Raw genomic sequence first — 106,032 nt, forward strand, 5'->3', positions numbered from 1 at the left:
GGAGGGTGTCCCTGCCCATGGCAGGGGGTTGGAACTAGATGGTCTTTGAGGTCCCTTCCAACCCAAACCACTGTATGATTCTTTTCGTTCAGGTGTTCTGAGGAGAACAAGCTCTGAAATGAACATGTGGGCACATACCCATTGTGTGTGGGTATAACTAAGTAGCTTACTCATAGCTCCTCAGGAAGAGACTTAAATAAAAAATAACAACAAATTATCCCCTTTCCTGAAATACTTAAGTCTATTGTACAGGTACCGATAGAAAATTGGAATATCTTAACAGTTTTTTTTAACTGAGAAGTTTTAAAAAATCAAGTTATTTAAAATAATAGAAATTTGTTCTGGAAAGTTGTCCTTTAAAACCGATGAGGAAAATTTCTCATGATTCTTCAAGAAATTATTCATTAAAAACTCCAAAAGTCATGGCAGCTTTACTGTCACACTATATGTGAACACTTGTGTTATCCCATACAACAACACCTTTTGAAAATAAACCAAATAATGTAATGGCTTAAAATGTAAATTTGAAAACAGGCATGCATGGGTCCATATCCAAAAGTTGGACCAGTAATTATTATGGTTACATGAAACAACACTAAATAACACCACAATATACTAAATAACATTACAGAAATTTTAAGATGGATGTAGTGTATTTTCTAGCATCTATTATAATTCTGGAGTGATACCAGAGTGCAGTTCTAGATTCAATTTAATCTCTCTCCATGCGGAAGTGGCTGTGACTGAAAGAAGAACTCCTAGTTCTTCAGCAAAATACTGTAACATGCTTGTATAATGCCTGAATCAGGTGCAAAAGGGAACAGTTATATTTGTTGACCTAGAAACATCTCCACATGGTCTCATTAACCATTTCCCCATTTTGTTTCAGGCTTTGAAGAAGGTTTGAGGGGATAGGTATCATGCTATTACTGAATACTCATGAAATATTCTTGTATTAGTCTTTAGAAAAACCTAAGCCTTTGCTTTCATCATCAGGAAGCACAAAAGCTCCTGTTATCCATTATAAAAATCCTATAGCTTTCTATCTGTAGATAGTGTCTATTCATTATAGGAAAAAATGAGCAAATGAATTATACAGTGTAAAGACATCTTATTTTTGTTAATGAGCAACAGTGTTTTAAATGGTTCATTTTTATCACTGATTTTAATTATCTTAGAAGAAAATCCTCACATACACCATTAGCATGGTAAATAAATTATGGCATTATGCAATAAAAATGACAAAAAGTACAGTACATATTATTCAGGCTGCAAGCTTCATTTCTGGTTTCAAATATCTCAGTTTCAAACTTCTGTACTTTCAAATTAGCAAAAGGTCATCATGCATTCCCACTGTTATCAACGGGAGCCTTACTATTTATATTTCAAAAGAAATAGAGTAGGTTTTCAATACTGTGTTTTGTCTAGGGACTATCTTGAAAGTTTCTTTAGAAATGTTGGTTTGAGTCACAGAACTGTCAAAATGTCATGCTCCAACACCCGCTAGCACAGTCATTTTGTGATTATACTTATTTTTTAAGAGCTGGGTAATTTTGAGAAAAAATGCATTTCCAAAAGTGGTCATTAAAAATTTCAGTAGGCATTTCCATTTTCTTTCTTCCTGATTTTCATGCTGGCCATGTAAGAGAATCCAGGTAATTCAAAAAGTCTGTATCAGGTTTGAAATGGGGGCCCCTTTTATCAGGTATTGTATTTTCAACTCTGATCTCTAGTTCAGGAGCAACTCATAGATTTCTAGTCTTGAAAATACATGTGCTGACTTCAGGTCTTTGAAAGCTCCCAAATAGTTTTCAATAATCTATTTATAGTATTGCTTCTAATATTTTATTCTGCTTTTTTTACATCAAATTTCACTAATCATTTCCCAAAACTTAACATACACACAAAAAATATTCTGTAGTTCTCTGCCCAAGTTTCTCAGTTTTTCTGGCATATGTCATTTGTGCTGCAAGGAGTACCTTTTCCCTTATTCCAGGGCCTAGTTTTCTGACAAAATACTAAATGCTGAAGATAAATAATATGGTAGGTAATTTGATATTTCTCTTCGATATTTTTTTTGCGGCTGCAAATAAGTAAAAATAAATGGCTAACACTTTGCTGTGGGAGTTTGACCCAGTATAATTATACAGATTAATAGCAAAAAAGTGTTCTAAAGTACTGTAGCAAATTAAATTATGTTTCTGACAACTTTTTTTGTTAGCCAATCAGAGAAAATTGCATGGAAGTACAGGTTCAGAAACAGAAAAGAAGCTCAATAGGAAAAGTACTGAAAATAAACACAGAAAGAGGATGAATAATGAAAAATAAATGCACTTTTATATAAATAATTAGAAAAATATCTGAGAAAAACTTTGTCTTTTCTCTTCAAAGAGGTGAAAGACATGTAAAATCATATTCCAGGATCTCAGAAATATGCCAAAGTCTTCCAGCAAAAAAGGAGGAATTGAGTATCTAATGTTAGCAAGGTAAGAAATCTTAAGAATGCTTTTAAATGACAACAAGAGGGATTATAAGTATTGGGAGTGACTGAGACAAGTGTTTTATTTTAGTTCATTTTCACCACATAAGTAGTTTGGGTTTTTAATATTCAGTTGCATTTGTCCTTTCATGTCTTTATGCACAATGTTTTGGGGTTTTTTCCTCACTTTCTCTTATTTGATCCATGCACAGAAATTTTATGTTTACCTAGAATTATTGTACACAGATGACACCATTTTTTTCTAATTTTCTAGTTGGTGACTTTAATGTCAAAATTCATATCTAGGATTAACAAAAATATATAAAAAGCTGGGATATTAGACAGAAGCACTGTCTAAAAAGTACCAGAGGGTAAAATTTCCTAGTATTTTTCCTCTACTGGTTTGGGAGGGAAACAAAAAACATGTTCATTGAAGAAATTCTGCACAACACAGCTGTGGACAGTACAGCAAAGGAGCAAAATTTAGAAGCATTAATTACAGTGCTTAAGACCATGCTACTTTTTGTAATGTTAGGATTCAAAGCCAAGTTAGACTCCAAAAACAATGTGTGCAGCAAGCAAGCTTCAATAGGGGAGTTTGTTGCAGCAACCGTACCTTTATGTTTTTGCATTACAAGCCATTAAAATGAGGAAAGCATAAACCCACATGAAATAAATTCAGCAGCAGGTTAAGTTTTTACGTGAAGCACTGAAAAAAACCCAAAAAGCTAACAGCATGGGAATTAATGAGGAGGAGACTGAGGAGAGTAGAAAAGACACATTTTTGCATTCAGAGAGGGGAGTATATGAATTCTACTAACTGAAGATTTGCTTTATCCATTCTTTATATTCTGTAAAGGAATATTTGAATACAATAAATGGCTGGACATTTTGCAAGTATATAATTACTTAGCTCTGTTTCTTGAAATGAAACTAACAGCCCTATTATATACGTCTTCACATATATGCTAATTTTCAAAACATTCATTTACCTTAAGAACAGAAAGCGCTTGAATTGATCTTTAAGACCACTATTTAAACTGATTAAGAGACTGATTTTTTTTTTGAGTTGCATAGAACTTCAAATTGAAAATTCTGAGTAACCTTAAATCCTAAATTCATCAAAATCTGAAGAAGCTCTAAGCAAGAACTGTAGTATGACAAGCTGTGATTTCTGTTCTGGGCTCGCTTAGTAACTCATTCCTAGAAAAGTAGACAAGTTTAGGATCTATGTCTCAATTTCTCCACTTTTGAAAGGGATGTAGTATACTTACCCTCCAGATTAAAATTTATGGGTAGTGCCTCTCAAAATATTTGACAAAAAATGCTTTAAGTGATACAATAAGTAAATATTTTGCTGACTTGAGCTGCCTAATTTTTTAAAAAGTAACAATTTTAAGATTCCTCATTGTAGAACAGTCTCAAATATTTTCCCGTGAATTTATTTGTACTTACAATCCCTTCAGATATATTGGGAGAAATGTTTTCAAGTACAGCCATCACCAGATCTACATGCACCATTATTGACACAGATATTTTCATTACCAGGTCAGTCATCATTTTTCTAAACCCCCATGTCTATAGACCCATGCTATCCATAAGAGTAATGGATTGTCCTCTGCCTTGTTTCTCCAGTAGGAGAAAAATGCACAGTAATCACATTGAACATTGAAGTGGTATCACTAATAGTGATTGCAAAATTTCTCCCACGTTCTCTCCCAGGTTATTGCACCTGCAAAATGTCACGCAGTTCAGGCTGACTCTGAACCCAGTACCTTTCTGTACACTCACAAGGTAGTAAGGCAGTAAGATAGCATCCAGTTGCTGCCAAATATCTCCTGCCTTACAAGCCACCATACCTGGAAAGACAGGCAGGAGAGCCTTCAAATGGAAGGCTTCAATAACTTCAGGGCACTCATTAATGACACAACAGCTTCTGCAAAGTCTTGATAAATCAGCTTTTAAGCTTGGAGGACAGCCAAGCCCTCTCCAGCTTCATTCACACCACACTTCCTTTGGCTGAAGCATCCACTCACTGACCAAATTTTTAAACCTCACTGCCAGCAGAGACACAGTGCCACTCCTATTCATATTCTGTTTAGACAAAGGCAGACTTTAGTCCTCATCAGTCCTACATTTTGCTTATTCAGTACCCAATGGAGAAGAGAAAACTTTAGTTATCTATTCCAATTAGAATACCTGCTTCAGCTATTTTTTTGGTAGCAGATACCGAAGGAATCAGTTTGCATACCGTACTGATCTCAAGTTACAATGCCTAGTCTTATTTGGGCACTGCCCATAAGACACAGTCAGATTTTGTAATGTTAAAGGTTACAAGTGCATTAGATAGATGGGTTAGAGACAGTATTTTCCATGAAGCAAGATCCCTAAACAGTTGTAGCAGTGTTTTAACAGGTGGCACCTGTCACTGTTGGGAATCTTGACAGTGCAAGTACATGTCATACTGTAGTCCCCTGTAGAAACACGTGGAAACCTCAGAACAATCCTTTGCTTTGAGGAGATGATAAATTCCTGTGCCAAGAATATCAGTTATATCTGATGTAATTGACTGTTAAGGAAAAAAGGCCATGTGGTTGGAGCAGAGGATGGGGAGACAGAAATTTTTGGCAGAAGACAAATATTCTGTTAACATATGGTACAGAACTCCCTGGTGTCCCTAAGATCAAATTACAAGAAACCGGCTGCTTGATTTTCAACAGGAAAGATTTGGATTTTGGAGCTGCTGTACAATTGTAACACCCATTGCCTTTGTGGGGATCCTGGTATGTGGGTTTCCCAATGACGATAACAAAAAAAGATTTTGAAAACAAGACTGTCCAAATGCAACCATCTGCAGTGGCATTTTCCACTGCAAAGGTTTAAAAAACAGCATTTACTTTGCATAGAACTGATTTTTTGTCAGGTTCCCTATGGAAATGGAACACAACCGATCGTATCACCTACGTATTTCTATCAGTCTCTATATTATCTCTATATCCCTTCCCTTCCTATGAGTTCCAAGAAAATAACTCAGCAGAGAGGGAAGAAACATCCTAAAGTGTTCAACTTTCAACTATATTATTAGACCAGAGAATCCACATGGATGATGATGATGATGATGATGAATGGGTTCACTGCTGGGAAAACCTTTGACTAATGTGTGTTCTTGAGACACCAGAGAAGAGCTTAGAGGCTCTTTAGACTAATGGAGAAAGGCATAACATGAACTGATTTGGAGAAGATGAAGTCAGACCAATTAGAAGAAAAGGCACTGAGTTTTTTTCTGAGAGAGCAAGGAACCTTAGGAGTAGGCAACTAAGGTGAGTGGAGATTCTCTTGATTTTTTATGTTTACAAATCAGGACAGTGTTTCTTTTTGAAAGATAAACCTTAAGCCTATGCAGATTATTAAGTTCTATCCGTAATAGCAGGGTGAAATCTTCTAGTCAGGAAGTTAGACCAGATGAGAGCATGTTTCTTTCTGGCTTAAACTTTATGAGCAAGCAAGAGGTGGGCAGTGAGGCTTGCAGAGGAGGCCCACTGTCATCAGAGTAAATAACAGAAGGGAAATAACATGTCTGTATATAGCTCTCTAAAGAACGCACTGCCTCAGCATTTCCTTTGGGTAAGGCAGGGCCCATCTATTTTAGATGCCTGTAGAACATTTGGTACCTGACAGATACAGTTTAACAAATTTTGCTTTCATGCTCAAATATGTTTAAATATTTTCAGCTGTCCTCATTTGAAACGATCAACAAATATAGTGGTTAGACATACATCTTTAAAGAGCAAGGGGGCCACATTACTTTTTTTCCTCACAATTTTTAAGCCTTATTACTGTAGGAGGCTTCCAGGAAGAGACTTAATGACATTAATTTGACCTCTTGCCTAGGGAGCACCAAGTTCTGAGTGGAACTCATTTTGGAAAAGACAGACATAATACATTCAGGTTAATTAGAGAAAACAGGAAGCCAACTATTGCAGGAATGGTACAGCCAATATGGTTATGAAATCTTGTCCTATTCTTCGGATTTTGATCTGAAGATATAGAAGATATATCTTGAGAAGGAGCACTTCAAAACAAAAGTATATATATTCCTTGTGCAACCAAAAATTTGATTGCCTTCAGTGGGAGTCAGTCGAGCTGTTTCTTAAAACCAGCACAGCCCTTTAATGTAGGATTCTCCAATACTCACAGTGTAGTTGACTTTTCTGTACTTCACCCATGATCCTGAATGCCATCCTGTAGCAACAGCCTGATTTATCCTCTCACAGCTCACACTGATGTGTTGCCTAGACATGCATTAAGCTCACTGCAGAGAAGAGGTGTGAGGCTAGGACTGGGAAATCAGGCTCAGAATGCCGTCATTCTTCAGTGAGCGAGCTAAGGACACCTATGATCATAGATGGGAGAACTTTTGCAGTTTCTATATAGCCGTAGGCATCAAGCAGCACTAAGGTCATAGCACTGTGCCTCACACTACTCACCACAACTTGCAAACAGTGAGACTTACTGCTGGTGGCAGGCATCAGAAGTTCAAGGTTAATCTTCCAAGTGGAAGAGAAGAAACAGGTCATCATTTTCCAGGTCAATGAAGCTGTTCCTCAGCTCCCCTCAGAGGGAAGTTATCTTGGCACTCAGCAAATCCAACAATAGAAAATATCAAAAGCCACCTGGAAATATCTGGGACCAGAGGGAGAACCTGCTGCATGAAAGATCTCTACTCAGGGCTGATATCACTTTCCAGGGCATTATTTGTTCTGTAGGATTATTTGCTTTCAGCTCTGTGACAGACCACAGGGGAATAAAAAGGTCACTGCAGCATAGGGTAGTTTAATAGCCAAATAAAAATATCTATTGTCAGGCTTTCCTGGAAAGGCTGGACTACACCATCAGAAATTAGAGGCTGCTCAGAGTGCTTAAGTAAAACAGCTAATAGGGACATATTCAACACAGCTGGCAGGTGGCTATGCTTCAATTGTCTGTGTATGGAGTGGGTCCTCAAACAGAGCAAGGGAACTGTCTAAAGAGGCTACATGCATCAGGAATGACTCTGTGAAGTTTGGAGCTAGGACCAGCTCCTGTGCGGCATCCTAACACAACTTCAGTCCTTGTTATTCATTGTTTAATGTTTGAAAGCCTTATCTCAGAATCTGGTTGCCATATCCCACTGCTAAGGATGACCGGGAAACATGAGAAGTGGCTTGCTAGTGCTCCACTCTTACTCCCGAGCCCGTCACTCGGTAAAGGCCTTAAGGTTGTCTTGGAGTTCAGAGATTATTTCTGGGGAGGAACTCCTCCATCTCCTCCCAAGACAGATCAAAGTTGATGAAATGACTTGCCTACCTGAAAGACACCAAAGCCCATGATGAAAACCTCCAAGCTGGTGAAACATCTTCTGTGTAAAAGATACTGGCTGCCTAGATATCTTCCGGTGGGTGGCACCGACACTCCCCCCCTCCAGGCTGCTGAAAGGCCCAGTTGCCTTAAAAACCTCTGCTGGTAGAGAAACAGTACCTCTTCCATTCTTTAAGGAAGAATTTGTGTTCAGAAACCTCTTGTCCTTCAAACCTCACAGTCACCTTGTCAGCCCGGGGATACGGGGAAGGCCATAGTCTTGGATGTGTCAAGGTCCAAGGGAATGACTCCCCGACTGCTGCTGATCTGGTCGTGGGTTCTCATGTTGAAGTTTTACAAACTTCATTTTTTTCACACACATATAAGACTGAAACCATGCTCGTCTTTCATGACAACTGTCTAATCATACGTGCAATAATTTGGGATAGTCTGGCTGGTTAGCACATCCAGGTGGTACATAGCCCACCTCCTCCTGCTGTCAACATGCATCGCAGCAGTAAATGGGGGGGGTTGTGTGGCTGAGCTTTTATATGTGGCAGCATAGCAAAGAGGTGCAATCTGCAGGTGCAGATCATGGTTGTGTAACGCTCTTCCCAGAGCACTCTGGGTAGCCACAGGCTCCTGGGTGAGCCTCTGCCACGCATGTCACGATGCCTTGGGCACTGTTCTCAGCTGCCAGGCACGCTCAGGTCTTGCAGTCCCAGCCTGACTGGACCTGGACCCAGGAGCACTCCTGGGTATGAACAGTCACTAGCTGATGGATTTGGTCTCATGAGCCTATCAAGGCTTTTCTTAAAGGACCCTGAAGATCTACCTGCTGTGTCAAACAGCCTCCATGGTAAGCCTCTTCTGCACTTTGCAGCGATATATGACTGGTACTCTGTCAAAAGTCAACTTGATAGGAACTGTGGTTATTACTTATTACAACCCGAGCTCTTTCCTACAAGAGACTGCACGTACTACGTTACAACAGAAGGTAATTCTGTAATTGTTCACAGCAGCACACAGCAAATAGCTTAAGAGAGTTCTATTTCTAGGGTCCCATTTTCTGAAACCTACTGCACAGTACAGTTTTAAATTGTCTTAAAAAAAGTGAGAGAGAGATGTCCCTGTCTTTTGGGGAATTTATTCCCATTTAAAAAATCTCAATGCTGGAAACATTTCTGAAGCCATTTCTTCATCACGATTATTTTGTGGCCTGGCAGAGTCCCTTGAGATGCTGGCAGTAATTCTTCTTTGCTCTTGCTGTCTGTCACCTCCAAAATACTCATCAACAACTGCAGCTACCTATCAGCTGTTACAGAACCATCTTCAGAGCCTTTGATCATGTTTTTTTCTTCCAGATTGCTATCATCCTTCTGGAAACTGAGACTGGGACAAAATGTTGCAGCGATATTACACAGCAGGGCAATATATTGTTAGTGGCTACAGTATAAAAGAAAAGTTTAGAGTAGTGGCTGCTCAGGCAGTCCACAGTCCCCAAGTCTGCAAAATTAAGATGATAATTATTGTGGTATGCAACAAACAAATACTTAAGGCCAAAGGCCACTGAGACTCTCTCTGAATGTGAAATCTGATTTCTATGATACCTCACTCAGTTTTCGAGGGGCTGAAGCTCAGAATCAGACTATTTTATTTGTTTCAATTTTGGTGATTTCAGTGTCATCTCAAGCTTAGCCTGAAGCCTGGAAATCTGTAATAAAAATCCAAATTGGAATGTAATTCTGTGTATCACATTGATCTGTAATTGCCCTCTCTTTTTCTTCTTGAAAACAGAAAGAGAACTTTACTTGTACCTGTATTGTTGATTCCAACTTGTTTCAAAGAACGTGATTATTTCTATCTATTAGAAGCTTATCTCATTATTAAAAAGGATGAAGAGACATAACAGGCTCTGAGGATCAAAATTCACGCATAGCCACAGAGGTCACTGATGATTTAAATCAGAAAAATAGGGGAATTTTGTAGAAAATAGATGCAGAGTTTCAGTGAGGAAAAAAAAGCAACCCTGATGTAGGTTTGCAATGTTAGCTAAAAATAACACAACATTTTTGTGGTCAAATGCATATTTAGTTAATTAGATCATTTGATTCACAGAATATTAGTTTGAATAAATACAGGGCTCCGGAGCGCTCCAGAGCTCATTCCCTTCTTGTCATCAGGGAAGTAAGTACCCACATGGTGTAATCCCAGAGAAGACAGCAGCTTTGTCTGTGCCCCTGGGGCACGGAGCTCATCCCTTACCACACACGAGTACATGAAGTCCCCTACTGGCTGCCACCCTGAGACTCTGCTAATTCAATTTCTCAGCATCTTCCAACTTGTTCTCTCTGATCTTTTAAGTCTGGAGAGTTCAGGCAGTTAATGTGTTCTCTGCTAGAGGTGATTATTATATTAATTGGTCATGCTCCAAAGCTTTATATGGAATGGACTGAAGCATTTAACAGCCAAAATTTACAATGCCAGCTCTAGAATTATGTGAAAGTGACCCCACAAATAAAATCTTCACCAGAGTTGCACACCACAGAAAAAGTGATTCTGCCTCTGGCCACAGGGAGCCACACAGTCACCATTATGAGCCCACGGAAGAAAGCAAGGGAGAGGGCAAAATCCAGAGTCTCTAAACTCCCTGCCAGGGATTGCTCTATCCTTGAGGTGACCGTACTGGTTGCACCTGGGCTCCCATTAGCTGTTTTCTCACCAACTCCTGCTGAGAATCTTGCATTGTTTTTAGCCAGGCGTATAGAATGCATATGTAGCAAACTACTTGTACCTACTTGCACTCAAATGGACTAATTAGTGCAGACTGTCATCATAATTTCTAAGTTCCTTTTTGACTGCAATTTTAAGGTCACTTTGCAAGATGGAGGACAACCATTAATCTGCAAAACCTTAACCAAAAATAGCAGTGCCTTGACCCCAGAGAATAATCCAGGTTTTGTGTAATCACCTGAAGTATATGACTCCTAAACATTTCATTCTCTCAGCGCAGTACACCAGTAGCAATGTAGACCAGGAGGCCTAATCATTATCTCACATTCCATACATCTGAGGTAGTTCTGGTATTAATGTATAGGTCTGGTAGCACTCAGCTGCATAATGCTTTCTAGACGAGACCATCACATTAAACTCATTCAGCACCATCAGCTTCTCTCTCAAGATTTCTAACTGGCTCTTAGAGACAGAACTTGCACTGCACTTTCTTGTTTTCTCCTTCAATATGTTTCCACCAAATTTCAATTTGGTAAGCTGAAAGATCCAAGAAGAGCTCATGTAAATCTTCAGATGAGGGAAGAAAACACCTAAATGAACCAGCAACTTGACAGAGGCATCCAGGGAAAAACTGATTAAGGTCCACAGAGGGATCAGTTTCCCTTGTTTTCTCTTCAGCATATGATCATATGATCATCTTTCCCTTTCTCTGGACATAATATGTACACTCCAAAGGTAGAAACAAACCTGTTTGGGGATTTAATTCTAGCTAGGCATCTAAGTAGATAGTCTTCATTTATTGAGATACTTAACACTCATTGTCATGCAATCTCATTTTTCAGAGTGCCTAAACACATGCCTAGATTTTGTCTAAAGTTTAAATATTGAGATAGTTTGGACTAGAAGGTCTGCTGCACCGATTCTTACTGTGCTGAATTAGAGGAGGAGTGGTGATAGCGCCATGGACTTGCCTGGTGTCACATGGCAAGTTAATTGTTGATCCAGAAATCGAGCTGCTAATGCTGAATTTCAGTCTCTTGTCCCATCTACTGCTCATTCCTGCTCTCAAATTGATGTATAGCTGCTTGAAGGTGCAGATTTGGTCTGTAAAACTTATGTCTCCATCCAAATGTAGCTTCAACTCCAAATGTTCCCAACTTTGTCTGAAAGCTGATACTTCCTTAAAAAACAAACAAACAAACAAACCCCAAAACCCTCTGTTTCTCTGTTCTATGTATGTAGTGGAGATAAAGTGTATAGAGCAAGGACTGCTCCTGAGAGGACTGTAACAACACACTGTGACCAAATGATATTTGACATTTCCTTTGCCACTCTGCAAGGCTCCTCAGAGGGCTGAACTACTCTCATTTCTGCCATGGAAGCAAAGCCACCATTTCACTTCCCTCAAGCTAAACAGTGTATGATGGGCAACAATTCAGAATTAATTTGACAGTAATGGAGATGACAACTATTACTGTGAGGTATTTCTGCTATGAACAGTGTCATCCTGACCTCACTTCACCCCCCACCCACAAGTTTTGATATTACAAGAAATCTCTGAACAGCAGACAACCCTATATACAATGCATACGTGTACACGTTGCTGTCTAGGCAGAGGAGCAACTCTGGACTTGACAGCCTCTGTGGGTACAAGAGCCCTGAAGTCCCACAAAACTGCAGCTTTAGCTTGGAGATAGAAAACAGTCCACATGGGGCTACAAAGTGCATAACACACACAGGTCCATGGGAAGTGGCAACTCCTTCTAAACAGGAGACAGGCATAGAATCATAGACTAATTTTGGATGGAAGGGATTTTTGGAGATCATGTGGTCAAACACCTTGCTCAAATTATCATCTAAGGCTGTTTCCATCAGGAAACAGGAAAACTTTTCATTTTCTTTCTGGCTCTTTTTCCACTAACAATGCCCAAAACAAACTGGCAGTGAAAGGATGCATTCTGTGTACATAGCTAGGAAAAACAGTACAGGTTAAATTTAAAATATGCACAATTCCTTTCTTTCTAACACTGGTATCAATGCAGAATGAATAGCATTGAGGCCAATACAATCACCAAAACAGACACTACTGCCTACAATCCCTACACAGTATCAGAGTGGATCCTGTCCCTTTCTACAATGACAGTAACATAGATCTTGCAACCCTGAGAATGAGGGCCAAGTCCTGAAATAATGAATGGCCTAGAGTGAAGAAAGCCGATCTGCAGTCTCCTTATACCCCACTCAAAACAGTCTCGCTTCCCTTTGACTTCTCTTCCCCTTTCTAAAAAGAAATGCGATTTACTCTTACCTTGTGTGAGCTTGGCTCCTGCCATGCCAGATACCCCTGTCCAGAAGAGAGACCTATTCCACCCACTCTTCTACACCCATAGAAAGCATAGCACAGAGCTGCTCTGGGCTCCCTGCCAGTTTCTCAGACATGGCCTCTTCTTGATCCCTACAGGCTGACACATAATGACTTTGTGACCTTCCTGTGGAGAGCCAAGCTAAAGACTGATGCTGGAGCTGGCCACTGAAGAAAGCCAAACATGGCAAAAATGCCAAGATGCGTGAGGACAGGCATTACAAGCAAGGGAGAGGCAGGTAAGAGGGTTGGGGTGAATAGGGCTCAGCCTGATCTGCTCCTAGCTCTGATAGCCTCCTGTTAGCTCAGAAAACATTGTAGGGCTATTAGTATTTTTACAAACAACATAGACAGGTTCCTATCCAGCTGATCAAAGAAATTTCCTTAACTTTTAATATCTTAACAGCTGAATTTGTAAAATCAGAACTTACTGCTGTACTAAGGTATTAACACAAAGTCTCAGCTCTATTCAAGTCAATAGGTGCCTCATCTCTGACCTCACTCTGAATAGCTAATGTAGGCTTATTTTAGTAACTAGCCCTGCATCACAGTGACTATAATAAAAAGACATCATCTACAAAAACCAGTTTAAATATGATACTTGAAAAGCTTCAGGAAACAAGATGATTTCAGAGGGCTTCTGTAAAAGTAACTTCTACTGGAATAGCAGAATTGCCTACTTGATCTAACAAGAAACTTCCAGATAGCAGTTACTTCAGTAGACTACAACCATAATACAGACATCTAGCTCTGCTTTTAAGTCCTTCCTTCACTTTAAACAAGGACAACAGGAACATCAGTTATCCACATGCTGCTGTTAAAAATGGTGAGGATTGTTTTTACTGAAAACCTCCCTGTTGGATTTCCTGTGTGGCCATGGTCAAGTTAGACACAGCAGCTGTGTGTCACTTCTGTTTCTCTGGAATGAAATGAGCTCTGCTACCAACTCCACAAGAGACAGGTAGTGATCAAGATTTTGATCTTTTGATGGGTTGCAGCATAGAAGAGCAAGATGCTTTTGTTATTAATATTCTCATACATTTATTCTGTAGTAATTTATTGCACAAGCCAAGAATTATTCCTCAAAGAAATGTAGAAGATAAATCCTCCCAAGCTGTTCTATGAGCAGCAGACCCAACGAATGCTGGATTCCTACAGATTTGAGTTCTTTGTCTCCTAAGCTCTGCTGTGCACCCCGTAATAGTGGCTGTGCTGCATGTTCCCCTGAAATGCCCGCTGGGCATAGACAGCACACGCTGCAGTTACTGTGCAGCCACCCACAGACTGGCCAGCTGACCAGGTTATATAAAATGCCTACCTTTTTTTTTTTTTCCCCATGGGAGTCATTAAGCTGGGGAGTCTGCCCTCCACGCAGCTATCAGTTTTTTTGAGACTTCTACCTGATTTAAATGCAGTTGAATATGGTCAATAGGCCTGAAAGCTATGGGGCAGGGTAACAACAGATGGATCAACTCCAAAAATCATCTCACCTTAGGAAACTGGGGATGTTTCTCCAATCCCTAATGTGTGGGATGGAAATGCAACATGAACACTCCCAGACAACCTTCTATTTTATGGCAATAAGATGTAATACAATACTCTAAAGGCATTTTCATCTTTTAGTTTCCCTATGTTATCATGACAGGGCTGAATCCTTTTTCATGTCCTAAATAAGCATTTAATAATCTCATATCTTAATATAATCATTCTAGATTTTAAAACCATTTGGTTTTGGGGTAATCCAACGCTCCTATAGCATATTTTATTGCAAATTGCTAGTATGGTGGAATGGATGGAGAACGTAATTTCGTCTATAAATTTCATAATGAAAAATGTCATACATGGATAAAGTACACTTCTAATGCCTTGAAAATATAAAGAATTGAGCCTAATTTTAGAGCTATCCTTTGTTACAATCGCATCTAACTTTTTTGGACTTAAGATCAGTTTTCCATTAAGCCACAGGCTGACAAAAAAGCGTAGGTAAAAGTACTAGAAGTTGTTTGTTCTTTGGCCTGGCTAACTGCAGAAAGTCCAAATAGTTATTTTAATAGTGTAGTGTGTTTGTGCTTACAATGTTAGTATTGACAGGAAGGTCATAGGCAAGTTCATTTTTTGTGTGAGAATGCTTTTACCTAAGCTAATGGGGAGACCCAGAAAGGCCGACAGCTACAATACGTAGACTGAAAGGGAAAGTGCCATAGCAGTAAAGATGTGAGATATCTCAATTAATGTCAGTCCACGTACAAATGCTGTTTACGGAGGTTAAGTGATTGATTAGTGTGTCCAGGTGGATGTGACCAATGACTCACCTCAGAAGCACAGGAACAAGGGTATGATTTAAAATAGGTGTTTTTTGTCATGAACTTTTGGGGGTACAAACCACTATAATTTCTGATTTCTCTTGTATTAATATGTCTACTAGAAATAGCCTTTCAGTCATTTCCTTATGTGTTCAACTTAGACATACCCTGCAGCACACTTCTGGAAGCTTCATGCTTGCTTCGCTGCTATATATTGTGTCAAAGAATCTAAAAATAGACTCTTAATTTTCTGTAGATCATTGCAACTACACGGATATGACTCAAGCAAGATTGTAGGAAGAGACAGTATCTTTTATTATTCAGTTTGGTAAAATAAATTTCTTTTCCAAGTAGGCCTTTCCTAATGTCTTTAATGGAAAAACATACCATATAGTTACTATGTGACTCCTAATTAATGAGAATTGGCTCTGAATACTTCTGCTTAAGATGTGCTGGCCTGCACTGCACTAAACCAACAGCTTTCATTCAGTAACTTCAGTAACAGCATGACCATTTGCTCTGCACTTCTCAGTGGTACAGTTCACTGAATTCTGCACAGTCCCTGTGAAATCAATCAATCCTGTCGCCTGTTGGCTCACGCAGACAGCTTAGTCAGCTCCATGAAAGGTTTCATTTTTTAAATGAAAAATTCAGGTGAGGATTGCTGCTTTAGCTGTCTGGGATTCAACTACTTGTAAAAAATAGCAATGTCCTCTAATATTCATTGATTGAATAGTACTGGTGTACTGAAGTGATAATCAAGTAAGATAACTTGTACTTTTGAGTCAAAATAAGGTATCAGCGTCCAGAAGATCTGAGGTTTGTGGTTGCATGGGACATGCCACAAGGAAAGAAGAAGCTTAGAAGACATACCACAAGGCGCAAGGACCCCAGTTTAAACCTCACTTGAAATGGAGCTGTTAGTCCTGTGTTTCTGAGGTGAAAGTCATATTGGTCACATCCAAGGGGAAACCCTGACCTGTTCCCTAGCCTCTGTAGTTTCATTTTAGACAGAATCACAGAATCTGGTGTTTGTCTGATCCCTCCACAAGCTAATTCAGTACATTGTGCTGGCAGAAAATAGCTAGTTTGGTTTGGGTGGGCATAAGGGTTTTGCCAGTGTTACTCAGTGCAGAACACAAGAGCACAGGGAGGCAAAGTGACTTGGTAGGCCAGCGGGGCATGGCTTCCAAGTCTCTTCCAATGCCACACCAGTGGACTGACCACAAGGCTTTGTGTGTCGTTTAAGATATCGAAATGGCCTCCAACCTTCCAGCGTCAAAATCAATACTATTATGATGAATCGGGCCCTTCATTTTCTTCTCTCTCTCCCCTTCCACATTATTAATCTCTTTCTCTCTGTTGGTATACTAAATATGTTTTGAGGTTTCAGACAAATTTGGAACGTTTTCATTTTTATTTTTAATTAGTAGACGTCAGAGGACCTGACCCCTTTTATAATAACCAGAAGGGTTGAATAATTGAGGTCTGAGTAGTCAAGGTCAAAATATGTCGCTTAATGTACATCTTACAATTCTCTAATACTGACTTTATAACACCACAGATGTTAAACTACAAAATCTTCAGAACCCAAAGATCTGTTTTTTCTCTATGAGCAAATTAAACAATACATGTTTTTTAAATTGAAAATTATTAATGGCATAGTGGCATAACATTGCATGTAGCAGCAGTGCATCTGTTCATGTTTAGGTCTGTTCACATTAGCAATAATACTTAGGATAAAGCTGCTTCTGTCTTTAATACAGGATCTGTTATGTCATGGGAGGGTCAACGTCTGCAACACAAGCACAATTACATAACAATGCTTCACCCACAGTATCTATTAGTGTGCATTAGTCAACAAGGATGAGAGGCAGATGCTTACAGGGATCAATGTTCCTGTTAACACACGGCATCAGAGATACAAACAGACACCTCCATGAAAACGGGTCCAAGGAACAGGTGACCTGGTTTTCTTAAGACATTGTTCTCATGCTCACTAAAAGTAAGAACAAGATCATCTCTGGTTATGCTAATCTGTTTCCAAAGCTTGATACAATTTGCCAGAGCAGGTGATTTTACCATTATGACTCTTACCTTGGGGTGTTACTTGTGCAGTAATAGATGTAGGAGAGAAAAGGGAGAAATTGCTCTACATGCAGAGCTGCACAGCAGCACCAGTTCAAGGTCCTGCTTACAACAATACCACTAGTGCATTTGGAGACTTACGAGGAACAGTGGAAGCTATGTCTGTGAGCAAAGTAAGTGTGCTTGCACATGCTTGAGCCAGTTTAACTAAACCACTGTAAGTTTGTACATAATCATTTCTACAAAGCTGCTTCGTCTCTCTTACATTCAAATTAACTGCTTCAGTCAAGTAATTATTTTTCTTCAGATTTTTGGAAAGAACAAGATAGAAGTAGCTGAAGGATTTACTTTGAAATTCATTCCCTCCCTGATACATCTTCTGTTAAGAAAACGCCATTACACAATATAAACCAGGATTTAAACCTCAACACATTTGCTAGCCCTAACATTTACTCTATACATAACTAATGCTAGTTCTAGATTCCTACTGGCTTAAAATAAAAACATAAAAAATAATGTTTTATAAAGCTGGAAGAGAAGAATTTCCAGTACAGTGCAAAAATATAATGCATCCCTCACATCATGTTTACTCATCACTTTCAACTAAGCAGCTGTAAATGCCACTCTTCTTTTTACTTTTGCCACACATGTACTTACTGCCTTTTCTTTCCGCTTTTATGCAAATGTTAAAGCAAATTGAACTCTCTAAATATCCTTCTAAGTCTTTCTTGTCGGTATGTGACATGACTGAATAGAAGCACCTTCCCACCTCTTTACGTCCTGTGTTACATGGTGCAGGCCTGAGATAAGTAAGTGAGCTTTCTCCTCATGCAGTACTTAAGCCATTACTTAGCTAAAAATCCAGAGAACACCATCAGCAGAGTTCTTCCCCAGCTCTGGGACAGCACATGGGCAGGGAGAAAGTGAGGCTAGTAAAAGAGCAGCTTCTCCTTGGCTATTTAGCTGAAACATTTATTGTAAAATCTCTCAGTCATTGCTTAAGCACAAGCTCAAGATCCCACAGCTAGTGGTTTGAAAAACTCCTCTTTGGGCTATCACACTGAGCAATACAGATGTTAAGCCAGTGCCACAGAAGCACGGAAGTCTTTGAAGTAAATCCAGTTGATAGCCAGTTTAGCAAAAACCTGGTATCTACCACAGATCATGTGAATGTAACATAATTAGTAACCTGCTACATCACCAGAGAAAACTAATAACATCAAACAGCTTGAAAGATCTTTCAAAATAACAAAAATGTCCAGTTCAAAAATCTCAGCACAGTTGTAATAATCCTCTTATTTATACATCTGCTTTTGGAGGGGGTGAAGGACTCCAATAGTTCAGTACTGGAAACTTCCACTGATGATGCAAGTTGGAAAAAAGATACTTGGTGTCCTGAAGATTTGAGTTAGCAGAGCCTCTGCCGAACCACAGCAGGTGAGGTAATGCTGTCATTCTGCACTACTCAGATAATAAGGTACTGAGCAATCCAGGTGCAGCTGGTGGCTACATGCTGTTCTTTTAGAGATGTTCCCCAACCTTCAAATGATAATTACATAGGAATAGCAGGTTTCTTTCAAGAAGTGGCAGCTACTTTCTGGAAGGATTTCACATTTGGGAAGTGTTTAGCAGAGACAGTTATCATCTTAAAGGAACAGCTTTGCCAGAAGTCAAGACTCTCCCACAGGCTGGCCTGTGCAATTATGCTTGTGGCAACTCTTTGGAGTACAAAGAGCAAAGCATAGCCAGGAAGCAGCCCACAGCCTTGTGCACAGCTGAAACCATCATTTTATCCTTCATGCTAAATTTTAGTTTCCCCATGTGCTCTCAAGCTTCTTGTTTTCAACCTAACACAGGATTCTGGGCATGAAATAGCAATCCAAATGTTCAGTCATCCAGTTTTTAGTACCGTGGGGATTTGCTTGACTGAGGAAAGAACAGCACAATTCAAATCAGACCCAGTTTAACTTTTGCTGACATTAATGTCACATTCTGATACAGGAAAAATCCTGGTCTGTCTCTTATCTGAAAAGGTAATATCTAAAAAAGACTAAATTATCAACTGCTATTATAATCCCTATAGGATATTGGGATTCACCCTACTTTTCCAAGTGAGATTAATCACCAAAAAATATTTTGCCCACACCAATGCTTGTACTGCAAATGATTCAACCAGCTCATGTAGCATAGTGGGGGTGCACTTCATTATCTTTTCAACCCCCTGGAAAAATGTACTGGAATACAGGGACCTACCAGAGTGCTCCAGGTTTAGAATCACATATCCAAGGAGATGGTGCCCTCATGAGATCCAGTCATCCTATTCCTATCCCCATCCTTTTCTGAATGAGATTTAACAAACCTTTAAAAGCTACAAGTCCCCTTTCCCAGCTCTCAAGATGTAGAAAGTTGTTTTGACTTTCCCACTGATTGAATTTTGTCTCCCTCCAGCTTTTCAGAAATGCAAATGTCTTCCTGGCAAAAAGGAGATACCATCTTCGATGTTTGATTTAATTACTAGCAGTCAGCGCACAAGGCAGGAAAGAGAGTAAGCAAATCCCAGAGTGGAGCCTTTCCATACATAGAACATATATTTTGCATAAACATGTAAGTCACCTCCTGCTCCTTACGGAAACACATACCCAAGACTCCTGCATGCACCTTATTGCTTGCTCATTAATTTAGTCTCAAGTAACAGTTATTATCACAGTAACAAGTCTGGAGTAACTGACACCCAGCTTCGTCTTCAAGGCATATATGGACAGCAGTGATCTAAGAACACAGGCTCCCATTTCAAAGAGACAAAGAAATGTGGGGTGGGTTTTGGGGTTTTTTTTTCTTCCTTTTTTAAATTGAAATACCACAGTCTTTCTAGGAAGGTCTATGTACTATTTTGCATCCTGATTTTGGAAGATGTGGATGTTAAATAAAACATTTTGGAGTAACAACATTTAGTCCCTTCACAAAAGCATGCTTTAAAATTATTTAATAATTAATTTTTAATTATTTTTGTAAGAATCGTAATTAAAAACCAGTGCAACTTCAAGGATGATAGAACATATTACGAAGAGCCAGAAATGGATTCTCAGTTGTAACACGACCTATTCAGTTGTCAGGTTTAGGCAGAGGAGCCTTGTTGTTTGAGTTTGTTCTGGTTCACTGTCAGCCTGTAGCCCATGAAAATGCTACGTGGCGCTGCCTTGGGGCATTCTCTAACCCCGTGCCACATACAGTAATGACAACGTAACTGAGCAGCTTACAGACTGGGCATCTCTTATGCCTTGCAACCATCACCTGTCTTTAAAGAATCCCTGATGAAGTTAAAACATTAAGTCAGACTATTATTACTCTGACATTGAGGAAGACTGAGCAGTTGAAAAGCTGCAGTTTTCTACAGCTTCTTTTTTGTTGTTGCTTTTTTTTTTTTTTAACAGTTTTAGCCTCCTTAACATTCAATAACAGATAATGCAGCAATTAGAAAAAATAAGTATAATTAACTGTTAGCAAAATGTATTTTCTTTCCCTCCTGACTTGCAAACACTGAAGTATTAATGAAATAATAAAAATCTTGTCATACTAAGTTTCCTAGGTGGGTGCCACACCTGCACATTCCCTTGTCATTGTAACATACTTTTGATCCCAAGAGAGGGTTATTGCCATAACCTGGAGACTTCCATGCAGTGCTGTGAAGCAAGGAACTTTTTGTTCCTGCAGTTTTGTTCCTTTAGCTACAGCTCTGGCCTATCTTACTACACAGCTTATTCCTGACTCATCTTCTGAGCTTACAAAATAGAGATAAAAATAGATTATTGTTCTATCTAAATTCCCATAATCCTTGCGCTCATTAAAAATAAAGTCATGTAACTGTTCTTAGTCAGGATTGCACTAATTAATACAATTGGCACTTCTGACCTTGTGATATCTACCCTTAATATGCTCAGGTTGGCTGTGCTGCCTGCATTACCATACACAGCACATATAATATGTCCTTACACAACCAAGTGCTGGAGAGAGACGTGCAAACCAGAAAATAAAGGCCAGGAGATTTTTGCATAGGGATATGTAGTTTTTCCACATCCTCACCCTTTGTCTTAACTGAATATTTTGGATTTTTTTTTTTTTTTGCATACAATAAATTAAAAGGCCACAAATAAAAATCAGAGGCCATGTTTTCATAGATACTTGAGGGAGAGAGCAGTTCCCCAGAGAGCTCTCAAGCAGTTCAGGGTAGCAGCATGTTGGTTTCCATAAACACCTGCTTGTGTCTCAAAGATTTCAGGGAGACACTGGCAATTGGGTTTTGTTTTTTTAAAAACAGACAGACTACGATGAAGGAAGTAAATTCCCTGTTTGCTCACTTGACCTAATGGAACAGCTTTATTTTAGTCATCTTCACTATGCAATGAAATTAAATGTGTGTATTTTTGTGCAGGAAATTAAAAACTATTGGCAGTAGATTTTTTTTTTGCTGTAGCTGCCAACATATTTACTGTTTGACTTATATATGTGTCACTGGAGTCAGGAAATCACTAATGGAAAATCCATTAATAAATCTAATCCTCTCACCATCAAGCTGTATTTAAATAAGTATTTAAATAAATTATACTGATAGGACAATCAATTCTCTGAATGTTATAATAAAAAGCAGAAGGCACTTAACTATGCAGGTGATGGATCTATCAGACTGAGAACAGAAATGTAAATAGTTCGGAGAAACCCTCAGTCATAGCAGACAGACAGAGGTATATAAAACCAGGAAAGATAAAGAAAAAAAAAAGCTACAACAGGGATTTCTGTGTTTAAACCTCTCATAACACAAAAGGGAAGGAACAGCAAACGCAAGGACACATTTATAACAAGTGAAGCTTTTCCTGAAACAAACCGGCCTTTTGAAAGAGCTTGTAAGTGGCCTGCAGGACTCATTAACCTCCCCAAGCTCAACAATCACAGACTCATAGGATGGTTTGGGTTGGAAGGGTACTCCTCAGGGATGCTCCCAACCCATTCTCCACCCAGCCTGTAGCTGTGCTCGGGATTGCCCCGACCCAGGCGCAGGACCCTTGTATCAAGTACCAGGACAGCAAAACAAAACCGACAGCGAGGAGGCAAACTAAAAGGAAAACAAAATAGGGATATACATTTCAGTGGGCTAGGACATAAGCCAGGTCCTAATGGAAGGCTTAGGAAGAAAATTCCTATATATAGTAAGGTTATTAGATGCCTGTCCACTCTAGGGATCCTTACAATTTTCCCTGAGGCACTTGTCCTGGCTATTCTGGGTGTGAGGATAATGGCTCAGACATATCCGGGGCCTGATTCTCTGTGCAGCTCCTATCATCTGTGTTTACATAATAAAGGTAGGCATTTTAAGAGTTACTCCAAATAGAAAAATTATTGAGTAGTCAGAAAAATCAGTGCTGTATTTGTTGCTGTTTCTTGCAGAATCAGGGTCTTCGTAAGCCTGGAGCAGAAAACAGAAACATTGCATTAAGAAGTTAAAAGCCTAAAAAAAGAATTGGCTGTCTAGCTACTAATAAAATGATAAATTTCATAGACTTTCGGGCCAAGAACCATCCTGACAATTATCTATTCTAGTTACCTGCATAATGTAGGTCACAACCTCCCACTGTAATTAGGCTAAATAGCACCTTCTTCTATTTCAGCTCTGTAATAAAACATTTAAGACAACAGTTTTGATTTCAAGACCTGAGGGATGGAGACTCAAACACATACCCAAGTTGGGGCTTTCCGTCCCCATTCTGAACTCACCTATATTCTGCACTGAACTGCTGCATCTTAAATCTTTTCTTCCAGGCTGGAATCCATGACTGAGAGCCCCTGCCGAGTACTTGTACATACTAGAATTGGTTTTTACTTTCCCTTGGATAAACTAAGCAGACACTAGACTTTATTCTTCCACTAAAATAAGTTTTTCCAGATTACCTTTGTAGCTTTAATTGGCTCTGTCTGGAGTCTTTTAGGGGTTGGGTTGGTATAATTTTATTTTGTGTGTGTGTGTGTGTATGGCGGGTTTATTCAATGACTAATGCTAAAAATCGATCTTGATCTAGATCCTCCTGTCAGCACAATGGAGACTTGTGTAAGGGGCACACGGCAGCAGGTGTTACAGGCAACCTTTGGAGACTGTCCTCCCATACACATTCTACCTGCTTAGCAAATATTTCATTGTCTGCAAAACATACTACTGCTAGGTAACAGCTACAGCGTAAACATAAACCACACACCACACCTTATTAGTATTACCACAGGGCAATGGCTAGAGTGACAAAACTCATCAGCTACAACTTTAAGTGACAATGGAATCAATACTCAATATTGGAATAAACAGAAGTGGGAGAAAATTTATTTACCAGAAATTAATCCAGCACTGGTTAATCGACATTGTTTCGGCAAAGATGACTGCAGTCTTGTGGGCAATTAACAGAGCTTAGTTTTAAAACTCTACTGGTCTATGAAAACAGTATTTATACTTATTTTTGTCGTCAGTTTTGCCTAAGAAACTTCCTGGAAAAACCACCCCACCCTACTTACAGCACATGAGGTTCAGCTCTGACGGCTCTTAAAATCGTGCTTGTCAAGCGTAGGCCCGTAAGTCATTGGCTGTGGTGCAACGGAGCAGAGTGCTGCACATAAAATGTTCCACTACTTTTACCAGCCGCAGGGAAGTATTTAGTCAAAGCAGTGGCAAAAAAACCCCAAAAAACCAAAACCAAGCCATCAATTCTGTTCTACAGATTTTAAGTTTGCCATTTTCATTGCAGGAAAATTACTGCCTCATCCAGTGCAGGAGTTTCCTTTCTGTTTCAAAAGGACGCGTAACAATCTCACGTACTTCAAGATACAGGTACAGAGGGACAGCTCCTATCTACTAGGTCTGAGTTTCTCCTCTGCAAACACTTGCTGATGAGGAAGACCCAGTGTGTCAGGCTAAGAGAACCACAGAGATGGGGGAACAACAACAACAGCAACAACAACAAAAGCACCTTCAGTGTTTTCAAAAGGGGAGGGAGAAGAAAACCCAGCAGATTCACCTTGGAGGAAAGCTCTGGCAGGCTGGGTTTCACAGCGCTGCTGTACCCATCACCTCCTCCTCAGGGAAGGAGGGGTGTGCAAGAGAAAGGGAGCAGGCTTGCTGACTGGACTTCTGGAGGGAGGTGAGGGTGTGACAGAAGTTAACCAGCAGCGGTGTTTAACGTCATTGCATCTGCATCTGAAGTTTCAGCTTCTAACCTCTGGTGTGATAAGAGTCAGCTGCTTCGGAAGGGAAAGCTAGCGGATGAAGTGCAATGATTCTTCCCTAAAAAACCAAGATTGTGGGGCATGGAAAAAAAAGGTTCGGGGTGTAACAAGCAGATGAGTTAGAGAGCCACAACTGAGAGGTGGGAGTGTGCAGTCTCACCAAAGACAAGAGAGCTGGGAGGAGCAGTGAGCAGCCAGCCACCCCGCAGAGGTGAAGAAAACCTTACTAAGGGACTGGGCAGCATTTATTTCCCCTCAAAGTCAGCCAGCCAGCCATGCCTAGCCCAGAAACAAGCACACCGTGAGGAGGGAAAGACGGGTTAAGAACATCTTTTTCTTCCATCTTGCTTAGCCATTTTGAGTCAATGCAGTCTCACTAAAGCTGCAGACAGAAATCCCACTGCCCGTTGCTCCTACTTGGCATGTCTGCTCAAAGGGTCAAATCTGCCCTTTGTTTATCCATATGTATTTTACAGTGGAAACTCACATGCAGCCATCAGTTGTGCCAGTCTCTCGATTCTTTTCACCATCACTGTCTTCTGGGACAACTTTTCTTCCTGATAGACTCTTCATCTAATCCTTGCAGCTAGGTGACCTGCCTTTTGCCTCTGTTATGATGCTTACTGTCAAACACTCCTTACCAAGCGATTTGGACTACTCAGTGACTTGTCCTCATAACTAACATTGTTACAATAAAAAAAAGTATTTCATATGATTTATGAAAATATTGTGTATTGTTGAACAGATCTGCAGAGAATTATACTAGTTAACTGCAAATGGAAAATTTTCTGTTCAAAAGCAATTTAATATAAATTGCCCTTTTATAGTTTTTCTCCTTCCGATTCTCAAGTTAGACTACAAAGCCTCAACAACATTCTGTCGCACAATAATCAGCCACATCCGCCATCTCATCAAGTTTGGTATTGCGTTTCTGTTCAGCAAAGCCATTGCTGCTTTTTCCCAAAGCCACGCCAACTGGCCCTACCAAGGTGAGCTTGTTATTTACCCATTGGATGGACCTGGAGTTTGATCTCATTTGTCACTGTCACAACACCCACTTTCCCAATTTTCAAAAAAAATGTGTACATCACAATCCAGTGAGCTCCTTGCCATCTTTAATATGCACAGCTCAACCTATCCATTTTTTTCAGCCTTTAGTACTTGTGCAACAACATTTACAAGAAATTCTACATTTTTTTGGTTTTTTAAGTAAAAATATAAGCCCCTTTATTCAGCTGCGCTAGATGCTAGCACCAGCTGCTCTGAAGTTCCTGGTGTATTGCTTCTCCAACCTCACAGAGAAGCCTTAATCAAACCAACTGGCTAACTCGGTACAAAACCAGACTGATACTAGAAAGGAAAACCAACCAGAGACACCAGACCTCTTCCTTATTCCACAGAGAACCTAAGGGCATATCGGAAATTTAAGTCCTAACGGATTCTATCTATATAGAGATACCAACAAGAAAGACTTTTTTGCAGGAGGAGATCCTGTGATCGCTAAAGTAAGAGTACCTACAGCACATAACACCTCTGACCATTGCAGATGCCTGGTTTTGCCCACATTTCAGACTCCTGGTCCATTGCGAGCCCCATTCTTACAGCTCTGCCCATTACTCTGAAACTTCTAAAAGAAGCCGCCCATTTACCATTAGCCAGAAAGTTCTGTACCCTCTCTGTGTGCCCTGTGGGCTGAGCACGCCATTTCACGGTGTATTTGAAGCTCAGAGCAGCTCCCGGAGGCAGGGGGACACCTGGAGCTGGAACTGAAGCGCAGCAATTCCCTTGTGCTCTGAGCTAACCTGCAGCCGGCCCTTCAGTACATTTCACAGGGTCCTTTTTTTTTGTTTTTTTTACATCAACAAGAGAAGTTTGTTAACTGGAGCGCGCACACATGATGTTCACATACCTTTTTTTATTTGTTGCCTCAGCTGAAATTAGTGATATTGAAAAATGCGGAGCATCCCTTCAGAAAACCTGTGACAGCTCCCAGAAGAGTAAAAATACAAGAGAAGAGTCCTGAGAGATAAAAATTTATTTAGATCTGATCAGCATGTCATGATATGGTCACAAGTCATACAGCTGACACTCTCATAGCCAAAAGGGATTTTTTTTTTTCTTTTTAAAAATACATTTTTCTTTCCAGCAGGAAGGATTTTTTTTAAAACAAACATTTCACACTAGGCAGGAATTAAAACAATGGCTTTTTCAACATGACAACACGGCTGGTAAGCACTGGATCCCCCACCAGTGTCTTGTATTCAGATTTCAGGTTTTCCCTCCCACCTTCTCCCCCCTCCCCACTTCACCCCACCCCTCACAGAAGAACACCACACAGAAAAACAAGACAAAACCCAGAAGGGAAACAAAGAGGTAGACATAACTACAACCATGGCACAGTTTTGGAAATTGTGCAAGGTGTCTTACTGTGCTCCAAGGAGTTTCTTTTCCCTTTGCTCTACGTTGCAGTATCACGCACCAGCGGTTAACACAGAAGGTGACACGGAGCTAAGAGAGATGCCAGGGCCACAGAACCAACGGCATTGTTCCACTCGATATTGCTTTGCCTAGCTGAAGTTGTTTAAAAACAGAGCGCTCTGTTAAAAAATGGACATATCTACAGAAGGAAAGGTTGGATTCACACCTTTCCGGGATGGTGGCAATCCAGGGTCAATGGGGGCCCAGGTTCTGCTCATGGTGTGCCCTCAACTCTCAGAAACTTCAAGGGGAATCATTGCTACGCAGTGACCCGCGGGGAAACTCTGCAGCCTGAGCGCCAGCAAAGTTTCCAGCAAGTGCCAGAGTGAGCAGGGGCTGCAGGAGCTGCTTCCCCCTCCCTCCCTACTGCTCCACTCCTCCCCTTACCACTTCTGGCATCGAAACATTTGTCTCTCCGTCCTTCCTGATGAGAGCTCTAATAAGCAAAGTTGTCTGTCACACTGCAGCTGTATAGTGAGCCAAAGTGTTTATTTGGCTATTTGTTGTGTTTACAGTAAACACAACAGGAATTGTGTCTCTACTGGATATAAGACAATAAATACAACCAAAGAAAATAATCTATTAAGGATTGAAGCACATGAAATAATCTTGAAAAAAAATGAACTTTATTTTTGCCACACAAAAAAAATAATGGGAAAAGACACCTAATAATCTCTGTAGAGAAATGCTGCTTCTGGTATCTGCCTACGTTTCTGAAAGACATCTTGGCTGCTGGAAAGATCTGATAAAAAAAATCCAATGAAATAAATTCAGTAAAATAATTCCAAACACGATCAGCCCTTTGCAAAATCACTGAGTCGCTATACAGGCTTCTGCATCCATTTTATCTCACACAACAAAAATGCAGGTAACACTGGAGGGAAGGAGAAAATTGGAGGTGAAAATAACTGGCAACAAGAAAACTAATTGTTATCATACAAAATGAACACCATTCTAGAATAATTTTAAGGAACTAACTCACTTTAATAGGACAGTTGTTCGGTGTATAATTAGTTCATTATCCAATGATAAAATAAAAGGTTTAACTTTAAAATGCATAGAATCTTTTTAAAGATTTCTTTTATATCACAGCCAGGTAGTCTACAGTTTTTACAGGAAAAATAAAGCTGCTGAGAAGTGTTCATAATGTATGCAGACATTTTAAACCAGAGTATTGTTTCAATTTCGCTCTTCCAATTGTTTTTTAAAAAAAGTGTAAAAACTATCAAATATGCAATTTTGCAAAATAACCCTTTTATTCCATATGGCTCCATTATTTCCAACAATACAGTACCCCAGATGTAGAATTATTTTGTGTGATTTTATCAGATCACCACAAAATCTCCAGCTGACTATCAAGAGAATGCACCCAACCCCAGACTCATGATTTGGAAATCCCAGTTTTAAAGTACCTTTGGTCCCAAAAATTTTACGTCAAGGCAAAGCGGAGCAGTTGAATCTTGTCACACACAGTGATCGGTATCTGTATTGTCTTGTACAAACAGGTGACAAAAGCTAACAGCACTTCATGGAAGTGTCAGACAAAAAAAAGTGACATCGTTTGCAAAACAAGTGAATAATGAACAGTACCACAGTGATCATTGTATTTTTACCGCAGTAAGATGCATCTTATTTTTGATGCTGGGGTTGGAGGAGGGAGAAGGAAGCTTTTAATTTTCCAGTGAGCACGGTAAATTGAAATCTCGCTTTTCAAAAATCTGATGAGAGCAACTGAAAAAAAAATTAAAATCCCTCCCGCAAGAGACATCTCTGTTGAAAAGCCTGACAGACTGTACATAAAGTACAAGAGAACCTGTAAGGAAAGCGCGCTCACCAAAGGGCACTGAAGAAAACCCTGCGCGTTGTGAACAGGCAGGTAGTCTTCACGTAATGGGATTCGAGGAGCAGCAACGCTAAACCATTCCATCATTTCAATTGTAACAACTTGTTTATGAACAATTAAACATGGAAACATACAGATGTTTTGTGTGCAGCCCTGGCAGAGAACCGTCTTTATTTGCAACACACTTCAATTGCTATGTTCTCACTTCTGTGCGCGACAGCTTTCCTTTTGCGTTTTTTTCTGTGAATTTTTCCTTCTTTATCACTTTATACATTCCTCCATTATATTCCCCCTAATTCAAAGTTACAGTCATTAACCATTTTGTGATCAACTGCATGGCTCTTTAACATCATTTTCTATCAAGTGCATTTTGAACTCTTCAGACGAGGAAGCCTGTGGATGGCGCAGCAAAATGCCCGCTACATCTGTACCGCTGGCCAACTGCCAGACGGTAGAACTGCACTGCAACCGACAGGAATTTACGTTTTACAAGCTAGCCTGCTAAGCTCCAACAGTCTTGACCAGCACGGTATTTTTAGCACAGAATTTCCTATACATTGTATACCTTTTATGTTTTTCCCTTAGTAGAAAAACTTTTTATCCAATTTCTTCTCTCTCATGAGGCAGCATCCAGGTTCATGCTGGGAGAGTACTTCAGAGTTTCTTACCAACGGTTTCATTCCACTGTCGTCTGCAGCAACTCAGCCGTAAGGAGACACGACGTCAGGCTCTCTTCACATTTTCCAGTGCAGGCAGGAAAGAAGCCCAAGACCTAATACTATTTACTCACCCTACCAAAACAACAATCAGTGCTTGAAAACAAATGTCTCACAAAAGTAAGAACTACAGAGGAACAAACTGAAAATGAGCAGGACCAGATAAATCAAATTATTATCTGAAACGTTATTGCGCATTACTAATTTCTTTAGGCAGCGTGTGAACACTATTGACTGCAATCCTCCAGAAAAAAAAAATTATATACTGCATTTGAAAAAACAGTATGCTCTGACATGGAGTTCACAAGGTCTATAAAGAACAACCTCCTGATGGGAGTTACTGCTGTGCAATCTGATTATAGAAACGTCCCTTTTTATATCACTCCAGTCTGCCCTAGCTCAAAATAAAACCAGCTGCACTATGGGCATCTCTGTGGTTCTGATCAACCCACCTGGTGGAAGACAGAAACAAGTAGCTTCTCATCTGCATTTTGCAGTTTTCAGAGTCTGTATACACCCACGTGCTGCAGACCTAACCGCTTACAAGGTAACGGCGCTGGGCTGCCCCAACACCCTCCTGCAAAATGGCAGATTAAATACATTCATTCCATCAGCTGTACTTTAGCAAGAGCAACAGGAAAAAAAAAAAATTACTGCCAAGACTGCCTCCCTTTCAGGGCATACCTCTTTTTAAGTGGATTTTATATTACACCAGAATTCAGGTGTGTGACCGGGTGTAAGGAGTTGGATTTAGAAATAGTATCTTACTTAAACCATGAAGCAACCACCGTGCTTCGCCTCCCAGCTGCAGTGGTTCTTTGAAGTCAATGAGGGGACTCATAGGTCAGGGGAACTTACTACGGCGTAGCATTTTGCAACCATCCCACTGAGTCGCCTTAGGATAGAACTACTGCTTTGGGGGGGGATAGGGGTGGCATATTTGACTGGGTATTTTTCCATTAAGTCAGGGAAATTGGCATTGCCTTGTGTTTTGCTACGCTCTTAGCTCCCCCTGCAAAGGAAACGCTGGCTAGGTTTTGTATTCTGCACACCACCCACTGTGATTCAGGTAGCAGGAGAGGGAGGGGGAACGGGGATCAATATTGCTAACTCAAAGCCAAAACTACTGAGGGCTTACTTTGTTCTCAGTAAAATTACTCTGTAAAAGGCAGTATGCCAACATCTGAAGTTCTGGCTATCCCGCTTGTATTTAGAGAGATTAGTTTTATTTTAGGAACAGCTCTCTCCAATCTGTGTATAATCACATAAACACGATGCCAACTAGACCTGCCAGAAGTAAGGCCGTGCATCATCAACAGCCTTTCAAAAGTATCCTATACTACACAGCTGAAAGTGTCATCTGTTCCAGTTTGCCTTTAAATTCAACTCATCCTTCTTCTAGTAAGATGTTAGCACAGTGGTAAACTAATACTGCCCTCCATGTAGTTATTCCGAGTATTTACCATACTCTTTTTTTTTTTTTTGCAGTAGTATCTTCCTATAGATTTACGATAGCAATTATACATATTTTTTTTCTTTTTAAGAAACTAGTTTTTTCTTCTATTACTCCTTAGCAAAACATTAAGATGGTTGGCATTGAATTATTTAAACTCTCCCACAAGTATATTTAGCGCTGTTGCAACTATCAGGGAGAAAAAGGCCTCTATAAACCACTCAAAGGTCACCTTGGTTGGACTGCAGTATACAAAATACAAAGGTGGCTAAAAATCACCAGCAGCACCAGCAGACGTTCAGAAACAGCTAGAATGGCTCTGGCTTCCGACGTGCGACAAAAAGTTTTCCTCTACTCCCTCAGCTTTCTGTCTTTCCTTCACTGTATTTTCACCTTTAAAAGTGCATTTTGACAACTGATAACGACCGTTGAGATGCATTCTGAACAAAAAGGGAAAATAAACCAAGTGACTTTATATTTTCCAAGTTTCCTCACAATAGGAGATACAGGTAGCACACGGAATTCGGAGAGCTGATGGTAAGACCACAGCAGGGATGGGCTGATCAAACGTGGACAGCTTTTAATCACGCTATGATGCCGCAATGCTTTTTTTTTTTTTTTTTTGAGGACTGGTTCCTCACAAAACACACCTGATGCTGCATCTTATTTGGGTCTTGGTTTTAGATCAATGTGTCTAATACAACAACTGCTGACTGCGTAGCTGCAAAGATACCGCCACCAGCTCCACCCCAGTATCTTTGACTCCAGCACAATGAGTTGCAATAAAGTACAAGTTTGTGCAAATGAGGAATCTCTACCACACCGATGCTGTACAGACTACTGAAGAGACAAGTTGCTGAATTTTCTGAGCTCTAACTACAATGCCAAGAAATACTTGCGGTGACAGAGCTTTCTTGTCACAGACATTCTTCTACGGTGGTTGTACGATTGCACCTTTTGTCCAAATGCTGAATTTGCTTAAGTGTGGGTGAGAGTATACATTTTTAAAAATACAGACAATTCTTAAAATAATACATCATCAGGTCACTATGTTACTGATCTTCATTTTTAGTGGAGTTTAAAATTTCCCCAAAGAGAGGTAAGAGTCCGTCCAGTATTTTCCTTTACTCTTGAATATTCACATTTGCACATACGACATGATACTCATTTGCAAGAGCCTGGATTCCCATTGTGTTCTCAGGTCCCATTCCACTTTTAAAATAGGCAATGATAAAAATACTGAAAGATGCAGTACCACATACCGCCTGACAAAAACGCAAGTGATTGTATGCCGACTAGCCACAGGTTACTGAGGGTCATCTCCCGAGAAATAGCTTTTGTCTGACCCTGCAACGGAGGAAAAGCTCCTAAAAGAGAAAAGAAAACACGTTTAATGCTTCCGCAGCAGGAATGACAGCCTCAGCGCACGATTCTTTACCATCACTATCTGTCCCAGCAGCCGCGCCCACAAACAATGAGTAGGTTACTTCTGTATCATGCTGTTAAACTTTCAAAAGCTTCTCCAGCATTATCAGTTAGCTTCAAGAAAATAAGAAAACTTAACTCTTTTCTTTATTATTAAGAACAACTTTCATTTCATTTGGATATAAACTTAAACTTTAAGCATCAACTTCAAAGCATTCCTTAAAAGCAGCCATCCTCAACCTTTGCAGGGAGATCCGACTGTCAACTAAGTTTTCTGTGTTATTTTTGAAGTTACATTAATGTCCATACGACCACATGGAACGGACTCCATAGTAAACTTTACAGCTGTTTGGTAATGATCTTGTACACTGCGAAGAAGCAGTACACATACACTCTCAACGCTCTTCTTGAATATAAAAAGTGCGTGTGTACATGTAAACAATAGTTTCCATATGTTGTTTGAACATTCCTTGGCCAGTCAGTCATATAGCCTAAGGAAGCACTGTAATCAGTTTTCCAGAAAGACTTTTTTGAAATGTCTGTTTACACGAGAAAGACTGGCAGGAGATACAGCTGACACGATTAAAAACATTCATTTCTTCCCTATTTTGACCTTTTCTGACTTACAACACTAAACTACATGTGTCTGAATACATCAGAGCTTTATGAAAGCAAATTGTTGGCATATATTTACATCAGCATATTAAATAATTTGCATTACATTTTACTGAGAGGCACAAACCCTACGTGATATAAACCACTTTGTTGTTGTTAATCCTTAACAGTGGATATAAAAAACTCTAAATATACCAGGGAAGATGATGTACTTGCTGCAGCACTCTGGAGTCACAACCACTCACAGAAGAACAAGAGACAAATGATTCAGAGAGTAAAGATATAGCAGTGTCAATTGCAATCTTAGAAACCACACAATTTGGGCAATTAGATACCATCAGCAACTCATCTTTATGCTTCACGTTTGCAATCACGGGAGGAATTGCAATCAAGCGTTTAAGACAAAGCTTTTCTTCCTTTATGAACAGTCTTAAATTAAAAAAAACCAAACAACCCAAACCCAAAAAACCCCAGCTTGATGCGTCGCACCCTTCTCTCACTGATAGGTATTTTCACACATAGGCAGATTTGCCACACCATTTATTCCTCAGGAATTCTCACCGCTAAGCTTCTATTTGTCCACTCTACGCTACATTTGTTCTTCCACAGCCCATTTGTTTCCCTGTACCAACACTGACCTTTGGTTTAAATAACCTTCCTTTTCCCTCAGTACTGTTAGCAACTGCCTCTTCCCCCTCTCCCAAGCCAACTCGTATCTTACAGAGAGAACGATCCTTCACGTTCATAGGCGAGACAAGCCAAGCACTTTTAATCGTCCTTCACAGAAATGACTCCTCTTTCCCCTTAATCGTCTTAGCACCTATTGCCTGTCCCTCTTCCCGGTTCAGTTCCTGTTTCTTGAAGCGGGATGATGGACCTGTGCGCAGTTTCCAGATGAGGTTTCAGATGTGGTACAATGAAAACCCTCTCCTGTTGCCTGTAGGATGACATTGCTTACTTTTTCAGTTACATCACATCAGTTGGCTTATGATCAGAGTGAATGAGGAGCGTGATGACTTCGGTGTACAATTACTCATTTCCAACTGATAAGCTCCTAGTTTATAGGTTCTTTTTAATTAGTCTCCAAGTTCTTTTGTCCTGCTAAATGTAATCTCATTTGTGTTACTGCAGTGTTGAAGGTTATCCTGCTGAAGACTTCAGAGAAATCAAGAACTTGCCAATACAAGCTTTCCACTAGCTGCTAAAATAGGAGTCGTCGTGTTGCTTATACCTTCAGATATTAACTGTAAATGGTTTTAATTTTATAAATGAAATGTGGAAAATGCACCTGTAAGAAAGGATGGTACAGTTTCATACTCAAATTTTAGGCTGATACTTTTTTTTTGGTCTAATTTTAAGAGGTCTAATATTACAGGTTTTCCCCGGCTCCATTAAAGTTCTTAACACTTAGGAAAACAGCAAAAAGGAAAAAGGTGGTTTAAGCTTTGCTTCTTCCTCTTCCCCAATAAAAATATGCCAAAAGAATGTATTCCTACCAATGAGATTGTCAATGCAAACTTTTAAAGTTTCATGGAGGATTAAATGTTACTCCAGTTTTATGAAGTAAGGTTAATGAACTGAGACAAGTTCCTAAGCAGTGTGTATTAAAAAAAAAAAAAAAATCAAATCAAACTGCTGAAACAGCCCTAAGTCTTAAAACTGCACCAACTTGAGACAACAGAACACGTCCATACAAAGGTAGCTCTTGAGCAACTGCAGGGACTCCCCTCACATTAGGCCTCAGGGAGCTTCCAAAAACTGTAACAGCACTTTTGCAGTAAGCCACCAAAAGCAAGTTCTCAACTGGCATAAATGGTGGTAACTTTAAATTATGCTAATTTATGCCAAATAAGCTCCTATGTCATAGCATTTAAATTTAAAATATGTCTTATTAATTCATACTGATTACATTGGCAAATTATAACCAATTATCCTATTTTGGAAGCACATTTCAATAAATAAATCTGATTATATTCATTATACTGTCTGAAATTCTGGTCTACTGAGATATTTGACTTACTTTAATGGTATTTGTGAAATAATCATAGAATCATAGAATGGTCTGGGTTGGAAGGGACCTCAAAGACCATCTAGTTCCAACCCCCCTGCCATGGGCAGGGACACCCTCCACTAGACCACGTTGCCCAAAGCCCCATCCAACCTGGTCTTAAACACTTCCAGGGAGGGGGCATCCACAGCCTCTCTGGGCAACCTGTGCCAGTGCCTCACCACTCTAACAGTAAAGAATTTCTTTCTAACATCTAACCTAAATCGACCCTCCTTCAGCTTAAACCCATTACCCCTTGTCCTGTCACTACACTCCCTGATAAACAGTCCCTCTCCAGCTTTCCTGTAGGCCCCTTCAGGTACTGGTAAGCCGCAATTAGATCTCCCCGGAGCCTTCTCTTCTCCAGGCTGAACAATCCCAACTCTCTCAGCCTGTCCTCATAGGAGAGGTGCTCCAATATGTCTCAATAACAAGAATTCCTTACCTCCTATTTGCTACACTTGTAGTTTTAAATAGATTCACAAACTTATTTGTCTAATAAAGTCCAATATAGGCATTTGGATGGCATTTATATAGCAGGGCCTGACTTTTACCATCAGTGATGGATGAGTGACAGCAGTATTTCATAAAGCAAAATCCAACTCTGGGTTGTTAAAGAATTCTATTAATCTTTTTAAGCACTACCATTGATAAATTAAGCACTCAAATCCAAAATAAAGCTGTCTTTGCAATAGATCATCCAATAGAAGTAAAGTCTTTGTTTAACATAGTCACTCTGGAATACTAAACTCAAGTTGATTCAAGACACCGAGTATTTTTCTCCCCCTCAACAACTGTGCTACTTGCTAATGAAGAGATTCTTCAGAGACAAGCTGCATTACTTCATACAGAGTCTTCCTACTCAGTCCATGTTTGATAAACTTCCTTTCCGGTATGTCTAAATAAACCACTAGTTCTTCCTCTCTGGATTTTCTTTTTTTTTAATTTTGATGAATTCCTCTGTTTTGTATTCTGAACACAGACACACGCACACGCCTGCTGGAGGGCAGATGACACACTTCTGTACCACCAACTGGATGGAAAAAAAAGAGCCTTGAGGAATCACCTCTCCAGCTATAGTTACCTGATATTTTAAATTATGTGTTTGCCAGTATCCCTTCAGTAACGTTATTAATGCCCTAAATTTATTTAGATTCCTCTGATCGATTAACACTGAAATTATGTTATGGTGGAAGGGATCCTCAGTACCTCGCAGTAAGGAGGCCAGTTCTGACAGCTCAGAGCTGCAGATCAGGACTCCAGGGACTTTATGCTCTGTAATTCTTACAGATCCTCCCTATCATAGCATCTTTCTGGTTAGCTTAAGAGGAACAGAAGAGGACTATGGGTTTGGATTAGACCTGCAGACTCCTTAGATTGGTTTTCTCTAGCAGTACAAGCACCACAGGAACATGCTAAATAGCCGCAATAAGCAGATAAAATGATCTGCCTCACGTAAGAGTGTTATTTAATCCCTCTTAGTCATGAAGTTGTTCATTTTAAATCCTGAATGCTTTATATCCCCCCTCCAAACTGAACATGAGCTCTGAATACTTTTACTATTCATGTAAATGTTCACTACCTCTCTGAATCTTGCTAAATTATTCCAGTCAATGAAATCCCATGGCAGCAGGTTTCACCACTGAACTATATCTTATTGCAGAAAAAAGAGGATTTCCTTAGATCCGTTTTGAATGTGCCAGCTTCCAAACACTACCCCTATTCTAATGTTACCCAGGTAATTTACCTTTCCTAGATCATTTTTTATCATACTTTTTTGCCAAATAAAAAGTATTGATAATTATATCTACGGTATTCATGTGAGGAATGTATACGTGTTCTTAAACCATTTTGAGATCCTGGTAGACAAAGACATTAACAAAGCACAGCTCTCTTTGCTAGATATCATCCTACCTGTTTCGTAGAAATGTGTCAAGAGATCCTCCTTTTCAATGAATCGTTGATATAGCCAGTGTGCAAGAGCTTCGGGCTCTGCAGGTACATCTTTAACGGGAAAAATCCTACAAAAGAAACAAACAGAAATTAAACCCAGGAAAGGCATTCTCTAGGCGAAGAACAAAACTTTTCCCTTCTGCCCCTGCCCACCCCAAAACATCAAGAACCAGAGTTTGGTATCAATCTAACTGCAGGGTTCATTCTCTCTCTGATTCACAGATCACATAAGTATTAAGGATACAAACTGGAATATTCCAGGTTATCAGCCATACGCACACACAAGACATAGGCATTGCTAGCTTCTAGCGAATGCTGTACTACAGCATTTCATAAAAGTTATTGAGTTGCTAAGTTTGGTTTTTTTAAATAGAATACCACCACGCTATATTACTATCCTTAAAAAAATACAAACCAAGAAGCAATGATGTTTATGCATTGAAACAGAAAGAAATAAAAGACTGAGAAGGTTCATCCACCATTTCAAAGAAACAGTTCTTCAACAGGCAGAAGCTACATAACAACATCACTAAGTACCAAAAGCTCTTCCTTCCGTATCCCAGAAAACACGTCCTGAAATTTCTAAAGGTAGGTTTTACACTGAAAACTGACCATGTAAGTAAGTGTACCCAGATGTTGCTACTCTGTTTTAAAAACTCCAATGGCAGAATCACCAATGTTTCGGTACTTCGACGCAGAACTCTAGGTCTACTTAGAAAATCAGATATCCAGGGCAGAACTCACTGATACACGTACATACCAAAACCCTCAAATAACCCACCATACTCACTAGATTTTTTTCAAAATAGAATTTCACGTCTTACAGTAATTGTGAAATCTCCTCAGCAGACCCTAAGTGCCTTCTGATATATACAAGAACTTATATATCCACTGTGTTTCACTGGGAGGCCAAGGCAGAAGAGATTTGTGTATCAGGCTAGCCTAAAAAATTCATACTCTGAAATGTAAGACCTCTACTGTAGGTTTCTCTTTTCAGGTGAGCTCTCGATTTACCGTCATCTATGTCATGCTTCTATTTTCATTAGTGGATTTTTCATTTCTTTTTGAACATGGTCTCGATTGATTATACTGAAAAGAATTCAAAGTAACACCATAGTCACATGGGAAGTGTCTGAAGAGATATGGGAATGTCAGACTACAGAAATAAGACACTTCTGAAGAATGCTTTTGTTGCTCTGTTTTCAACATTTTTGCTTGCTTTGTTGCCAAGTCATTTGTATCTTTTCCTTTCAGTTTGATGCATGGAAAAATAAGCTGTAAGTGGACGAGAAAAGCAGCAAAGCATTGCTCTAATGAGTGAATTAAAAATAATGGTGCTTTGGTATACAGAGATAACTTCAATATAAGATGACGAACAATTTTATTTTCCAACTATGGCATCAACTCAGATATTTCTGGAGCCTTTTTACCAATTCTACCTATGTCTTTCTCACACTGTGGAGTCCTCTCTGCTCTAGTCTCAGTAACCAGAAATTAGCAACTGTTATCTCAGGTAAAATACAGTTTGAAGAGAAGTCTTTGGCCAAAGACAAATATCACAAACTAGGCGGTGGTCCAGTAAAGAGCTCAAGTCCTCAGCGTGCATATTAAGAGCAATGGCAAAGACAGGTAAAAAGAACTATTTTATCTTGAAGCCCAGATGTTGCACAGCAGATTAAAAGTAAACCACATAGAAACAAGTAAAAGACACCTCCCACAGGGAAAGGACCGTTTTTGTTGAGGGTATAACACCAAGGAAGACTTATTATCTGTCCCCGAACACAACTGAGTTGCCAAGCACTATTTTTACTGTCTTCTGCCTATGTGCTGTGAAGAGATAAAAGGACCCAGCAAGGGAATATTGTGTTTCACAGTATATTTCTGAAGGACAGATGCTTGCTTACGCAAGTCTGAAGATGGTTCAGAACTAGCAGAACGCATGTGTGGGCTCAGGACAGAAGTCTAGGATTACCTGGCCTCATGTGCAGTTTCCATTGTAAGCTGCAGATATTCCTCACCTCCACCTTCACTTCTCAGTTACCTAATGGGTAACCACTCTACAACTCAATAACCTAGTTTTGCCTGGTATTTTTCCAAAAATGTACCTACTAGTGTGAAAACATTATCACAAGAGCTTATAAGATGCTCATCAGAAACAATTTATGAGCTGGCACTTTAATGGATTAGCAAAGTAGCATAAGTGATCCCAATATTGTGAGAGGCTAATGGAACACAGCATACCACTTTCCTGCTTGAATCCATCCAGGCTCTTGTATGAATCAATACAGCACCAGAATATTTGAATCTCAGGATATAAACTCCACTTTTAAGAGTTTAAGAAGCGATCATCGTTACATGCATTTTGAATGAATATTAATGCAGAGTGGAAAACAACTGGTTTTCCAATAATGCTACACTGGCTGTCGCTATTTAGCAATTGTAAGTGCTAGTGTATTTAGAAGTGTTTTCAAACGTATTTATAAATTATCCAGAGTTATTTTTACAAGTGGAACTTTTTAATAATAACTGAGATAAATTAGAGATGAAATGTTTGGAAAAAAATCTTAAACTGTGGAACAAGCCCTTCCTGTACTAGATAAGGCAAAGCTAAACCCTGTATTTATACTAAACATACTGCCACTATCATCGTTCTCTGCCTATCAGATGGCTCAGCTGGCACCTGTGTTTTAAAAGAACATCCTCTTTAAGGAGACTTAAAGTCTGAGAAAGTCTGATGTTACAAAAATCTCTACACAGATGATCCAAACGGCTGAAAGCCACTGCTCTAACTGCAGCAGGGTCATTCTCAACATCGGCTGCAAGGTCTGCCAGATCTAGCGTTGAAAGAGGCAGGAAATAGTTTCTTCTTTTCAATGAGGTATGTAAACATTGTCAATGTGGTCCAGCATGAGCATCATCTTGGCTCTACCCCACCTTTGTGCTTCCAGTGTCAGGAATGCCACTAACAGCAAACGGTTTGCTGATCTCCTCAAGAAAATCACAGAGAATTACAGAATCACAGACTGGCAGGGTTAGAAGGGACCTCTGGAGTTCATCTAGTCCAACCCCCCGCTAAAGCAGGATCAGCTACAGCATGTTGCACAGGATCACGTCCAGGCGGGTTCTGAATATCTCCAGAGAAGACGACTCCACAACCTCTCTGGGCAGCCTGTTCCAGTCACCCTCACAGTGAAGAAGTTTTTCCTCATATTCAGATGGAACTTGCGGTGTTCCAGTTTGTGCCCATTGCCCCTTGTCCTGTTGCTGGGCACCACTGAACAGAGTCTGGCCCCTTCCTCTAGACATCCACCCTTTAGATATTTATAAGCATTGATCAGATCCCCTCTCAGTCTTCTCTAGACTGAACAGACCCAGCTCTCTCAGCCTTTCCTCATGAGAGATGCTCAAGTCCCTTAATCAACTTTGTAGCCCTCCACTGGACTCTCTCCAGTAGTTCTCTGCATTTCCCTAACTGGGGAGCCCAGAACTGGACACAATATTCCAGATGTGTCCTCTCCAGGGCAGAGTAGAGGGGGAGGATAACCTCCCTTGACCTGTTGGCCGCACTCTTCTGAATGCACCCCAGGATACCATTGGCCTTCTTGGCTAGGAGGGCACACTGCTGGCTCAATGGAGAGCTTGTTGTCCACCAGGACTCCCAGGTCCTTCTCCACAGAGCTGCTTCCCAGCAGGTCAACCCCTAACCTGTACTGGTGCTTGGGGTTATTCCTCCCTAGCTGCAGGACCCTACACTTACCCTTGTTGAATTTCATTTGGTTCCTCTTCACCCAACTTTCTAGTCTGTCCAGATCTCACTGCATGGCAGCACAACCTTCTGGTGTGTTGGCCACTCCTCCCAGTTTTGTATCATCAGCGAATTTGCTCAGAGTACACTCTGTCCCCTCATCCAGGTCATTACCACCACATAAAACTGTCCTGACAATGAACAAGGTCAACATGTAATTTCTGAAGCTTCTAGATTCTCTTGGGCACTTGAATCTTTCTAACTTTTGGACAAAACTAACCTCACATTGCATGAAAAGAGTGTCTTTGTTCCTGATGTGGCAAACAAGGAATTTAATAGCACTGGATAAGATAATTTGACCAAAAAAATTCAAGTGGAATGGAAATACCTCCTCCTTTCACTTCTCATCGAGGGAGCTGGGGAGGGGGCTAAACTTCAAAAAAAGCAGTGCCACCACAGGCTGCATCCTGAGAAGTTAAAAGTGGTGGTGGAAGTAAAGATGTACTCCAATGGGAATCTGCAAAGCTGTCTCAGTAACAAAGCACTATCTTTGGAGGTGACCCATCTGCAGCTGCAAGGTGACAACGGCCACGGGACACTCCACGTAGCCAACTGAGGGATGTCAACTTTCTTAAACCACTACACAAATGTGTTTCTATGTCCCAAACCAGAATATATTAGTATAAACAACAGTCCAGGAAAGAAGAAAAGATTTTTAAAAAAGGAGATGTTACTGCCAAAGACATGTTGGCATAAGTGAGAAATTGTGGAGACTGAACCTACTAATAGGTCATTTCTCAAACAACCCCAAATAATTTTCAGAAATACAGCATTTTCAGAAACATTTGATCTCTTTTAAATGGTCCTTATTGGAGAAAAAATCTCTAATTCTGTATTAAAATTCTAAAGTTCATAGATACCACCTTGAAGTACTAATTGTCATTCATCATCTGTCCTACCCTGACTTAAAAGTTCTTTATTACCCCTACACCTTCTAAATCATAATATTATTTACTGTTTCAATGACTCTTTAAATAAACTCAACATGATGGAGGTTGTTGGTCAATCTCAGGCATGACCAAAAATAAGTTACTTGTGTAAAAAAAGCATATTAAAATATATTGCCAAACTGGATGCCCTTCATAGACATTTCTGCAAAACTCATTCAGCAACCACAATGTATTCAGTCTTATTTATAGCTAGGAGCCTGGGTTATTTCAATAAATCTGTATCAATGTAGACACAAAAAAAGAACTTCCTCAGTAGATGAAAGCTCGTTTCAACAGTAGCACAGTACAAAAACCTGTACAAGAAAGAAAGGTGACATAGTACTCATCCGCATTATGGCACAAAGATAGCTGAGTTAGCTGGAAATAGCGTGGTGCTCTCATGCAGCATAAATGCAGCTATCCTCTGCGGTGGAGGCAATTACGGCTGGCTCTGAATTCAGGGCCTCTACCCCACAACCACTATTGCACAGTGCAAAAGCAGGAGATTGTCATACAAGGGCACGACCCAACAGGAAGCTAATGCAAAAAAACCCCCAACCCCATGCCATTCTTGACCGAGGGGAAGCTAAGCATCAAACTAACTTCATACCCAGGGGTTTTTCAGGTTTTAACTCTTGGGTTTTCACAACAGAACTGCAACACAGGGGACATCTTACTACTAGAGAAACTTGGAGACCAGCTGAGAAACACCAAGTCAGTTAGACTAAGGAAGTGACTGGTGTAAGAAGAAAAGAAATAATCCCAAAACTCAACTCACTGTGAGGAAATGGTGGGAGCCGAGAATAGCAGCCAGCGTGCAGTTTTGCTACACAGACACCAAATCACTCAGCTTACTTTTGCTGAGTCTAACTGCAGTGAATCTGGATTTATGGTCAATGCACATCACAAAATGACCCAAGCGTAAAGCTAAACCATTCTGAGAAGAGAAAACAAACCTTTTCAACAGACTCATTAAAAGGCAAGTCTCGTAGTGATGCCTCTAGTTAGAGATGCCTTGCACCTTCCAGCCTTTTTTTTTTTTTTGGTGCTTACTGCTTTAACAGATGGGTTGAAATTTCCCCCCCAAACAAAGCCAGAGCCATTTGACCTGGAACAAGTTAATTAGATATTTTGAATATTATGTTTCAGAGAGCAAACCCAGTGTTTCAGCACTTTCCAATGAGTTCTGAGACAAGCGTGTCACGGTCAAAAAATTATTTGATAGTTAAAAGGGTAAGTTCTCACACCTTTGTGTTTTCAAGAATTTGACATTTGGTAATTGTCCTTTTTCCTAGGGAAATGTCTTTTGACATCTTGAGGAAAATCAGGTCATAGCTTAGCCTAATTATGAACTTCTGAAAAATATGTCATTTGTACAGAAAACTGAAGTTTGAAAAGCAATCAACTCATTATCAAAATTGAGCTTTCAAACAAAAAAAATTACTGGATTAAACTGAACCTTTCCATCAGTTAGAAAAGCATCTGAAAATGAAAAAAAAAAAAGCAACCATAAGGCTGGTTGCTTTGTCCTCTACACTCCTCTGTTGCTCACTAAGTAGGATGAAAAAGAAATAATCCTGCAGTAAAAGGGCAGGCTATGAGAAAAGGAAAACACTAGATTTCAAAGACCGTAAGGGAGACAGGTTGAAAGGACCAACTGAGCGACCAGAACAAAAGAGGCTCTGCAGTCTCCTCTGCTCCAGTTCGAGTAGCACAGAAAATGTTGCTTTTTTTTTACCCCACTGTTGTCATGCATCAATTCCTCACTCTGGACTACTATAAAAAGGGGAAAAGCATGTTTAAATCCTGATTCTTTTTTCATACAGTAGAGAGGGCATCTGGTAAAAACTTTCTTTACTTTTTTCCAAAGGGTGGGGGGTTTGGTTTTTTTTGCTATAACTCAGTTAAAAGAAATTATGAGAAACTAGTGCGCTAGAGCATACAGACTCATGCAGAACTTTCTCTCTCCCCAGTTATTTAAAAGTTACCCTTAAAATTTATTTCAAATGTAATCTCCCAAGACATTCCACATTACAAACAACGAGCAAAACTTTATTGCACCGAATGAAGGAAAAGGGGGGGAAATACCAGTCCAGACATACTCGATATACATTTCCTTAAAATTTCAGAGAACATCTACGTCAAACACAGAAAAGCAAAACCACCTCTGACATTTTCCATCTTTGGAAGACATTTCTGATATTTCCATCTTGTTAAAGATGAAGTCTACTTTGCGTTGGGTTTTCCTTTGCTAAGTTTGTTTCACAGAGTTAAAGAAATGCACCAACTTTACAAGGGACATCTCAGGGCTCAACACAGCACAGGCCTTTTCAAACCTCACTTGTTGATTTAATCCTTGCCTACACTGTTAAGGACAAAGAGTAGTTAATAGCCAATTGTTATCGAAGTTAAGAATTGCTGAGGAACCACCTAAAATTTGTGACCTGCAGAATAAGCGCTGGCATTCCCAGGTGACAACCCCAGATACTCTAATGGCTCTGTTACAGCAATGTTTTGGTCTCCACGTGGAAGATGAACTTCAAGAAGAGGTTTAGGTTTCCTGGTCAAGCCATATCGCTACACAGGTCTGGTGTATCATCCTTTGCCCCACGGCCTGACTAGCTCTCAGGGAGCAACACTGCACAAAAACCTCCCAGGACACTTTTCAGCACGTTAAAAGGACACACTGGGGACAAGAGGAAGGAGGTTGACATGGCAAGGGTCAGCTAGCTGGTCACAGAGTACAGCTGTTTGTACCATGTGCTGTTTTACCAGCGTAAAGGGTTTTGGTGTTTTTTTCCAGAACTGCTCCTGATTAAGATCTGACACAGAAACAGGCAGGAAGCACCACTGGATTTTCAGACAAGTGAGGACACGACCTAGGAGGCACACGTGCAAAGCTCCTGAGAGACAGTTTTCCACTGACCACACCTACAATTTCAAAAACAAGCTCTAAGAAATTGATGCCAGCCCACTGGGCTTCAATTATCCGGCTTCCCAATCCTAGAAAAGGTTCAATAAAGTGATAGCAGAGTGTAAGGTTTTCTTTAACACCAGAAACCCTCCAGGAGAAAACGTTGTTCCCTACTCTTCCCTGTCCGCCACCCCCAGTTTCCCAGGCATGTACTCTGTCTTCACAGGTTCTAAGTGGTACCAACAACTCATCAATACATGATTTAAAGTTGTCAAAACCCTGAAGGTGCCCATCACATTACAGCATTCTGCTAAAAAAAAAATCCCTAATGAGTAAAGTCAGGTGATCTGGGGAAAAAAAAGAATTAAAAAAAAATCAGTTGCCCTGAAGGGAATCCAACAGGAAAATTTCTGTATAAGCAATAGAAAGGGATGATGCAACATGAGTGAATTAATGTACACATGCTGTTCGGTTGCTCTCTGCTAATCCTGCCATGGATAAATATATCCTTTACATAAAGCAGAAAAATATTTTTAAAGCCACATAAAAACATCTTAAAAAAATTTTATTGTCAAAACCACTGAAGGTGAAAATTCACTGTATTCATTCCAACCTACAGCTCTAATTCCAGATACATTAAAAGGTCTTAGCACATCATAGCTAGATGATACACTAAATCTAGAAAAAAGGATACAAAAGCGATACAACTTTTTTGGTATAGAATTATCCTGGGTAGTCAAAGAGAAGAGTTGCCGAAGGACCTGACAATAGTTGCACAGGAAATTAAACGTCAGTAAATGCAAGGCAATGAACACTGGGGAAGAAAAAAGCACCAGCAACTACACACGCACTGCCACAGGCCCTACAATTAGCTACGATTGCTCTGGTAAGCGATCCTGAAATCATTGCGGGGGATTCAGGATGTCAATCAATCCCCAAACCAGTTATAGCAGAACCAGAGAAGGCGCAGACAAAAGTAACAAGATAATCAGGGAAAGGCACTGTGTAAGGAGACACCAAATAGATGTAATCTCCTCGCACTGGGAGGGGGCAGGGACAGCTAAGGCAGGACATGAGGAAGCTCTGTGAAAATCACAGGTCATGGAGAGCATCACTGAGGAATGATTCATCCACCACTGGCAGGACATGGGAACCAGGGTGCACCCACTGAAGGCATCAGGTGGAGAACTGAACACAGGCAAAAAGGAAGTGGTCCCATCTGCCACCCTCAAGAAGAGTTACACGTTGTGTCACCGGAAATTGTAAAAGTCTAAGTAGAAGCAGGTTAAAAATGGCATTAAACAAGTTCATGAAGGCCAGGTCCGTCAGCACCTATCGAAAGAGTGATCCAGATGCGACACCTGCTCAGAACACGTTCCAGCCACCGCGTGTTTATGTGCAGAGGGATGGCGTGTGGGCTGCCTTCCTGCGCCTCTGCTGCTGCTGCCCACCCTCAGAGCCAGGGTACCTTGTTCAATGCGTCTTTAAGAATTGCTACTTTGCATCCAACTAAAGCCCTTACAGTCCAGAGACCACGTGCCTAAACCTGCCGTGCCAATTGAAGAATTACCAGGACTGGAGAGTTAGCCAAAGCTCCAGTTAAAACCAAGACACTCAGTTCTTATTTCAGAGGTATTACATCCAGCTCTCAGCCGTCAGAGACATGCTGCTGCATCTGTTTCCATTTGGGACATACTTCAAATGTTTTTACAGGGTCAGCCATAACAACTCGAGGTTATTAACAAAAAATACAAAAAAAAAAAAATTAAAAGAGGCTTGCCCCTGTCTACTAAAACGCTAAACCAGAAATTTAGACACTCAGGAAGACAACAAACCTACACCCAACAACAAACATTTTCTAATATTTTTTCTTAGACTTTTAGTACTACAAGAACTGTAGCATTCAAGTTCAATGCCAGGAAGGTTACATCATCTTTATGCTCATGCTCAAAAATAGGGTTTGAATACACACGTTTAAAAGCAGGAAGTTAATTCAACTTAGGATAACTTTCTCTCTTTTTTAAAGGAAGTATTTTTGGAAATACTCTTTAGTAAAATTCTAAATACATTCAACTTGCAATTACCCCAGCGATCTGAGAGAGTACTAAGGTGACCTGAATAAAGCACAATAGATATTATGATACCTTACATAAATTAGGGTGTAAGTATGTTCACCTTTGGAAAAACTTGAAGGCAGATTCTATAAAAAGCAGGGACAGATTTAAACATGACTGTGGAAAGACGCTCCAGGGAGCAGCCTGTATTCTGCATCACACAACACTGACACAGCAGTGATGCTGGAGAAGGTCATTCCCAGTTAAACTGCCACCTATGGGATCCACACATGGCTATCTGAAAGTTTACTGTAGAAGTCTAAAAGCTCTCCAAATCAGTAAAAGGGAATTAAGACAAATTAATGCAATTTTGGGATAAAATGTGATCAACTTATTTGGTATAGGAAGAGTGTTAAAATATTTCTGGAGATTTCAGACTTAGAATTAACTGCAAACCAAAAGCAAAATGCAACTTCCGTCTCCATTAGTTTAGGTCTTGAGACAAAGAACTGCCGAGGAGAAAAGTTTTAATAGTATCCCATCCTACGTGTCAATGAGATTTGCTACTATTTCCAGAGTGTTGCTCTGTTCAACTATTAAGAGTATACTTTGAGTGAAAAAGCTGACATTTCTTTGTCAGAAAGTTGAATACAATATATAATAATCTCTCAGGACATCTGTTATTTAATAACACAGTGTTTTTTTAATTAAAAAAAAAAAATCAAGTTGGGTTTACCAACACCTTAACATTAAAGTGGAAAAGATGACCTAACCATCAAATACATTCCCCATAACTATATTAAGCCACAGGACATTAGTAAAAAACTTAAATGTGCTAAGATATGGAATGGTCACTGAACTTTTCAAAAGAAAACTGTGTTGTGTTCAGATAATATGAGTTGCCCACCTGTATGAGACGTACATACAAAAGACATTGCTACTGATTTCCCGTATCCTGAAACATGATGTTACTAATTTGTGAATACTTGTTTTTTAGTATTTTAGTTCAATGTAAGAGTAGAAGGTTTATTTCCTACCTGTAATGTACATGTGTAACTGTTGGTTGTCGGTAGCCAAGAATCCAAGTTTGGATGTCTATAGGTTCGCCTTTGGGATACGCAATGGTTGTATCTATCACCCACTGGAGGCCTTTTGATTTGCTCTCTAGGAAGAAAAAGACATATGGTATTGAAAGTAATCAGAAAGTGCATGTCACTTACTTGACAGTTATTCCATTTTTATACTACTTCATGAGGTATGAGGCACAAATAAAATAAGGCAGCTAAAAATCACATCCAGATTTCATTTCTGAGCACAGAAATACTCTTAAAAACTTCAGCTAGACCAGGATTTTACTTTCATGGTTACTTTTGTTGTTCTTACATATTATAGTACGCAGAACAGAACAAGTTCACTCACTGGGTGTGAGTATAGTCACATAACATGTTGACCAAATGTTAGGTGCTTCCCCCCATTCACCAAAAGGAAAATTAAAAAAAAAAAAAAAAATCCAACTTTCTTGGTCTGTGCTTTAAGCACATTTACGACTGGGCCTTCATAAGAGCTTGTAGTTGCAGCTCCGTGATGAAGCAACAGCCATGCAGATCCATCAAAAGGTTCTCAAAAATCTGAATTAGAGGAAAAAGAGGAAATACACCACTTTGTGTATTAAAGACAAGAAAGCAACGAATGGAAGAGTTTTTCCAACAGAGAATAGATTGCATCCATAAGGTCCCAGAAAGACTGATACCGATACATGTTCATATGCTGCTCAGCATATTTAGAAACTGCAAAAAGGATCAAAGGAGGTGAAAATATTGGCTATAAAGATTATTCAGGAGAGTCAAATTTAAACCTGAACATAGTTTACTACCAGCAATAGTCAAGGTCAGGTATCAACCTAGCCATGACCTTTCTCTGGCATGTCTTGAATTCACAGGTCTGCAGAAGAGGGAGAGCAGCGTATCTGGAAAGCAAACCAGGAAGGAGGGGCACATTGCCAAGATGGCACTTTGAGTTTAGCTTGGCGATTTTATAGCTACTCTGTGGGAACTGAAGCTGCCTTGTATCTGAGGTCATGTTATGTTCAGGCTAGTACAGTAATATACTTAATTAATGCTTAACACACTAGTATAGTAATATGCTTACATCATACCCAGCAATATCTTAAAGCATTTAAAAAGTTGACTAGTAAAACCAGCCACCTGTTGGCAGAAGCATGTAAGAGGTGTTAGGTCTTAGTACAAAGAACAAGACTCTTCAAGCCTGCAGCTGAGATAGCTATGAAAGAAATATGATAGTGGTTGACAAAAACACTACTGGCATGAAGAACGTGCACAGGGATGGACTGTTCCTCATCTTTCTCAATACAAGAATAGACGCATTCAAAATGAAGCCAAGAGGAAACGTTTTCAAAGCAAACAGAGAAATGATTCTTTGTGCAGAGAGGAATAAAACTGTGGGAAACTCCTTGCCAAAGGACGTCAAGGATGACAAGAGTTGGGTTCAAGAGGAAACTGGACAAATACATGGAAGAAATCTGTTGGAGGGTTAACTAAACAAGCAGAAACCCTCATCTGGCTTGGAAACCTACCACAGTGGAAACAGTCAGAACCTAGGAGAGTCTGCAGGAGAAGTATGATGCACATTTGCTGCGTTCACAGTCTTCCTCTGATATCCACTTGGAGTCATGGACAAGGTGTTAGGCAAGACAGATGTTTGGTCTTGCCCAGAATCTCAACTCAAATTTTACAGAAGAGCTACCACACACATGAAGAAATTCGCAACACACGGTCTGAGGCACACTCTCAAAGCCACAGTCATTAACACCAAGTAGAACATACGTGCGAGGACTCACAAGTTTCTACCTGCATTTAATTTAATTTAATTTGCATTTAACTTAATTAAGTATGAGAAGACAATTACAGCATCACTATCGTATGTACCTATCAATTATTTTAACAAGCAGCTAGTGTTTTCATGGTGCCTACTTAACTATGGAGTAGCACTGCTACGTTACAAATGCACATATGCTACCTGAAATAAGGCCAGACAGTATTTCCTAATATTCAGGTTATGAATTATTAGTAGCATGCAATGTGCTATTCCAAAATTTGACCAAGTGCAAGCTACGCAGGTCAAGCTGAAGCACCCAATGTCACCTTCTAGAAATACAGTATTTTAAAACCCTGACAGACACGTGAAATGAGAACACGAGGTCCCATTAGAGGCTCCAAGCTCGCCAGCATCATGACAGAGTGCTTGTCAAGTCTCTCTGAAGAAAAGCACTAAGTACAGAGTCCTTCATTTTAAAAGTAGCAATGTATTAGAGAAAAGCCAATGTGAAATTAATAGTAAATCCACAGAAGTATTCATTTAGAAATGGATTTCGGAACAAAGCCATTCAATTTATTATTTTCCCAGATGTAAAGTAAGAATGGATAAAGACAAGTAAATTGTCTGAGTAAGCAACAAAGACCATTAATTGCAATTAAAAAGTGCCAGATGAATATGGGCACATTAACTTCTTATTTACAGTAAAATGTTTTAAAATAATTTATTAAATATTTAGCTAGCATTTCAAACTGTTCTTTCAGTGGATAATGGTTCAAACTTCATTACAGAAAGACTCCTGCAGTCCTCTTCTGTGCTGATTTCCTACCTTCTGCTTTTGTGGAGCAGAGCTGCTGCACGGATTCCTCAAGACCAGCTCCAAACCCATCTCTAGCCCCTTCCAGGGCAGGGTGGGGAAAAAACCCTGCCTCTGACAGTCCACCAGCAACTCCAGGTTAGAGGAAAAAAAAAAAAAAAAAATACTGAAGGTAACATCAGCCTCCATAGACCCTCCCTTCGAGAAAGCAGGTCTTAGCGCAGCTCTCTCCATGTGCAATTACCAAGATGTGCTATGAAATCAGAGTCACAGGCATATTTCTGCATCCTCTAGTTTAAAATAAGCCTTACATAATAATTCAAGATCTCACATTGCCAAAAAAACCTAAGTCACTAAGGATTTCAGAAAATTAATTTTGAAATAAATCTTGATGTCCTTTTGGGGGGGGTTATACTGTGTTGTGAGCATATTTATTTTAAAGTCACAAAGCTCTAACAGATCCTGAAACTGAAAAAGAAACAGACAACTCCACTCGGTATGCCTGAAGATGGTGCTTTCCAGCCTAAGCAGACCTTTGAACAAGAATAAACCCTATTATTTTTAAAATGGAGCACACTAACAGGAACTCAGAACAGAAAGACTGTTGCATTAGTTATAATACAGTGTGAATCTCAGGCCTGGCATTTGTAGCTGAAAAAAAGGGAGTTGCACATACTTGTTCAAGAACTCCCCTCGCCAAGTTTGGCTTGGCCAACACAGCCACAGATGGTTCTGACAGCCAAACCCTTTTGAACCTTCTACCTATCATTAAAAGACACCCTCATCCTTCATTTCTAGTACCTGCTGAAAGACTGAGCAGTGTGGCTGCCACTGAATGCAGAAGAAGAAACTGCTGCAGAGGACAAATTTAAGCCGATCTCTCCGAGGACTCATTTTTCTTCTGTGGTGTCAGTCTGCTTGCTACTTTCAGCACAGGTGGAAGATTTTGATTTTTCAAATTGCCTCAAAATGTTAGCGGTCTGATTCTTTTTTAAGTAGTACATAAATGTTCAAAATAGGCCTGCAGGCATCTGTCCTACACTGTTGCATCCAAACCATGTAGTAATAATGTACCTTAGTATGAATGGTACATACTTGCCTTATGAGTGCTAAGACAAGACTGAACAATCACATGTAACAGCCTAGACAAAAAAAACACCACAAAAAACCCAACAACAAAACCCGCAAACAACAACAAAAAACCAACCCCGCCAAAAAATCAAAAAAACCCCAGTCTCCTAACTTGTTGGTGGTTTTTTTTGGGGGGGTGGGGTTTTTGTTTGGTTTTGAGTTTGGTTTTTTTAAATCACCAGCAGAGGCAATCTTCATAACTTGTTGCCATATTTTTGTTCTAGCTTTGGATTCAGTGCCAGTAAGTTGCTTAATACTTAGTTATCAGCATTGTCAAGACATGCGGTGCTCTGTCATCCTCTATGGTCCACCCACAGCAGATACTTGATTGTCTACAATCACAAATTTAGTGGGGTTCAGAGCTTCTGTTCATCTCCTCTATGTTCTCCTTGGGGTTACTCTCAATCAATGCTACAAGCCAGATTTGACAACGTGCAGGACTCTTCAAACCCACTAGCAGACCATCAGTGTTTACCACTGAGAAAAACAGCAAGTTATAAAGACAAGTTTCAGCAGTAAACTTCACCTCCAGCCGAGCTCTGGATGGTGTGATACTGCCAAATTGCATCCGAAGTGGAAAAGAATGCACCAGCCAGGCGTGAACCTGAGGACCACAGCTTCCACTTGAAAAAGAAAATATTTAGTAGTGTTCACTAGTATTCAGGTGTGGTTTCCTGAACACTTACATCACTCAAAATGCAGCCAAAAGAGGCTGTTGCCTCCCACTGCGCAGCAGTGCATTCTTGCAACTTGCCGCTTGTCCTCTGCTTGTCCTCGTGTGATCAACTGGACTACTGACCTTAAAATTAACTCTTTTCCCAAAGATTAGCTCTCAGACTGAACATCTTACTCATCATCCCAAGATCTCTCTGTAACAAATCACCTGGAACAAAACAAGAAGCCCCTTTCCAGGATAAAAAAAAAGCCTTCTCATGCTATTCAAGTCACATTCCTCATAACAGTGAATTAAAAAGTTTGATTAAAAAAATCAATTACGAAGTCCAGTGTCCAACTCTGCAGAAGGGAAAATTAAATTTCTCTGAGAAAAATCATCAGAACTGAATGTACTATGTTGCATTTGAAAACAGTAAGATAAGATTTCAATATGGTTCTAACCAAGCTCATAGCAACCTCTTATCAGATAAAAAATTGCTGCATGGTAAAATAAAGCAGAATTAAAAAACCCCACCAAACAACACATATTAGAGCAAGGTTGATCAAAAATAAGCTCTGGAACACATATCTTCAGTGAACAATTACGCCAAACTCCTTTGAATTGCCACCTGTTTAACACTTAGAACATTTTGCTAGTTCTAAAACTCAAAAGAAGATCAATTCTTATTAACTGAAGAAACACTGTACTTGCAACTATGTCAGAGACTAAGCATTCTGTTAAAAAATTAAATGAGCAAAACCAAACCATAAAATAACTGCATATACATCAGTCCCTACATGCTTAAGGTGATGATGGCTATGCGTCAAGTATTTCTGTGCTGCCCGTATTTCTATTCTGCACTAAAACCTTCTCCTGGAATGCAGGCGCTGGCAGCAGCGTTCTGTTTGGGGGCACAGCACATCTGCCTGGAGGGATGCTTTCATCTGACCCCAGAACTAACTTACTCCATCTTTTCAGGGACAGACACCACTTAACTACATTGTCTGTACTTTCTAGCTTCAAAAGCACTCAAGCCATCAAGTGATACTACTACCTTTCCTATATGTTTTTCCATCCTTCTGTTTATTTAAGAATAAAATTGTAAAATTTCATTAAAATTAAACATGTGTTTCGAAAGGCAGCAAAAACAAAAACTGTTTTAGTAATTTAATTTAGTATTTACCAGCAATAAATTACATTTCACCCTGATGAAGGCTAGTACTTGGAACTTTAAATAGGAAAAAAGGCTTGGAAAACTGTTAGGAGGAGGAAATTAAGAATCTAAGAGGCCGCTTGCCTTGGAAAACCAACCGATAAAGAACTGATCAGTTTAAGTACAAGAATAATCAAATAGTATTGATCATCTAGCTCAGGAACATTTGTTCTTCCCGTCACTTTACAGAGGAAGAATCAGGTAATAAACTGTGGGAAATTCGTAACTAGTACAAAAATAAACTGAAAAGGGGACTGAATATTAAGAAAACAAAAATCATAATTAAGGCTAATGAAATTTTGAGGAGGCTACTGAACCTCGCCCTTCACAACATAAACCCACCTATACCAAAGGGATGACAGAAATGAGATTAGAGACTTTATAGAAGGACAGATGATGTAGCATTTAGCTGTTGCACAATTCTTGAACTACTGTTTGAAGGCTGTAACTCCAGTGACATTTGATATACAAAAGCAAATGAGTGGGTGACATGACAAAACAACTGTATGCAACTTGGTCTATCCCAAATCAGGGTGCAGCGTAGCAGTATATTAAGAATGAACCATCTTTTATTATAGTGGCTTTTGTCATCTTTTCTTCTTTCACTGAGTATTATACACCATTCCAGTTGAGAAAGTAGAATGGTGTAAAATTTGCAATGGTATAAAAGCTACAAGGATAATTTTAAAGGAATTAAGTACTAACAAAATGACAGCACTCAAGAACACCACAACTGTGTATCATGACTCATAGCTACCCAGGAAACTCAACAGGAACGGGACATAAGTTTTGATGAGGAGTTACCCTTAATCTAAAACCCAATTTAACTACAATTAGGTGGGGGAGGGAGGTGAACCCCCATCATTATCAGGAAAGCTTGGCAGTAACAAAAAGATCGAGAAAATGATAAATAATGGAGAAGAAAGCTTATTATAGTAAGCTGAATAATTTGGTAACCCAGGACACCAGGAACATTGTTAAATAAGGCACTACAGAGCACAAGAAGAAGTGGTGCAGAGCAAAAATGTTTTCAGTGAGCCAGGAAGTGTGATGCTACTGAGACACAAGCCACTTCACAAGCAAACGAGTACAGTAATAACGTACAAAAAGTTTATACACAATCTCTATGCAAGACACTGGTGAAATCTCTACTGTATAGACTACATCTAGTTCTAGCACCCACAACTCAATGATGGTAACCTAAAAAGGATACGGGCAAGTTTGATTTCACTCAGCTAGGTTTTTTCATGTGGTTTTAAAAAGGGAAAGATAAAAGAGATGAATGTAAAGATGATCACTAATTTGTTAGGCTTCTAACTTTGTAATATAACCGTATCAATTTATATCATTATATTTCATTCAACTGAACGAACATTCTTCAAAAATTTTCTGAAGTGGCAAGAGTACAGTAAAAGCATTTGGAAGGCAGAAGATTAGAGGAAGAGTCTTTTATACAAGAAATAGATCAAGAATTAACCTTTCGAACATCTCTGAAAGGGAAGTTTTACCATGCTAGAAACATTTTCGTGAACTTAAGAGAAGAGAGGACTTAAAATACCTCAGCTTCATTATGTATCAAATATTACGCTTTCCTAACATATAAAATTTATTTTCACTTCTCTTTTTCACCCCTTTTATTATGTTTTCACATCCATTACTCTGAAAGAACAATAGCTAAAATCATGCATTTCTTTCCTATTTTTGCGCACTTCTCTTTCCTTCTGTTTTTGAGTAGGATGGACAGATGTGGTTCCATTGTATTTCTGAGACAATGCCTTTATTTTAGTACCCAGTTAGGTGAATTACTATCAAATGCTCATTTCTCTGGAGTCTAAATCATGTCACTCAGGGGAAAAAAAAGCCAGGCTTGATGTTTAACTAAGTTGATAGCAATCTAAGAGTATGAAAACATAAAATTGGTATTTGATGAGTGCTTTTGGTCCCCTTTTGGTCAAGGGCTGTAATTCATTTGGGGAACTTCTTTCCTTTCATACCTTTTTGCCTTTGAGATGGAAAGAAATAGAACAGGAACAGACCAAACTTTTCTCCTTAAAAAAACCTCAAACTTTTAACAAGGACTGAGGTATTCTGTTTCTCTCTTTTAAACCTAAAATCTTCTAAAACAACACGGGCTTTCTTCAGCCTTTCTTTTCTGAATGTAGCCTGAAAGGAAATATTCTGATGCATTCCACAGCTTGATTTTCAGTTAATTTTAAATCTTCCCTCCACTCCTGCAAGAACATCATCTCCATTCATTTCCTATGTTGACAAGATTAACTTCAAAACTAAAAATCTGGAAGCAATTTCTGTATGAAGGTTCCTGCTAACCCTGCAATTTAAACCTCACGCAGAAAAACCCAAAGTCATCTGCATGTGTGTCTTCATTATTACGGATCTTTGGTTCAAGCTGCCAAATGATTACAATAATTTGGCTATGGAAATACCAGCACCACCCATCAATAAGAAACCACCACAAACTCCCAATCCATTGTTTCTATAGTAAGTAACAGAAATCCACAACTAGGTTAAGTAAGATCTAACCCCGCTCTCCAATGTGCCAAGAAGTTAATTTTAAAAACTGAGAGACTAAAAGCACCAAGTCCCATAAATACAGGCATTATTTATATCCCAGCTATACCCTATAGCCCAGGCATCCCGCAACAATAATGCTGCAAGAATATTCTTATTCCCTCATAACTCTTCTAACATAAGACAGCCAAAACAAGCCTTCAAATCTAGTCATCAGTGACACATAACTCCAGCAACAAAAGAGGACAGTCGTCACAAAAACCTGTAGAGAACAGAACTTGAACTCAACAGAAAATAGTTCAAGAACAGGAATAAAGTATACAGTACTGGATGCAAACAAACTTTTAAAACCAGGAATAAAAACATGAACATAGTTTGCAAATTCCAGAAAGACTTTTACTATAGTTCCATACCACCATAAACCAGCGCAAACCATCAGTCTTGCTGAAAGGAGCAGCCCACCTTCCTGCTCACTCTGAGTGCCCATTCTAGTATCTGATTTTACCCATCATGTGTGTCAAGCCCACCATTCATGCAGCCACACCACAGACTACATCAAATTAAAATTAAGGTCTTTTTTTTTTTTTCTTTCTCTCAACATCAAAAATAAAGTCAGTGCAACTAAAAGTAAATATGAAAACATTTATATAAATACAATGGTCCATTATGGATGTATTTGACATTTAAAGAGACCAATTGTCCTGGTTTCAGCCGGGATAGAGCTCATTTTCTTTGTAGTAGCTGGTATAGTGCTGTGTTTTGGATTTAGTATGACAATAATGCTGATAGCAACAACTAAACCATCAGTGTGTTAAGTAGTGCTTACACTAAGTCAAGGACTGTTCGGTTTCTCGTGCCCTGCCACTGACAAGGCTGAGGTGCACAAGAAGCTGGGAGGGGACACAGCCAGGACAGTTGACCCAAACTGGCCAAAGGGATATTCCATACCATATGACATCATGCTGTCATGCCAGGGGGAGCTGGCTGGAGGCGGGGGGTGATGGCTGCTCGGGGACTGTCTGGCATCGGTCGGCAGGTGGTAAGCAATTGTTTTTCATTTGCATCACTTGTTTTTCTTGGGTTTTATTTCTTTTTGTTATTTTCCTTTTCATTAGAATTATTATTAATTATATTTTATTTCAATTATTAAACTGTCCTTATCTCAACCCATGAGTTTTCTCACTTTTACCCTTCTGATTCTCTCCCCCATCCCACCAGGGCGGGCAGAGTGAGCGAGTAACTGTGTGGTGCTTAGCTGCCAGCTGGGGTTCAACCACAACACCAATTCAACACAATGTTTTGCTTAATTCAAATCTTGGACATTCAATTTCCTTTTTATCCACAAGACTGAAGTGGTCTTTACCTTTTATCACAGCGTCTCTACCTGTTGGATTTCCATTTTCTTGCGGCGCTACAAGCGTTTTCAGAATTACTTGTGTTGCCCCAAGTCTCGGCAGGGTGACGTGTTTAAGAAATGGCAAATTGTTTTTCTTGGCAAATGCCTGACTTGTTTCTCTCCTTTTCCTAAGAAAGCCACCCTCTGGAAATAAAACAATCCATTTCCGATTGCGGCTCCTGTAATATTTTTCTAGATGCTCCTTGAGTAACACAAGCTGCTGGTCACGGTGTGCTCTTCCCTATAAGGATAAAACAATACCTAATAAAATGAATGCTTAAAAGAGACAACATTAGACAGAAGTATTGCATTTCTAAGATTTCTCTCTTTTCAGAGACACAAATAAGCCCCCCTAAGACAACACAAAAACCCTCTCCTCAGAGTACCTACTGGTGGTAGGTACTTTACAGAAAGGCTGAAAAAAAGCTCCTGAAATTGAGGATGAAGCTCCTGATTTGATGACTTCTCTGCAAAAGTGCCCAGATTGTAATCGGGAACTTCACATAACAGGAGAACGTACTTACAGAATTGCCTAGTTGATAGGAGGTTCCAAATTGAATTTGCTAAACTGAATTCTGCAAACACAGTCTAGGGTTCAACCTATGATTTTGAGGTCTATGTATCATCAGTAATTTTTGCAAGCCAAACAGTATCTTTACTCACACTATCTTCTACACACCTCTCCCCTCACCCCCATCCCCTATTAGAACGCAGAGGTACCACAGACAGACCTCAAGACCAGGCCTGATGTGAGTTACCACAGCAAAACCACAGATTTCACCCAAATCTGTGTTGCTCAAATGACTCATTCATTTATCCTCTTTGATATATTAGCACAACTTCTTCATTTAAGACAGTAAGATACGTCCTTAATTACTGTAGAAATATCCTCAATATCTTAATAACAATCTTTTCTCTTCCATCTCTGCACACAGCAAGAGCGAGCTACCCAAATTTTCACAGGAATGAATTTACATCAATTCACATTTGAGTGCTCAAAAGTGACTTTGTTAAATCACTCAAAAAACTCAGGAGTCCAAAATTTAAGCTCTCCTCAGCAGAGGCGACCTCAATTCTCTGAAACATTGACAAAACTGCCACAAACCTTCCAGTGTTTGATGGTTGGTTGGGGTTTTTTTTTTTGGCAGAGGGAGGAGAGGGAAAGAGTGGGATTGAGTGGAAGACATCAAGAAACAGTATTTTACTGAAGATGAGTTTTTGTGAAAGTGTTTCTCCTAGATTTTGAAGTCTCATGACTGCAATTACTTCCAACTTACCTCATGAAAGGGAAGGAAAAAGCTCTGCCTGCTCATGTTAATGCAATTAAAGAGCAATATAAAAGTTCCTCAGTTAAACCAGTCCTTTCTCACCAGACCACAGGACTCCAGGATAGCACGGTAGTTAAGAAAAGAGCAGTGAACAATAAACTTCCCACACGTTAGATATTAGAACTCTCCAAAACCTAAACAAAACCTAACAAATATGACTGGTGGATAAATTGCAGTTTAGCAAATACAGTGAGGTTTAAGATACTGCTGCAATATGGAAAAATCTACTGGACTAATGGGAAAGAGAGGAGTGTTTAAAAGTAACCATGACTAATAGCATACTGAACAGTCCTGGAAGATAAAAGGCAGTTAACATACTGTCCAGAAAGAAGAGAAAATAAGTCATACAGAAGCAGTTCCTTAATGCAGCCAGTTCTTGAAGACCATGGCTAGTTGATCACCATGACAGGGAACAGGCTCAGCCTTCTTTCCTTTAGAGGAAAGAAAATAGGTAGCTGCAGACTGCTGACAAATTCTTTAGGATGCCATGCACTTTGCACCACCAATACGGCAAGTTACTGACAGTCTCAGTTTCCAGTAAACTTTTCAATGGGAGAAAACACTAGTCAACTTCTAGTAGACCTCAGAAGCATTCCTAAAACTGCCATTGATGCTGCTCATGAGAATGAAGTTAATGTACATTTTTAACAAATAGGATGTATTGTACCATGACCAAATTACATTATTTTATGGGGCGGGGGGGGGGGGGGGGGGGGGGGGGAATAATCAATATTACTAGGGCCTTTCTGTAGCTAGGCAAAGGACCATTATCACTCACCTTAAGTGTTTTTGCTACACCCAAAAGCTAACTAACAGCCAAGAAACATTTTATTTTCAGTTGGTTTCTACTTAGACTCATGATGACATAATTTTGTTTGTGATGCTACATATCTCAGCCACTTCACAAAAACGAGGAAAAGCCTTAGTTTTTGCAGCTCAGTAATGGTTTGGTTTTGTAACTGGAATTGCAACATCACAATCAGAAATCACAATTAACAAGCTGACAGCCACGTGTACCTCAAAATGTGTATCTTGTGAATTTTAACTACTGAAATAGATTTATATTTTACAAAGTGTCAAACCCAGTTCCCTCCCATACTCTCACAGTACACAGCTGTTTATCTCTAGAGACCTTTATTTTATTATCTAATTTTGCCTGAGGTTTTCTAACCATGCCTCTACTCTTAGTCAGAAATCTCACTTTAACTGTATATAGCTGTGATTAAGTATTTCTTTATTTCTTTCTGAGTAAATTAGCTTCTCCTTCTCTGTAAAGTGAAAATTCATTAATTCTCTCTGGCTGCCCACACATTTTAAGTCCAGACAAATAAAAATAAGGAGAGGAAAGAAACATGTATGCTGGATGTCGCAGTTCACGTAACTGGCAGCAGGCTCATGCTTATCATTGTACTTCTAAGTTTCTACTTTTAGAGTGCAGTTTGATCAACAGCTACCAAAACAACAACAAAAAAAACCAACTTGTAAGAAATAATCTGAGGTTTTCACTCCTTAACGTTTGAGATGCTGAGCTCAACACGCATTCTTTCCTGATACTCAAATAATAATTAACCTTTGAGTACCGATAAATTACTATTTATGCAGGTCCATCACCACCTTAAACTAGTCTACTACCATGTCACCATCAAAAGGGACTGTCCTGCCTTTCCTTATTGGAAACTTTGACAGTCAGAACTGTGACGTAACCAGACTCACTGCACAGCTTTAAGGTCACTAAGGAAAGAAGAGAGGCACCAATAATGGACAGTCAGAAGCTCAGAGACAAAAAGGATTGCCCATGTACTTTGCTTGTACACCTCTCATAAAAGGCTCCCGTCGTAATTGGGTTCTGTAAACATTTGTGTCTAAGCAAATAATCAAATAAGCTTGGGAAAAAAGCAGTTTCAGAACAAATCTCTACCCAAATACACACATTACAGCATAGTTATTTCATCCTGCAAACCATTCAGGAGGTAACGAGTAAGTCCCATAACAACACAATGTTCCAAACGTAAGCATAAATCAAAGCACTATTACATGTTCCTATTTACCTGTCTTATAAAGAAGTCTCCATGGATTAGAGACACAATGCCAAAGTTTGTATACTTAAAAATATGATCCATCAGCCACATCATCCGACGGACAACCTGAAAAGTTGAAAAAAAAAAAGTTTAGTAAATATCAAGTGCAGAGAATTATGTATATACTGTCACATTCTTGTCATTCTTGCAATGGCAATAAAACTAGCAAATATATGGAATAAAGTCCTTTAAGCCCCAAAGGATAAAGCAGCACAGATATTACTCTTCTGCCTCAAGAGAAGGATTAAATAGCTGTCTTTTTGTAACGTAATATACACTTCTACATTCTAGCCACATGCTAGAATAATTTCTACTCCATCTTTTCACACAGGTAATGTAATGCTTCTTATTGACATAGCACAACTTTAAGCCAGTTGCAAACTAAAACAATTTTCAGTGTTTGTTAAGGTACACAAAACAATACAGATCTGTATTTGAAATCTCCAACCGTTTTATGCCCATCACAAAGACATGTTTTCTTGTATTTTTTTGTACTTGGCCATTTTAGGGATGAGATCATGTTGTTCTCATGCTTCTGCTGTGCACATGCTCCATACATGCTCACTCTGTCTTTGAACAGCAGCATTCACTGAGACCTACATACAGTCCACATGCCATTACTGATTTCTCTCATGGCAGAGCAGCCACATGCATCTCTGAGAATTTCATTAAGTCATGCTCCTTGTCCCAGCCAAGAAGCACAGTGAGAAGGGAAAAATAGAGGTTGAACCATTAGATTCACTTTGACCATCACTTCTTACAGGATGACGAAGGCCGATTTATACCTGTTCGGCCCTTTGAAATTTAAAATAGAAGAATTACTCCAGAAGAGGTAAAAAATAGAGGGGAAAAGCTGCTTCTCTCATGTCTTTCCCCTCTATAGCTCCGACCTGTAGATTCTGAGATGGATAGGAGCTGGCTCTCCAAAACGGGAAAATCCAGTGTTGCTTACATGCCCTCAATCACAGATGAGGCTAGCAGCCTTTACTCTTCCGTATGTTATATGGCCACACCAATACTGATTCAAGTTCAGTGAAACTTAAAGTTATATAACATATAGTCTTTCATTTATCACAATCAAAAAAGTGTATGGAGAACCATGGTATTTCTCTGGTAGTCAGGCACCTTCAGCTGTCCTAGATACATAATTTGGGGCCAAGACAGAAATAGAGCAGTCTAAGAAATAAAGATTTCCTCTAGAAAATACAATGCATTGTTCATGTATTAGTTGATTACAGCTACTGCTAAAATGTACTCTACCCTTCCCTGCAAACACCAGAGGTTGGCACAGTAACTGAAATACTCAGAAGCCACATCCATGCCTCCAACAATACTTCTAACAAAGTAGTTTGACACAGTGGAGGATGGTGGCTTTTACCCATTTTCACATCTTCACATGTCTACATGGAATTTATAAAAAGAAGCAGATCATATTTCATGCAGGAATTCTGTCTTGTAAAAGCAGCTCAATAATTTGCTGTTTGCATCTAGAATTGCATGTATCAGTAAGTCTTTCTCCCCAAAAAATCTAATCATCTCTTGGAGTGCTCTAATTACCTATTCTCCCTTTTGACCACAGAAGCTACAAAAGAATCCTGGGTTATATATTTGGAGAAAGATAACTGTCACATACCCTGTTTCTTTTTCTTATCCTTAAACAACTGCAGCCAGATGCTCAGCAAAGTGAAGATTTTACACACTTGCAAGAACATACCTGCCAAAGAACGCTTAAGATCCTTTATTGCCTTAGACATACAGCTGATCTCCCAGCTAAATCTGTCACATTTAGAAGCCGGCTATCCTTGCCTAAGAACACAAACATTAAGACGACCCCAACTTTTGTGTTTTTTTAATTCTAGCAAACTTTTTATTTGAAGATCTTGGATAATGCAAGAGCATCAGTTTCTGGACCCTCTAGCATCACTGGAAGTGGAAAAGAAAACCATGTTGGAGAGAAAAGGACAGCTCTCAAAGATCTAAGAGGTTTTGCTTCGGAAACAAGTATCCATTTCTTCACTGTGACATGATAGTATCCTTTCCTGACTGCCAGTGGTATTTCTTACTAGACATCCAAGTGAACAAAGACATACTATGTAATTACGAGAGATAAAAGAAAAGTTAGTTCCTAGATATAACTCCTCACTTGAGACTAATATGGGTGAAACAGTTTCTCATACAGCTATCCCTGGGCCTGCGTTAAATAAAAGAGAGGGTCTTAAACCAAAAATTACTCTCTGCAGAGATTCACGTTCTTTCCATTTCAGTAAATTAGAAAGCCTTAGGGAGGGGAAAAGAAAGAAAGAAAAGGTGTGCCCTAAGGACAAGAGTTTAAAAAAAAAAAAGCATCTCTCTGAGGTGTTATTGCTCTTCAAAGCACTACAATATCCTAGGTTCATGGCTGCACACCAGCCCAAAGATGACACGTTCATGTAGGGAACCATATCCTTTGACAAAACCACCACCAAAATTCCAGTGATGATGATCTAGCCTGCAGCAGTACCCATATGACTGTCAGTGTTCATCTATTACTTTAGCATTTTGACAAATATTGTTTTATTATAACAAGTAGAAGCTAAACCAACATAATGTATGTTACTGGGGGAGATAAGCAAGCTTAATAAACTGCTTCCCTGAATAGAAAAGGTTTGTGTCTTTTGAGGGGTCAACACTGGTCCCTAGATGTTCTATGGCAATCCAGGAGGAGGAACTCTTGCCCAGCAATGCTAGGGCTTCTCTCCTCCCATACCACTTTACTGTTGTGTACCAGCTGGGCATTTAGATGACAGTAGGTTTATCTTTAAAGTTTATCATTGCTCTTCAGAGTCTGAAGTCCATCTCACCATGTCTTAGGTGACACAGGGCTTCTAACTAGCATCCCTGGACTTCCTCAGTCTTTTTGAGATGGAGTGATGCAATTGTCAAAGATCAGTGACACAAGTTATAACCAAGACAAAACGTACAGACAGTTTACTGCAAGTGAGCTACAAACAGGCAAACTCCAGAGCTCAGTGATTACAAATATGCTTATAAGCATAGGCAGTAGTAAGAAGTACAAAGGGGAAATACATATATTTTATATATGAATTCATGAATATATACACACACACTAACACATAAAATCAAAAAGAAGGAGTTCAAAGAGTAGAATGCAATCAAAAGGCAAATTAGATTAATGGATATTCATTCTGTTCCGCTACCAAGGGCAGAATAGAGGACACTGCAAGATACTGGTGGTGGCTCTTCCATTTAGTATCCTCAGGAACAAAAGAATGCTTATCAGATGAGTCTCTTATCGCTTGCATTTCAAGCAAAAACATTCAGAAGTGTTTTGAGCACAGATTCATAGTTGTTTATGGATTGAAAGAATTTTTGGATTCTGTTTCAGGTCCTTTTTGCTTCATCCTTCCTGCTTAACTAAGTTCAGAATGCAGAAAAAGCTTTCACCAATTTTATAAAAAAAAATACAATTAAAAAAAATATCTAGGTGCCTCCTATTCAAAGGCCCACTTTCATTTCACTCTACATAGATTTCATAATGAAGCAACCAGAATAGACTGACTTTCATCTTTCAAGCACCTCTAACTTAACAATGAAACCTGGGAACGCACGTCTTGAAACCTGCACTCAAACAGCTTCAAGCTCTACTTTTTTCTCTCCACTGCACCCTTTCTGGCACTGCTTTTGCACTAAATCAATAAAAATAGCCACACTTATCAGTGCTAAAACAGTCAGAAAGCAGTAATAGCAGCATTTTAACCTACTTCTCTTTGTTAAACACACAACCTTTGTGAGACCTCAACTAACTTACTAAGTTTTCTTTCAACACTTACTTTCACAAACAAATTGGAATGATTTCTTGAACTATATAAAAGGTGTAATTAGGTCACTTCTGATTCAGCTGAAACCTTGCTCTGTGTGGCTTGTCTTATGGTAACCTGTATTAGTCCTTCCATTAAAATGATAACTTTTAGCTAAGTTCCACTTCCCTAATAAGAGACCATGCTTTCCTTATTCACATAAGCGAATCTGAAAGACAAGAAACATCTTAACATGTATTGTAGCTTACTGCTTAGTGAGATTAAATTTGCTTAAAACAGATAGGCTACACTATCATTTGTATATAAGAATATAGAATACTAGAAAAAAATAGCATCACAGTTCCTGACACGGCCCTTAGGAAACACTGTCAAGTTGCAAGACCGTTTCAGTATTCTACCTCGCTACACAGAAAAACATAGAACTTTAAATTGAACACTTCCGACATCTTAAATTAACATTTTTTTAAAAGCAGCATTAAATGCTAAGTGCTTACAGATTACACCTGGTTTCAGTCTGTACTGGCTGGCAAAAGCAAGCAAAAGAAATTTTGGTCTGCCACAGGAGGAAGGCCTTCCTAGTTCTGCCACTGCATCATCACCGCCAAGAGGCCGCCTGTAGTAAGCTGGTTTGCTTCTTTGTATGCCCTTCTGGGTGAAATGGAAGTGAGCCTTTCAACTTCGCAAAAGACTGTGAGCACTAAAAAGTGTTGTCTGAGTGTTAAAAAGTGTTTAGGAATTAGTGCAGCTTAACCTAAGCAAAATAAAAACAATTCTTGGAAATTTCTGTCTTGTTACTAACAGACGAATATCAAGGTTGTGAAGGAATCTATGTTAAGTTTAAACTGTATTTAAAGAAAACTGCCTAATTTAAAGTATAATGATTTCTTTTGGACAGGTGGGTTTGTTTTTCTTTTTTTGTCCAGTCGTTTCACAGTCACTCAAAGTAAAGACAATTCTCTTCTGTTCAGAAATATGAAGCAGGCTATTTAAAAACACTTGATTCAGCAAGTTCTATCAAGGATAAACTATCCTCATCTTTCTCATTATTTTTAGCCACTTGTACTACCCATGATATATTTTAAGCATGCATTGAAGCTCATACTTTTTTTATTTCTTTATTAGCTAAAAACATTAAAGCCATACTAGGCTCTGGTCATGGATATTCCAAGAGCAATGACTGCAACTATTTAAGGGAAGAAGTACTGATTTTAAGGGCGTTTTGCTTTTCTGAAAACCTGCAAACTTAACAGTTTCCCTGGTGAAGATTATTTGCCACCTCGATGCCTTCCTCCATTTTTAACATCATCTACGTTCACTGAAACTTACTCTGTCTTGACTGAAACCTTTTAGCTATGGAGTCAAACTGAATAAATATGGTTTAGATATATATATACACATTAGTATACGTACATGAGTCAATGAAGCTCTGTGATATTTAAAACACCTGGGACATCAATGTCACAATTACATGCAATACATATCCACAGGACTATACCCTCACAGTCATATCTTTATCACAACATTGTCCTATGCATAATTTTGATGAAGAGAATTAAAGAGTGTTTATTCTGTTATTCTACTCATTGAGGTACAGTACAGAATACCATATATACCTAATTTCCTCAATTCCAAAAGAAATTAAAGCAATTAAAAGTACTTTTAAAACACAGTCTTCTCTAGGCAACAGTAGAAAGAAATAAATTAGTCTCTGCTCAATCTTGAGTGGTATTTTCATACTTTCTTTTTGAGTTTGGTTTGACTTTAATTTTTTTTAATCAGCTCTGCTGTTATGAGTTAAGATCTGGGACAATTTCTAAAAAACATTAAATCACTGGTAGAGATACAGCGCATACAGAATCTATATTAATATACACTAAGAAAAACACTGCTAGTTACAAGTTGTGCAGATGCAATAAAAAGCAATTGTTTTCCTTGTTTCTTCACCATATGGTCGCAAGAAAGAAGACAACACTAAGACAGACACAGCTGATGCATTTTTTCAGCTTGCCGGGTATGTCTCCCACCCTTTGTAGCCTCATCATACATACCTCTTCCTCCTGATTTGCACATAAATTTAATTTCCTGTTTAGACCCCACACTCTAGTTTCCAGCACTACACTCCCTAGACATGAATTTTCTGAACAGCAATGCGTGAAACAATTGACAATAGTTGCACTTTTCGCCAAGAAATGCTTAAGAGTTTGTGAAATAAGAGCTCAAGCAATTTTGACCTTAGCTAGCTGGCTTAGCTTGGACATGCCCTCGTTGGGAAGTCACTTTCAGTTTCTGAACTCCTACCAAAAATCCCATAAACAACTTGCTTCTAACTTTGAGAAAAATTCCATGCTGGAATAAAGTCACAACCAAGAAGCTAGACCTGCATTGGTTTGAGCAAAGCTGGCATGAGGTGAGAGGAAAAAGCCAAGTACATGATTACCTGCAAGGAGATCTGCTTCCCTCTATGTTAACCTAGACTGGATGCACACTGACTAAGCTCGTACTTGACCTTCTTCAAAGGCAACGTTTATGGTCTAAAACCTGCTCCAAGCTACTGGCTGTCACATTAAACCAAATCTAAACAAAAAGCTTCCTATTCAGGGCCTTGAGATCTTTTGGTGGATTAACACACAGAAGTCAGTCATCAGTATCGCACATAGATGCAAGCACACCCAAGGTAACAGACTGCAAACATGGAAGCTATCCCATTCCCCGGTTGTAGCCTACCGTGCCTTTATCCTGAAGGCACATCATCAGAGTGCAGACGTCACCTGTTGCTTGATGGTTCACCAGCACCATGGCTTCATCTTCTGATACTGCTTTAACATCATCACCCCATTCCACTACTATTAAAAAAGAAAAAAATAAAAAGGTAAATTTTACAATGACCACATGGAAATTTTACTATCAACAAAACAAAAACCCCAAGACCCCACACCCAAACAATTATAATAAAGAAACCTACATGCTACATGTCAATTTAAATTGGCACGTAGCATAAAAGATAGGAATATTAGCAAGATCATTTTTCCAAGCAGAGGGTATCCAGCTTAGTTTTAAATTGCATGCGTGGAATAAGAACAAACCAAAAATAGCCTACCAGAACATATATACAGAGATTTTTGTGTCATTACACCATCCTGTATTTAGGGTCTCAAAATTACATAAGCTTTTACCAAACTTTAAAATTTGACTGTCTCACCTCATTAGACTAAAAAAAAATAAAAACGTTGTAAAAAATGGGTTTTTGTTTGTTTCTATTTAAACTTGGCAAGTTTGTTTCATTTCTACACTTACTGTTATTAAACTACTCCGGTAAAAGCAATACAAAAAAATCCTTAGTTGGATCATTATGTTTAAAATGCTACTTTAAACAAACTCAGTAATTCAAATCTAAACAAGTTAGCTACAGGCAAGACAGTGGGTTCAGAAAATGCTGCTCAGATGACAGAAACTATTAGTCAGTATTTGTAGACCAGAGACCAGATATTCCAGTAGCAAGAATGATGTCAGGAGGAAGCTACAGCTTGATCATTCAACATCTACACTGAGTAGCAAAAATACACTGAGGTAAGGAAAAGAAGTTAAAATTGCTGGTTCCATCATCTCAAGAAAGAGAAGACTGCCCCCCACAGAAGAACACAGGATGGAAAACTAGAAAAAGTCTGTTGTAAATCAAAGACCAGAATACATCTAATGCTGGTTTTGGGGCAAAGAGACAAGTGAGTAGAGTCTGTCCCTCTTCGATAAAAGGGATGGTTACTGCAATGCAGGGAAAGGGAAAGTATGGGCAGGCAGAGTAGGCTCTATGAAGTTCAAAAGGAAAAGTAAGATGCATTGCCCATGCACGTAGGATGTGATTATTTTTCTGTGTTTGTCTGGTATCTTAAGTGGTTCTTACTGGCTATTATTTTCATTTCTGACATCAAAAGAAGTATTTCACCTCTACTACTGAATCTTTAGTAGTGCTACTGTTAGTACTGTCTCCAGGTGATGAACAACTCTCATCACAGGACAATTAATTACTTCACTACTGTCTTTGTAAGCAGTGGTTTAACTGATGCAAAAGCAATAGGCTACGCACTGAAGACAAAAAGCAACAATCCCTGCATAGATTCCCTGTCCTTGCAGAAATCCAATCAGCATCACACCTTTGAAAATTGCCACTTCTATTACTTCCTAATGGCTCCCAAATTAGTACTGAATTGAGACTTGAACACAAAGTAAAAAAATAAAATGCTGTATTTGGTCACAAGTAGATAGAAACAGTCTAGAGATATGAAGGTGGGGAGGACTATTCATTCCATAATGTTCAACCTCCTTTCTTTTTCCCCAGGCAAGCTAAGCACATATACTTTATTATTTTTCTCAACACGAACTTGGAAGATCCCCTTTATCTTTGGGCTGAGAGCAGCCCTGAGGAGAAGGATTTGAGGGTGTTGGTGGACAAGAAATTCGACATGAGCTGGCAATGTGCACTTGCAGCCCTGAAAGCCAACCGTGTCCTGGGCTGCACCAAAAGAAGCATAATCAGGTCAAGGGAGGTGATTCTCCCCCTCTACTCTGCTCTCATGAGACCCCACCTGGAGTACTGCATCCAGCTCTAGGGTCCCCAGTACAAGAAGGAAATGGAGCTGTTGGAGCCAGTCCAGAGGAGGGCCATGAAGATGACCAGAGGGCTGGAGCACCTCTCCTGTAAAGACAGGCTGAGACAGTTGGGCTTGTTCAGCCTGGAGAAGAGAAGGCTCCAGGGAGACCTTATTGCAGCCTTCCAGGTCCTAAAGGGGCCTACAGAAAAGCTGGAGAGGGACTGTTTACAAGGGCATGGAGTGACAGGACAAGGGGTAATGGCCTTAAGCTGAAGGAGGGTGGATTTAGATTAGATACCAGGAAGAAGCTCTTTACTCTGAGGGTGGTGAGGCACTGGAACAGGTTGCCCAGAAAAGTTGTGGATGCCCCCTCCCTAGAAGTGTTCAAGGCCAGGTTGGATGGGGCTTGAGCAACCTGGTCTAGTGGACAGTGGGCTCTATTATCCCACTCCAAACGCAAGGGAAAAGAGAGACGAGAGAGAGAGAGAGACGAGAGAGAGAGAGAGACGAGAGAGAGAGAGAGACGAGAGAGAGAGAGAGACGAGAGAGAGAGAGAGACGAGAGAGAGAGAGAGACGAGAGAGAGAGAGAGAGAGAGAGAGAGAGAGAGAGAGAGAGAGAGAGAGAGAGAGAGAGAGAGAGAGAGAGAGAGAGAGAGAGAGAGAGACAAGAGAGTTATTTAATTCTTTAATTGATTTACTCAATTCATTTTATCTATCAATTGGCCAGGCTAATAGCTCAACTTCTGTGGCTCAACTGACAGGTAGTAAGTTATTAAATCACAGTGATTCAGCTGGACATCTTCTAGTTTCTTTTCCCTCTGTCATTTCTCCTCAGGCAATCAGACTGTCTCTTGTGCTTAATAATGCTTTATGGTCAATTGATTGACCTTATTATCAAGGAGAAAAGAATCAGTGCAAGTCCTTCACAGAGCATTTCTGCATTGGAAACAGAACAGCAAACCACAAAAGTGTGCAGAAAAACCACTGCCATTACCATAATTTTTTAAAAAGAAGAAAAACCTCTGCAAAGGTCTAGAATTTTAAGTTTACAGTGTCCCTTTAAACTCAGTGGGGGAAATAAATGGTTGTCTTCAATTTTCTCACCCCACTGAAATTTTCAAAAGGAGCACCTTTTGCTTTAAGAAATACTTGTGCTATTACATTCCTCCACTGTAGTTGGAAACACTCAAATCAAAACCTCAGCTGCAAGGCAGCAGAACCAGGAACACTGCTTTGCTCCACTGTAACAAGATCAGAAAAAAAACAGTTCAAAGACAAATATTTGTCACTTGGGGGCTTGAAAACCAGCAAACATTCCTCCACAGCTTCCTTCTATTGCCAGGGCACATTTTATAAGGATACCAGTTCTGTGTCTACAGCCTTGCAATAGTTAGATTTCTGCAAATGCAGTTTAACAGTGAAATAACAGAAAGGAAGGAACAGGAAATCAGTGTAGGTGGTAATTTGAAATCATGGTACGAAGAAAATCTGGTAATCCTGATTAGTCATAACATCTTTTACCGACAAGATTGATACAGAAGTGGCCTAGATGTAAGAGATACTTCATCTGCAACTTAGCGTTGGAAGCAAAAGGCTTCTAAAGGAAAGGATGAAGACAAGTTTACTTGCAACTGCGTGTGCTGTAACTCAGAAAGATTTATCCTTCTCTTATAACAAGGAGTCCAAGATATACACAAGTCTCTAAACCATCAAGAAAGTATTTCATATAGTGAGCTGCAAGCCGAGCTTTTCACTAGCCAATCCTTGAAAGCCTTAAAGAAGAAAATAAAAGCAATGAAAGAGGTTTTTTCCACATTTTTACTGAAATATTACACATCTAAATGTACCTACTGAGAGTCCTCAGAACACTTGGCTGCTTTGTAATCATGTCCTTAACATAACTGTGTGCATGTAAGCGATGCTATGAATAAATATTCAAGCACTTTATTTGCAGTATGTCATTAGGCTGGCCAAATGACTACTCAGCTAACTAACAATTCAATGGATTTATTTTATACTTTTGAATATATCTGGCAAGAATGGCAGTCTAGTATTCCGTGCAACTGCCTAGCAATTAATATGAACTACTTCATTTTGCATACTGCATTTTTAAAACTTCAAAAATGTTCTGAAATTTTTGACCGTCTCATCTTTGTTACAGTTAATAGTTCCACTACAGTGTGTGCTGTAAGAATCAGCATAAATTTTATTGGCATCTTAACAACTTAAATGCTAATGAATACCTGGGGTTATCATTTCAAAATATATTGAGTTTTAACTTCGTATTTCTCCACTGAATTGGAAAGCAAAAAAAAAAAAGCCTCCTGCCAGAAATTTCAACACCCATTAGGAAATAGGCAGCAAAGCAACTAGATGCAATCCTCATACTAGCATCAGCCAAATCTAGAAGCTATATATTAATCCCATAAATAAAAAACATGAAAAGACTGATGTTTTATGGCAAGGTCAGGGAAACTCTAAGTGTTCTAATCACAGTTATTAAAAAGCCCAAACCCATAAAACAGATAAATCATCTGAAAGTTATGATTCACATAAACATATAATTGATTTGGATATCCACTTTATTTGCCATTTAAATTTTAGTCTACACACAATATTCACAACTTTCTCTAGAAATTGGACAAGAACTTTTACTCCAAAACTTCCCACCTCTTAGTTTATTTTCCTTCTGATCACTTGTAATCACTTGCACCCATGACACAAGACTTCAAGAAAACCTGTTCCAAGAAATTGCAGGTTGGTAACACTTAGAACTGAACAGTACTACCTTTCCAATCACTTGGAAACCTTCAGTAACAAATAAATGACATTTAATAACAGGCAGTCTCCTTTGCTTCCTCAAAAGCTACCCTGCTTTCTAAAAGAAAGGATGTTATTATTAGGTATTCAATAGTGACTAATTCATAACAATCAGGTTTTTGTTTTAAACATTCCTCCTCATACTCAAACATTTGTGTCTGCCAAGTTGCAACCCTGCTTTACTGTAATCCACAAATGGCTCATCAAAGCATGTTTCAGCTAGAGTAGCTACATACAGTTGTTAAACTCATTTGTCTCTTCTTTATAGATGGGATTCATTGATAGCTGGCATTAAGAAATCCCAGAAGTGATGCCAGAGGTTAAATATTACTTAGCATGCCTAGACCACATTAAAAAAAAAAATTGAAGATGTGCTAAAGGTGTTTTTTTTCTCCTTAACAAAATGGTTAAAGGCATTTGTCTCTGCAAATTGGTTGCCTACAGTGAAAAAAAAGGAAAACAAACAATGGACTAAGCAAATCAGCATGCAGTTAGTCTTTTATATTAAGTGCATATTTTAGGGTTAGAAGGTATTTAAAAACACCTCTATAAAATCAGACATGCACTATTGGAAAGACAAAAATAGATCTTCCTATCTCACCCATTCCCTCCAAAATTCATACTGCCAAGGAAACCTTCATATATTGTCTCTAAGTACACACAGGACACAGAAGTAGCAATAAAAGTACAATCCAGAAAAGGAGGGAAAGAACATGCATAGAACATCATATCTCACTAAACACAGCTTCACTTAAGGTGTTATCCTTCTTTTCCTATTAAAGAATGTACCCTTACTAACAATAATATTGTCAATTTCAATGCTATTACAATATACATATCTTAAGGTTGTAAAAAATACAGTTTCAAACAAGATTTTGATACCAAAAAAAGCATCTTTTACAGCTAGCATTATCATTGTAAAAGCCTGAATAAAAAAACCTGACCTGCACTGACAATTTTTTTCTTTTATTTCTATCAAGAAAAACACTTATCATAGAGAACTCGGAGAAGCAGCAGCAGCTAGGGAAGAGAAGCCTGCCCATAAAGGGAGATTGTTCCTACAGTACATGTTAATAAACCAAGGCTGGGTTTAAGAAGTTGCAGTCACCATCTTCATTTTTCTGTGACAAACCATTTTGCACACCTCTACATTTCATCGTAGACACATTTCCTTTTGCTTTCTGTTCCATTCTTCTTAGCTTCCATCCCCTCTTTCTGCAGTTTACAGACAGATCTGCTTTGTGGAGAAGAGGGCTTTAGCTGTTACAATATTTATGCCCTAAGCCAACCCATGCCCTTACTTCAATTAACTGACAGTAAGAGGTGTTAAAAACAGGAGACAACCGAGATGCCCTGGCTCTCATCTTTCTAACCAACCCAAGAACCACATTTTTCCTAAAGTACAGCAGTTCCTTTTGGAAATAGGCTCTAGCAACAACTGCTTTTGAAGACTGACTTAATTTTCCTGGAGTGCACGTTCAAGACCTCATGGGTACAGTTTGTTTCAGTTCTATAATTTGCTGGCACAAGAGATGATGCTTGTGGCTGAAGAGAGGGCTCCTTTTACCCATATGTGACTGAGAATCAATAAAAGCGAAACCTTAGCTCACCTACAAGTGAAGCGAACTTCTTCCACTGACTTCAGTACAGGCGATATCATTTCAAGAGCCTCACCTCTTTGCAATTATGCTAAGCAAGCAGTTTATATGATAAGAAAACTTCTAAAGTTAAATTCTGTCAGGATACACAAGCTATGCTCCCTACAGATATTTAAGGAATAGTTCCAATATATCTTAAGTCTTAGAAGAACATATCTTTCACTGGACATACCCTCCACATTTTGCTGGAGGTCTCCAATAGCTATTTTATGCCGCTCCCTCAACACTGCTTGAATTGTAGAGGCACCAAAGTCCCACAGCTCATAGTGCTGATTACCCAAACTGGAACTCCAGTTGTATATGGTGGTTGCTGCTTCCAAAGAGCAGCACAAGAGACGCAGTGTTCATAGCCACGCAGGCAAACGTGGACTGTGAAACGTGAAGATTGCGACTGATGTCAGCTTTCATGACTATACTGGTAATAAACTGTAGCAGCCAAGAAGCGACTCCACTGTCTGTTTTGCTGCTTCTATTATTAGAAAAGCAACTGCAAGACTGAAGAATGGGATGGAGTGCTGAAATCCTTTTGAAGTACCTCAAGCTCATGAGTCAGACCACTCGCAGAAGGAGCAAGTTGTACAGCAAATTCCTCCCCAGTGACAGATAAAATACATTAAGTATTAACTACCCAGAGGAACATCAATGCATTCGTGAACTAATATCCTAAAGCTCTAATACCTTACATACTGCAGATGTTATAATGGCCAGGAAAAAAATTAGTCTGAGTCCTAGAAGCAGCAGCAGCAAAACAATGGGGCAGTCTCACAATTTTTTCTCACCATGAGAATATTTTTTTACATTTTTAACACTTAGGAAATGAAACATCAGAACAAGTAAAGGTTATTAAGGGATACTGAAAATCAAAGTCAGGCTTGAAAGTTTAAAACAATCCTAAGCAGTTTCAAAGCACGCACAAAAAATTACCTAGTTAGAAACTCATAATCAGCAAGCTCCTAAAAAGACAAAGGAATCTGATCTAACTGTAAATATACTTCAGATTAACTGCTATCACTTCAGTTCATGTTCAATGTCATCATTCCCAGTTACATTGTAGAAACACACACTGTCAGTTTATCTTCAAAAATGTGTATTTCCAATATCCTCAAATAAAGATATAAAGTTTACAGGACTGTCTTTAAGATGACTATAAACCAAAACGAGGTATATAAACTAAAGATGAACTTTTGCCTTTTGCTGGTTAAAAGCTTCTAAACACTCTGAGGATGACCAAAAAGCTGTAACACCGTGACAGAAACAAAGGAATATATTTCCATAAAGCAAGCATTGAAGAGACTGAATAGAAAGATCTCAGCTAAGCTGTTATACAGAGCAAAGAGAAGATTTGCAGCTTACTAAAACTGCACAATTTTATGCGGCAAGAAACCTGTTTTGACAGTAACAGGACCACAAGTTCACTTGTATGGAAAAACGTCCTGAGACATTACGGTCCACACATGTTTTATTGCTCCCTAGACAGATACGATGGATTTGAAATTTAAGGAGAAGAACCAAGACATAAAAGTTTTTCTACCAGTTTGCACTTTCTGTCATTCAACCTCAGGTAAGCAACAATGATGGAAACATCACAGTCAATCCAAAAAGGTCCAGCACTTGCATAAATAGACTCTTTATGTCAGACAAGGCTGTGGGTCCTACATTTTAGTCTCTTTCTCCACAAGGATGATTTTTACAAATGAGAAAGGATTCTCACCACTGAAGCACATGACTTACTATACTAAACCCACAGAACACTTTTCCCTTTTTTTTAAAATGCAACAGTCAAACTCTTGCAGTTTCACCAGTAACACTGACATTTGCTCTTAACAAGAAGGTAGGCCAAAATCAAATTTGCATAATTTGACACCACAGTCTTAAAAGTTATATTTAGTGTACTGTATATTGAAACTACAGTATATTAAGTAAGGCTACAATGCAAAATATATCTTAATTGTAAAGTTATATCTGTAAGATAGTTTTATTAAAAACAGATTGGCTTTTCTGGAATTAACGAGAAAAGTTACTTTGAAAACAGAAGAATTTCAGAATACAAGAACATTACAACAATTCAAGTAGGTTTCTCTTTGCAAAAGGTGAAGTACCACAGAAGAGCAGAGAGAAGAGGAAAGAGTGTTTCTTTTCTCTGATGAAAAAACATACCAATGCAGCTGGGTAATTAAAACAATGCTACAAACACAAAGCTTGCTATTATTGTTACCCTTATCACCCTTTCGAGCAAAGAACAGTTGGCTGCAGCTCTGTATTTTAATAACTTGCACTCAGCAGGTTACTACAATACTTACCCATACTCATGTGCCCCATCACTACTGCTGAGCAACTAACCAAGCAGGAACAGAGCTGACAGAGTCTGACACATCAAACACTGACAGACAGGAACAACTCATTAAAAGCCATCTCCCTCCTCTTTAAAAGTTACAGGTATCTTCACAAAAATTCCCATATGGAGCTGAAGAAGTGGTTCCTTCCTGGGTTCAAGTCAGAGAGAGGTAAGCCTTGCCTCTGTCTCTCTCTCTCTATATATATATATGAAAAGAATGAGAAATAAAATGTGGGGGAAAGGGAAAAGTCATTTAGAGCACAAAAAAGGGATAAGGTAGTCTGAAATTCAGTATGTCAACACTGGGACTTGAGCTTTAAGAAGGAAAGCTGTACGAGAGAAAATCATCACCTCAAGCAGCACGAAGTCCAGCTGGAGGCCAGTTCCTAGGGCTGTACCTCTGGGTCAATGCTGGGACCGGTACTGTTTAACATCCTCATTAGCAGCCTGAACACCAGGACAGAGTGTACCCTCTGCAAGTTTGCAGCAGGTCTGCAGACAACGCAGAACCGTGAGGAGTGGCTGATACGCCAGATGGTTGTGCTGCCATTCAGAGGCATGTGAGACAGGCTGGAAAAATGAGCCAACAGCAAACTCAGGGAGTTCAACAAGGGGAAGTGCCAAGTCCCACACCTGGGGAACAGCTCTGCAGAAAAGGGGTCCTGGTGGACAAGCTGACCACGAGCCAGAAGTGTATCCTCATGGCAGGGCAAACAGTATCCTGAGCTGCATTAGGAAAACCATTGCCAGAAGGTGGAGGGAGGTGGTCCTCCCCCTCTGCTCAGCCTTAGGGAGGCCACACCTGGAGCACTGGGTCCAGTTCTGGGCTCCCCAGTACAATATAAGATGCAGACTTACTGGAGTGAGTTCAACAAAGGCTGAGATGATTAAGTGACCAGAGCATCTTTCATACGAGGAGAGGCTGATGGAGCTCGGACTGTTCAGCCTGGAAAAGAAAAGGCTCCAGAGGAGGAATCTTACCCATATGTAAGTACCTGATAGGGGTGCGGGGAGAAGAGTTAAGAAGGCTTAGTCAGACTCCTTCCTGCGGTATCCAATGACAGGTTGAGAGGCAATGGGCACAAATTGAAATAGAGAAAATCCCACTTCAACACAGGGGAAAAAATAAATACACTTTTTTGCTATAAGAGTGGTCAAACACTGGCACTGGTTGAACAATGACGTTGTTGAGTGTCCATCCTTGGAGCTATTAAAAACCTGACTGGACATGGACCTGGGTAACCTGCTCTAGCTGACCTTGCTTTGAGCAGGGGGTTTGACTAGATTATTCTCAGAGGTTTCTTCCAACCTAAACAATTTTGTGATTCTGTGTTCTACAGCCTAAGACCAGGAGGAAAAACACAGTGTTAACAGAATTCTTTCTTAGCAGATACCTTCAGCTACAACAAAATCTACAATTTCATCCTGCGGCATGAAAAGGAGCAGCCTTTACAGTCACAAAGCACATGTTGCAAATACAAACTGGCAAGGTTTTTCTACCTTACTGCTGCAAAACTGCAGCAAAGACGTAAATTTGAAGGATGGTTCAAACCTTAATCAAGGAAGAAGCAGAATATGACTCATCTCGGATCATGAGACCCAGGCAAAAACGTGAGACCAGTGACCAACACCACAAACTTGAGGCAAAGGTGCATTTTAGCCAGAGTAAGTAATTGTGTTCACTGCTATAAAGTCTTGATATCTTCATCCGTATCTTTATCTGTATCTGTAGCTATATTATGAAATATTATGGCAAATTAAACTACTCTATTGACACTGTTTTGTCTGCATGTCAAACACGAAGTATACAAGCAGCTACATTCAAATTGAGCTACTTTCAGTTACTCAAACACCAAGACTTTCCAATTACTAAACAGATACAGCTACTGACACCTACTTAAACATAAAGAGTAGTAACAAGTAAACAACAACAACAAAGCATGTAAAGTGGGAAGGCCTCAATTATATCCCTTACTATCTTTATCTAAGGTATTTCTTATTTTTCCTATTTTGGGCAAGTTGCTCTAATATTTGAGAAGCAAGAGAGAGACACTGCAACATCACATGAGCATCTGTGCTAGTAAAAAAAAAGGGGGGGGAGAGGGTGGGCAAGACAACACAATGAGAGCTATCAGACGGTGGGATGATGGGGCAAGCAAGCACCAGTTCAACCAGAATGAATCCTTATGGAACTGTGGTCTGCTATGCTGGAAGACCTGCCAGGCAAGTCCCCATTGGCCAAATGTGCAGAGCATAACCACCACGAGTCACCTAAATTGCCTTCTAGATTGCTATGAATTTCGTTTTAAAACAAACTAAAAGCTTGTTAGACACGTTGTGGACATTAGACCATGGCAAATGTAGAGTTTTGTTCTTTTAAAGAATGTTACAACATGTTAAAAACGTGCAAAGTCCCATTCTTCTCCTTCTCCCTATAAGCTTAAGTACAAGAGAAAGATAAACACCCTTGCTATAAAAAATTTTGTAGCCATGTGCCACAGATGCTACAGAACTGCTATTTAGGCAAGGACAGGGTGACAGCCATTTGATTTTTAGTGGGTTTTGAATTTGTTTGGGGAAAGCAAATTAACAAAAATATTTTCTCCCTAAGAGAGCATTCTGAAAGCACACCCTCTGTCACAGTTAAAGTACTACATTGTAACAATAACCTGAACTGTCTTTGCAGAGTCAACTGTTTAGCAGCAGAATCTACCCAGGGGCAGTATCGCAAACTACAATGCTATTACTACAGTTTCCTTTTGAGTCACTGGCAATGGTATGCATTACTAATTTGATCCTGTTGCTTGTCTTTCCAGATGCGAAATTCACTGTGATGCCAAAGAGTCATTCATAAGGTACTTCACCTCCCTCAATTGTTAAGGTGGCTCAAAAATCACAGCTACCATATCATACAGCCTTAAAAAGCTAACAGATACCGCACAAAAGCAGATCTTCCCAGTCAGGTTTCAAGAGAGACAATGCCCAGAGAATACATCCAGGTTCACGGCCCTAAGTAAAGGGATACTTTTCAGATTGTGTAATCAACACCAGAAAACAGTATATCCAAACCAACTGCATAAAAAATTCCATTAGGGTAATGGTCTATGCAAAGCAAATGACTTGTGAAATAGCAGTCCTGTTTCCTCCAGAGAAAGGAGTACCTCTTTCAAAGCAGGGGGAATGGTCAAAACCTGCTTTGCAGCCTCAGCTGTTAACTCTAAGGATATTGATCAAAACAGAAGAAATGCAAGATGCAAACTAGCTGGTCTAGTGCAGGCTGGCTAAAACAAACTAACAATCAACAAGCCGTTGAACAGGACCACAGCAATCCCCACTGTTTCTATTCATTTGTTTGGCTGCTTACACAGAATTGTGCACTGCAACACCACAGGACTTTCTGCTAGGAATCAAACTTTCTTCTCTATACAACAGAAATAGAGTCTGCACTGCATAGTCCAGAAAAAAACCACAAATACTGGGGAAATGAGACAAACAGTCCACTGGAAAGAAATGCACCCATGAGACTGGAATAAGCCTTCAAACGAGTAATTGGGGAAAACCTGTAATTCTGTTTCAAGAGAAAAAAAGAGCAGAGTCTGATTGCTATTAAAAAAAAAAATCAAAGAGCCACCTATTATCATAAATAGGTAGGTGTAATTCACGGCAGATTTTTTGCTTTTGCTTTCAAAGGGGACAGATTCAAGTCTTGCTTTTGGACAGCGATGCATAAGACTTGAAGGAACTTGTCATGAAAAGTTCAAGTATATTCTGTGATAACTGCCCACAATGAACTCCTGATAAAGGCTGCACAAAATTTTCACTGCTATTTAAGAGGGAGCAAGCTCTATTACAACAAAGGTCTGCAAAAATTGCTGGTTAGCTTTTAGAAAAAGTGAGGTATTTGGAAAGCCACAGTTCTAGCCATATGGAAGATTCTGCTCTGACTTAGTCCAAGTCAGGCCAGTTGAAAATGAGGCTTTAAAGAGCAAGTAACTGGTGGCATATAGCAATGAAACTGCTCAGGAAGAGATGGCCATTTCCTCTCCTTTTAAGATTTGTAGATTGCAAGCTTCCTGTACCATTTCAAGGAAACCAGAACATACAGAAGCTTTTCAGATGTTTTTCCCAAAAAACACAGCCGCAGAAATAACATGACATATTCAGCAATCTTACAACAAATATCCCAAGGCCATGGAATACCAAGTCTTTCTGGGGACAATGGAAGAACTCAGCAGAATTTAGTTATTACCTACCGTACAAGGGACTGGAGAGATTAGCTAGCAATGAAAAGACATGAGTTGGAAGTCTCATTAGAAGCTTTACAAGAGGCTCTTTCAGGTAAAAGACATGCAGAATATCAAATTGCACAAAGAGGGAGAGCAATTTCTCATAGGAAGCTGATAAAGCACATTATTCTAGTGCACTTATATCATAGCTAGAGAGGTAACTAATCAAGGGTTTTCTGCTACCCATGAAATTCTCTGAAGTGCCTTGAGGTTTATCAAATACAGGAACCAAAAAACTGTAATAGGGTCGGAAGCGAGCAAACATTATTTTTTCTTTAAACAAGATGTGGAACTTGCCTAAAACTCCAAGTGAGAGTTTGCATTCATCTCTCCCTACATACCAAGCCTAATTAAATAGCACAGTGAAAAGGCTTGATCAGCCCCGAGCATTCAACTACTTAGCTCTAGAACTAGACTACCAGGACTGGGCGCAGGCAAGGGTTACAGCCAAAAGGGTATATCAAGAAAAGCTGCCAGAGTGACTATAGGTAAGAACTAAGACTGTGCTTTTCAGAAGATGTGCTAGGTTAAAAACCCACATAATTACAGTACTGAGCAAGGAAACCATTTTCCCAGTGTTCAAATCCAACTGGGCTCAGAAACAACAGGATTTTGCATATATCCTTTAAATAAGTCATACTGATTCAAAAAAATAACAGATCTTCATCAATTTTCCCTCCTAACGGAAGCAAACTGCATGACTTTAATCACTGGCTGAAAGTCCAAGTCAACTAAACCAACAATACTATTACTGGAAATCAATCTGAATGTGGTAAGACCACCCCTATATCCCAGCCCTGGTCATTACGTTCCGCTTATCTAAATCAACTTCAGTTACCTTGCAGTTACCTCTTCATATTATTCTGGTCTTGCTTAAGTTACTACAAAATGCTGTTGATGCTGTCTCATTACATGGCTGACATTCTTCAGCCTAACTCATGATACAGTACAAATAATCACCACGTAAAAGTAGTGCTGGATGTACTTGGAAAACCCTTTACTTTTAGATTCTCTCTGTTAAATGGCCTAGATGAGAAAGACAAAAGGCCATTCTATACATTTACCATCTCCCTACAGTGATCTCAGAACTGAGGAGCCTGTCTCCACCTGAAGGACACTGACCATTTAAACTTCAACTCAGTCAACTCTGGACAGAAAACACAGAGCTACTGAGCACCTGAATGATCATAAGAATAGAAACACATAATCAAACAGTGTATTTTGAGATTGCAGAAGCAGCATAATCTAAAGATCAATATCCTCAAGCAATAAAACTGGCTACTAATCAAACAGCTACAGCATTATTCTCTCCTTCCCCCATACACCTCTGCACCATCCTCCGGTTCCAGTGGGTTAGCCATATACAACAAAACAAGTCATCGGGCATTTAAGTTGCCATGTGGAGAGGAAAACTTAATAATGAAAGGCATGCAAAGAATAAAAAAAATAACTGGATACAGATGCAAGGAAGCAGAAGGACAAACCTTTTAAAAGAAGCCTTAAATGTTTGCACTGTTAGGTTTCAAGGACTTTATTAAACTTCTCACCCACACTACAAACAACAGTCTTTACAACAAAGTTATAACATGAACAACTGTAAAAACATTTCCCCTTGGACTTTTTAGATACTATGTTCATTTTTTTCAAATAATGGATTTTATAAAGGCTAGGGGGAAGATCATGTTCAGTTACCACAAATTTAATCAAAATAATTTAATCATAAACCAATAAGAAGCTAATGATGCAGACTAACATAACAGCAAATTCCTATATTCAGTTTTATGTTTCTGTTTATGCAAGTCCCATTAATAAAACAAGAGGCTACAATAAGTTTGAGAAGCATGCTGGAAAGTGTATGACAATAATTTTAGCCGGGAACATAAGCTAGTATTTTTGCTGGTATGATGCAGCAAATGATTCAAGCCAACAAAGCATCTTACCGTATTTAAATTTACCCCAGGTTATCCTACACAAGTTCACTGACTCTTAAGAATTGTGTGTTACCATGTTTCAGGTTGCCTGTAAGCAGAAGTCCATTGTCATAAAATCAGACACAACATCCTTAACGGTGCTCTCAGGCTCTCCGAAATGAAGTAATTAGCAGGAAAAAACAGCTTGTCTCATATAGATTATTCTAGCTGATGTACCTCAAAGCAGCAGCAGAAAGTTTATTGTTCCTAATTTTAAAAAAAGTTTAGCTCTCCGGCATCTGTTACTATTACAAAACAAATAATCCTCTTATACCTGCTGACAACTGCAAAAAATACCTTGGATTTGTGGCTGACAGTCTTACCAGGAGTTTCAGTAGTACTTTTTACTGACACAAAACAGTTGGACTCAATACAAATAAATTTTTTCAAACATTCTGAATGGCTGGCTCCAATACCTACCCTTCACCCTCAGCACACCTTCTAATATTTGGGGCACCTTTCAATGAAATACTTGGGTCCCAGTTTTGAAATATGCTGCTGCAATGACAGTAATTTGAGGCTTCTCTTCCTCTCTCTCTTCTCCCTCCTCAAATTAAAATGAAAAAAAAAAAAAAATTCCACATCTCAGCTCAAAAAGTTTTTCTGTACATTGGGAAAATGACAGCAGACAAATGCTGGGGGAACAGAAAAAAAAAAAAAAGAACAGACTTCAGAGTATTTCAATTAAAAACAGTACTTCACTGTAGAGCAATTTCTCTGGAGAGCGCCAGTAAAGGGGTTGAACAACAGAGTTGTGAAAGAGACAGTGGAAACAGACTTCTCCGTTTCAAATACAGCAAGTGTGCCAGAAATGCAAGAAGATATTACAAATCTCAAAATTCCACTTTACAATTAAACAATTAATGTGAATACTTCTAAGTCTATGGGTAGCAATAGGAACTGTAAACACTTTACATGCAACTTGTCATGAGCTGTGTGGCTACAAGTGCTTTGGCTTACTCATGAAGCACTTGGCAAAAGTGTTACAAATTGCTCTTTCCTCGGACAAAAAGAAAACTAGGCAAAATCAAATTTATTCAGGCTACAAAAGTCTAGCACTCCCACAGAGCAAGAGCTTTGGTCAATACACTTCAAACATTGAATTCTAAGCCTACCCAACTAAATCCTCTGTACTTTGCTCAAAGAAACTCTGCCTCCAAGCAAACCCAGTGAGTGACCAGACACTCAGATTTACCACAATGCTTTTGCAAAGTATCAGGAAAGGGTGGTAACGAGACTGAAAAAGGAAGGAGCAGGCCATCTGCTATGGTTCTTTCTTCACCACAGGAGCCACCCAAATAACCTCTAGCCTTCCTACAGTGATGCCACTCACGGTTACATGAACTCGGCTCTGCATTTTAGCTTTTAAAGTTTAGTAGGCTGTTAAAACATTCGTAAAGAATGTAAGCAATAAAGGGCAGGGGGGGAAGGCACGTTTCAGCATTTTCTCCCTCTGAAATAGATGAGGGATGTGAGTGCTTCTCCATTCTGTAGAAGCCTTGTCAAACTCCAGAAGCCCAAGGTAGGCATCAGACAACCTTTAAACACACCCAAGACAACAGAATTACCTGGGCGAAGGCTTTGCTGTTGTCACATTCCCTTCCTACTTTACCAGGTTAGAAGACTAAAGCATTAGGTTTGATGACACAAACAGAAGAGTCTCAAATACACAAAAATATTCTTCCATTTATTTTCATGGAATCCACTATATGCAAGAGGCTTACCAGACATTTATATTAACCATGTCTTCATCTAAAAGCATTTTTTACAAATGTAAACTAAACTTCGTAAGTCTTTCATGTTATATTAGTGTATACAGAAGCTATAGTTATATTTATTTCCAAGCAAAGCTGTTGCTAGGAGGAACAACAACTGAATTTTATCCCAGACAAGCACAGGAAATAAAAATGGATATGAAAGAAGGTGGCATTTGGAAAGGAAACTGGCAGTTACCAGAGATGGAGTTTTGCCAGGCCATCTATATATATTTATGCATATCAAAATAGAACAGATTCAGGTACAAAACTCAAGAGGCCACATTTCTAATGTAACGCCTTCAAGGGTGCTACACAGTGGTACAGCACCCTTCTTGACAGACTCTCATGCTGCTTACCACCCATACGGTTGCTCTCTCCCCAAATACACCTCTAACCTCGTGTGTCTACATGTCCTTGGGTCAGAATCATAACTGACTTTCTCTTTGGCTCTGCCCTGCCTACAGTAATCTGAGCATCACTTTTCATTGTTGAGAGTTTCAGTCAAGTTGCTGCCCTTCCAGTCATCCTTTTAGGAGCCTACACCAACTCGTGTTTTACACGCAGAGTAGAAAGTCCTAAAAACACAATACTTTAAGTTCTTTCACCATCTTATCCGTTTTCCTAATATTAAGGCTATACAGTTATCTGCATGTGCCTTTTGGATCTAAAAGGCTATGATAAGCAAGGTGGACTAAACATCTTTTAAAGGAAAGGATGCTGCTTCATACGCCGTCTGCCACTGCCAGATTTAACACGTTGTTCCAGAAGCAGCAGAAGTAACAAAGCCTGGTTTCCTAAAGACTTGTTGTCTAACCTCCTTCTCCTCAACGGGCTGGACAAGACATGCCGGCACCGTGGCAAACCCAAACCCATCAATGCACTGGTTGGACGTGCAGCAGATGCCAGACGAGACATACCATGGCCAAATCTGCCTGCTTTACCCTCAGCTGAGGTACTAACTTGGGTCTCTCCTCAGCTGCCAGTTTTCACAAAACTCTTGAGAACACCATTATGTCTAAAATCTGAACCATCTGGTCAATCACAGATTTGCAAGGAGGCAAATCAGAAGTGTGGGAGGGGTGAAAGAATAGCTGTTAAACAAGCAGCTTAATCCCATCAGGAAACTACGCTTAAAACACTGTCACATTTATCTACATAGATAATAAAATGCCCGGGTCACCAGATTACATTAAAAGAGTGTTCAATGGCCCATCCTAAACACCACATTCAAACATAACTGATGCTCAAATTAACCAAAACCACATATTCTTAATATTAATGAGGTTTTTTTTCCCCAGTTCTGGCAAGACAGACACTACAGGCCTCCACAGAAACTGCACATGCTACTAACTTCAGGACACTAGAAAACAAATGAAATTAAATGAAAAAACCTCAGACAAAATCCTCTTTTTTGCCACCAAAACCCCACATCCACAAGCATTCATGCCATTGTTCTAATGAATCAACTTTCCAGAACCTGTGTCCTCCCAAACAGCAGCAATGCTGGCCCTTGCTCTTAGAATACCATTTCTATTTTTAGTTCTACATAAGTGAGAAGCAGTAATAAAACTATTAATCTTTCCTCTCCCCTACTTAAGTTACAAAACTGAGGTGAATCTCTAAGCTAGTTTAAACTATTAGACTCCTTAAATAGGGACAATTCCTTACCTTTTAGAACTGTAACATTTAAACAAGAAGTTTTCAGATTATATTGTATGACTCAAAAGAAGTAACACCATTGACACTATCCTGCAAAGTCAGTATTTGTGAAAAGACGTAATTAAAATATTTAAGGAAAAAACCAAACGAAACCCTCAGGCACTGCTCTCTTATTAAATCTTAAAGACTTTAGTTTTCTACCTTCCCATGACACAAAAGGTCCCCTTCTTCTTTACACAGAGGCAGGGAGATTGCATCTCTTCTACTCTATTCTGCCCAGGAAACAGAATCACTGAATTGTCCAATTCAGTTCCAATTCAAGTTCGGCCGTGAATGAAATTCTTCTGATTTGATTTCGGCTTGCGCTAATGAAGCTGTTGACCCTCTTAGAGCCCCTTCTTAACTCTTCAATAGCTTTAAAACAACTGAGACAAAAATCAGCAAAGCGTGACGTTGAACTACTGCTATTTTTAATATTATTCTCCATCTTGTTCTTTAAATATTTTATAACAGAATGTATAGTTGTGCACTAAGCCGAAACTTTCCCTAGGCACTCCACCGTGACACTAATCTCTTTCCTAAACTGCTACTTTACTTACATGTTTATTACTTTGGACTGTTCAACTCTGCACAACTTCTGCATTTTGTTCACTGTTCATACAGCTTAAGTACTTTTCAAGTTCTTTACAATTGTCTCTGTAGCTAACAAACTCAAACAGTATGCATACAAAACTTTAGAGGAACCCCACTGCTAAGCTTTCATCGAAATGAACACTGGTCTTTTTATTCCTTTATCAACAGTTTACAGTTTATGATAACCCATTATTCTCACCCTACGCTTAGTTTTCTTCTCTAAAGCAATTTTGCAGAAGGCACTTTTCCAGTCTAAACAACACTAACCAGTTAACAAAATAGTAAGCAAAGGTGAAGAAGTCTGCTTCAGTGATATTTTATTCATGTACTAGAGACCTATCCTGCACAGGTTTGCTCTCTGGAATTGAGGCTGTAAACAGTAGTTCAACAAATACATTTAAGCTGGTACTGTCACCAAAACATGCAGTTCCTTCCTCTTTCCCTTTGCTATTTGTACCCACCTTCTTCTTTCACCACACCCGCAAAATGAACTGGGTTAGGGATTGTATTTTCTAAGTCACTCAGTGAAAAAATGGGGGTGGGTAGTTTTAGTGTGAATCAGGGGTGTGATCCAAATCACCACACAATCATTCAAATATTTGGCCAGTAAAACTGAAGCAGTGGTGGTAGGATGAGTCTGAAAGGCTGGAAGTGGCCTTCTTCAGTGGCACTCCCTGCTTGAAATGCTTGTGGGGAGAGAAGCGGGGCGGGGGGGGGGGGGGGGGGGGGGGGGAATACAGCCTCATATGCAGAATCCCTCACTGGTGCCACGGAACGTTTTTAGGAATGCAAACATGTTAGCTTTATTTATTTCAGTAACTGCATATACAAATGGCTGGACTATTATCTCAACTGTGGTGACTGCAATAGCAGTGCAATTACAGGCCTACGCAATCCCGCATTTGACATGTAATCTTAAGCATTAGAGTTTATATTCCACTGTAATAAACGCAAGCAGATTACATATCTTGGAGCTGTATTTTGGCTCGGTTCACACTGGAAAGTTACACCACTAAGCTTATATTCCATAAAGGATTTACAAACTACGCTGTCTAATTAAGGTTGCACAACTCTTCCATTTTTAAGATCCTGTTTTCAGCGGCTTAAAACCTTGCCAAACTAACCTTTGGCATGACTTCTCTGTCCCTCGCACACACCCGACAGAGAAAGGGAAAGGGATATATTCTGTTCCTTTGAGTTTCATTCTAAGAGAGTAATGTCTCAGAACAAAATGACAGAGAAAACAGGTTTTATCCACATTAAACATCCAATTTTTTCCTCCTGTTTTCTGGAAAAGCTCTAGAATTTCTATACTTTAGAAAAGTTATGTTAAACGAGAAAGAGAAAAGGCATCACCTCTGACATGTTCCAATACAGACATGATCACACCATCAAAGTGGAAAAAAATTCCTCCTTCATGCACTCTGCAAAGAATTTGCGGACAAAGAATTTAACTCCCTAAGATTTTGCTTCTCCAAATCAGAGCTGGACAAAAGCTTTCCTGCAATTATTTCACATGGTTACTAAAAGCCTACCATCAAGAAAAAGAACAAGAAAGGGTACAGACAACAGACACACATCTCTCAGGTATTCTTAGTCATATCCTTTCAGGCACTCAACCAGCGATGAAGGGAGAAGTAAGATGACTAGCATGAATAGATACACTAAAAACAAAGGCCCAGAAGAACTGGGAGGGATGAAAACACATCCTAAAAATAGCAAACTCACCCATAAGCAGGAATAGAATCCAGAATTCCAAAATTTTGTCTTTCTTTGGCTGTTAGCACATAAGCTAATTCAGAAGTATCCCACAATGTTTTCTGGACTTAAAAGTACATAATCATACTTTCTGTACAGGTATTCCTCAATAATTTCCTCTTTACTAGCCTTAGGCGGATGTGTTGGATTTGGTAACCTTGCAATAGCTTTTGTATTATCCAGAGTAGGTGAAATAGGAGCAGAAACTAACCCACTCAAAAAAAAAAAAAAAAAAAGATGTAAATAGCAATAAACAACAAAAATATCAGTAGCAAAAACACAAGTGTGTGCTCTTACTCTTAAGCTTTGTGCCACAATGCAGTAGCTTTCTAAAAATAAAATTCAGAGAGCATTTCAATACCTAATCTTTTGGAATGATCCTTTACAGTTAAACGATAGCATAGGAAAAAGAAGGATAAGCTTTACTGCTTTTGACATGTTGCTGACACTAGGATGAACTACAAAGCAGCATGGTAAAGCCTGTAACTCATGTCCCAAAAAGGAGCAATGGGAATTTCCTGGTGTGATTTATACACATTATTAAAATAGGACAAGGGTCACTGTATAGCATTCTTTACAGACACATCACTTGCACAAAGAAGTTGACAGCAAGTTCACTGTACTCCTTACCTCCTCTCACGCAAAGGCACAATGAGCTTTTGCTCTGAGGCCATGGTAGAAACAGCTCCAATGTCCCCAACTCATTCAACTCTGACCTTTTCTTATCAAGACAGCTCACAAATTACACATAAACTTCCTCTTACAAACAGCAAAATAAATTCAAAGATCCCAGTGTGATCTCAGCATAACCCACACACTAATCACACACATCAGAGAAAGCAGCATTTAACCCAGGGACTACATAGAAACTCAACATATAGAAACTTTTAGTTTATGCTATGCCTGCGTGGTATGTTGCTATCCAAATCTACTGAGTCTTATCAGGTATTTTTGCACATTCAAAGACAACACATGACAAGAACAATTTTGTTTCCCCATTTCACATACTTTCTGACCTCAAAAACATGCGTGTTTCCCCCACCAGACCTCAGAGTGGTGAACAGTCCCAAACCCAAAATATTGCCAGTTAAAAATCATACTGCGGGAACAGAGGAGGGTAGAAAACAACAGCAGGATTAGATGCATAGTAGATCTCCTGAGAAAACACCTCCTGCCTTATTTGGGGCAAAAAATTCACTTTATCTCATCTGCTGTTCTCCAGCTTCTGCTGCACTTCCTGCCGACTTGTCATGAGAAGCAGTACAGCACACGCTGTCTGCACAGAGGAAGTGTCATCACAGCAACTCCACCTGTATCTTTTATAGTTCTGGAAAACAAAAATATTCACATTTGTAGAAGATGAGGAGTTGAGGCTGTTGACTGATGAAATGGAAACAAAGAAGATTTTGAATTAGAGGGGTAAAAAAAAAAAAAAAGATATGACTGCTGGAAAAATTATAGAGTGGTCACTACTTAATCATACATTCAAATGAGCCAGTAAGTTTTAAATCACTTGAGGGGAAAGGAGGGGGAACACAACTAAAAAATCCAAATCTCAATTTTACTCTACTTGGCTGAATAACAAAGAATGAAGAAAGGGAAATTCTCTTCACTTGACAAAACCAGAATATTCTTACAGTCACTATTTAAATGTCACCTTCCCGGTTAACACAGAACAGTAACAACCAATACCATAGGATTAGTTCACCTTTTACTAAGCACTGCATCATTATACCAGTAAGCACGCTCACATCACTAACACTTTTGTGTGTGGTAACAGATATATTACTCTTCCTTTCATCGGCTCACAGCCCACCAATCTGTCCAACTTCATTGCAAGACTACGTGTGCTGGCGAGAGGCTGAAAGAGAAAGTAGTGCCAAGTTGCCCCCTTCACTGCTGGAGAATGAAATCTTCCAAGCACAACTCTCAAGGAAGCCCCCTCCCAAGATGCACACAACCCTGTTGACCACATGCAACTCTCCTCTGGTGCTCTGACAGGCAGAAGACCGCTGATAGTTGTTGCAGACAGAAGACACTCATCCTCCACCAGCTCCTCCCTGTCCCCAACAGGCTGGGCACACACCACCGCTCCCTACAATGGGATAGAGCTGCATGGAGCAGAGTGAAGCACAAGATTAGCATCATGAGTATCAGGACTGCATTGCTAACCAATTACTCTGCTGTCATAGAGACTTCTAATTGCAATACTGCAACAACACTATCATAGGCTAATGCTAACTTCTGCATTTAGACAGCACAAGACAACAAAACAGTTTGTCTAAGTGCATTTAAGTCCTTTTCTCTAGCAGCCCTATTTTTAGCTATTTGATTAGAAACAGGGATATTAAACTTTAGTCTGCAATAGTTACTTGCCAAAAGAAGCTCAAATCTAGAAGATGGTTACTTTAAAACTAGTTTTGTAGGTGAGCAGGAGGTCATCAGAAATTCACCACCACAGATATGCTCCATCTCCCTCCCATTACATCTACTACACTACTTAGTGGTTTCTGGTTCACTTGTATATTAAATGACAAATTATAGTATGGGGGAAAAAGGTACTTGCCGACAAAGGATTAAGCACTCTCAAGTTTGCTTATTTTAGAATGCATCTTCTAACAAATGCAGGAAAATATTTAGAAGTGTTATTCAAAGGTGCCTTTCAAATCATGCTAATATGCATATTCCTAGTGTCCTAACTGAACAGCTCCTACGACGAGAACAATATATTTATACAAAAAGCCTTAGAAAAAGGCTTAGAAGAGTTATAAGAAGGCCTTTCTGAAAGCATATAAAAATAAAATAACATTGCTAGACCATCTGAATGTTCTTCATAAAAAGACAGTCAGTTTTCCTTTTCATAAGAAACACTATAGAGTTCAAGAGAACAACATAGATATTTATCATACTCTGCCCTTTAAAAATCAAAGACAACCAATTATACCCAAGTTCTCTCTCATACTTGTATCTTAAGAAGAAAAAGATTAAGGAAAGGAGAGTGACCTTTACAATTTCTCTTCCCATTCCTTCGTTTTGCTTGTCCAGTTATACACTATCTCTTTACGTAACATCAAGTGCGTCTGCAAACAGAAACACCTACGTTTATCAAAAAGCACAGATTAGAGCTGCTGATATAAGACATAGATCATGTAATTTCTGCGACAAATCCTCTAGGATTCTAGCACAAAAGCACAGGTTTATGGGTGGGTGAAGGGCAGACCTAGTTCATGAGTCTTCCTCAGCTGTTTCAGCTTTATTCAATAAAATATACCAAGAATTATGCAAAAGCAACAAAGCCCAGAAGGAAAAGCTAGCACTCACCATATTTTTTTCATTTGGTGTTAAGCTCTCTCCTACACATTACATACAAACTTACGGGGGGGGGGGGGGGGGGAAGTCTGCCCTGAATCTACTTTGCAGGCTGAGTTTAAGTGCTTAATTACAAATGTTTTATGTCACTTCTCACCCAACAGATGACCCAAGCTCGGAAGAGGAAGAAGTAAATAAATTAAAAAAACTAAAACACGCCTTCAACACAACTGAAGCAGAACACTACCTCCAATTAAAAGACAAGTAAACGTATTTAGCTGGTCATCCTCTCAATCAAGAAAAAAAAAAAAACAAAAAACAAAAAACAACTCACCAATTGCTCTGCTACTCAAAAGAAAAATCCTTAATCTTCGCAATGAACATACCTACTATCTTGTACTTACTTTTGCAAAGATAGAACATATTGAAGCCTATCTTTGACTTAGTTTTTGGAACTGAAAACAGAAGAATTCTGGAGCAATGTCTCTTTCAGATGCACCACTGCAAGTCTTGGACACCAACTCTAATAAAGTAGTGTTTCAGTTCTGAATTCGTTATGTTGTACTGTATAGAAACAGAGGGCCTAGCAACAGTCTTTTATAAATCTATCAGTCTAGAAACAAACACACAAATTACTCTGTCTACAAATGCTGAAGCCAGAAAGATACCTTCTCCAGGTTTGTTCTGCATGTGGTGGTGAACACGGATGAGGGTAAAGAAAGAATGAACAAAGAAATAAGCTATTCTTGCTATTTTGTATGTTATTCTTGCTATTTTCAGTATAAAACATGTTAACGTCTTCATATCAAATAGAATATATTTAAATCGAGACTTTGTACAAGCATTTGCTTAAAATTCTCCCGAAAGCCATGCTTTATAGTGAAAAGCGAAAAGAAGGGCCTCCTTACCCATACACCATCCCAGAAAACACTTCTGTGTAGCTGTTTGTAAATGACACTTCAAACAAACATACTAAGACATTTCAAGACTGTAAAACAAAGGATTTCAAATTGTCAAGATACATCAGCAACACCAATCAACAGATGCTTCAGGAAGACTCCAGGATATGCAGATCATGCTAAGACCACTTTCCAAGCAATAGGCAAAAGAAACCACACAGTTCTGCAGTCAGCAGTAAAACTATCCCAAGGAAATTGCTTTCAAAAATTGACAACCATATCGTCATGGGACAATGGCTTGAATTTTAACTAGCACGTTCAATATACACAGCAAATCCCCGGGGTCATGTGCTGTATGACTTTAACATTACCATTATGCCCATAAACTTTCCCATCTCCAATTAATAACAAACATGACACCTTGAAAGCCAATCCTTCCTTCTGGAAGGCCTTTGTGCTTTAAGGCACAAAGCAGACTTTCAAAAATACTTCTGCCACTGCAAATACTATGTGGACTTCTTTTAATGAGCAAATATAAACATATAAAAAGACTTTTTTAAACAGCATATCTGGAAAAGCTTGAGCCGTACCAGGCAAGGCAATTTTGAAGCAGTGCAATGTTGCGACAGTTCTAGTCTGACAGACCAGAATCTAGCTTGCTGCTGCCACCATCTCCTAAAGAAGAACTGGAAGCTCACCTAGAGTATCCACAGAAACTTTGTGCATCTTGGAAAGGCACACGACAGGGTACCAAAAGGCACATTACCACAGAGGCTTCAGCTCTTGTAGCCTAACAAAAAGAGCGTTCCATCTGGGTCAACACTGACTTTCTGACTAATCAGGAGTCTGACCAGACTCCAGAGCTGTGTGCTGCAATTCCTTTTTTTCCTTGTTTACATGGACAAGACCTGTGGATGCAGCCTGGGCAGAAGAGAGGGAAAGAATTTTAGGAGGGATGTTCATATTTTGCACTCAGTAGATTCATTTCCTCCCCTTTCCAAGGTCTAAGCATATACAAAGAATTGATGGCTGTTTTCTTGCACAAAGTGCAGTAGCCAGGATGAAAAGCAGTGCATTTGAGGACAAGACTAGAGCTTTCCTTAATATTTCAGTTCAGTCCATCACCCTGATGAGTCTATGAATACTAAGAAGCAAAAACAAGTTCAATAATAACTGCAAAGCAAGCATGCAGAGGGGAAAAACCCTACAGATTCTGTAATTAGCTCTGCTAACAGTAAATGAAGAGTCACACAGTAGAGAAACATTGTGTATCACTATTTGCATGAAAGAGGTTCCCTCTGTTTCCCTCCATTCTGAAGCAGCAAAGACAGTGGCTGTTGCAAGGAACAGAAGACCTGCTCTTCTGACATGAGCTTCATCTCAAACTTCTTCACCTTGTATCCTGATGGTTTGTAAGTGGAGATGATTTACAGATGTGCAGACTTAAAGAAATATTTGGCTCCATCAGCTACACGCACAGTACAAATCAACCCTCTTGTGAGGAGATGTACCTTTTTCACGTAACGCTAAAACAAAGTGATCAAGGTACTTAGGAAAAGCCATATTTCTGATTATACTAAAACAAAATACTGATTGAGAAACTCTTACTTAATGTGTGAGTTTGTACCTACGAATTAAAAAAACATTTCAGTACACTCAGTATCTCAATGCAGAAATATAAAGAATCTGTATCAGAAACCTGAAGGAAAAACACCCCATGTATCTGCTATATTTACTTATTCCCCTACACATCCCCATACTAAACCATCTATGTTTTAATGCTTATTTACATCTTTACACTTATATATTTTAAATTAATAAGACATTCTTACCTGTATATCCTGCCCACCAGCCCCAGGAAGCCACCATAGCTAAAAGCCACTTAAATAATACTCCTTCGATATACCAGAAGCTTTTACTATCCAACACTCGGAGAGGCTGCAGCACAATTAAATACAAGACGTAGGACGGAATAGCAACCAGGTTATTGGCGACCATAAAAGCGAACCTGAGGAGTGCTTTCAGGCAGGTATAGCCCACCCGCTGGGCCTGCTCTAGAGTCACGGCCATTCTCTTCACAGCGGAGGGCGCGGGACCGTCCTACGGGGAGAAGCAAAACAAGGCACAGGTAGCGCTTTCCGAGCGGGGCGAGGCGAGGGTGCCTGCCGGCCCCAGACCCAGCCCGCTCCCACGAACCGCCCGCGCCTGCCTCCGCCGTTAGTCACCGGGGAAAATAGCTACCCACGCTCCGGGGGGGGTGGCACGAAGGAAGCGGCGCGACCCTCCAGCCGGCGTCACCTCATCTCTCCTCAGCGGGCTCCAGGGGAACCCTGCCCGCAGCTCCCCTGAGGGGGACACACGCGCGGTCCCAGACGGCCTCCATCTATCCCCCCAAAAAAAGGTCGCGGGCATTAAGACGGCTGCCGGCGGCCTCTTCCCCCAGCCCTAGAGCAGCTGACAGGAGCCGGGGCCCGCGGGTGGCGCTGAGGGGAGCGGGCGGCGGCGGGCCCGGCCGCGGGACTCACCTCCAGCGGGGTGGCGGAGCGGCGGCAGAAGCGGCGGCGGGGCTAGGGGAGCTGGGCCCGGCGGTGGCGGCGGCAGTCCCGGCTGGCGGCGGCTCATGGACCCGGAGGTGGCTGGCCCGGCCGCGGCAGCGCTACTCGCCCTGCGGCTCCCTGCGGAGAGAGGGGGGCGGGCGGCGTGAGCGCGGGGGCCGGCGGGCGAAGAGGCGGGAGCGCCGGGCCGGGCGGGCAGGCGCAGACCGCGGGTTCACCTCGGTTCTCCCGCGCCGGCGTCCGGGCCTGGCACCCTTTTCCTTTCTCTTCCCCTCCCTTCCCCTCCCCTCCCTGCCTGCTCGGCTTGAGCGCGGCGCTCCGCGGGCGGGACTCCGCCGAGCCCCGGCCCCGCAAGGACAGGCGGGTGCCGCGGGCGGGGGGAGGACCCTGCACCTGTTGGGGGCGGGGGCCCGGCCCGCACAAGGTCCGTACCTCGGCACCGCCGCGGGCAGCGCGGGCCACCCGGGGTTCATGCCGGCCGCTGGGGCCGCGCTCCCCGCCCCCGCCGGCTGCGTGTCCGCCGTGACCGCCTGCTCGCTCTCTCGCAGCCGAGAAGCGGGGCTGGCGCTGCAGCGAGCGCCGCCCCCCGCCGGAGAGCACGGGCGGCTGCGCCCCCCGCCCCCTTACGCACAGGCACAAGCTCGGTAGAGCGGAGCGGAGGCCCCCCCCCCGGAGCGTTTCCCGAACCGGCCCGGGGCGGGGCGGGGGGTACCCCCGCTCCGCGGAGAGGACAGTAGCAGGGGCCGCTCCTGCAGCGGCCTCCGCGGCTTCTGCTCCCGTCCCGGCGATGCCGGGACAGCCGGGGAGCAGCACGGTCTGGCCCCACACAGCAGCTGGACAGCTGGTTTAACCCCCCTTAGCAGCTCTTTTAAAGTTGGGTAAACGGGGAAAATGGAAGAGGGGACACAGTCACCACGGCCCTCTGCACTACCAGAGATGCCCCTGCCCAGAACAGCACATTTTGTCCCTGTAGTCCTAAGTCCCTTCCACTTTTTTTTTTTGATATATCAAGTTTCTCATACTTTCTCAACCCTCCCCTGCAAACACCATCTTCTACTTCCAGAAACCCCCCAACAGAGATCTGTGATCGTGCTACAGCAACCCTCAACCCAAGGTTTCACAGCTCCCTCCACACAGCCTCTACCCTGACAAAAACTGCTCTAGGGTGAAGAATTTTTGCCTTCTGTGTAACTACATCATCCCTTGTGGCAACACAGGACTGCTGCCTCTCATCCGTTCACTGTGCCTGTCAGCCGAGTCTGCTCCTGTCTTCTGTGACCCCTGTGGCTAGCCCTGGAAGAGCCCAGTCAGCTCCTCCTTCAGCCCTCTCCAGGCTGACCAGGCCCAGCTTCCGCAGCTTAGCCCAACTATTATAATACCTCCACTGAACAGAAAGGCTCATGCAAGTGATCTTAAGAACCCAAACACAGTTAAGGAATAGAAGCAGATGGAAAAAACCAAACAACTACAGCTTAAGAAGGAGACATGCTAGAAAGTCATTTGTGCTGAAAAAATAGAAAAGAAAATTTTCAAACTATAACACTTGGAACTGAAAGACATACCGCTTTCACATACAAACCATACCATGTGTAAAACTAAAAACTCATTGTCTAGGAAACAGTGGACTTCAGAGATGACTCTACCAACAAAATTAAATCCCAACCTCCATTCCAGGAAGAAAACAAAGTTGTTATGGCAGATAAATGTCATTTGAGAATTTAAAAACACAAACAACAAAATAATGCCATCATGTTCTATTTGAGTAAAACAAAACAAAAACAAAACAGCTGACCTTCTTGAAAAAAAGGATGCATCTTGCATAAGTGTTTCCAACTCTGGGTGCTTTTCTATGTTATTTTTATTACTAGGTTAAATTTGACAGTCAGCTTGAGCTACTCTGAAGTGTTAGCAGCTTCAGTAAGACTTAGGGTTTTGTGGGGTTTTTCCTTTTATATGTTATGCAAAGAACTCTGGGCATACACTTGAACTTATTCTCAGCAGAGAATAAGAACAATTAAAGTTACAGTAATTTTTGAATCCCAACAGCAAAATGAAGCCTTGTTTATATATTATTGCATGATGAAAACCATGAATTATAATTTATAAAATTTAGTACCTCTTAATTTTATTCATACTGTATGATTTGGGATAATATTCTCAAATCTGGTGCATCAAAATGAGGGACTGCAGAAATTGTTAGACAACTAATGAATTAGGCAATTTATATTGCAGAAAGGAATTGCACATGAGGAAGCAGGCATACAAAGCATTCTTTGTGAGAGTGACTGCCTTAAAGCTTAGGAAGCTGTGGTTTAGCATTTTGCTGAATGAGCTAGTAGCAAAGACCCAGCCCTGTTCCTCATTTTCTGGCCTTCGCATGGACAACCCAATTCCAAGGAAACATGCACAACGAAATACCCCTGACAGATCTTAAGTCTGCTGTCATCCAGTCTGAGCCTCTGAAGAATCCTTTTAGTATAAAGTAACACCTATGTGTATATATGGGCCATTACTGCAAAGGAAAAGGAAACAACTAAGCAGTAAATTTTTTTTTCATTTGGCCAGTAACTTCTGAGCTTCAGCATTAACAGTTTCACAACTGGTTTTTTGTTTTGATTTTTAATTCTGATTTCTGGAAGCAATTCCTCATAACCTCTGAGCTTCATAAAATTTCATTATATATTGTTTGTTCTTTTACTATTATAAATGCAAAAATGTAAAAGATTAATCTAAGCAACTCAATTTGTGGCCTTTTAAACCATTTCTAAAGTTGTTTTTGTTTTTTTGTGGTTTTTTTTTTTTTTTTACCAAATACCCCTCTGTAACTATGTCTTTTCAGCCCTTCAGAAATACTGATGGGGATGTTATTACTGATCATCATAAAAATACATTTTAATGTGCTTATTAACTGGTAGAGATACATTGGTAATATAAGGTGATTAACCGATGTCAAGGATTGCTGGAGCACATAATTAAGTATTGGAGCTGTTTCCCACTCACCTCCAGAAAAAGGTTAGACCTATTCTTGCCTGTAAGAAGGAAAAACATGTTATTACTGAGGTGGGGATGTTACACAGTAATAAACAGACACATCTGTTACATTCAGTGCCATTAAAAAGTTATCCTAAACAGCAGAGAGGTTACTGCAAGGGAGCTCCACAGTCTGGAAGATTCTTAATTCACACAGGCTGGATTTGATCACTGTATCTGGCTGCAAGATTCAAGTCAGGTTTTAGTCAAACTCCTTGAGAGACTTTTGAAGATAACATTTTGTCTCTCAAGAAGTGATTAGCCACCATCATACACTACCGTTCAGTGACATATATTTGCATTCCAACTTTGCCATAGCATTACAGCTGCCTGCAAGGGTAGCTGCGACGAGGAAACACATTGTAGACGTTCAAGTAGTCCATGAGTCACAGAGGCATGAATAAACATAATGAAACTCAGGTTCAAAGCTGTAAACAGCAAACCAACTAAAAGTTTTGTTTCTGGAGTTCAGAAACAGCAAGTTTTGGAATGCTTTTGAACTTCTGTCTGGGTCAAAGATTGGGAAATAAAAAGCTGCTCATTTGTCCTGACCAGATTCAATCAGTTGTCCCTGCTTTCCTTGTAGCAAACTGAATGCCATATGCTCACAGAAAAAAGGGTTAGGCAGATGCACTCATGTGCTGATGACACTAAATCCAAAATTGCCCTTAAAAATCATAAAGGCCTGTCATACAAGAAAATAGCCTGAGAAATCTCAAATTCTGCAGACCAGAAAACAACTACTGTTTCCAATCTCTCAGAAAGAACATCTTGCTACTTGAGAAGTTTTATATGATTTTATTAAAAAAATAGCACAACAGAAAAGATGAAAGTAGACAACACTGCCATGAGGAACTACAAAGACAGGAGCATGTGCAGAGCACAGACTGCTGGAAGATGCATAACATGAAATAGGGTGTATACTCAAGGGAGCATAAATCCAGAAAGCATCTCAAGTGAATTAAGTAGTTAGCATTAGATTCAGAAAAATAACAGTTTAAAGAAGCACCAAGAACAACTTAACTATGTTTTCTATACATGGCAATGAAAAAAGAAGGAAAAAGAACTAGTACGGAAAAAAGAGAAAGTTGTGGGGCCTTTAAAAAAGATAATTAAATTTTAACCTCCAGTTCTGAGCTGCTTTACAAATACCCTAGTGTGGAGAATTTTTGCATTGCTGTCTTCAGAACATTAAACATTTCATTCATTTTCATAATAACAGTTAAACCTTCCAAAGTATTCTGTAACAGTAGCTTCCATTACATCCTCTGTATGAGACAAACCCACCTCTATTCTCCAGGTAAATTCTTAAATTTAAAAGGACAGTACAAGTCACTGCATCTCTACCAGCTGTACCTCAGGAGGAATGGAGGAAACATGCTTGTTAAAGTCCCTTGACCTTCAGTGGCAAGCTGTTCTTAAGTCCTTTCTCTTACTCGTCTAACAGTAGACTGCACTTTTTAATAAAGAGCTCTACTTTCAGTAATCTTTTAGATACACGAGTTCCTTCTGAAGGCTCACATCCATTTATCACACACAAAATACAAAACCCAGACATTTTCCTTTTCTGATTCTTTTTCCCCAAGAAGTGTTATCAGACTATTTGACCTTTCAGTCAAAGATGCCTGTATTAGCATCCAAATTCTTTTAAGGATGCTTCAGGATAACATGAAAGCACTATTAAAATGGAAGTAAATTATGGCATTAACTTTAACACTTGTTACATTCCTGCATTTCTGTAAAAACGCTTTAACTGAACTGACACAGGGCTCAGCTCCCAACAAGCTCCCTTCCCTTGCCTGCCTTCCCCCTCCCCTGCCAGATCCCACATGCAGTATCCCTCACCAAGACCAGCCAGCTGCCACACAAGTCAGCCTTGCCAGTTCCTACAGTTCAAGCATAGAGAGTTGTCATTTTTGCTCATTTTCTCTAAAACTTAACTCTTGGATGAGAGCCCAAGTGTTTTGGTTTTTTAATTAAAAAAATTATAGGCCTCAGAAAATGTCACAAGGGTGACCAAAAATTTCAGGCTCATAAATGCATGGTATTCCCCCCCCCCCACTAGCTTGAGTTGACATCATACCTCAGCCAGTGTTAGTTCTAATAAGACTGCAGAATGCCAAGTTAAGGCCTTGAGTTGTTTTAGGGTCATTTATTTCCTGGGAGAAGGTGGCAAAGAAGATTTCCTGGTTTTAAACAATCTGTATAAACACGCAACCAAATAAACCAAATAAAGAAGTTACTGCTAGGGTAAGAGAGACTAGACAAAAGGTAGGTATTTATTCTACCCTAATTTTTTTTAAATCAGGAATCATTAAATATTATGCAAATTGGATTGTTACATAGCTCTGAGTTAATACTTCATTCCAAAATTTTTTGTAAGCCTAAATGACACCAAATAAATATTTTATAACCAGGTATTACTGCATTTGTAATTTTGCTCCAGGGAATTTTATATAGTTGGACAAAGTCTGGCTCCAGTGAGGAAACATCTCATATTCCACTCCAGTGCAATGCTTGAAATTCTGTCCAACATAATGTAAAAATTAGAATTCGACACACAGCTTCTAGGGAGAGCAAGCTGAGCCATAGCCCAGGAGGCCCCATGACATGAAGACACAGCTACACTAAATCAGTACAAGTACACATTATCAAGTGTGCTACTGGGGAAGAGAGAAGACCACTCACATCTAATGCTGGGTCTGGCTACAGTCCCATCGCTCTAACAAGTCCTGCAGCAAAATGGATCTTTGTACAGTGAGGAATCTCAAGAACATGTGTACTGCACTCCTCCGCTCTGCACCTCAGATTGAGCTCATCTGTTGGGTTACTGCTGCTCAGTTTAATTGGCCATAGTCAGGCACTCTGGACAGGAATATATTTTTGTCCCATTTGATAGCTAATTCTTATTTATCATGTGTTTTCCAATGGTTTCCTGAGGCCAAGGCAGTGTCAAAATAGATTTTTGCTGGGTATGAACATCTCCCTGGTTGTTCCTGCTATCACAATATCATTTCATACCATACTAAATTTTTCCATACCAACACCTGCAACAGATGAATAATTCAGATGTTTTGAGGTGTTTGATTTCTCATTAAAGCTAAACCAAAGACTTCAATAGAGACACTTAAAGATGGGTAACTGATACACCACAATGCAACCAGATGGTCAGCAAGCAACACTTCCATTTGTTACTGCATGTAATGCATTTCTGCCACACTGTGCATGTCAATCAGTGGGCAGCTCTAGAGCACGACAAAGCTGGGTTCAGTTACACAGGTGTTTTCCAAGCATTGACACTACTGTCACCCAAGGTAAGTTTGAGCTGAGGTTTTGCTTTTGGCCTTGGTTTGTCTGGGGCTTGTTTGGGGTTGTTTGCTTTTGTTTGAAGGAAAGGAGCTCTAGTTTCTCCAACCACTTATTGGATCTTCAACCTGTGTTAGCTTGGTTATGAAATCTTTTATCCATGATAATTGATTTAGTTCAGTCATATGTACAGAATCATATTACTTCAGGCAATGATGATATGCTGATTATAAGCTTGCGCTTTGCAAGATTTTTTATAAGCCCATAAAGTTCACATATGGACGCAAAGATGAAGCCAACCTGTCTTTAGGTAGATGGGACTACTAACATTTTCTGGCTATCACGCTGTTTTGCAATTAGCCATTTAAAAAAAAGAATGTAGTAAGAACAGGGACTTGACTGCACTGAATTAATCCCTAATATTTTTCTCCATCCGTACCGGCAAATTAAGCACTACACTGCATGGTCCTGATCATAAAGATCACATGCTGTGAGGTCAGTCATCAAATGAAGCTCCAATTTTCTTCAAATCCATTCAAGTTCATTTCAAGTCAACATTTGCCAGACTGACTGACTTGGGTTTTGGTAAACTCTTATCAACATCCAGTCAATGTTTGTAGATCAAACCACAAATACAAGACAACTAAATAAATACTTATCACTGTTCTGATTCTCACACTAAATCCCTAGCAAATAGCCTGTTCCAGAATTAAAGAGGTATTCAGGCTACTTTATCCTTCTTATACTTGTTGGATTCTGTATCGTTACAAGCTAAAATTAACATTGACATTTCAGAAAAATGGTGGTTTTTCTAGTTTAAAAAGGAAAGTAAGAAGTCCAGTGTAACAGTGACAGTTGCCTTTGCGGGGGAGTCTATTTGTCCATGTGTTGAATTCCAGTGACTTCAAATAGCACTGTGCAAAGTGCAAAGATCCATCCCATTTGAGCTGACTGAAGAACTGGGGACAAACTAATTGGGTCTGATCCAAGGTCCACTGGGCATTTCTAGGAAGCAAGTATTGTAAAATAAATACCATCACTGACATTTAATCAGGACTGAGATCTACTAAAAACCACTTCATCTTGCCTCCCCCAATTTAGCACCATTTAACACAGAATCCAACCCCCTTGTCTTACAATGCCATCCACAGCTTTGCAACTCTTTTGCTTCACTTCAAGATTACATTTAGCTTGGTTACCAAAAGAAGGTAATGATAAATACATCCATGCTGCAAGCTAGTCAAGCAGTTTTTGCACAACAAGCTGAAGCTGACTGAAGAAATAGTGCAACACTGGGAACTCCAAAAGGAGAAGTCACATTTGCACTTGAGTTATGTTCACCCACATCCTCTGCGGTCTCAGTACCTGCTTGTTTCACAGCTGAAAAACACTATTGCTGTCTCTGCTGAATGTAGTAGAATACCATTTGTCCATTGTTAACAGCAATTAATCATTTCCTTGGGAAAAGTTCAGTTGAAGGTACTGTTGGCATTGGTTAATTAGTAATCATTAATTTAGATAACATTATTAGTTAGGCATTAAAAGATAGCCTGCTTTTTTTTCCTCTCTCTCCAGAGTTAAAGATGCAGGAAGAGGTTGAATTCCAGAAAACCCTAATACGGCTTAGTTGTAGTTGCACGTTAAGTTTATCATCCTAAACCAGGGACAGTGCCAGCATGCATTGGAGGAAGAGGAAGGGAGGAGGCCGCATTACAACTGCCGTATCATACGACTGACATCAACAAGGAGGCCCCTTCCCGTCATCCTCACAGCAAATCCAAGCTATACTATTGTATCCTGATTTACAGTAGCTAGCAAAGACTTAAGCAACAGTCATCATCAGTTGAAGAGGAATTTTAATCTAGAGATTAAGGAAAACAATGCTATTATTACTTATTACGGACATCCAAGACCAGTTTCCTTAAGTCTGTGCCACAGCACAAACATTTGTAAGGGACAAATACTCTGTATTTTCATGCCATAGAGTCGAAGTGCTGCCCAGAAGGTCCACAGGTTGGCATGTACAGTAAGTGCTGGAAATTGTTCTTCCTAAAATACCACAATTGTTTATCATTACTGCTATTGATGCATTTCAACTTAATAAAATGTTATAAAAGCCATTACACTGTTGTTAACCATGGCTAAGAAAAGCAATCCTAATGGCGTGGATGAATCCAGCCAGGCCACAAGGGATTATATGGCTTGATTTGCTCAGCCTAAGCCTCATAACAAAAAGGCAAACAAAACTGAGGTTTCAAAATGATGAAGACATAACTGTAATGCTACTTTTGCTTAGCTTTATTAATCTACTATGTCTTCCGGAAAAAATGACTAGAGAACATAAGAACAACAGAAACTCCCTTTACTAACAAAAGCGATGTAAGGGGAAAAGAAAAAACCCTTTGGAACATCTGCTAAACTATTATTCCTTTTCCCCTGTATGCAAATACTCTGCCCCCAATAGCCTCAGTTTCACTGAGCTCCTCTGGACACGTACACACCCTTGTCGATCCCACTTGGCCCAGGCTGTGGCTGATCCAACCGTGCGGTGTTTATGCCTACTGCCTCACGCTGTCTCCAATGTAATAGTTTTGCCGAAGTCCCAGCTTTTGCCTCCTAGCGCTCTATAGCCCCAAGGGTTCAAATGGAAGCTGGGGCCAAAAGGGCCCAGAGCAGGAGCCGGCAGAAGAGCACAACCTGGTCCAGCAACATATTTGAGCAGGACATAGCACCTGCAGCGTACTTACCCCAGGACACTCACCACATTGTTCAAATGGAGATGCATCCCCAGCTTCAAGGGGTAAAAAAGTGGCAGTTAAACAATGTCTGGTTATTGGTATAACTCAGGTCTCTCCACTTGCTTCCACTAATAATTGTCAAAACTGTCAGACAGCAGTGAAAGCCACTATAATTAGATTTTGGGGGGAGAAGAGGAAACAGGCTAATATGTTGAGGTTCTGAAAAATTATCAAACAAGATGAGTCTTGTGTTAATTCTGAGTGGTAAAATGATACATCACAGCACATTCAGTATCATAGAACTATAACTGCTTATCACACTGAGCTTTGAGAACTTTGTACTGACTTAATTGAGGTCAAGATTTAATTGCATGTCTTTTAGATAACATTTCTAAATGGCAGCATCTGTTTAAAGAGAAGACATTAATTCAAACCTTTTAGGCCAAAAATTTACAGAGAAACAGAAAGTTCCAGTCAGAGCAAGAATATTAAAAAACCTAAGTAAAAAGTTATGTTGTCATGAAATGTGTCTTGATTGGCAAACTAAGTAAGGATTAAACCAGTAATATGCTGGAGAAATAGCTAGATACAGTGTAGGCTTGAGTATTTAACCTACTATTCAGTGTTCTTCTCTGTACTTCTGTATTTCAGGGGATTCTTGCCTCCCAAAACCAGCCTAGCATCCTCTTTTTCATTGTTAATACTCAATGATGACTGAGTTAGACCATTAAAGCAAAGTTACTAAACACAAAAATAAAATCCAGCAGTTGAAGAACAATTTGTATTGTATTTGTTACAGCTTGTTAGTAAGGATTCCTAAGCTTGCATGGTGAAGAAACAGGACATATGATGGGGTGGTACTTTAATTCCAGACTATCTTGGTGCCTGAGATCACCAGCTGACAGCCTAGTAGTAAGCAACCCTAGCCAGAGCAGTGTCTTGGACATAGGAATCTGCAGGAGGATGTACCATACCCAGCTATAAACTGTTTCTTTTCCTGAAGGCAGGGAGGAGTGGAAGCAGAGGCTTGACACCTTCTAGTCCCACATCTGCTATTGCTGTCTCAAGCTGGGGTGGAGGCTGGTAATTTGGAATATTGCAAGTTGTATTGCACATTCCACTCCCTACAACACACACTTATTGTGGTAACTTCTGTCTCCATGTGGAGGTAATATAGGAGTTGTTACATACTTTAGGTATTGATCATCTCTCCTCTAAGGATGGGGTGCACCTTCAAACAAACAAAAAACCAAACCCCCAAAAATCAAACCACAAAACAGCAGTCATTAAGTGAGATCACAAAAACATACCCTGGGCTCCACTCTGATAGACGGCAGAGGCAGAAGCTAGGACTGGAAGCAAGCATAAGGTATGCATGTCCCCATCTATAGCAGAAAGGCTCACATTCTAGGTGAGGAAATGCACTTGCATCTCTACTATTCATTATACTACCAACCACCTGAGCACTTGCTCCTGGCCATTGAATGTTCCTAGCGAGGTGTGAAGATGGAAGAGAGCAGCCCTAACTCAGCCGGGTCAGGCAGAGGCTCTTGCTCACTGTAAAGCAGCAAGGGCAACCCCACCACACAGGCACATTTCCTAGCTCCTTCTGCTCTTCCTTCTCTGAAAAAATTCCTAAGCATCACAACTTTTGCAAAGGTAACTTAAGGGAATGACGAAAAGAATCACTAGGTGTGTTAGAAAGGACTGAGTGCAAACACTGTTGGATAGGATGAGCTGTTAGAAGCTATGGATTATGTCTTGAGGACATGGATGAAAAGATGCAAGGTAGCAGCTGGATAAAGACACTTTAGAGTAGAAATCCACTTGTGAGTTTGAAGAATGAAGGCAATGGATTGTAGGGGAAAAGAGTTAATCAAGTGTTTACATAAGATTGCTCAAATACACTACATAATACACTCTGGAGAAGCCTATACCATTGCAGGAAGTCAGGAAGATTTGAAAATCACTGCTCTGACCAACACACCCAGAAGCAATCGTTCTTCACCAGTATTTACCAAAGGCCTTAGAAAACACCACTACTTGACTTTAGGATCAAAGCAAAAAGATAAAAACATTGACTTACAACTTGAGTCTTGCAATCCTGTAGTCCAGAGATCAGCAGCTGCCAAAGCCTCACGCTG

The 106,032-nt window shown here is 39.9% G+C and overlaps 1 protein-coding gene across 6 annotated transcripts; it reads right to left on the minus strand.

The window, feature by feature from the left end:
- Positions 1-27,643: 27,643 nt before the first annotated feature.
- Positions 27,644-95,395, minus strand: LPGAT1 (lysophosphatidylglycerol acyltransferase 1). 6 transcript variants are annotated; one of them, XM_054822982.1, is made up of 9 exons: positions 95,247-95,395; positions 94,785-94,934; positions 94,092-94,359; positions 67,313-67,431; positions 60,741-60,836; positions 57,332-57,605; positions 47,829-47,955; positions 37,051-37,157; positions 27,644-32,416 (listed from the first exon to the last, which is right to left on the minus strand). In XM_054822982.1, the coding sequence occupies exons 3-9, from the start codon at positions 94,327-94,329 to the stop codon at positions 32,265-32,267; spliced, it is 1,113 nt and encodes a 370-aa protein (XP_054678957.1). In that variant the 5' UTR covers positions 94,330-94,359; positions 94,785-94,934; positions 95,247-95,395; the 3' UTR covers positions 27,644-32,264. The 6 variants fall into 6 exon arrangements, with proteins under 6 accessions (XP_054678957.1, XP_054678961.1, XP_054678960.1 ...); XM_054822986.1 differs by lacking the exon at positions 95,247-95,395 and adding an exon at positions 95,033-95,099; XM_054822985.1 differs by lacking the exon at positions 95,247-95,395 and having other exon boundaries at positions 94,785-95,181.
- Positions 95,396-106,032: the final 10,637 nt, after the last annotated feature.

The sequence above is a fragment of the Grus americana genome, chromosome 3 (assembly GCF_028858705.1).
Source record: "Grus americana isolate bGruAme1 chromosome 3, bGruAme1.mat, whole genome shotgun sequence".
Taxonomy (NCBI): Eukaryota; Metazoa; Chordata; class Aves; order Gruiformes; family Gruidae; genus Grus; species Grus americana.

Bases quoted from the DNA above. Each gene is read 5' to 3' on its own strand.
- LPGAT1 (XM_054822982.1), bottom strand. From the start codon at position 94,329: ATGGCCGTGACTCTAGAGCAGGCCCAGCGGGTGGGCTATACCTGCCTG. The intron at 67,432-94,091 runs GTAAGAATGTCT...CTTTTTTAATAG, and splicing joins CTGGTGGGCAGGATATACAG to TAGTGGAATGGGGTGATGAT. The intron at 57,606-60,740 runs GTAAATAGGAAC...TTATCCTTATAG, and splicing joins GAGACTTCTTTATAAGACAG to GGAAGAGCACACCGTGACCA.